General features: G+C 42.6%; 2 protein-coding genes across 5 annotated transcripts; one reads left to right on the top strand and one right to left on the bottom strand.

Annotated features, from left to right (window-relative positions):
* Positions 1–489: 489 nt before the first annotated feature.
* Positions 490–36293, bottom strand: TMEM121 (transmembrane protein 121). 3 transcript variants are annotated; one of them, XM_061584661.1, is made up of 2 exons: positions 36112–36293; positions 490–2451 (listed from the first exon to the last, which is right to left on the bottom strand). In XM_061584661.1, the coding sequence occupies exon 2, from the start codon at positions 1736–1738 to the stop codon at positions 800–802; it is 939 nt and encodes a 312-aa protein (XP_061440645.1). In that variant the 5' UTR covers positions 1739–2451; positions 36112–36293; the 3' UTR covers positions 490–799. The 3 variants fall into 3 exon arrangements, with proteins under 3 accessions (XP_061440645.1, XP_061440636.1, XP_061440649.1); XM_061584652.1 differs by lacking the exon at positions 36112–36293 and adding an exon at positions 35221–35896; XM_061584665.1 differs by lacking the exon at positions 36112–36293 and adding an exon at positions 7100–7266.
* Positions 34710–114835, top strand: LOC133364307 (uncharacterized). Of its 2 annotated transcripts, none has more exons than XM_061584681.1 (9): positions 34710–34763; positions 111274–111308; positions 111473–111589; positions 111837–111916; positions 112569–112671; positions 113308–113391; positions 113788–113896; positions 114249–114312; positions 114771–114835. In XM_061584681.1, exons 1-8 carry the CDS (start codon positions 34718–34720, stop codon positions 114308–114310), a joined length of 636 nt encoding a protein of 211 aa, XP_061440665.1. In that variant the 5' UTR covers positions 34710–34717; the 3' UTR covers positions 114311–114312; positions 114771–114835. The 2 variants fall into 2 exon arrangements, with proteins under 2 accessions (XP_061440665.1, XP_061440660.1); XM_061584676.1 differs by lacking the exon at positions 34710–34763 and adding an exon at positions 36095–36277.
* Positions 114836–116060: the final 1225 nt, after the last annotated feature.

The raw sequence follows: 116060 nt of genomic DNA, 5'->3' as shown, positions 1-116060 counted from the left end.
TTCCACTTCTAGCCCCGTCTGGCAGCTCTCCCCATCCCTCTTGCAAAAAACCTTAACCATCAAGCCACCAAGGGTGGAGAGAGAAACTCCCCCTTTTAAAAACAGGAACCTTGTGCTGAATCATTTGATCAAGCATCAGAATGACTCTTATAACATATTAAGTTTGTTGTCAATTGCTGTTCTTAGTGGGGTGCTTTAGCACTTTGACAATGTTGAAAGTCCTCCTTTCCCCAACTTTCTCACCTCGGTGTGAGAAGGAAACAACTGTTTCCTATGTGCAGCTGAACAGAAGAAATGAGCTACTAGTCAGAGATTATAAAATCATCCAAATTCAGCTGGCACTCCCAGCAATTATTAAACAGGTGGGTTTTTTTCTTTTTAAAAATAAACTGTAAACACAACCATTTTAAATAAGACACCTATGTTTACAGGTACACTGGTTCAAATGCCAGTCCTCATTCTCCTACCCCACCCCACCCCCTCCCTCCCCTCCCTTTCCTTAAAAAATACTGTGGTAACAAAAATCCTCTTTCCTGTTATGTTGTAATGCACAGGTAACCAACGGATAGAAAAGATCAGATGCTGATTGGGGTGAGGTTCTTTTCTAAAGGTCCATTTGGTTTTGTTTTCTTTCTAGAGGGCCCCGAGGAAATACCTGAGATGCAGGGGATGTTCCACCACTTTGATCAGAACCTTGTGCCGGGAGGGCAGCTCACGGTGCTGGGATGAGAACAGAATCCCCTCTCCCTCCCCCACCCCCAAGCAAATGTGAGCAGGTAGCAATGTCTGAGGAGCCCCATCATGTGTCTAAGATCTCCCTGGTGGGTGATTGCTCATGAGAAATTCCCTGTGTACTGTGGGCAGTCTGGTTGTGGGGCACTGAGTTCTGCTGCAGTTCAAGTGCAATGGCATTTTGTGGGAATTCTTTCACCTGCTTCTTGTACTCAAGGAAAGTGCACGCCTTGGTGGCAATGGCAATGATGTTCTTGCCAATAAAGATGGTAGAGACTCTGCTGTCTTGGAACAGAACCATGTTAATGGCCCGGATGAATATGGTGACAATGTTGATGGTCACCAGGCTCAGGACAGGATAGAGCATCATTTTCTGTGGAGCAATGTGTTCCCCTTGCATGCTGATCTCACTGAGTGAAACACAAGGCAGGATTAGGAGCAGAATGTAGCAGTAGAAGAACATTAGCCCTTCTGCCCAGATTGGCAGCCCAGTCTTGTGAGGTTCCCACAGATTGGCTTGAATGTCTAAGATATCCAGCAGGTCTAAGGCTACCCAGAAGAGACGCCCTCGCAAATCCTCTTTCTTCCGGAAAGTGCGTATGTATTCCATGCTGTCCAAGGCTACGAGCACCAAGTACAGTCCTGGTACGCAGATGGAAAGCAGCAAGGTCAATGCCTTCCTGGCCACTGTCTCCAAGTTTCTTTTATCAGCCTTGTAATTCTGGAATATAAAGTAGAGTTTGATTTCCAGTACAAAGATGTAGAGGAACCAAAGAATCATAGCATAGCCACGCTTGGCTGTCTTCACTTCAGCCCCCACCCAGACAGCCACATAACGCAGCACAATCAAAAAGCAGATGTCTCCTACCAAGACAATGATGCAGACACCAATCTTACGAGGCCCTTGATTCTGCTCCACCAGATAAGCATCCATGAATGCCATGCTGGTCATTATAACAATAGTGGTGAGACATACATGCCGCTTGTCTGGGGGTGGAAGCACCATGGTGAGATGATGGAACCACCTATTTTCTTCTTCTGGCCTCCTTGTGTTGCTACAAGTTCAGGCCTACATTCGTCATTGATGGAGTCCCACTAGGTGGGTGACAGAAGCCTTCAGATACAAAAGAAGTACCAGCAAGGAAATGACAGATGAACCTGATATTTCATGTGATATCCTCAGGCTCCTGTAGCCCAGGAGCACAGCACAGTTGGCACAATCATTGATCCTGAAGGCTTTGCTATGTATGGATTGAGATTCCTGCATGGAAAGACTTCAGACTCCACTGCATCGCACTGGAATCATCTTCTGTCCAAGGCTTTTCTCAGTATCTCTGAAAGCACCAACCTCTTCCTTCCAGCTATTATTCTCTTTGATTTTTCACTATTAATTTCCTTCTTGGTGAACAGGGTAATCTTAGGAGCTTTTTGGCAGTAACCTATCCGGGTCACCAACAATTAGAGAAATTATCAGACCGGCATATGAGTGTAATAAAAGGAGAGCAGTCAAAATGTGTTACTCCTCAACTGGTGTGTGGTTCAGAGTTTTCCAGAACTGCAGACAGGATTGGCAGTTTCCCCAGGTATCCTTTCTCCTGTGACATCCTCTGCTCCTCCTGACACAATCCTATCTAGAGCTGTATCCATGGTGAACAAAGTTTGTATTTCCAAATGAGAGTTCTGATCCACCATCACTTTCCAGGTGACATCAACTTTTATCTGAAATAGACCAAAGAAAATATTTGAGAAGAGATTTGTGCTAAATGTATCAAGAACCTGCATCTCTTATAATGGGTGTTGCTCCCATCCAGTGGGGATCTGAGTTAACCTCTCACCTGTAAATATCACATTTTTTATTTACTTAGGCAAAGCTAGCAAATCATAAAAGCTTTGGCAGATCCCATTGTCATCCTGGAAGCAATCTAGATGCTGGTTTTTGGAGTGTTAAAGCTATGTACCTCCACTTACCTCAACCTATATATCTATAAATAAACTCAAATAATACAAAATGCCATACACTCCCTTTCAAAAGAAACCAATCCCAGCTAAGTGCTGTGCCTCTGGGACCTCTCACTTCTGGGGGAAAGTAAGGCTTGTAATAGAAGTAGAGTGTAACAATATGAAAGAAATAAACTACTCCAAATACAATCATTATACTCAATAATAAATAAATAAAAGATAGTATGCAAAGTTTTGGAAGGATCGCTTTGACAGTTGGTTCCAGCAAATATAATAAAAGTCTTAAAGCACCTTAGAAGAATGTGTTTATAGCAGTTTACACCCATGCCATCATCAATATGTTGATCTTTAAAGTGCCACAAAAGTCTTTACTGTTTATAACATTACAATTTCAGCTCACAAAGAAACTGCTGAATGAGGTAAAGAGCATTTTATTCAGCTGGCAACGTTTAATACCTTCTGTAGGAAGGGGAAATTTCTAGGCAATGATCTTAACTCTGCTTGAAAACCTTAATCTAAGTAGCTTGCATCCCCAGGGGTGGGAAACCTCAGGAACACGTTTCCATCTAGGCAGGCAAGTGGTATTAGCACAATTCAAGGACACATTCCAGCCACAGGAAGAAGAGTATGGCCTGGAGGCAGGGGGGATGGCACATGTGTGGATAGGTGTGCAGAAACCTCTGACTTTTGCATGGTTGGAAAGTATCCTTCAAAGGTAAAAGTCACATCCACTATTCTGCCCAATTTTATCTCTGACCCTGCTAATCCTTGAGATGCAGCCCTTGGAGGTTGCACTTTTATTATGTTTTTATATTGATTGTGTATTTTTATTTGTTTTTATTATGTTTGTAAGCTGCCCTGATCTCTCTTTTTAACAGTGGAAGGGCAGGATATAAATTTTCTTAATAAATGAATAAATATTCCTTTGTGTTAGAAACTAGAGTCTAGGCATTTGAGTCTGAAAATGCACTTTTTTGGGGGGAAAAAGATTCCTCATATCCTTCCCCAGTTTTGGGTAGTAATTACTAGGCACAAAAACAAAACAACTGGACAATGCAACTATTAATATGCTTGATTAGCATAATTAACAAATACTTTGCTTAATATATAAATTAGCCTGCCCAGATTTGTGGAACTGAAATATGACAACCCTAGTTACCTCCCATTCTCCATCAAGGATGCAGATAATTGCAACAGCAGCTGCTTCTAGGCTTGTTTCTTCAGTATGACAATTAGTTATTACTGGATGTTTCAGATATAAGAAACTGCCATTACCATAATAGCAGTCATGCAATACCACACTGTGTAATTATAGATTAGGGGAAATTCTTAATAAGCACTGGTACTTTTAAATCATCTCCCAGACTAAATGATTCTATGATTCTATGACACAAGTGCAACTGGCCAAGTTGAATATGGCAAGGGGGGTACTTGTCACTCACAGGAGGCAGACACTTGGGCATCTGACGTACGATGCACATGTGTTGGCATACCATCTAATGTTGAGGGGAGGGCCTGGTCTTTAAAAGGCAGCTCTGCCCCCTTGTCCGTCTCTGCAGTACCTGCACATTGCGCCCCAGAACCACCAAGAGTCAGCTCAGGGAGAGGAGTCAGATGAGGACGAGGTCCCTAGGAGCATTGAAGGAAGGGAGAGCACAGCCCGCAGACTCCATCAGCCAGCCCCCCATTGAGGCAGTTCCTGCTCCGCCTGCAAGTCCCCCGCCTGAGCCATTGGAAAGCGACCCCTCACGCACGCCAACCACATCCCCACAGGAATCCCTGCCTGGCACTTCAAATGCTTCCCAGCTAACCAGCTTCCCACTTCCTGAGGTTGAGCCATCCCCTATAGAAGCCCCACCGTCAGATGGGCCAGCAGAGGCTCGCCCCCCCTCACCCCACGCGAGACAGCGCGAGGAAAGGGTCCTTGAGTGGGTGGAACTTCAGTTACGGGCAAAGACCTTCCCTACTTAATCAGGTGCCCGCCCAGGCTCCAGTGGTGATTCAGCACTCCCCACCCCCTGCAGAGACTATCCAGGTAGCTTAGTTAGGGAAGGTGGTGAGCTAGAATAGACAGGTTTATGAAGCGCACTGCTTTGCACGTAAGCATCACTAATAAAAATATAATTAAATCAAGCCTCATCTCCGTCTCGTGTTTCGGGCTCTGGGCAGGACATTGCACAAAGGAAGTGTTTGGAGCCCAGTAAGCTCCATCAGCAGCATGGACACTTCAGGCAGGCAGAGACATCAATGTTTGCTGGCTTTTCTTGTTAGCAGCATTGGCATCTCCCCCAACAGGGTATCCGTAGCACTGATGGAGAAGTGGGCAGCATCTGTGGACTGGTTGGTGGGCCCATTGAACTACATGGCTCACTGTTTTAGGGCAGTTTTGTAGAACAGAGAGAGAGGGAGAGAATGAGCATGATCAGGGTGGCAGGAAGGTATTGGTGAAGGCTGAACCTGCTCAGTAGTGAGCAGCTAGCAAGGACTTGCTCAGAGGCACATGCTACCAAATTCTTCCAAGCTGCACTGGAAGTGGATTGGACCGTGAAAGACCAACCCAAATTGTGTTTGCATTTTTACCAATTTGTAGGGCAGTAGAATATCTCAAAGAGGTGATCAGGTCTCCTGCTCCCCTGGGGCATTCATTACAGCTGTGCAATCTCCCTGCTTTTAAAAGTTTGATAGAAAGAAGCTTTACCATACCGAGGATTATTGATTAGTAGAACCAACGTTAAAAGTTTTTGTGGCCAAGATTGTGACCCATCTTTTATATGGAGCAGCAATTTGGGGTGAGCATTGTAAGGACCAACTGGACATATTCCAAAATAAGTTCATGCGCCTGCTTCTGTCTGTAGCACATAGTACACCTGGCGCATTGCTAAGGAGTGAAGTAGGTCTCCCTTCTTTAAAAGCACGTATACATAAATCCATCATATTGTACTGGAAAAAGTTATCAATGATGCCAGAACACCATTTAGCAAAAATATGCTTGCTGGAACTACAGAATCGGGAAGGTTGGGTATAATGTAGTAGACATTTGCTGCTCAGTTATTCGATCTCCTCAGCCATGATAAAGCAGGATATAGCCGAAAGTAAGACCAGGAACTTTATGGCAAAGATGCTCAAAAAGATCTTGAATATATAAAAAACTGTAAGTCTGCCCTTTGGTACAGCAAAATCAAACTAGACCATGAAAGGGCCTCCTATTTGCGAGAGTTAACCTTTTCCTCTATAAGATGCACTTTTACTCGGCTCAGATTTCAGCTGATGCCCACTGAATATCTGGCCGGTAGATACACAAAAAAACCTCCAGAAGACCGCTTGTGTATATGCGGCTCAGGGCAAATTGCAGGAATGGAGCACTATATTCTATATTGCCCTCTATATAATTCACCAAGGGCCAAATTCATTCTTCCCTTCCAGGCTCTCCTAGAAAGCCAATCAGACGAGATTAAGATCAAACGGCTGCTGGCAGACATGGATAAGCCTGTTACTTACAGGGTAGCCCTGTTTGCACTAGCAGCAGCGAAGATCAGAATGGTCTTCCTGAAATATACTAGCCTTAAAAACGAAGGGGAGTCCATCTGAGTGTGTTCCTATTTTAAATAGATTTAGCAAATTCTTCTTCTTTTTTTAAAAGTTCAGGGTTTTAGCTTTCTATTTTTAGATTGAAATTCAATGTTTTTTAAATGTTTTATAAACATGTTCTGATGTATGTCCCTTATATTGTAATGGCCATTGGCTAAAAACAATAATAATAAAGAGAGTTGTGATAGAAATATCTGTTGGCTATAGGTACATCTTAAACTGCAAGGTTTTTTTGCCTATTAGTGAATTTCTCTGCTTTTTAATCTGGGAGGTAAGAAATGGGATTATGTGCAAGTTTGCTGATAATGATCATTTGCATGCATATTGAGTTCAGTGGGATTTACTCCCCTGCAATCATGCTTAGGATAGGTGTAACTGACCACAGGGGATGGGGAGGGGAGGAGGGGGAGCAGGCAGGAGGGGGAGAGGGAGGGTAGGTTTGAACATTTGCATGTTTATTGAGTTCAATGGGATTTACTCCCGTGCAATCATACTTAGGATAGGTAAAACTGACCATGGGAGAACACGTTCAGAGGAGGGCAACAAGGATGATCAGGGGACTGGAAACAAAAGCCCTATGAGGAGAGACTGAAAGAACTGGGCATGTTTAGCCTGGAGAAAAGAAGACTAAGGGGAGATATGATAGCACTCTTCAAGTACATGAAAGGGTGTCACACAGAGGAGGGCCAAGATCTCTTCTCAATCGTCCCAGTGTGCAGCACACAGAATAATGGGCTCAAGTTGCAGGAAACCAGATTTCAACTGAACATCAGGAAAAACTTCCTAACTGTTAGAGCCATACAACAATGGAACCAATTACCTAGAGAGGTAGTGGGCTGTCCGACACTGGAGGCATTCAAGAGGCAGCTGGACAGCCATCTGTCGGGAATGCTTTGATGTGGATTCCTGCATTGAGCAGGGGGTTGGACTTGATGGCCTTGTAGGCCCCTTCCAAGTCTACTATTCTATGATTCTGTGATTATGTCCACAGCATTCCCACAGTCTACCAGGGAGGTTACCTGATAAAAAAAACATAGGTAAGATTTATTCTTAATAAATTCCTGTTGGCTTCTAAGTAATCATTGTATTGTTTTCTATGTGCTTACAGACTGTTCCCTTTATGATCTGTTCCAGGATTTTCCCAGGGATTGATGTCAGGCTGATTAACCATTATCCAGCACTTCACCCACTGTGTATGATTTTGCAAAGATAACAGACAATGGTTTCGAGAGTTCTTCAACTAGTTCCTTCAAAACTCTAGGATGCAGTTCATTGGGCCCTAGAGATCTAACCTCGTTCAAAGTAATTAGGTATTCCTTGACCATTTGTCTATCAGTCTCAAGCTGCAATCCTATCCCTTCAACTTGTACTTCATGTTTCCCAGGAGGGTCATATGGCCTCTTTTGGGAGAAGACTGAGCCCAAGTAGGAATTGAGCACTTGCCTTTTCTTTCATCTGTTATTATATTGTACCCAAAGAAAGCTTTTTTGTTACTCTTAGCATCCCTTGCTAACCTCATCTTATTCCCAGCTTTAGCCTTCCTGATGCCATCCCGGCAATTCTGTGCTACCTGCCTGTACTCTTACTTTGTGGCCTGGCCTTCCTTCCACTTCCTATTTGTGTCCTTTTTGTTTTCAGGTCTTCTCTAAGCTTTTTGTGGAGCCACACTAGCTGCTTCTGCTGCTGGCATCTGTTTCTGTTTGGGATATGAGAGTTAAACTACAACTCCTGCCATCCCTTGAAGAAAACAGCAAAGATTGGGGATGATGGGAGCTCTAGTTCATCCCTCACATTCCAAGTGGAAGCAGATTCCACAGCATCAAGATCTCTTTTGTTTTTGAAACAAACTGTTAGAAAGATGAATTGTGCCTCCTGACTTGATTTTGTTCTGGGTTTGTTCCTGATATTCCTTATATGTATTTTGTTGTAATATTTTAATAATTTTGTTAGACATCGTGGGGATCTTTTCAAGACTGAAAAGTGAGAAATTAACAATAATGATGATTAATAATAACAATAAGTAGTAGAGCTTAGCATCATTAGCATACTCCTGATCAATTTCACCCAGCAGCATGTAAATATTGAACAGCATGGGCGGACAAAATCAGAACCCAGTGGAACACCATAGAACCAATGACATGGGCACCAAACTGCAACACCACAGCATCACTTCTGGAATCTAGTCACACGGTAGGAGAGGGAAAACTGCTATAGTGCCTCCAACCTGCATCCCAGAAGGGTTAATCAGAAGGATATTATGTTTGATGATATCAAAGGCCTCTGAGAGGTCCAGAAGAACCAACTGGGTCACCCTCCTTCTCTCTTCCTTCCTTAACAGATGATCATAGGGGTGCTAAACCTGCCTTTATCAGCACTGCAAACCTGGTCTACCCAAGTTAAGTATTACAAACTAAGAAGGACATACGGAGTGGATGTATAATAGGCCAAATATTTCCAGACACCTTGGTACTGTATCCAAAGTAACATCCAAGTTGCAAGAGATTTGCAAACATCACAATAAGCCTCTGAGTCACTATTAATAATAATAATAATAATAATAATAATAATAATAATAATAATAGAATTTATTAGTTGCCCATCTGGCTGGCTGTCCAGCCACTCTGGACGACGTACAAAATAGGCATACAATACCTAGACATTAAAAATCTAAAAACAATGAAGATAAAATCTAGCCAACCCCCAAAGCCTGCCTGAAGAGCCAGGTCTTCAAGGCCTGGCGAAAACTCATCATGGAAGTACTCCTTATCACACTTGAATACTTCCATTGGATGACACTGTGCTAAAAGAATGGTGACAGAAAAGTATTCCTTCCTTGCTGCCATGGGGCAAGATCTAAAATGAGCTCCAGTCTGTGTTCAGCCAGGTTCAGAAATTTGTTATGTTCATATGATTCAAGCTTATCCCAGCTGCAAAATTTATAGTTTAGCTAGGAAAAGTAAATAAAAGTAAAACGGCCAGTAAGTGGAAAGTAAAGTCTGCCATAAAACTAGGGTTACTCCACTCACAATTGGTGACTTGGTGAAGTTTTCAAAATGCTTATAGAATGACATTCTATAAAACATTTTGAAAATACTTCCAGAGGATTATTCTTTTCTCCCATTACATTGTCAACAAACTTTAGACATAATTGTGTGGCTCATAAATATGAAAGTTGTCTTTCAAACCTAATATAAGAACACAGGAAGCTGCCTTATACAGACTATCGATCCATCTAAGTCCAGTATTGTCTACGCTAACTGAAAGCATCTCTCCTGGATTTCAGACATGGAGTCTCCCCCAACCCTATGGGAAATGCCAGTGATTAAACCTGGGACCTTCTGCATGCAAAGTAGATGCTCTATCATTGAGCTATGGCTCTTCCCCTAAGAAGCAATGCAAAGTACATGGAGGTAAGCAACGGGCAGAGGCAGGGCTTAGCACACTATATCCCATTTGCTATTTAATTCAGACCCCATCCATGTTTTCTACATGTTTGGGGCAGATCTAGATTTAAAAACATGGGTTTATTCACATCTCTCACTTGGCCCTAGGTTCAGTGGTGGCACAGTTGACCCCAACAAAAACTTGTTCAGGCATCAGAGGGTGGGAAAAAGTGTACTGCAAGGAAGGCCCTGATTCTCTAGTCTCTAGAAGAAGGACCTGAAAACAGTTTAAGCTTCGACACTAGTAGCACAAACCACAATCCTTCAGGTAATGGAAATCAGCTGACACTAGAGACACAGCCCTCTGCTGCTGAGCAATATGTTGCCGAGGGAGTTCACCAGTCCCTATCTCTGTGCTGTCTGTCAGCCTGTCTACTTGCTGTATTTTCCAGAACTCATAACTAAGCACCTGACTCCCATTCAGGACAGGACTTTCCCTCCATCCCAGTCCTGGTTTTGACATATCTGCTTATATAAAGCCACAATCTAGGTCTATGTGGCCATGCTCTTAATTAAATAACTTAAACAGTGTCAATAATGTTAATCAATTTAAATTCTGAGCATTATCAATTAGTACATATTTAATTGAGAATGTCAGCATATAATTCCAGGATGGGTCAGACAGTGTTGCCAGGGAAGTGAAGAGAAAAACCACTTGGTGAGGTAAGGGAGCCAACAGGCTCATGCCAAAAGGCTAATACTGTATTAATACATTGGCCGCTGGTGGGCTTAATTCCTGGTCCTTGGTAGAATAGCAAGGACTCTGTGTGTGTGTGTGGGGGGTAGGACTTCAGTGGACTTCACTGTCAGTTTAGGGAGGTTGAAGATGGGCTCTTGAGAATCTAAACAACTCGTTCTTATGTGCCTCCAAGTCGACTACGACTTATGGTGACCCCATGAATCAGCGACCTCCAAGAGCATCTGTCATGAACCAGCCAGTTCAGATCTTGTAAGTTCAGGTCTGCAGCTTCCTTTATGGAATCAATCCATCTCTTCTTTGGCCTTCCTCTTTTTCTACTCCCTTCTGTTTTTCCCAGCATTATTGTCTTTTCTAGTGAATCCTGTCTTCTCGTGATGTGTCCAAAGTAGGATAACCTCAGTTTCATCATTTTAGCTTCTGGAGATAGTTCTGGTTTAATTTGTTCTAACACGCAATTATTTGTCTTGTTTGCAGTCCATGGTATGTGCAAAGGTCTCTTCCAACACCACATTTCAAATGAGTTGATTTTTCTCTTATCCGCTTTTTTCACTATCCAACTTTCACATCCATACATAGAGATCGGAAATACCATGGTCTGTATGATCCTGACTTTGGTGTTCAGTGATACATCTTTGCATTTGAGGACCTTTTCTAGTTCTCTCACAGCTGCCCTCCCCGGTCCTAGCCTTCTTCTGATTTCTTGACTATTGTCTCCATTTCGGTTAATGACTGTGCCAAGGTATTGATAATCCTTGGCAAGTTCAATGTGCTCATTGTCAACTGTAAAGTTGCATAAATCTTCAGTTGTCATTACTTTAGTCTTTTTGACGTTCAGCTGTAGTCCTGCTTTTGTGCTTTCCTCTTTAACTTTCATCAGCATTCATTTCAAATCATTACTGGTTTCTGCTAGTAGTATGGTATTGTCTGCATATCTTAAATTACTGATATTTCTCCCTCCAATTTTCACACCTCCTTCATCTTCGTCCAATCCTGCTTTCCGTATGATATGTTCTGCTTATAGATTAAATAAATAGGGTGATAAAATACACCCCTGTCTCACACCCTTTCCGATGGGGAACCAATTGGTTTCTCCATATTCTGTCCTTACAGTGGCCTCTTGTCCAGAGTATAGGTTGCACATCAGGACAATCAGATGCTGTGGCTCCCCCATTTTTTTTAAAGCATTCCATAGGTTTTCATGATCTACACAGTCAAAGGCTTTGCTGTAATATATGAAGCACAGGGTGATTTTCTTCTGAAATTCCTTGGTCCGTTCCATTATCCAACGTATGTTTGCGATGTGATCTCTGGTACCACGTCCCTTTCTAAATCCAGCTTGGACATCTGGCATTTCTTGCTCCATATATGGTAAGAGCCTTTGTTGTAGAATCTTGAGCATTACTTTAGTTGCATGGGATATTAAGGCAATCGTTCAATAATTACTGCATTCCCTGGGATCCCCTTTCTTTGCAGTTGGGATGCATATTGAAAGTCTGTGGGCCATTGTTTTTCATGTTTGTTGACAGATTTTTGTCAACATTTGGACAGATTCAGTCTCAGTAGCTTGTAGCAACTCTTGGTATGCCATCTGTTCCTGGTGATTTGTTTCTTCCAAGTATTTTAAGAGCAGCTTTCACCTCACATTCTAAACTTTCTGGTTCTTCATCATACAGTTTCTCCATGAATGAATCTGTCATCCTGGCATCTCTTTTATAGAGTTCTTCAGTTTATTGCTTCCATCTTCCTTTTATTTTTTCTTGGTCAGTTAGTGTGTTCCCCTGTTGATTATCCAACATCCCTACTCTTGGTTTAAATTTCCCTTTAGATTTCTCTAATCTTTTGGAGTAGGGCTCTTGTTCTACCCTTTTTGTTGTCCTCTTCTATTTCTATACAATAACTATTGTAATAATTCTCTTTGTCTCTATGTATTAGTCGCTGTATTATTGCATTTAGGGTTCTGACTTTGTTTCTCTCTCCTTTTGCTTTTGCTTTCCTTCTCTCTTTAACCATTTAAAGAGTTTTTTCAGTCAACCACTGAGGTTTTTCCTCTCTTTTCAACTGTAGGTATTGTCTTTTTGCATTCTTCCCTGATAACGTCTCTGACTTCAATCCATAGTTCCTCTGGTTCTCTGTTTTACTGGGACCTATTTAAAGTCAAGCTGTAGCAGACAGTTGCCTACTGCTGCTTGAACCCAGTTCTGTTCTTTTGATATTTTTAGACTGAGGTCAACCCCTTAACATCCAACCTCTCTCTCTCCCTCTAGTTTGACAGCATTAACAACTGCCTTCTGTTCTGCACTCACTTCCTGTCTCTAGTCTTGTTAATATTTAGCTCTCCACCACAGCACTGTCCATCATCATTAAAATGAAAAAAGTAGCAGTTGAGTAAAATACGACAAAAAGACATGAGAGCAAAAGACAAATAATACTAAATTGCAAGTTGCAACGCCTGACAAATTTCACCACTGCATCATAAAAACAATGACTGAAGTGTATGTGAGCTTCCAGAACATTGGAGAAAGTTACATAAACCCTTTAGTTCAAGTTCTATCCCTAGCAAGTAATTATAGCAACACAAAAAAACAATTAGTTTAACATCTAGAAGAAAATGGGAGTAAAGGTTGCAATCAACATTGCTTAGGAAGAACAAATCATACTAAACCAACCATAATAATTTCATTTCATAAATGATGTGCATGAATTATGGCATCACAGGCCTGGAATGTGCTCACTTGACCTTGGCATGTCCTAACTCAGGAAAGATATCCAAAGATATGGGCACACTTTCAGGTTCAATTTTGTTTGGATTCATTAATCCAGGATAAACAGCAAGCTGTGATTTTGTTTTCAAAATAATGGATATAGATTAGAAATCACCTCTGTGTGATTTAGTACTTGAGCCCAAGATTTTTATTATTATTTATTTAGTTAAACTTTGATCCTGCATCCTCTCCAGCCAGTCTCTCAAAGAAGGTACAGCAGATGGTCTCCAGTATCTCAGATATACTATCCTTACTGCTATAATCATCTATGATGTTATTTCTCTGTCTTTAGTTTAATTAGCTCGTTTGAATAAGTCAATAAGAAGAGCACTGGATCTAAAGAAACAATATCCCAACCCTTTTTCTATTAGTGTCTCATCTTCCCCCCAGACTTAAAACAATGCTATTTTATGCTAATAGGCACCTCTGCCGTAGATGAAAGAAGCTGGCAGCTGATATTATGGTGGGCTGACAGCACTCACCTGGCCTATGTTCAGTTGCATCACTGCTGCTTACTGGCAGGTAGAGGAGGAGGAGGGGCAAAGTGGTGGGGATGCTGGTGTAGTGGAAACCAGGGCTGTGGAGTCGGAGTCATGGAGTCAGAAGCAATTTTGGGTGGAGTCAGAGTCGGTAGAAATGTACCGACTCCGACTTCAAAATAAAAACTTTCATAGGAATTTAGGAAAGTTTTCTTGTTCAGAAATTTTAATCAAATAGATATATTTTATGTCCTATCAATCTAGCCTGATGATTCACGTGGTGGTGATGAAATGCCTTGTGCTACCATTTTACTACAGTAAATTTGTTATTACTAGTTAATATACATTTGCCATTTATGAAAGAGTTGGAGTCGGAGTCGAAGGCTTGGCGTACCGACTCCACCATGTTGCCTGCTACTTATTTATCTTATGCACAATAAGCCAAGTTACACAGCACCTTGTCATTATTTTAAAACAATTCTCCCTCACAGTTGTATTTACAGGAAAAAAGTGACTGGAAGACCATAAACTTTCTCAAATTTATATAGAAATATTATTCCCTATATCAGGGATGGAGGCCCTCAGCCCTTGGGATCAAACACAGCCCTCCAGACCTCTCTATCTGGCCCTCAGGCCTCTCACTAAGCCACACCCCTCCCTGGGCCTGCTCCCTGCCCTTCCTGAGTGCTTCTGCCGGCTACAACGTGTCCTTGAACTATAATAGTGTCTCTTGTTTGCTGGAATGAAAGATGGAGAGATGTGTAGGATGAGTGGTGCAGAAACCTCCGACTTTGTGTGGCTAGAATATAGCCTACTGTACAAAAGTGTCACACCCATGGGGCCACCCACTTTTGCCTCTGGCCCTTCCTACCTGCCATGCAGCCCTCAGAAGATTCCCCAAGAAGGAATTCTACCTTCAGGCTGAAAAATGTTATTCACCCCTGACCTATATCTTGGTCTCATGTCATCATATTCTGCTTTTCTCATTCTGTACTTCAAGCGTAATTTATACATTTTAGACAAAATATGTTTTTCATTATTATTTTTCTCAAAATTTGCATCCTGTCTGATACGATTTTTGGTTCTTAGAGTAAATATATTCAGATAAGATCATATTTAAACTGATATGGACTTGATCTATTGGTCCCAGGCTATGGCCTAAAGACACATGAGGCTACCATCCTGCAGGGTCAGGTCTGGTCAGTTCCTGGATGGGAGACCTCCTGGGAACCACATGTAAGCCACCTTGAGTTTCTATCATGAAAAGAAAGGTGGGGTATAAATGTAATAAATAAATAATAAACTTTTTTTTTACTTCTGCATATACTTCTGAGTAAGATGGCATTTTATAATAAGCAAGAATGTATGTATAAAAATGCTTTCTTCCACTGTTGAATTTTAAAAGCAGAGTGTCATTTAGGAGGTGAATCAGGTGGTTTTAGGCAAATTTTATGTCTATCCCATATCTACCATAAATTAGCTTTTAGAAAATTCTGTTTTGTACACTTCAATCTTAAGATTTGTCTGTATTTTTAAAAGCCATCTAGATTAGTAAAAACCACCATACTTTGTGGCAGTGAATGGTATAACATAATTTAGAAGTTTTTATGAAACAGTACTTCCTTTTGTCCTTCCTTAATCCTGACCAAGGCAGAGTGAGATGGCTGCCTCAGGTGGTAGATGCTGGAGGGCAGGGAGTGACAGCAAGGTTGTGGAGGGCACAGTTGTGCATGCCAGTCAGCCTGCCCTGTGTCCCCTAAGCTAGCCTGCGGCCCTCAAGTGCAGTGAGGATGCTACCCCATTGCTATTGCTGAAGTAAGACCGAAGTGCCAGTCTGCTCTGTACATGGAGGAGGGACCACCATCACTTTGCCTCAGGCAGCAAAATGACTTGGCTAGCCCTGATCCTGACTGCCAATCAATTTCATCAAGTGATGCCTGTGACAAAAATCTGGTCTCTATTTCGGTTAAGCCAGCCAGCACATAGACCCCAGCTGGAATCCAGATCCACAGGATGAGCTTTAGCATATCTGATAAGAAAAGAGGAAGCCATTAACACACACTGAGAAACTCAATTTCCTTGGATTCCCAGAGTGTCGAGCAATCCTTCACATCCCAGCAGCACATCTCCCCTTACCTGTGAAATGTGACTCATGATCTAATTGGTCACCAACTGACAACTGTCACTCAAACCCAAAGGGGTGACAGCAGGGCCAGATTAAGCTGTGGAGGGCCCCTAGGCTGATTGGTGTTTGGGGGGCCCTTCTCCCTACCTTTCAGTTTTTTTCACGCAGGTTTGCCATCAATCAAGATGGCGGCCGAGGTTTCCCTAAGGGGCTGAAGCCTCTGTCGCCATCTTGGTTGATGGCAGCAATGCGTTCCTTAGGGAAACCTCGGCCGCCATCTTGATTGATGGCAAACCGCAAAAAACAGCAGAGAAAAAGGTAAGTGAAGCAGGGGGATTGTGGGTGGTTCGGAAGCTCTTGTCCGGCGATAATTTTTTTTAGCTTATGCAGGGGCCCTCAAGAGCTCTGGGCCCCTAGGCTTCAGCCTACTAAGCCTAATGGATAATCTGGACCTGGGTGACAGGGCTCTTTAAAACTAAGCTGGGCCATGCAGTCCTTTGTCTCTGGTTTGCCTGCTCCAGAGTCCATAACAGGCACTATCATCTAAGGCTTAAGTCATAGGTTTTCAGCCTGTGGGTCGAGTCCCTGAGAGGGGTCATGAGGCCATGGAAGGTGGGTTCCAGAAAGCCACAGGATCTTTGCTTCCTCAGTCTAAAAGTGGACTGTGTGTTGCTTGGGACAACTGTCTCTTTCCCTCACATTCTTTCCTCTTGCTGTTTTGCCCCTTCCCTCAGGAAGGGAAAAGAAAGAGAACTTTCTCATCGCTCTGTGTGCTGAGTCAGCGGTTAAGGGCTCCAACTGGTAGGCAACGGTTGTCAATTTTAAGGCACAACACAAAACAGCTGCGCAAACTCAGCAGGCTCCGTCCAAGAGCAGCTCGTGCCCCATGCTGGTGACATGGTGTAGTAGTGGCGACGGCAGCAGCTTCATTTCTTTATACCATTTTCTCTACACAGGGAAGGTGTTGGAATAAGCAAATATTGCATGTTCCCTTTAAGGGATATTTGGGGAATATCCCATGTACCTGTTTTATCATGATGTAACTTCCTAATGGGTGGGGTTACTTACCTGACTTCCTCCTCCTTTGTCCTGGGGGATTTTTGAATATTCTCCTTTGCTGATCTATCCACCATTGAGAGAGGCCGCATGGCAGAGATGCTCTCCCTGAGAGCATCAATACTAAACCACTAAAATGAACTGAGAGCCCTATTTTCTTTCTTCTAAGCTAGAGCCTATGTTCCTAACATATGAGGTCGTAAGTAAACATTCTTTTCTTTTACCTAAAAGATTGCGTCTGTTGTTGTTTATATAGAGAAAGGTGGGCTGGTTTATTCTCATTCTGCTGCTTGTATTTTTATATCTCTGCTAAGAAATAGGACCAACCAAATTAGTTCCTATTTCTGTGTGTATGAAGGCACCCACTTCCCTCCACTACAGGTGGTAAGAAACTGCTTGGGTGACTCTTAAGAGATTGATGATAATAATATGAAATTTTTCAACTCGTACTGCCCTCTAATTGCCATCGTCAGTGTTCAGTTCCATCTGTTTGGGGGAGGGGGTTAATTGCAGGTGAATTTACTTCTCTCTTCCGCCTCAAATAATCCCAGGAGGAAAATAAAATGAGAGGTTGGGTCACCATTCCACAATGGAGGCTTGGAGGGGAGACTGTAGAAGCACAGGAAATGGAAAGAATGAGTGCTTTCTCAGTTCACACAACCTGCTCAAAGCAGTGTACCCAATTTGAACTGTTCCTACAGCAGGCCGTAAAAATGATATTTTTGGAACAGTAACAGGAAAAACAACAGTCACTGTGGCAGACCTGGGATTAAATGAGGATAAAATGAACAGACGACGCGTTAAGATGGAAAGAGAAGTGTGGGAGGTTGACTGAGGGCCAGGTAGGGGAGGAAGTGAAATGGTATGTGTATGCGCATACACACACACAAATAATTGAAAAAAGTGGCAAGTAAGAAGTGAAGGGGCTAAGACAGCATCAGAGAGGGCAACTGGGCTTCAGGTTAGAAATTCTTCCCTCCCCCTCCGCCCATGTTTGGTGGTGGAGAATTCACCATCTCTGTTGCCTTCAGCCTAGTAAGGTTTGCTCCAGACAGAGGGCAGTCAAGCCCAGCACTCAATTTCTTCAAAATCACAAAGCCTGTGCCCTCCTGCAAGTCCTCCCCCCTAACTGAATATACATAGCACTACCTTTGCTTATGAAGTGAGAGAAACTGGCAGAGGAGGGGATGTAAACTCATATGGGTTTTGCAAGCATGAATGATGGAAAAACTCCTTGAATTTCCCAGCCACCTAAGCTCGCACCAGCCTCTGGACCCCTTAAACATGGATAACTACTGGCCAGTGTCCAATATTCCATTCTTGGGTAAGGTAATAGACCGTGTGGTGGCCTCCCAGCTCCAGAGATTCCTGGATGAAACGGAGTATCTAGATCCATTTCAATCTGGTTTCAGGCCTGGGCATGGGACGGAGACGGCTTTGGTCGCCTTGGTGGACGACCTACGCAGAGAACTGGACAGGGGAAGTTTGTCCCTGTTGGTTCTGCTGGACCTCTCAGTGGCTTTCGATACCATCGACCATGGTATCCTCCTGGACCGCCTAGCTGGGATGGGACTTGGGGGCACTGTTTTGCAGTGGCTCCGGTCATTCCTGGAGGGGCGAACCCAGAAGGTGGTATTGTGGAACTCCTGTTCGACTCCTTGGCCATTTGCCTGTGGAGTCCCTCAGGGTTCAGTCTTGTCCCCTATGTTATTTAACATCTACATGAAACCGCTGGGAGAGGTTGTTTGGGTGTTTGGAGTTCGATGCCACCAGTATGCTGATGACACCCAACTCTATTTCTCCTTTCCACCTTCTTCCAAGGAAGTTATCTTGGTTTTAAACCAGTGTCTGACGTCAGTGGTGGATTGGATGAGGGTGAACAAATTGAGGCTTAATCCAGACAAGACAGAGGTGCTCCTGGTCAGTCGTAAGGCAGATCAGGGAATAGGGATACAGCCTGTGCTGGATGGGGTTATACCCCCCTGAAGACACAGGTTCGCAGTTTGGGTGTCCTCCTGGACTCAGCTTTAAATTTGGATTCCCAGGTTTCTGCAGTGGCCAGGAGGGCTTTTGCACATTTGAGATTAGTGCGCCAACTGCGCCCGTTCCTTGACCCGTCCGATCTGGCCACAGTGACACATGCCTTAGTCACATCCCGTTTAGATTACTGTAACGCGCTCTACGTGGGGCTGCCTCTGAAGACTGTTCGGAAACTTCAGCTGGTACAACGTACTGCAGCCAGAATGTTAACTGGGGCTGATTACAGGGACCATACAACTCCCCTGTTAAAAAAGCTTCACTGGCTGCCAGTTTGTTTCCGGACACAATTCAAAGTGCTGGTGTTGACCTATAAAGCCCTACACGGCTTGGGTCCAGGCTATTTGTCAGACCGCATCGCACTCTATGTGCCTGCCCAGGCCCTGAGATCTTCAGGAGAGGCCCTTCTTTCAATACCTTCATCCGCACAAGTACAACTAGTGAGGATACGAGATAGGGCCTTGTCGGTGGCTGCCCCTAGGCTTTGGAATTTCCTCCCTAAGGAGATAAGAATGGCCTCTTCCCTGCAGTCCTTTCGTCGACAGGTAAAAATTTTCTTATTTCAGCAAGCCTTTGATTCCGAAGGCGGCTAAGGATAGGCCCAAAAGGAGGTTATATTGTTCTTGCTTATTTTTTAATTATTCTGATTTTATGAGTATAGTTTTTAATTATCAGAAACAGTTTAATGCTATTTTAAATTAGAGTTCATTTTTTAATTATATCTGTCTATATTTATTTATTTATGTATTATATGCTTTTAACTTTGGTAGGTTTTAATTGTATCTGTTTTTTATCTGGAAGCCACCATGAGTTCTGATTTGGAAAAACGGCAGGGTATAATAAATAATAAATAATAAAATATTTTTTTCTAATAATCTCTACCATGGAATTTACCCTTTAAAAGCCACTGCATGTTGACTTTTTTAAACCAAGCTTTCCGCCATTATCTGAAAATCTTTTTCCTGGCCAGCTACAATCTATATCCTATCAAGATTTTTTTGGCCACAATGTGCATAATTTTACACCTGCTTGCATGTGAATCTTATTTGTCATTTTGTTTCCTTTTTCACACAATTTGAAGAGATCCTTCCAGAGTCTTGTATCAGTTGCTCTGGATTTTAACATTCTGAACAATTTTGTACAATACACAACCGTGGGAATCTTCCTATTCCAGATGATATATGAATAAATTAAATATTTATTTATATCCTGTCCTTCATCCCAGACTAGCATCTATCCTCAGCACAGATCCTTGGGAGACCTACTGCTGTCTTCTCTTTGTTAGAAAAAGTCACTATTACTCCTGCCTATTGTTTTCAGTTCTTTCACCCACCCATCCATCCATCAGAACTCTCTTTTTATTCCCTGACTGCCAAGTCAGGATGGGGGGAAAATTCAGTTCATAGAATCGTAGAATAGTAGAGTTGGAAGGGGCTATAAGGCCATCGTGTCCAACCCCCTGATCAAGGCAAAAATCCAACTTAAAGCAGTCCCAACAGGTGGCTGTCCAGCTGCCTCGTGAATGCCTCCAGTGTCGGACAGCCCCCCCCCCGGTAACTGGTTCCATCATTGTATTGCTCTATGAGTTAGGAAGTACTTTGCTGAAGTAGAGCTGTATTATCTCCACAGCATTCCCACAGTCTACCACAGTGATTACCCAATAAAAAAATGAGGTAAGATTAGTCTGATAGGATTTGTTCTTGATAAATACATGTTAGCTTCTAGTAATCACTGCATTATTTTCAAGGTGCTTACAGATTAAGCGCTTTATAAACTGTTCCAGAATTTTCCCAGGGATTGATGTCAGGCTGACTGGTCTGTAATTCCCAGGTTCCTTCTTTTTGCCCTCTCTGAACATAGGGACAACATCAGTTCTCCTCCAGTCATCCAGCACTTCAGCCATCCCCCATGATTTTAGTTCCAAAAGTTCTTTAGCCAGTTCCTTCAATACTCAAGGATGCAGTTCATCAGGCTCTGCAAATTTGAACTCATTCAATTTCGTTAGCTATTCTTTGACTGTCTGTCTATCAATCTTAAGCAGCAATTGTGCCCCTTCAACTTCACATTTGGCAGGAGGGACACACCCTCTTCGGGGAGAAGACTGAGCCAAAGTAGGAATTGAGCACGTCTGCCTTTTCTTTGTAATCTATTATCATTTTGCCATCCTCATTGAGTAGCTGTGCCACCATTTCTTTTCTGTCTTTTACTATGGACGTACCTGAAGAAAGCTTTTTTGTTGCTTTAAGCATCCCTCGCTAATCTCAGTTCATTCTCAGCTTTAGCTTTCCTAATGCCATCCCCGCAATTCCGTGCTACCCGTCTGTGCTCTTCCTTTGTAGCCTGCAGCTTACCACAGAACCTTACTTAGCATTTATTTAAATCAACTTTCCTAAAGTTCAGGGTACATGTATGGCTACACTCAGCTTTTGCTTCCTTTAAACTCAAGAACTCTAGTATAACATGGTCACTTTCCCCCAGAGTTCCTGAACCTGCCTCTTCATTCACAAAGTCGTTTCTATTGCTTAGAATCAAGTCAAGGATAGCTGATCCTCTAGTTCCTTCCTGAACTTTCTGAACCACCATTTCTTTTCTCTCTCTTTTACAATGGATGTACCTGAAGAAAGCTTTTTTGTTGCTTTTAGCATCCCTCGCTAATCTCAGTTCATTCTCAGCTTTAGCCTTCCTGACGCCATCCCTGCAATTCTGGGATACCTGCCTTTGTGGCCTGGCCCTTCCATTTCCTGTATGTGTCCTTTTTTTGTTTTTTTGTGAAGCCACATTGGCTTCTTTGTTGTTTCCCCCCTTTTTTCTTGTTGGAATTGCTTGCCATTGTGCTTTTAGAATTTCCTTTTTTAGGAACTCCCACGCATCTTGGACTCCTGTTCTCATTAGGGTCACTTGCCATGGAACTGTACTGACATTTGTTCTGAGTTTATTAAAAGCAGCTTCCTGAAGTCCAGGGTGCGTGTATGGCTACTCTCAGCTTTTGCTTCTGTTAAAATCAAGAATTCAAGTATAGTGTGGTCACTTTCCCCCAGAGTTCCCGTAACTGCCGCTTCATCCACCAAATCATCTCTATTGGTTAGAATCAAGTCCAGGATACCTGATCCTCTGGTGGCTTCCTCTACTTTCTGTAGGAGAAAGTTATCTCCAACACAAGTCAGAAATTTCTCGGAGGGGCTGTGTTTGGCAGAATTTGTCTCCCAACAGATATTGGGATAATTGAAGTTCCCCATTACTACTACATCATGTCTGCTCGAAACATTGGCAGTTTGCTTTTCAAATTCTTGTCTTCTTCTTGATTGGGTGGTTGGTAGTAGACTCTAAGCACCACATTCCTTTTATTTCTTGCCCCATTAATTTTAATTCAGATACTCTTGGTGGAGCTACCAAGCTCATCCTCCTGTATTTCTGTGCAGGAATATATATATATATATATATATTTCCATTCCTTCTGTTTCTTGAACCAGTTACATCCTTCAATTGCTGTCATGGGAGTCATCCCAATAAGTTTCAGTTACACCTATCAAGTTGTATTTACCCTCTTGTATTAAGAGTTCAAGTTCATCATGTTTGTTTCCCATACTCTGGGCATTAGTATACAGACATCAAAGACCATGTGCTAACGGTCTGGCTTCCTTCTTGCATTTTTATGAAGACTATTATTGGGCCTCATTAGAACTGTCCTCGCAGTTCCTGCTACTGTGCATAAGCCTTCATCAATCACTACCTCCAAGCTGACATCTCCCTATCCCTTAGGATTCAGTTTAAAACTCCTCTGATTAAGTTCTCCATGCTATGGCCAAACATATTCTTCCTGGCCCTTGTGAGGTGCAATCCATCACTTGCCAGCAGTCCATCTTTCAGGAAGTGTAGCCCGTGGTCTCAGAATCCAAATCTCTCATATTGGCTATGAAGGTGGTGCCAGTTGTTCACCTGGAGTGTTTTTCTTTCCCTTTTTACTCCTCTTCTAAGTACTGGAAGGATGGATGAGAAAACTGCCAGGGTCCCAAAGTGCTTGAGTTTTCTGGCAGAGCTTCCAAGTGTGATGTAACTTCTTTGTAGCTCCACTTGGAAGTATCATTTGTTCCCACACATATGAGAAGAAGGAGATATGTGTCAGTGGGCTTTATGATTCTGATTAGCAAGCTAGCTAAATGTCAGCTGGATGGAACAACTATTAGATGGATCCACAGTTAGCTCCAGAATCGTACTCAAAGAGTACTTATCAATGGTTCCTTCTCAAACTGGGTGGAAGTAACAAGTGGGGTACCACAGGGCTTGGTCCTGGGCCCAGTGCTCTTTAACATTTTTATTAATGACTTGGATGAGGATGTACAAAGTATGCTTTTCAAATTTGCAGATGATACAAAATTGGGGGGCACAGCTAATACTGTGGAAGACAGAAACAAAATTCAAAGGGACAGACGTTGATAGGCTGGAGCATTGGGCTGAAAACAACAGCATGAAATTCAACAGGGATAAATGCAAAGTTCTGCATTTAGGAAAAAGAAACCAAATGCACAGTTATAAGATGGGGGATACTTGGCTCAGCAGTACATGTGAGAAGGATCTTGGAATTGTTGTTGATCACAAGCTGAATATGAGCCAACAATGTGATGTGGCTGCAAAAAAGGCAAATGCTATATTAGGCTGCATTAACAGAAGTATAGTTTCCAAATCGCATGAAGTACTAGTTCCCCTCTATTCAGCACTGGTTAGGCCTCATCTTGAATACTGAGTCCAGTTCTGGTCTCCACACTTCAAGAAGGAAGTGGAACGGGTTCAGAGGAATGCAACGAAGATGATCAGGGGACTGGAAACAAAGTCCTATGGGGAGAGACTGAAAGAACTGGGCATGTTTAGCCTGGAGAAGAGAAGATTGAGGGGAGATATGATAGCACTCTTGTACATGAAAGGTTGTCACATAAAGGAGGGCCGGGATCTCTTCTTGATCGTCCCAGAGTGCAGGACATGGAATAATGGGCTCAAGTTGCAGCAAGCCAGATTTTGACTGGACATCAAGAAAAACTTCCTAACTGTTAGAGCCATACGACAATGGAACCAATTACCTAGAGAGGTAGTGGACTCTCCGACACTGGAGGCATTCAAGAGGCAGCTGGAGAGCCATCTGTGGGGAATGCTTTGATTTGGATTCCTGCATTGAGCAGGGGGTTGGACTCGATGGCCTTGTAGGCCCCTTCCAACTCTACTATTCTATGATTCTATGATACAGCTGAATGTCAAAAAGACTAAAGTAGTGATTCATGTAACTTTACAGTTGACAATGAGGACATTGAACTTGTCAGGGATTATCAATACCTCGGCACAGTCATTAAGCAAAATGGAGACAATAGTCAAGAAATCAGATGAAGGCTAGGACTGGGGAGGGCCACCATGAGAGAAGGAGAAAAGGTCCTCCAATGCAAAGATGTATCACTGAACACTAAAGTCAGGATCATTCAGACCATGGTATTCCCAATCTCTATGTGTGGATGTGAAAGTTGGACAGTGAAAAAAGCGGATAAGAGAAAAATCAACTCCTTTGAAATGTGGTGTTGGAGGAGAGCTTTGCGCATACCCTGGACTGCAAAAAAGACAAATAATTGGGTGTTAGAACAAATTAAACCAGAACTGTCACTACAAGCCAAAATGATGCAACTGAGGTTATCATACTTTGGACACATAATGAGAAGACAGGATTCACTAGAGAAGACAAGAATGCTGGGAAAAACAGAAGAGAGTAGAAAAAAAGGAAGGGCAAACAAGAGATGGATTGATTCCATAAAGGAAGCCACAGACCTGAACTTACAAGATCTGAACAGGATGGCTCATGACAGATGCTTTTGGAGGTCACTGATTCATAGGGTCCCCATAAGTCGTAATCGAGTTGAAGGCACATAACAACGAATGTTATCTTTGCTTGCAGGATAAGCAGTGTTATTTTTTAAATCTCATCTAATATGTATAATAGCTTTTCTTCCACCAATGTATGTGCATAAAACACAATAATCTTCACTGCTCATGCAGTTCTAGCCTCCCAAAGCTCATTTCGCAACTTGATCCCATTATTCTGTGTCCTGGACTCTGGGATGATCAAAAAGACATCCTGGTCTTCCTGTGTGTGGCAACCTTTCAAGTACTTGAAGAGTGCTATCATATCTCCTCTCAGTCTTCTCTTCTCCAGGCTCAACATGTCCACTTCTTTCAGTCTCTCCTCACAGGGCTTTGTTTCCAGTCCCCTGATCATCCTTGTTCCCCTCCTCTGAACCTGTTCTAGTTTATCTGCATCTTTTTTAAAGTGCGGTGTCCAGAACTATCATTTCTTTCATCACCATTATTCTATTCAATGCACTATTCCTGGCATATTGCAGCACATTTAGTGTCATGAGAATCTGGTAGATTCCACTCATCATTTTCTCCTGGCTCTTACCTGGGCTCATATCTACAGACTGACTGGGGTCTTTGTCTATCCTGAAATGTAATTAAACTGCTTTGGTATTGGTTCAAAATCCATGTGATTCATACCCGAACTAAACCCACCTGGACTAGATAAAGGAGGATGTGATTTCCCTTCATCTAGGCAGCAGCATGGGTTGAAAGCTGTGAGAGAAGGGTCTGCTTTGTTTTCTGTCTGTGAAAAATACAGCTTGCCTTCAAATGATGGGTAATTTTATAAATGACTCCTATAATGCAAAGGATCTTATCCAGGCAGTGCACTTCAAATTCAAGCGAAACTGGGCATTGATCCAAATGCATAGATGTAGAAGCCAGAACTGCCCATGGGATGTCCTGTTAGTGAAGCAGTAATTGTGGGGAGGGAAGTGAAGGAAACTAAATCCAACCCATCTGCTCTCCCTCCAAAACAGCTGATTGTCACTAAAATGTAATGTAACGTAAAGCCCTGGAGTTGAATCAGGTGGTAAAATTGGATGAATGGCAGCCAACTACACATTTATCCAGCTAGTGATATATACATGGAAACTTGCTTCCATACATGTATGGCCCCTAGATGGAGTTGGTGAAAAAGCTGGTTAACTTAGCTAAGACAAAATGCCACTACTACTACAACTTCTTGATGATGCTGTTAAATTAATGTATTGCCTGTCCAACAAAACAAAACACCATTTAGGTGACTTACAATTTTATACAGATCAACAGCATACAATATAACAAGCATAACCGAGACCTGGGTGGGCGAACAGGGAGGAGTTAGTCTCTCCCAGATCTGCCCACCGGGGTATTTGGTTCAGCATCATGGTAGATCTGAGGGTCGGGGAGGTGGGGTTGCTGTGGTCTATAAGAGTTCCATCTCACTCACCAAGCACCATGTCCATACAACTACTGGTCTGGAATGTTTGCACCTTGTGTTGGGCCAGAGGGACAGACTAGGAATCCTTCTGGTGTACCGCCCACCTTGCTGCTCAGTGGCTTCCTTAACTGAGTTGACGGAAGTGGTCTCGGAGGTATTGTTGAGATCCCCTAGACTATTAGTACTGGGGGATGTCAACATTCATGCCGAGGCTACTTTGTCTGGGGCGGCTCAGGACTTCATGGACTCCATGACAACCATGGGGCTGTCCCAATATGTTAGTGGTCCAACACATATATCGGGGCATACACTCGACCTTATTTTTGTTACTGGACATGGGGATAGTGATTTTCCAGCTGATAGGACTGGCGCTCCTGTTGAAGCCCTGGTTAATCTGTGGAATGCGGAGATGGCCCGGGCTGTCGACACGATCACTCCTGCACGCCCTCTCCTTTGCAGAGCTCATTCAGCTCCTTGGTATACTCCAGAGTTGAGGGCGATGAAGCAAGATAGGAGGCGGCTTGAGCGGAGATGGAGACGAACTCCTGATGAATGCAACTATACGCTGGTTTGTGCTTTCACCAAGCGGTATATAGGAGCGGTGAGGGCGGCAAAAAAACAGTATTTCGCCGCCACTATTAAGGAATCTCTCTCCCGCCCAGCGGAGCTTTTTACAGTTGTCCGAGGGCTACTCCATCTAGGCCTTCAGGACACTGTAGATACTTCGGTGGCCCGCTGCAATGAGTTTGCTGAGCACTTCCAGCATAAGATCTTACGCATTTGTCGGGACCTAGACTCTCATTTTATAGCAGTTAACCCTAGTGAGGTGTCTGGTGCACAGTCTTATCATGTTTTGTTGGATGAGTTTCAGTCGGTTCAGTTCGAGGACGTGGACAAGGTGCTTGGACAGGTACGTGCAACCACTTCGGTACTAGATCCTTGCCCCTCTTGGCTAATAAAAACTGGCAAGGAGGGAACAGTTGGCTGGGCCAGGGAAGTGATAAATGCCTCCTTGCGAGAGGGAGTGGTCCCTGGCTGTCTGAAGGAGGCAGCAGTGAGACCACTCCTGAAAAAGCCTTCCCTGGACCCAGAGGATTTCAGCAGCTACAGACCAGTGGCAAATGTTCCATATCTCAGCAAGATCTTGGAACGAGTGGTTGCTGACCAGCTCCAGGTGCTACTGGATGAAACCGATTATCTAGATCCATTTCAATCGGGTTTCAGGCCCGGTTTCGGCACTGAGACGGCCTTGGTCGCCCTGTTTGATGATCTATGTCGGGAGAGAGACAGAGGGAGTGTAACTCTGTTGATTCTCCCTGATCTCTCAGCGGCTTTTGATACCATCGACCATGGTATCCTTCTGGAGAGGCTTGCGGAGTTGGGAGTTGGAGGCACTGCGTGGCAGTGGTTCCGCTCCTACTTGGCAGGCCGTCTCCAGAAGATAGTGCTTGGGGAATATTGCTCGACACCGTGGGTACTCCAATGTGGGGTCCCGCAGGGTTTGGTTTTGTCTCCCATGCTTTTTAACATCTATATGAAGCCGTTGGGTGCGGTCATCAGGAGTTTTGGAGTGCGTTGTCATCAGTACGCTGATGACACGCAGCTCTACTTCTCCTTTTCATCTTCCTCAGGTGAGGCGGCCAATGTGCTGAACCGTTGCCTGGACGCGACAACGGACTGGATGAGAACTAACAAACTGAGACTCAATCCTGATAAGACTGAGATGCTGTTGGTGGATGGTTTTTCCAATCAGATGGTGGATACATATCCTGTCCTGGATGGGGTTACACTCCCCCTAAAGGAACAGGTTCGTAGTCTGGGAGTCGTTCTAGACTCTTCCCTGTCACTTGAGGCTCATGTAGCCTCGGTGGCACGGAATGCGTTCTACCAACTTCGATTGGTAGCCCAGCTACATCCCTACCTGAGTAAGGAGGATCTTACATCAGTAGTACATGCTCTGGTAACCTCACGTTTGGATTACTGTAATGCGCTCTACGTAGGGCTACCTCTGAAGACGGTTCAGAAGCTACAGCTGGTGCAAAATGCGGCGGCCAGACTGCTAACAAGAACGAAGCGGTCTGACCATATAACACCTGTTTTGGCCCGCTTGCACTGGCTTCCAATACGCTTCCGGGCCAAATTCAAAGTGTTGGTATTAACCTATAAAGCCTTATACGGCGCGGGACCTCGATATCTGTCGGAACGCCTCTCCCGCTATGAACCGGCTCGTACACTACGGTCTGCTATGAAGGCCCTCCTCCGGGTCCCGACTCATAGGGAGGCCCAGAGGGCAGTGACAAGATCAAGGGCCTTCTCAGTGGTGGCCCCCAAACTATGGAATAGTCTCCCCGAGGAGGTTCGCCTGGCGACGACACTATCATCCTTTCGGCGCCAGGTTAAAACCTTTCTCTACTCCGAGGCATTTTAATTTTTTGTTAATGATTGTAATGTTTGTAATTTGATTTTAGCCTTTGCTGTTTTTAGATTGTGAAATTTGATTTTAGACTGATGTTTTTGTATTATATTGTATTTTATTGTATCTATGTTCACCGCCCAGAGAGCTATTGCTAGTTGGGCGGTATATAAGTTTTAAAAATAAAATAAATAAATAAATAAATAAAATACTATTAATAAAACAGACAAGTCAACATCTACCAACAGAATCGCCTCTGCAAGCATAGATACACAAATCTGTATCAGATTAAACAACCTCAATAAACAACATTAAAACACTGGCTGATAAAAGGTGATGCTGACGTGAGAGATTTGGATTCTGGGACCACGGGCTATGCTTCCTGGAAGATGGATTGCTGGCAAGTGATGGGTTGCATCTCACAAGGACTGGGAAGAATGTGTTTGGGCACAGCATGGAGAAGTTCATCAGGAGGGCCTTAAACTGAATCCTAAGGGGGAGGGAGACGTAAACTTAGTGGTAACGACTGATGAAGGCTTGTGCACAGTAATGGGAGCAGAGATCAGCTGTAATAGGGACCAATGACAGTGCTCAGAAAAATGTAGTAAGGAAGCCAAGCCATAAATCACATGGTCTTCGATGTCTGTATACTAATGCACAGAGCATGGGAAACAAGCAGGACGAACTTGAACTCTTAATACAGGAGAGTAATTATGACTTGATAGGTTGAAACTTGGTGGGATGACTCCCATGACTGGAATACAGCAACTGAAGGATGTAACTTGTTCAAAAAGAACAGAAGGAATAAAAATGGAGGTGGAGTCGTGCTATATATTAAAAATATATATCCCTGCACAGAAATACAGGAAGATGAGCTTGGTATGAGCTTGAGATCAAGGAATAACCAATCACTTTGAACGAGTTCAAATCAGCAGGGCCCGATAAACTGCATCCTAGAGTTTTGAAGGAACTGGCTGAAGAACTCTCAGAACTGTTGTCTATTATCTTTGCAAAATCATGGAGAACAGGTGAAGTGCCAGATGACTGGGGGAGAGATAATGTTGTGTCTATCTTCGAAAAGGGAAAAAGGAGGAACCAGGGAACTATAGACCAGTCAGCTTAACATCAATCCCTGGAAAAACTCTGGAGCAGATTATAAAGCAGTCAATCTGTAAGCACCTTGAAAATAATGTAGTGATTACTAGCAGCCAACATGTATTTATGAAGAACAAATCCTGCCAAACTAATCTTATCTCGTTTTTGGATCGGGTAACCTCCGTTGTAGACTGTGGGAATGCTGTGGACATAATATATCTCGACTTCAGCAAAGCTTTTGACAAAGTGCCTCATGATATTTTGATTAGCAGACTAGCTAAATGTGGGCTGCATGGAACAATTATCAAGTGGATCCACAGTTGGCTACAGAATCACACTGAAAGAGTACTTATCAAAGGTTCTTCTCAAACTGGGGGGAGGCAATGAGCTGGGTACCACAGGGCTTGTTCCTCAGCCCAGTGCTCTTCAACATTTTTATTAATGACTTGGATGAGGAGGTGCAGGGAATGTTTATCAAATTTGCAGATGATACAAAACTGGGAAGGATAGCTAATACCCTGGAAGACAGAACCAAAACGCAAAAGGATTTTGATAGGCTGGAGCATTGGGCTGAAAACAACAGAATGAAATTTAACAGAGATAAGTGCAGAGTTCTTCACCTAGGAAAAAGAAACCAAATGCACAGTTGGCTCAGCAATCCTATATGTGAGAAGAATCTTGGGATTGTTGTTGATCCCAAGTTGAATATGTGCCCATAGTGTAATGTGGTTGCAAAACAGGCAAATGCTATTTTAGGCTGCATTAAAAGAATTATAGTTTCCAAATCATGTGAAGTATTGATTCCCCTCTAGTTGGCACTGGTTAGGCCTCATTTTGAGTACTGCATCTAGTTCTGGATGAAGAGAGTTGCTTTATGCAGCAGAGTTCATTGGAGATATAAAAGAATTTGAAAGAAAGTGGTGTTTATTTTAAACAAAATAAACTCATTTTATTAAGAAAGTACATGTGGATAGGAAAGCCTAATCATCTACATTAGCTAAATTCAAAAGGTAGGGAGAGAGAGCATTGTGGGAAGGAGGAGGAACTGGAAGTGATGATGGCCCTGAGAATATCAGTCTCAGGGGCATGCTTAAACCTCTCTGCCTTTAGTGGGTAACCTGTTTTGCAATGTAATTCGTGAAGGGTGCTGAGAGTTGTTAGGAGACTCCTAGTCCCCTGACAGAGTTCTAGTGGCCAGAGTGGTTTAACAGTCAGCCCCTCTTCTGGGGATTGAAGCTCTGTGAGGGGAACAGGGCATCTCCTAGTACCCTTCACTAACTACACTTCCCAGGATTCTCTGGGAGAAGCCATGACTGTCTAAAGTGAAATAAAGGTCTGGTTTGGATGTGGCCAGGGACAGCTTTGGTTTAAGTTTGGGTGGGAGGGTATATGTGCCTGCTGCAGAATAAAAAGTTGGGGGAAACCCTTAAAAACGATGATATTGTTCACAGTATTTTCCTTTTGGAAAGGAAGGGGGCTTTCCCTCTGCCTAGTGCCCACCTACTTAATCTCCTCCCCCTCACTATCCCCCTCTCCTCCCCCTTCCTCTCCTGCCCTCCTCCTCCCCTTCCTGCCCCTCCTGCAGGTCAGTTTCAGGTCAGCAATCAGCCCAAACAACAGGAACAAGACATGTGCTGTGCTGATCTTGTTTTAGCAGGGAAAAAGCAATAATATTAAGACAGTTGATATAGTTCAGAGAGTCGCTTTAGATATGTTTGATTTACTTGATTTGCAATTTTAGAGAAGTTTCCTATAGTAAATCATTTTCTTTTGCTTCTGTTTCTGTGAATATGTGAAGTACAGCAACACGTTGCATAATTTACACTTAAAAAAACTCCAAAAACAGTTGTGGAATAATGGCACTGACTATTCTGCAGAATAGTCTCCAGTAGACATGAGGAGTTTAATATATTCTAGCAAATTTCTAGGTGTGCTCTGTGTGTTTTTAATTGACCATGCCCACCCTTCCTTAAGTGGAGTAGTTTAGGCATAGCAGACTGAACACTCGCATCTTGGGCAGGCCAAGTTTGTTTTTTCCCAACAGCTATATTCATTGCTTAAGTAGCAACATGTTGTAATCAGTCTGATTTTACATCAAACTGCTGTTTCAGATTCAACTGTTAATGCACCCAAACCTCCAGTTTGAAACACAAAAGGCTTTCTTCACCATCATATGACATTGACCAAAAAAAAGACTTTGAAAATAAAAATAAATTTAACACAGATTTCTAGGATGAATAATGAGAGCATTTATAATTTTCTAAGATTTTCTGTAAAACAGTAGTAACACTGGAACAGGGTTGCCAGGTTCAGGGCCTGAGACTGATCCTGTATCTTTGGGAGAAGAGAAAGTCAGCCTGGCAACCAAGAGGTCTTCTGTATCTTTAAAAATTGTGCAGGGGGGAGGGAGAATTCCACCTTGTGGTTTTTCCCATTACTGTGTTGCAAGAACACCTGCACTTGGCTGACTTTCTCTTCTCCTAAAGATACAGAATCATTCTCAGGCCCTGAGCCTGGCAACCCTACACTGGAAAGAAGCAAAGTAAGAACACCACCAACAAACATACAAAAATGTAATTCTCCATCTTTGGAGATGCAGCCCTGATTGCAGTTGTTGCCACCATGCACCATATGCTCAGAGGCACATGTTACCAAATTTTTCCAAGGTGCACAGGAAGTAGATTGGTCTGTGAAAGACCAACCCAAATTGTGTTTGCATTTTTACAAATTTGTAGGGCAGTACAATATCTCAAAGGAGGTCAGGTTTCCTGTTTCCCTGGTGCATTCACTATCACTGCCCAATTTCCCTTCTTTTAAAAGTTTCATAGAAATATCTGTGGGCTATAGGTATGTTCTTAAAAGGCAAGGGTTTTTTTTCCTATTAGTGAATCTTCACCTGGATATAAATATGTTTTAGAGCAGTCAAGAATTAGCACAGAATATGGATTAACCAACAACATGAAACTTGGTTAGCTTATTCTCATTGAAGTGTTAAAAGTCAACCAGCTTAGAGGGAGGAGTTGTAGTTCAGTAACAGACCATCTGCTTTGCATGCAAAAGCTCGTGGTTTCAATCCTTGGCATGTCTGTGAAAGACCCCTGCCTGAAATCCCAGAGAGCTGCTGCCTGTTCATGTGGCGTAGACCAACACTGAGCTAGATGGACTAACTTGGCATGAGGCAGCTTACTATATGCAGCTGAGACCAGGAAACATGTTGATTCAGCCAGAGCAGTCCCTCACTGTCTGAAAATGTACAGGCCATTTCAAATATCTAGCTTGGCAAATAAATTCATTTCATTGCTGCCTTATTTGATGTAATCATAGCAAGCACATCACAGATGCTGGCACTTCAATAATTCATAAGCAAACAAGTTTCATGTTTCTACAAGTTATAGGCTAAAGTCTTAGAAGGAAAATGTATATGTTGAAGAGATGCATATACAACCTGGTTCACACTAGTAAATCCCCCTCCCAGTTAATTTCTAAAATGAGTTATATTGCAGCTCCAATCTGCCTCAAGGTCAGTTCTTTCCCTGGAGGATCATTCCCAACCCTTTCATTTCCAGGTGTGTGCTGGGCAGCTGGTCTTTTAGAGAATAGGTGAATTCACCTTGCATCATAGCCCTGTTGAAATATTGCCTGGAAATATTCTGAAAGCGATCCACTGCATTGGACATGATATCAGGGAAGCCCCAGCCTTTTTCATGCAGTATGAATGTCTTTGTACAGTTGTGATTACAGTAACAGACTCACAATACTGTCTCAGCCTACTAAGATCCAGGAAAGCAACATTTTCTAACCAGCCCATACTTAGAATGGCAGCAAAGCTGTGATTGCCTACACAGACGGCAAGGATGTAATGTGTGGGAAAGCAGCTTCCTTTTCTCTCCCAACCTGCCTCTCAGCCATCTTAGCCAACAGAACCTGGAACCAGGCTGGTCTTGGGAACCAGAGGGTGATTCTGTGATCGTGTCTTCCCACCCAGGTACAAGAGAGGGTGATGCAAGGTCATATTTCCTGCCCTCCGCTCTTCCTTGGGGATGGGATCCTTACTTGCATCGGAATGATGGCATTTACTGTTAACACTGAGTGGGGATGGAAAGATCTGGCTGTTTTGGTTCTCTCCGTTGCTTATTTTTCCAATCTTAAATTCAGTTCTCTATGTTTCTGCAGCAATCTGCGAATTTTTTTTTAAATCCTCATGAAAATTCTCCACCACTGTAGTGCGAATTTCTCCAAATAGACACATTTTTGTAGGCAGTTTTGACAAAGGTACACATTTTTGCAAGCCATTTCTCACCATATCATGCCTTTTTGCATGTTATTTTCACTCATGTATTCATTTTTATGCACATTTTCCCCCAACATATGCATTTTTGTAAATGTGGTTTAGTTGGCGAACTGCTTTCCAAAATTCTAATAAATGCAAATTTTGAAGGATGGCTGAGTTTCAGTTCTCATATTGCTTCGGAAAGTGCGAATTTGATCAATTCTGCTTGAAATGCGAACTGAATCGAAATTCTCACCCACCCCTAGCCCTGAGACATGCCACAAGTAGTACAGAGTCTGAGCATTTTGAAAACAGCCCAAGATCCTCACCATCTCCCTAATCTCCCTCCAAAGGCTACATTCTCCCAGGAGCACCAGCTTTGGGAGTCCTACTTTGCAGAGCTGAAGCAGGCCTTTTTCCAGCAGTTGTGATAATGCAGTTCACTGTACCAAGAGGATGGGGGCCTTCTCCCAGAGTGTTTGAGTAGAAGCATCCTGGTATCTTTGTCCTCTCTATGTTCTTTTCTGACTCCTTTCCACCTTCTCACAGCAGCTGAATGCCAACAGTTCCCGTGAGAGGGTTAGCAAATCATCAGTCCCTTAGGCCAGGTTCCTCTTGCTAACCTTTGCTCTCCCTCTGAGCAGTGTGGCAGAGAAGCCTGGGATTAGGAGTACAGGAGGCAGGCCTCGAATTGAGCGTGCTGTCTGCTCACCTTCCCTCTCTTTGGGGGCAGTACAGCAGAGAGGATGGGGTCCCAACCCCAAAACTGCACCACCCAGAAGGAGAGCACAGGTGAGTGAGGGCTAGAGAATGAAACAGCTCCTCCTTGAATGAGCAGCTACTCCGCGCCGGCTTGCACAACTGTGCTCTCCCCTCAGATGCTGGGGCGGTAGGGATTGGACCCAGCAGGCCCAAACCTCCCCTCTGTGCTGCTCAGATAAAGCAGGCAAGCCAGGAGATGGAAGCGGCAAGCCCTTCCCTGTGCAGCCCCACAGGGCCCACTGCGCTCTACCGCTCCGGGAGCGCAACCGCAAGCTCTACCTTTGCTCTCTTGGCCCTCCTCCCCAAGGCGTCTGCCCAGGTTCCTTCTTAACCTGGATCCGGCATTGCCGGGGGTTGGGAAGGAGGGATTCTGGCTGCCCATGTCTTTGAATTTGAGTCGGACCCGCTTTCGAGATGGAGATGGAGGCGGTCGGGGTAAAGAGCAGGCAACCAGGTCCACACACAGGCGCTGCAGTCGCCCCCTTACCTGGAAGCTGCCCGGGGGCTGAACGGTCTGCCACCGCCGCTGCAGCCGTTTCAGATGCTCCCGGCTTAAATCCGAGGGGGAGGCGAGGACAGAGGAAGCCACTCCTCGCTCGCCCACCGGCTGTCCCTTCTCCCCTGGCCACGCAAGGACTCCGTGGGGGAGGATTGCGTTTCTCCCCCCCCCGGCACCCTGGCTTCCGGGGTGGGCGCCCAGCCAGCCGGAGATGCCCGCCGCAGCCGTCGCTCCCCCCCGCGTGGCTCCACGTTCACGCGGGCAGAGGTGGAGCCGTAGCGGGGGCTGCTGGGCTTGAAGCCCGAGGGAGGGGGGAGAGCGGAGGCAGCTGCGGGAGCGCGCGCAGGCGGGCAGGAGGGGAATCGCCGCTTGTGATGACGCGGGCGGAGGCTCCGCGGCCAGCCTGGCGCCTCCCTGGCGGAAGGGTCCCCCTCCGAGTGCGCTGCCGGAGCGTCTGGAAGATGCGGCTTGCAAGGGCCTTGCTGGGGGAGCTCTCTCGCTCTTGCCGGAATCTCGGAGAGGACGGCTTTAGTAACAGCCACCGCCACTTGGCTGAGGAGGAAGGATGAAGTGTGGCCGGTTTCCTCAAGTGGAGCCCGAGGTTCACATCTGGGGGGAAGCGAGGAGCTAACAGCACCCCTGGGCTGGGCACCCGCGGACTACCTCTCGGTTTCAGCCGCCGTAAATCTTCAGGCACAAATAATCCAATACAAAGGTGAGGAAGGCAGCGGCTGAGAGGGGCAGTTCCCGCCACCGCTCTGCACCACTCTTCTCAGCCCAGAGTGCGCTCCCCACTCCTGTGTCATTTTCCAGGACGCCGTAAGAGGCAGCAAGAAGGCGGGGTGGGGGGTGGGGTGATGAATCGGATTATCTACTTACCGTATGCCGGGTATAATTGGGCTGACGGGTCCATTGTCCACTTGTACACTATGCATACACACTGTTTCAGTTATCCACAAACGAATCCAGGTCTCCCGTCCTGCGGAAGGGAGAGCGATGGCTTCCAAAAAGTGGAGATATTGCAAGTCCCCATCCACCCTGCCAAGTAAGTCTAACCTCACTTACTCAAAGCCCAGGAACCGTGCTAGGTACTTAAAGGGATCAGGACCCAGGTACATTACACAAACTTGCATAGGCTAATTTATATGTATAGACAGCTTTCGGAAAAGTAATGATGGTGGGTGATGGCCAGGGATGTAGTTGTCCAGGGTCTCAGGGGGTCTTAGACCCCTTACTTTTTTGGGAGCCAGGTCCCATCAGGGTCCCTATGTCTCCAGCGTCCTGTGAGCCAATCAACATGAAAGGGGTGTGTGTTAGTCACTGAGAAGAGTCTTCTAACTTGCTTCCTTGTGGTTTGCTGCTGATTGGAGCCAATCAGAGTGAAAGGACTTCCTGTTAGTTTCTACTTCAAAAAGCCAAGCTGTGGAGAGTAAGAATCCTGTAACTGCAGAAGAAGCAACAGTGAATTTGATGATAGCATCCCATCTACATCATCAAGTGGTAGCAGCAGGAGATAAACATGCAGACACTGAATTCAGTAATTCAAGCAATATGTCTGCCAGTGAGAAAGGACAGTCAAATGGTGCCATTGATAGAGAAACAGAAAGCTGTATTCAATCCTGGCCAGATTAACCCTAGAAGAGGGCGTGGCTGTGAGGGGGCATGGCTGAGACTATTATGAAGGGACCCTGCCCTTCTGAATTCGCCACTACGCTACTGGTGGTGTCTCACTGTGCTCTGCAGTGCGGCTAGCTGCTCTGTGAGCAAAGAAAAGACAAGTTTGGGAAAGGGGCAGGAGATCCAGGCCCCATGCAAAAGATACAGGGACCCCTAGGCCACTCCTGAACAATGCCCCAGCTCAAAGCTTCTCCTTACTGTTTGCCCAGCTGTACCATGGAAGCCCCTCTTATCCCCACAAAACCTACATATTCCGAGGCTGTACACCTCTGAATACCAGGTCGCAGAGAGAGAACATGAATGTGTGAATTTTGTCCATCCTAAAAGTTCTTCTCTGGAAATGAGGAACTCTCCTATTAATTAATCATTTTAGAGGGTGTCTAATTAACCACCATAAGCTCCGTTTCACTGAATGGGGAACATGGCACATTATTAGCATGCCAATCATACTTCTCATCATTAAATAAAGGCCTACAAAAACTTTTGAAATGATAGCCATGGGAATAGAATAGAACAGAACAGGGAAGAGAAGTATTGTTGAGGCAAGGGGGGCGGGATAAGTATGTTCAAGGTAGAGGGATTGAGTGAACTTGGTTTACTCTAGCAATGCCCAAGGAATAGCCTAAAGCACCTGTTGCAGTTCTCCAGCTGAAGTGAAGGGAGTCTTGTAATAGGAAGGGCTAAGCCACACCCCCAGAACAGAGATTAGTTAAGAAAGGACAACCATGGCTTTATGCATGTTCTACCTAGTTAGCTTAAATCTCAGACATATGAAATGGAGCACACAGAATAGTCAGACATAACTCACAAGCTCTTGTCCTGAGCACTACCAGGATGAGGACCTACTGCTGTATCCTAAGAGATGCAGTTCAATCCCTTATTTGAGTTTAGAAGTCTGTTGCTGTAGAGTTTCTGCAACATTTCTGCAGCCTGACCTTCAGGATTAAACTTCACAAGATGCTCAGGGGGAAGGGGAAGGAGGAAAGCAAGTAGAAAGATGAAGGGAGAAAGATGGACTGTAAAAATAAACATTTTGGTGTATTGGGGATACTATCCAGTGTAGGAACAAGCTGGCAACTACACATAAAATGGCAGAACTTTAGAGTTGGTGTAATAATAGTTTGGGCTGACTCAGTCATGGGTATGCACCCAAATAAAGGACAACTTCTGCTCAACAATGCTTATTCACTATGCCATGTAAATCACCCACTCCCTTGACAGAAAGGGTAAAAGGCTCCCCTCCTTCTCAGGTGCCATTTGTTGCGTTCTGCTCCACCTCACTAGCCACAACTGTATGAGAGTCTGATTTGATGTGCATATGGCAACTTAATCTGATGCATGGTACAGAAATCTGATGTCAATGTGGGACACAAAAACAAGTATAGGGCTGTGTGGATCTCATGCAAACGTATAGATCTGAAATGATGTTTGTATAGGGATCTGGAGGCATTCAAGAGGCAGCTGGACAGCTATCTGTTGGGAATGCTTTGATTTGGATTCCTGCATTGACCAGGGGGTTGGACTTGATAGTCTTATAGGCCCCTTCCAACTCTACTAAGATCTTATCCAATGGGCATAGATGTAATTAATTTCATTTATTGCACATAGATCCTCCCAGCGTGCGTGTGTGTGTGCATGCGCGCGCGCGCACACACACACACCTACAACTTGGAGCTTGCATGTTTTCCTAAGCAGTTTCCAAAATCTCCTTAGTTTCAGGAGGAGAACAGTATCATGTGTGAGGATACATTATGTTAAATTTTGACATTCAAATGTTGAAATTTTAGGTCAGCTTTCAACATCCAAGAATCTACTTTGTCAGTAGCTTCAATAAGGTCGTTTTAGTGGCATGAAAAATTAGGACCTGGTCCTATGATATAAATGACCCTCCGTGGCACAGAGTGGTAAGCAGCGGTAACGCAGCTGAAGCTCTGCTTACGGCTGGAGTTCGATTTCAACAGAAGGAGGAAGTCGAATCTCCAGTAAAAGGGGTCGAGGTCCACTCAGCTTTCCATCCATCCGTGGTTGGTAAAATGAGTACTTGGCATATGCTGGGGGGTAGGGAAAGGCCAGGGAAGGAACTGGCAATCCCACCCCATATATACGGTCTGCCTAGTAAATGTCGCAAGACCCTAAGAGTCGGAAACGACTCGCACTACAAGTGCGGGGACACTTTTACCTTTTTACCTATGATATAAGAATCACCTTCATGATGTATCACCTCCACATTCAATTCAGACTAACTAAAAAGCCACCCACCAAGGACTGAAAGGAAAATCCCAAACTGGTGATGGGAATGAGCTTACTGTGGGCTCAAACCTGTTATGATAACATTGCTTTATGTTTACTCTACATGTTTCTATTTCTCTTATCTCAAGAAATTCTATATTAGGTGCCCCTAGAAAACATGAAGCTAGGCTTGCATTTCCCAGAGGCAGCTTATTCCATGCAAATAATGCCATGTGAGCTTTTACACTTGGGATGGGTCTCTTGTGCCTTTTCAGTCAAATAAAAGTTTCCTCCAAACTAAGGGAAAATGTTTGATTACCAAATTGTAAGAAAAGAAGAGAGAACACATCTAAATGTTCCACACTCGGAAGAGGACTTTCTCCAGTTACATCTTCACATCTAACATAAGTTAACAAAGGAAGTAATTACAGAGTGAAAATAAGCTCCCAAATGGTTAGCTTGGCCAATGCCAAGATGAAGTGTGAATGCAACTGCTCTAGGAAAACTGACAAGTAATCCTTAATTAACTGCAGAATGGAGTCTATTGCTCAGGAAAAGGCCAATGCAACAGCTATCATGAGGGTAGCTATCATGATCAGACTAATTCATCCACAGCTTGAAGTTGCAGAATACTGGTCCAACAACAAACAAGCTGCTGTTCTGATGTACAAGAGGAAGTCTCTGATGATCTTGCTAATTAAGGAAAGTGATGGTTGCAAACTAGATACTGAATGGCCAAGTGCAAAATACTTTGCATTGCCAGTCTGTTACTTCTTTTCTCGTAGCTAAGCATCAGGAAAGGCAACTAGGCAGGTTTAATTAACATGCAAATAAGCAATGACAAGTAGCCAAGGCATGAGCACAGCAAGGGCAGACTACATGACTTGGAGAACAAAAGAGCTTGCTAGGTGATATATGTTGTATAAAAACATATTCAGCTAGAAACATTTTTAATGAATATCATCAAAGGGTCAACTGGCCACACACAACCTGTTTATGGCAGCGGTTGGTTTTGCTGCGCTTTTCAGTGCACACTGGCACTCAAGTGCCCATCTGGCTGGTACCCTGAGCATGTACCTTGACTTCTTTAGATTCACTCTACAGGTGATTGTACAGAGTGTGGGTTCTCACAAGCACAACAGATAAAGTAAACCTTAGTATATGGTAGCTACCCTCCTTAATAGGAAACACACGGGGGTGCTATGTACCTGATGAGTTTGCCAAATGGTGCTGTTAATTAGCCCTGGGGAGAACTAAAGAATCCTTTGCAGTGAGCACAATCTTAACTGATCAACCATAGTCCGTATATTTTAAGGATAAATCCTTCACCTTCAGTTTGCACACTGAACTCCACGGGCACCCCACTGCTTTGCGCTCAAGGCCAAGTACAGTCAGGACACCTTTTTGGATTGACCACAGCCCTCACCTTTGCTCCCCAGGGCCACCTATCCACCCTATGGCTGGAAACTACACCCAATAGCATACTAACCTTTTGTTTTGGAATCCCCTCACTCTCTCCACTAGCCTCAGTCTCAACTGTGTTCACATATTGTCTCGGGCAACCTCTTCCACAGAAACTCTAAGGCTGTGAACACACTAGTCGCCTACAGCAAAGCATTTCCATTGACCACACCTAGAGGGTCAATGGGTTGATCTGCTGAACAGTTGTGAAATCTCTTTGAAGTGATTTTTTCAAAATGCACTCAAGCTGCTCCCACCAGGTGAAACAGTAAAAGGGGGCAGGGCTTGACTAGTGTCATGTCCCTGTTTTTAGAAAAGAGAGGTGGAGACACACTGGAGCTGGCAGAACAGGGAGTGTGCCTCTACCCTTAGTCTTTGTGCCCCAAAAGGCCATTTTGCTCAATCGCCATGGGATTTTTCCTAGGACAGATTGCTCCACCTAACAGCTCGCTCCCATTCTCTCTTCTGCTCCATTCTCTGTGTTTGTTGTTTTCTTCAAACCAGTCAGAGACCCTCAGGGGGGACACAAAGCCTTGAGGTCTCCCTTAAGCCAATTTTTCTAACGCTACTTGGAGGGTTCTGAAGAAAACTGAGTATTGCACTATGCAACCTATAAAGGCATGGCTACCTTTGGACACTTAACATTGCCAGTTCCCATAGTCTGCCTTGCAATATCTGCAGGCTGCAGCTTGCACCCTAATACTCATTCCCCTGATTTCCTTCTCTCCACGGGGGTTTCTCGGGACTGTTCTTGGTCTTCTGCTTCTGTCTTTACACACTGTTCCTGAGCGATGTCATCACTTCCCATACCTTTTCAGTACTATCTATATACTTTGGCTGTCTACCCCAGACCTTTCTCCTCCATTCAGTCCTGTATCTCCAATCGTTCCTCAAATATTTCTGCTTGGATGCTTCATTATCCTTTCAAATTCATCTGAACTTTTTATCTTTCCTCAAAGCCTCCCTCTCTTTTTTTAATTCTTCTTGAGGAAGGGTGGTGGATCAGTGGTACAGCATCTGCTTTGCATGCAGAAGGTCCCAGGTTGAAATCTCTGGCAACTTCAAGTAGGACTAGGAGAGACCCCGGTCTGAAATTCTGGAGAGCCGCTACAGTCATTGTACTGAGCTAGATGGGCCAATGGTCTTGACTCAGTATTAGGCAGCTTCCTATGTTCTTTGCTGACAACATCACAATCCACCCTGTTGAATGGGTACATAATTATTGCTTTGTCTTTTACTCCTCTTCTTTGTCCTCAGTTCGTCACTAAATAATGTTGCTTTTCTTTTTACATTACAAATATATTTGTCCCCATGGCAACTATTCTGATCTGAATATTCTGAAATATGTCATGTCTCACCTTGACAACTTTAGTCTTCTCCTCTCTGGACTTCTGTTGTCTTCCCTTGATCCCCTACCCTCTATCCATTGCTTGATTGTCAAAATCATCTACATCTTTAATTGTGATGCCCCTCTTTAAATCCCTACAGTCTTCCTGTCCACTCCTAGATTCTGTATTCTCATTCTTACCTTATAAGCCCTTCATGCCTCTCTCTATCTCTCTTCTCTTATATCCTGACACATCCCTATCACCTTCATTTGTCCAGCTCCACCACTTTCAGGCAACCAAAGGTCTTCTGCTCCCTGAAATGTCTTCACCATTTCTCCCATGCTACTCCTCATGCCTGGAATTGCATCTCAGAATGCATTCATGAACCCCCCCCCCCATTTCCTTCAAATCTCTCCTCAACATAATATTAATAAGGCTATTGTGGAGTCCTTTAAATTCAATGATGCTCAGGAAATTGGAGCAAATATATAATGAGATGTGATGAAAGTAACAGTTTGAGGGATGTGTATGGCCAAGTCAAATATATAAAAAGGTATCCCCAATTAAACAGCAACTGCTACAGGATCTTGACAAAGTGGAGACTAAACACAAATTGATTGGATCTAATAGATACAAGCTGACTTAACTTAAAAAATGGAAAGAACTGGAAACATTAGAATCAGTCAAAATAGCTAAATCTTTATTGTTTTTAGAATTGGGAAATAGAAATTTTAGACTGCTAGCAAATACCTTGAATAAAAAACAAAGATGGCAAGGATTTATTCCTTAAATATTAAATCACATATGATCAGGAAAAAAACCAATGCTTTATTTGTGTATTTTATGGTGTTTTATATAGATACTGAAAACCAAAATTGGAGGATGTAGAATAGTATTTATCACAATCTAATTTACAACCCATATCTGACATCCTAAAAAAAAAATCTAAATAGTAGTATAATGGAAGAGGAAATTGGTGATGCTATTAAAAAAAAAATAGGGCATCAGGCCCAGATGGGTTCAGGAGTTCATTTTATAAGAAAACAGACCCTCCCCCAACCTGGCTCAACTATTTTAACAATTTTGGCATACTGATGTGGTCCTCAATAATTGGTGCACTTGCCAAATGGTTGCACTTCCAAATCTGGGATGAGACAAAAGGGAAGTGGGGCATTCATTATAGACCTATCACCCTATTCAATCAAGATCAAATGTTACTTAACTTGATTTTGCCATCTTGATTGAGTAGGTGATTCCTGAAATTACTGACCCAGATCAAACAGGATTTATACCTAGTAGACTGTTCACAGACTGTTAGATGTGATTTTTGATGCAACAAAATAAATTTCCTCTGGCAATTCTATCATTGGATAGCCACAATGCACTTGATTGCCTAGAATAGGGGTATCTCTTTAAGGTCATAGAGCATTATTGTCTATTCAATAAATTTATGGGTGTGATCTCTAAATCCTATATGAAAATTTTGCCTTACTCAGGAGCCCTCTCCTCCATTTTGATTGAAAGAGGCATGACGCAGGGTTACGCTCCATTGCCTCTGCTTTTTGCCCTCTCCTTGGAGCTTCCTGTTGAGGCTTTAAGACAAAAGATAATGGTGGAAGGCTACTGAGGAGAGGGCAAGGACCGTTTGCTTAATCTATATGCAGCTGATATAGTTATGCTGAGAGATCCACAGTGAGCAGTGATGGCCCTAAAGGAGGAATTTATGACATTTGAAACAGTAGCAGGATTGCATATTATGTTTGTCAATATTGGTGCTCATACACAAAGATAAATCAGGGGGGGAAATCCACATTGATACATCTTGAGGTTTTTCAATACCTTGGCATTCAAATCCCCCAAAAGTTAAATAATTTATATAAATTTAATTTCAGTCCCCTACTTAAGCCACTTAAATAGGAGCTGGGTTGTTGGTCCAATAAACCCTTATCAGTCCTTGGTAGGATAACATCCATACACGTGTATTCTCAGATTCTTGCTCCTAATTTCAAGTACTCCCTATCTCCCTCCATTTGGGTCGGAACAAAAAATGGCAAGTTATGTTAAATAAATTTGTTTTTTAAAAAAAAGAATTTCAGATTGGCTATGAAAATTTCATATAGAAAACCAGACTGAAGACAGTGGGGACTTCCTAATATTTGCATGTACTGTATATGGCGACCCTCTGAGGCTGAGAGGCAGTGAGTGGCCCAAGGTCACCCAGTGAGCTTCATGGCTGTGTGGGGATTCGAACCCTGGTCTGCCAGGTCGTAGCCCAACACCTTAACCACTATGCCACACTGGCTCTCTTGGCATGTACTATGATGCGTTTCAGCTTTGTCAGTTATGACACATGATCTAGAAAGATAAAAGCACTGGATTAAAATAGAGGATCAAATATGTAATAATTTTATTTATGTATTTATTACATTTGTTAGCTTTTCTACACAAAGCACTCAAAGCGACTTACAGTTAACAAATAATAAAAATAAAATATTAAAATTATATATATAGCAAGCAGAGATTCTATGGGTTGGTGGCTCTCAAGTTCAGGTAATTGGCCAGTTGCCTGCTTTGGATGGGGTTGTACTCCTACTGGGCTGCAGGCCCAGGTGGCCTCTGTGGCTAGGAGTGCCTTTTATCAGCCTTGGCTGGTAAGACAGCTGTGGCTGTATCTAGACCAGGATAGCCTGACCACTGATGTCCATGCACTGGTAACCTTCAGGCTGGATAACGGTAATGCACTCTATGTGGGACTACCCTTGAGATTGGTCTGGAAGCTGCAGCTGGTGCAAAATGTGGTGGTGAGACTGCTCACTGGGGTAGGGTATTGCCAACATGTCACCCTGCTGCTGAAAGAATTGCACTGGCTACCTATTAGCTACTGGACTAAGTTCAAGGTTCTGGTTTACATGTACCAAGCCCTATACAGCTTGGGACCTGGATACCTGAAAGACCGTCTTATCCCTTATATACCCAGTCGATCATTGCGCTCTGCAGGTGAGGGCCTCCTGCAGATACCATCTTATCAGGAGCTCCGTTCTGCACAACATAGGAAATGGACCTTTAGTATAGTGGCACCTACCCTTTGGAATTCCCTCCCCTTAAGTATTAGAAAGGCACCATCTCTGTTATCTTTTTGGTGCCTACTGAAGATTTTCCTCTTTCAACAGGCCTTTTAAGTAGAGACCTTCTCCCAGTCTGCATCTATGTTGGAATTGCTTTTTAATATGTTTTTAAACCTTTTTTAAAAAGTAGATATTTTAAAAACTTTAAAAAAAACGTTTTTAAAGATGTTTTGTTTTAATATATTTTAAAGTCTGTTTTTATGATATGTTAAAGTGTTTTTAGTGCTTTTGTTGCCGCCCTGAACTTCTACTGGGAGAAAGGGCAGGATATAAATCTAATAAATAAATAAAATATATAAAAAGTGTTTTTAAAAAGTGTATAAGGCAGTAGAGCAACCCTTCTTAGGAAGGCTACACAACTAAATCTATTAAATAAATAATAATAAATAAGCCCTCCAAAGCCTTCCAAAGTGAAGAACCAAATACCTGGGAGAAGATAAATGTTTTTGCCTGGCACCTAAAGATGGATAATGATAGCACCAGGCGTACCTCCCTGGGGAGAGAGTTCCACAAATGGGGGGCTGCCACTAAGAAGGCCCGTTCTCGTGTTGCCACTCTCCGTACTTCCTTCGGAGGGGACACATGAAGGAAGGCCCTCCAATGTCGAGCACAGGGCCTGGGTTGGTACATATAGGGAGAGGTGGTTCCTTTGTTGTCTTTGCCATTTGAATAAGAACGCTTTGTGGTCTTTACCATTTCAAGCTCTATCATTTCCTCAAAAGTATACATAACCCATTTACACTCTCCATGTGTCCATGTTTCAAGTCTGGCATAAATGGCAGCAAAAGTTATCAGTACGCTCTCCCTTGAGCCCCTTAATTAACAAGCCTCAATTATTTAATATGACACTTTGGAGAGCTATAGCTAAATAGGAAAAGAAGGGGTATTATAGACTGCATGATATCTATAAAAATGATTCCCTAGTGACACAACATCAATTTCAAGTTAATACTGGAAACTTAAATGTGGGATGGCTCCAGTTTTGTCAACTGAGACATTTTTCTTACAGACTCATGCATTTGGATACAGGCCATCAGGCCCCTACGGGGTATGGGAATCTTATTAATACTGACACTAAAAGCAAAAGATTGGTCTCAAGTATAGAATAGAAATTGTGACAGGCCCTCTAACAGGACTGAAAGTGGTCTGGGAGACAGATATGAGTGAGCAGATTGATGAGGTGAAATGGAGAAATTCATAGCCTTCCTGATCAGCAAAATGTTGGCTTATGTAAGGGAAAACATTTTCAAGATTAGCCACAGATGGTACGAAATTCCAGTACAACTATCACATATGACAGGTAACAGCACCAACATGTAGACGTGGATGTGGTGTTAGAGGCACTGATTACCACTCTAGTGGGAGTGTCCTCAAGCAAAGCAGTTCTGGGAGGAGGTGTTCAAGGAAATCTGCAATATTGTCCAGGATCCTTTAAAATGTACTCCACAGTTCTTTTTATTGTCTGTATTTGAACAGGAAAATATAACAGTAATATATTTGCTTGTAATGTTTTTACTGGTTGCTGTGAGACAGGCTATTGCCCCAAGATGGAAAATACTGCATAGCTTGAACTTTGCAATTTGATACAGCAGTGTGTGGAATATTGCCATTTTAGAAAAGAAATCACTCAAAATTTGCAATCTTTACAGGGAAGTGAAACTCCAGACATTTTTCATGCTATGTGGTGGAACTTTATTATGCAAGTTTATTTATTTATTTAACAAAATATATATGCCACCTGAATGTAAAGACGTCTAAGTGGTTTACAAAAAACATTAAAATGGTCAATAAAACAGAAACAAGTAATTAAACACATATTCAAAGCAATTAGAAACAGCTACTAACTAAAATATTAAAACAGATAAACATATGTCTGAAAAGGCTTGCCTAAACAGAAAGATTTTAAGCAGGTGTTGAAAGGAATACAGTGAAGGGATCTGCCTGATATCAAAGTTCCAAAAAGTAGGTGCTGCCACACTAAAAGAATGATTTCTTACAAATGCAGAACAAGTATTTTGTGGCACCTGTAATGGTGCCTGTTCCACAGAGTGCAGTGCTTGAGTGGGCATATATGGGGTAAGTAAACAAGTAAACTGGTCCCAAGTTGTTAGCTTCATATGCTAGTAGTAACACCTTAAACTTGGCCTGGTAACAAATTGGCTACTAGTGTAGATCTCTGAGCAAAGGTGTTATATACTGACATGGTCTCATCCCCGTCATCAATCTAGCTGCAGCATTCTGCACTATTTGCAGTTTCTAGGTCAAGTGCAAGGGAAATCCCACATAGAGCGCATTGCAGTAATCCAGTCTTGAAGTCACCAGTGTCTGGACTACTGTGACCAAGCTCTCCCAGTCCAGTAATGGTTGCAATTGTCTTACCTGGTACAGCTGATAAAAGGCATTTCTAGCCACTGAGATTACCTGGGCCTCCAGTGACAGAGCTTGATCCAGAAGCACCCCCAGACTGCATACCTGCTCATTCAGGAGAGTGCAAGGATAGGCAATTGACCAATTTCTTGGACGCAGGAACTACTCACCTTCATCTTGCCAGGATTCAAACTCAGTTTATTTTCCTTCATCCACCCCACCACTGCAACCAGGCACCAGTTTAGGACCTGCACAGACTCTTCTGATTCTGTGTCATCAGCACACTGACGACACCTTGCCCCAAACTCACAATGACTACTCCCAGTAGCTTCACATACTGTAGGTATTAAATAGCACTGGGGATAAATGGTACCCTGTGGTACTCTATAGCGCAACTTCCAGAGCGCTGAAAAACAATCATCCATGGAACAGGGGTCCCTGTGAGAGAGGCGACCCTGGAGACTGGAATAGGGGTCCCTGTGAGAGAGGAGATCCCGGAGATTGGAACCAACGTGGAACAGGAACAAGATTTGGAGTCTATGGACTTTAGAAATAAAATCTATTGTTTGGAACTCAATGTTATCTCTGAAGAAATGAATGAAGATTCTAGAGATAAAGTTATCAATGGCATGGATAATCTTCTGGACTGGAATGATGTGATGGAGCCCAATATAGAGAAAATCTATGGAATTATCTGCAGCCATGTGACAATGGAAAAACTTTTAAGAGATGACCCAGTGTATTTTGAAAAAAAGAACAGAGATATGATTTTACAGCAGTATTTCAGCAACCTATTCAGAATGGATGGCAAGAAAATATTTGGGATAGAGGTAATCCCCATCAGACTCTTACTATATGACTATGGCTTTGACAGCAAGATTATTATGGAATACTGATAATGGAAGATTGGATATTGAAATTACTGGACTTAACAAGATTACTGAAGATGGAAGATGGAAAATGGAACTAATAGAGATAATAGAACAATGGCTACTGAAATTATTGAACCTAACAGATTCTGATGTGATGGATTAATTGAAATGTTTATTTTGACTATGGTTATGACAATAAGATTATCATAATTAGTAATGAGATGGATTAATCGATATGCTTATCTGGAAAAAAAAATTGATAGATATATTTCTTAAAGAATTGAAACCTCTCTTTGACTTTTTGTGGAAAGAATAAAGTAATGTTTATGAGATTTGATGATTAAGTAAGATAACTACTGGAGGAAAGTGATTTTATAATATGACTTAAGAGACAGGATTGTTATATATTATAGACTTATAACTGATTTGATCTTTGACAAATGGGAAGTCAATATTTTACTCTTTATTTTTTATTTTTGTTTTTTTTTTTCTTTTTGTTTAACTATTTTTGATTTTGTTTTTTGTCTTTGAATGTTTTATGATTTTGTCTTGTATGTTTTATGAAAATCTGAATAAAAATTATTGAAAAAAAAAAAAAAAAAAGAAAAACAATCATCCAATGTTACTCTCTGGGCTTGGTCCTGTAGGTAGGACTGGAACCATTGTAACACAGTGCTCCCATTCCATGGAGCCAGTCCAGCAGGATACCATGGTTAATGGTATCGAAAACTGCAGAGAGAACAAGATGTAGGAGCAACCAGAGCTTGGAAAAGTTACTTTTTTGAACTACAACTCCCATCAGCCCAATCCAGTGGCCATGCTGGCTGGGGCTGATGGGAGTTGTAGTTCAAAAAAGTAACTTTTCCAAGCTCTGGGAGCAACGTTGCACTTCCCCTGTCCCACTCTCGATAAAGGTTATCCATCAAGGCAACCAAGGCTGACTCAGTCCCATGGCCAGGCTTGAACCCAGATTGGAACGGATCTTGATAATGATCCGTGTCATCGAAGAATGCCTGCAGCTGCCACACCACTACCCTCTCCACCTCCTTCCACAAGAAGAGGGTATTTGCAACTGGTCGACAGTTATTCCAAACCAAGGGGTCCAGGGAGGTTTCTTTAGGAGTGGCCTTACCACCGCCTCTTTCAAGGCCACAGGCCATTGTGGGACTTTGAAAATGAAAAGGTGCAAAATGGTGACATCCATCCTACTTGTAACCATACTCATAATTGTCAACCCGCATAATGTGGCAAATACTTACGTAACAAAATGGTTGCATCAAAGGGGATCTGAGCTTAAAATAAGCAGAAATTCTACAGAGCTGGATGCTGACCAAAGACAGAAATTCAACAGATGCAGTTTTTCCTGGCACAGAAATGCAATGTGATAGAATTTTTCTCAAAGGTTTCTTCTTGGTCTGCTGCTGCCCCATTGTGAGATGTCTTGTATGCACCCAACATTGTTACTTAGCCTAGAATCAACTCTTGGGAAGAGACTCAGGCTAAAATTCCATCAGAAATGTAAACCACTATCCACTGTTTGGCTCGGCTCCCCTCTTGTCACTGAAAAATCATCCTGTTAAAATTTCCTCCAAACCAGTAAAGGTTTGCATGTAGATAATTAACATGTTAAGTAGTATTCAATACCAGTCCTACTCAGAGTAGACCTATTAAAGTTAATATAAATGACTAACAGGCTCATTAATTTAATTGGGTCTGCTCTGAGTAGGATTTAGCTGAATACAACCAATTGTGGTGACACATTTGCAAAGAATTTAATTGCAATGCATACAATCTGATTTATTCTGCAAGGAGGAAGGGGGTAATGATGACAGCACATTGCCTATCTAATCCCTACCACTCTCTGGAGGTTACAGATTTCCAGCTAGCATACTGTGGCATCTACGTTTGTCTGAGTTAAATTGGCCAGTGACAACTTGACTCCTAGAAGTTTGAACTTCTTCAGCTCCCAAAGAGTTTCAAGTGAACTAAAGAATCTTTCAGCTTAAAAAATCCTTGCTGATCAGCCACCTCTCCACTCCCCCTAGATTTTCTGTTTCCAAAAGCAGCCTTTGAAGAACAAGGCACATCTCTGTAGAATTTAAGTGCACTAAAATGGCACAGGATGAAAATCAGGCACATCTGCACTGGTTGAGTTAAAAGAAGGATGGGATTTGCTTGTTGGTGCTGGTTGATTGCATTCCTTTGAACTGGCAGGTGGTTCTGTTCCATGTCCATTTCTGCTATCTTCGGCTGTTACCATTTTGGTAAAGTCAGTTTCACATCAGCAAAACCAAGACTCAAGCTTGTCAGTTTCACATTAGCAAAGCAAAGAAGCAGGCTGGTCAGAGAGTTGAATTGAAGGGCAGCAAAAAGGAACTCAAAATAGTAGGGGCTGGAGATGAGTAGGGGCGGGTGGTGAGGGAGAGTATGTGTAATTCACACTTGTTAATGCCACCAGCTCTGGTTGGGCTTCAACAAATTGTCTCATCCAGACTAGCCAGTCTCTCTCTCCTCCCCCTGCCCCATATATGAAACTTGCAAGCGCATAGCTTCTAACTGTCCATTTCTTACCCAGCTCTATGTGCGTGCATGGGTTGGCTGCGGAAAAGGAAGCTGGGGAAGGTTTTTTTCTTCTGTGCTACTACAGAAAGGGAATGTAAGAATAGTTTCACATTAGTAAAGCAAAGACATAGGCTGGTCAATTTCATGTTAGCAAACTAAAGATGCATGCTAGTCAGTTTTATGTTAGCAAAGCAAAGATGGAGGTTGATCAGTTTCACATTAGCAAAAATTTGTTGGGAAAACCACGGAAGCTTGCAGGACTTAGGATTGATCCGTAAAGATAGTGAACATGCAAACTATTGGGAAGTCTGGTGCCAAATTTGATTTCATCAAAATTCTTGCCTATCCCTAGTTAAAACAAAGCTTGTCAAACAGCTTTCCCTGGGAAGAAGGGGCTATATGTGTGAGGCAAACACACACTGCTTCCAAGATCTGTCCTCCCTTCCTTGACATGAAATCTCCCTCCAGAAAAAGAGAAACCTCATGAGATTTATCTGCACAATCCCTTCTTTAGAACTGCTAAAGGCACTATGGCAAGTTTGATACATCTTGTGATCCACCAAGGTGAATTCATGCCCCCAAACATTTTACAGATGTGGGGATATTTTGGTGGGTCAAGAGCAGAGTCCTGGTAACCCAGGGGTACGGCATGGCAGGCAACAGTGGGTCTAACAGGAACTAATACAATGTGTACAGAATAGATAATTCAGAAAGATGAAGCAAGCCATAGATTAGAAGCCATGTAACAAACACATATATGAAGTAGTGCTGAATTTGAAGCCTCTTTCTTTAACTCTTTTATGCTACTACCTGTGATGACAGTGTGTATATGGGGGTTCCTCTCGGCAGCTATTGGCCTGGATGCAGCATTGTTTCTGGGCTTTCTGGCATAACATCGTCTGCTGTCACAGGCAGTGAGGCCAAACCAGTAAAAACATACAAAAGGGGTGCAGCACTGCTGCCTCCTAAAATGTGATAAGCCTCTTAAATTTTTAGCCTCTCCAAAGTCAACAAATTCCACTCCCCCAAAAAAGTGTCACCTGTGAATGGATGGTAAATTTAGGGAAGCATAGCAAGTGCATTCCTGCTGCAGTCCATGCAGTGATGTTATGCAAAGTGTGTAACTGCAGCTCCTTGCTCTGCAAGAAGATAAAAACAGAGGGGGAAATGTTTCAGCAGAGAGGTGCCTTGTGTTTTGCAAATATGCAAAACGTTGTCCATGCAATTTTTGGCATGCAATTCCAAGTGTGAGGCTTTGAATAGCTATAAGGCAGGACTTCTAGTTCAGTTTACATTGAGATAAGTTGCATTGTTGGGAAGTTTTGTGTATATATATATAGGGAGGAATGCTCAGAGGGGCTTCATTTGCAGAAGCTAAGTAATGCTGGTACTGTCCTCCAGGTTAAGGCTATGTGGTGCCAATGTGTCCAGACAATATATCCAAAAGTTCTCCCTCTCAGTCAGTGCTGCTGGATCTGTTGGCATCTCTATATCTGTTACAGAAAAGTCCAACAGACTGTGGCCCTCAGTGTTGAAATGTTTTAAAACTGGTTGCTCCACTTTTTAAATCAAGATTATGGATTTGTGGTTTCTGAAGTGTGTGTGTAGGTCAGTTGTAGTTTTGCTATGTATTGGATATGACATCCTGGTCTTTTGCATTTGATGACATAAATTGTGTTGCAGGACCTGCAGGTGATGTTCTGTTTGATGTAATATGTTCTGACTGTCCTAGTGCTTTTGAAAGTAGCTGTCTCCATGAGGAACACACAGGTGATACAACGTTTGGAGCGACAAGGATGAGACCCAGGATTGCTAATAGGTGGCTTCAGTACAGCTGTCACTAAAAGTCTGTGTAAATTAGGAGGCTGGTGAAATACTACAAGAGGCTTCTTGATGGCTTTAGCAAGATGTTCAGAGTTTGCTAGCAACGGGTAGCTCTCTCTGATTGCTCAGTGATAGTGAGGAGATGGTGGATGGAAATCTACCACAAATGGAATCCATTGTTCTTTGACACCTCATTATGATGGAGGAGGTTTTATCTGGACAGAATGGAGGCTTAGTGACTGTTGCAATCAATAATATGTGGAGGATATCCTCTCAAAAGAAGGTGTTCTTTATGTTCACTGATCCTACTTTGGTATTTGTCCTCATTGTTGTAAATAAGTTTGATTCTCAGAACTAAGCTATACACAGTGTTTTTCTTTATATGCTTTGGATGGCAGGATTTCCAGTTAAGATAGGTGTGGGCATCAGTGGGTTTGATGTAGAGATCAGTAGCTATTTTGTTGTTTTCAATGGTGAGAAGGACATCAAGAAAAGGGGTGCGTGGATTATCATTTGTACTATTAAATGTAAACTTAATAGATGGATGGAGTTGATGTAATTTTTAAATTGTTCTAAACTCTCTTTACCATTTGTCCAGACAACAAAGATGTCATCAATGTATTGCCACCATGTAAGCGGTTCCCTCTCTCTCTCTCTCTCTCTCTCTCTCACACACACACATGAGGCGGGATATAAATAAAAAAATAAATGAAAAAGTACAGAAAAAATGGAAAGTGAAATTTAAGTGTAGTTACTAAGAATTAAATAAATGACTGTATCCATGTGGAATAGCTTTGTGGGGGGGGGGAGGGGGGAAATCTGGCCCTATACACAATTCAAATATGGGCTCCCAACAGCTTTCCATCAGGGCAATGCAGTTGTTGGCCTGAAAAAGGTTCTCCATCCCCAATTTTGATATGTAGGGATAACCTTTTGTCAATATGCACTCAACTTGTGTTTGAATTCTTCAGTTTGGTCCCTCAAGCTGGCATTAAAAATTTAAGTAGTTCCTCTGCCCCCTTTTGTTCAAACCCTAAACTGTTGTCTAACATTGCTTCAGAGTAAATCCACAATAGTCCAAGGAAGGTTTCCTTAGGAATGGCCTCACAACTACCTGGCTAGCTCCGAATGAAAGAGGTTTCATTCCCTGGGAAGGCTTTGCTGGTGCAATGGTGGTTACTTTTATTCTCCACTACAACTGCCCAGAGTACAGCGTCAGTCCTCAGCAAAGTACAGCTGGAGGCAGGAGGGGGGCTCAGGGAAGGGTTTGTGACATGTATACAAGCACCTCTCTCTTTATCTGTGAAATGAAGAGCATAACTGTGTGAGTGGGGATTTTCAAGGAATACAGTGGTCTTTGGTGGTGAACAGATGTGTCATTTTGCATTGTCAGAAACTGGTTTGACTCAAATCATTATTTACAAGCAGAAATTACACTTAGGTTGCCTTGAGCACAGAAACTGTCTTGATCAGATCAGCAAACAGAAAAGCAAGCACTGGATTTTAAAATACTGCTCAAAAGGAAATGGATGCAAAGCCAGGGAGAGATATTTAAAATAACTTTGAGAAGAGATGAGGGAGCAGCAGCCTGTGGAGTTTTCCAAAGTATAGAATGCAAGACAGTAATTTATACAAAGAGCTTTTTGTTCTCCTCAGCTTTCAAACAAAAACAAAAACCCACTCATCTCCCACCCTCTGCTTTGGAAACTAAAAAGCCTAAACGAAAACCTAGTGATTACAAGTGCTGCAAACCTTTACTTACAATTTAAAATAAGGCTTGGAATAAAACATACAAAAGTTAGCAGTGAGCAGGCATCTAATTTTCCTTGTAATAATGCAGTGTAGGCATGCTTGAGGTCTGCCCAGATGACAGGCACAAAAAGAGAGTATCCCAGCCGGGAAGCGTTGAAGAGGTAGACAATTATAGAGCTGGTTGGCATGGAAGATCGCACAAACCTTCTAGTACATACCAGCCTCCAAGTGCCGCTCTCCAGAATGTGTCCTGTAAAATCATCTGCTGCATCCCAGGGCCAATTAGATGTCCTGGGAAGATTCATGGACAGGATCAGCCAATTTTCAAGCCACTGCATGGACCTGTCAATTTAATCTGGCATGTTACACTCTACCATTTTCCCAGTCTAAACTCTTTGCAAAAATTATTTGTCCTTTCCATAGGAAAAACATGCAGCTACCATAGTTTTCCCCAGAATAATTCTGCTTGATTGTAATAAATCCTCTAAGTGGTTTACAAGAAACATTAAAATTATCAATAAAAACAAGTAATTAAAAAGAAGTAAAAGATAATTAAAATTAACAGTAGACTAGGCCCACCTCTCCCTTTATCACATCCTCACTGTAACTGCCCAGTGCAGCTTTTTCGTACGGTCTGGGGTCTGTTAACATCTACTCCAGGAATGGAGTTTTAGACCCTTCAGAAGTCCACTTTGAATTGTTTGCAAGGCTCTTTAAGGGTAAAGTAGCTGCCCTCCATAGAAATCTTGATGCCATATCCACATTTACTGCTGTCTCCAGCAGAGATGGGATCCATTTGTTGGTGCCAGTTTGATCACATCCCTTCAAACTGGCAGGTAGTTCTGTTTCTTGTTCCTTTGTTTTCCACTAAACTGCGTTTACTGTTTTGGTAAAGTCAGTTTCACATTAGCAAAGACAAGGAGCAGATTGGTCACTTTCACATTAGCAAAAATCCAGAGTCAGGAAAAGCTACAGAAGCTCACAGGATTCAGGATCAGTTCACAAAGATACAGAATGTGCAAACTATCATGGAGTCCAGTGCAAAGTTCAATTTCAGCAAAATTCTCACCCATCCCTAGTCTCTAGATGGGTTCCAGTGCAACATCTGCTGCAACTTCTTGGGATCAGTTTCACTTAATGCAACCTGATGATGAGGCAAGGAATAAAAGGAACATGGTGGTTGGAGCTTACTATTGACCACCCAATCGAGGAGAAGACAAGAATGAAACTTTTGAAAAGCAAATTGTCAATGTTTCAAGGAGGCATGATGTAATATTAATAGGGGACTTTAATTACCCCAATATCTATTGGGAGACAAATTCTGCCAAACATGGCCCCCCTAAGAAATTCCTGACTTGTGTTGTAGAGGAAGGAACTAGAGGATCAGCTATCCTTTACCTGATTCTAATAGAGACAGACCCTCCCTTAGCATGTGCGGGCCCCGGGGCAAAAGCATAGTTGCCCCCCCTCATATTCTTTCTCTCTATATATATCCTTTCCTCCAGGCAGCGGTGGAGGCTTTGTATTTCGGCTGCTAGGAGCTTGCGGCTGTGGCTCCCTTTTTTGCAGCCTTCATTGGCGGTGGCGACGGCTTAGTATTTTTCAGCTGCGGCTCCCTTTTTTGCAGCCTCTGTTGTAGACTCGCTTAGCATTTCTCGCTGCGAGGTTTTCTCCTTCCTGGCTCGCTACCACGGCTATCAGCAGACCACCGCTGCACCTCTTCCTCCCAGCTCATTTCTGTGCTCCCCTCAGCTCGCTACTGCGGCTGTGAGGAGGATGCGGCTGCTGCTTTTATATGCAGATCGCCAAGTGCGGGGGGCACCCCAAAGCATAGGGCCCAGGGCAACTGCCCTGCTTCCCGGTGCCTAGGGGCGGCTCTGAATAGAGATGACTTAGTGGATGAAGTGGCAGTTACAGGAACTATGGGGGAAAGTGACCATGTTATACTTGTTGATTTTAAAGGAAGCAAAAGCTGGGTGTAGCCATATGCATACCCTGGACTTCAGGAAAGCCATTTTTAATAAACTCAGAACAATTGTAAGTAAGACTCCATGGAAAGAGACCCTAATGAGAAAAGGAGTCCAACTGGGTGGGAGTTTCTAAAAATGGAAATTCTAAAGGTGCAATGGCAAACAATTCCAACAAGGAAAAAAGGTGGAAGATAGCAGAAGTCAATGTGACATCACAAAAAGCTTAGAGATCACCTGACAACAAAAAGGACACATATAGGAAGTGGAAGGAATGTCCGGCCACAAAGGAAGAGTACAGACACATAGCACAAAATTGCAGGGATAGCATCAGAAACGCTAAAGCTGAGAATGAGCTGAGGTTAGCGAGGGATGCTAAGAGTAACAAAAAAAGCTTTCTTCAGATACATCAATACGAAAAGACAGAGAAAAGAAATGGTGGGACATTTCATATCAATGGCAAAATGATAACAGATGACAAAGAAAAAGCAGAAGTGCTCAATTCCTACTTTGGTTCAGTCTTCTCCCAAAAGAGGGTCTATGATCCTCCTGGCAAGTGTGAAATACAAGTTGAAGGGGCACGACTGCAGCTTGAGATTGATAGATAAATGGTCAAGAATACCTAATTACTTTGAACAGAGTTCAAATTTCCAGGGCCCAATGAACCACATCCTAGAGTTATGAAGGAACTGGCTGAAGAACTCTCAGAATCACTGTCTATTATCTTAGAGAAATCATGAGGGATGGGTGAAGTGCTGGATAACTGGTGTAGGGCTATCATTGCCCCTATCTTCAAAAAGGGTAAAAAAGAGAAACCTGGGAACTACAGACCAGTCATTCTGACATTAGTCACTGGGAAAATTCTGGAGCAGATGATAAAGCAGTCAGTCCGTAAACAGCTTGAAAATAATGCAGTGATTACTAGAAGCCAACATGGATTTGTCAAGAGCAAATCATCACACTAATCTAATCTTAGGGAGATCAGGTAACCTCCCTAGTAGATAGTGAGAATGCTATGGACATAATATATTTCGACTTCAGTAAAGCTTTTAACAAAGTGCCCCATGGTATTCTGATTAGCAAGCTAGCTAAATGTGGGCTGGATGGAACAATTATCAAGTGGATCCACAGTTGGCTACAGAATCATACTGAAAGAGTGCTTATCAAAGGTTCTTCTCAAACTGGGGGGAGGCAATGAGCTGGGTACCACAGGGCTTGTTCCTCGGCCCAGTGCTCTTCAACATTTTTATTAATGACTTGGATGAGGAGGTGCAGGGAACGTTTATCAAATTTGCAGATGATACAAAATTGGGAAGGATAGCTAATACCCTGGAAGACAGAACAAAAATGCAAAAGGATTTTGATAGGCTGGAGCATTGGGCTGAAAACAACAGAATGAAATTTAACAGAGATAAGTGCAGAGTTCTTCACCTAGGAAAAAGAAACCAAATGCACAGTTGGCTCAGCAATCCTATATGTGAGAAGAATCCTGGGATTGTTGTTGATTCCAAGTTGAATATGTGCCCATGGTGTAATGTGGTTGCAAAACAGGCAAATGCTATTTTAGGCTGCATTAAAAGAATTATAGTTTCCAAATCATGTGAAGTATTGGTTCCCCTCTAGTTGGCACTGGTTAGGCCTCATTTTGAGTACTGCATCTAGTTCTGGATGAAGAGAGTTGCTTTATGCAGCAGAGTTCATTGGAGATATAAAAGAATTTGAAAGAAAGTGGTGTTTATTTTAAACAAAATAAACTCATTTTATTAAGAAAGTACATGTGGATAGGAAAGCCTAATCATCTACATTAGCTGAATTCAAAAGGTAGGGAGAGAGAACATTGTGGGAAGGAGGAGGAACTGGAAGTGATGATAGCCCTGAGAATATCAGTCTCAGGGGCATGCTTAAACCTCTCTGCCTTTAGTGGGTAACCTGTTTTGCAAGCAATTGGCCGTCATGATTGTTTCCCCCCAATATTTGTTTTGCAATCCCACATCGAGAAGTATACTTCTTGTCATTTATAAGTGTTCTATTTTTCCTGTCTGACACTCCATTTTGTTCTGGGGTGTAAGGAATTGTTTTTTCAAGTTTAATGCCGTGTTCCTTTAAGTATTCTGTAATCTCTTTCCCTGTGTATTCACCACCATTGCCAGTGTGCAGAGTCTTGGGCTTTGTCCCAATTTATTGCTTACTCTGGCCACATACTCTTTAACCTTTTATTACACTTCATATTTCTCTTTAAGGAGGTAAATATAGACATATCTTGAAAAACCATCTACAGAAGTAAAGAAATAAACATTCTTTCCTGGTGTCATTACAGGTAAGGGTCCACAGATGTCACTGTGGATTAAATCTAGGGTTTTTTTGGATTGCGCTTCAGCAGATGGCCCAGTTGCGTTTGCTTTAACACAGTCAACGCACTTGAACTCAGATTTGCACATTTTTATGTCTAAATTCTTTGTTAAATTGTCTTTCACGAGTTTTGAAATGCTTTCAACATTTCTGTGGCCAAATCTGCGATGCCACAATCCCATGCAGTCTTTATGAAGACATTCTTTAGTAGCATTAGCTTGCTGTCTCACACAGTCTACTTGATAAAGGTCTTCATTACTAAAAAAATCCTCTCATGAGTAGTTCTCTGCCTTTAAACACAAAACAACAATATCTCCTAATCAAAACTCTGCACCCTCGCCTTGTAGCTGTTTTTACACTTATTAAACTGTTCTGTAGAGATGGCACATAGTAAGCTCCAGGAATGCACACCTCACTGATGCTCTTTTCACCTAGTTTACATTTTGAATGAATTGTCCTTTTCCCATGTGTATAAATACATTGTCTATCAGCAACATAAATTGGGACTTTACAATCCATATATCTAAGAAAACATCCAAATTGTTGAAGAAATGTGAAGTTGCCCCACTGTCTAGGTAAATTTTGTTGTGGGCTTGGTTTGAATCAACTCTACAAATTATTTCTTTTGCAGTACATATTTTATTTCCTTTTCCAGAATTATTTCCTGGAGATGCATCCCCCTTACTCCTTTGTCTTTTGGTCTTGCTGATTCATTCCCTTGGAGTTTGCCCTTAAAGCAAAGTAAAAGATAAAAATACAATAAAAAAGAAAAAGATCACAGTTCTGAAACTTAAGAGATAATTTCCCTAATTTAAATACATGCCACTGAACTTTAATTTTGATAACTCCCAGACTCAAAATGTGAAAGAATCCAGATTAATGATTTTAAAAAGCAAAGATGATCTTCTGCCAACACAAGTGTTCTCCTATGTTATCCAGACAGAAAAACAATGTCATCCCATGATTCCATAATGCTGCATGACAGAACCAAATCAGCAGTTTCAGATTCCTTTAGAGGTACAAACTGCAACAGAATCGTTTGATTTTTAGAAAGTCCCTTGTTTGGCCTGAGGATAAAAGTGCTTAATAAAAGGTAGTAGGGCATTAATATCCTATATGCAGTAATGTATTGGATAGCCCCTAGCTTTCTCTACTTCTACCTCCTCTGCAAATGGGCTAGACAAGAGTAACACATCAGCCACAGCTATAAACCTGGCTTAAGCAGTGTGTTCTTAATCACTATGCTCAGGTCTTAATCTAAACCTTACTGTCCATGTGAGCAAAGCAAGGAATATGGTTCTGTACTATAAGCCATTCATTAAAATATCTGCACATCAAATTGGCCTTTGGAAAGTTAATGAAGCAAAGCTTTGAGAACAGAGCAAAATGGAAACCAAATATAGCTAGGTGTTACAAAGCTTTCTGGAGGCCACTTTATCTTTATAGAAATAAAAAGAAAACTAAAACTAAAACCGTAATATCTTTGTATATCTATGTGTAAACAGGCATATATCAACCACATTGATGTTACAGTCAGGTTTCTAGTAAAAGGAACTAGGCTTGGCTGAAGCAGCTCCACAGTACGTGCTTGACAGTACATCTATGGATATTAATTGCAAGGTTATTAAGAGGATGAGATAGATGCATCTCTCCACCCAGAATTCCAGGTTGTTTCAGCCATATCCCTTTTGCAGACCTTGGCTCATTCATAACCAAATTTATAGTATTCTGAACTCTACCTACTGGGTTGTTTTATTATTATTATTATTATTATTATTATTATTATTATTATTATTATTATCATCAACAACTACAACAACAACAAACTACAACAACATTTATATTCCACCTTTCCTCAAAGAATCTCAAGGCAGTATACAGGGTTCCCCCTTCCATTTTATCCTCACAACAACTCTATGAGAGGCAGGTAGTGACTGGCCCAAGGTCACCCAATCAACTTCATGACAGAGTGGGGATTAGTCTAGCACTCTAACCACTACACCATGCTGGTGTGGTGTGAGCCTCCTATAGATTTTGTATAATCATCTAGGAATTTTGCTAGGTGTTGATGATTGTCTTTCAAGTTTCGTTCTGATTCACTGCCTTTCATGTGATATATATGGGGCTGCCTTTGAAGACTATTTTGAAACTACAGTGAGTAATCTAGTAGCCACATTCTGGCTACTATAATCAGGGCCGGTTCCAAAGGGCGGCCAGGTTGGGCACTGGCCTGAGGGCCCCGCAGCTCTAGGGGCCCCTGAGGGGCCCTCTGCTCCCCTTCCACGATCCCGTAGATCGCAAGACGAGCTTCCGAGCCACCCGCCATCCCCTGCACTTCACCTACCTTTCTCTGCTGTTCGCGCAGGGTTGCCATCAATAAAGATGGCGGCCAAGGTTTCCGTAAGGGACTGACGCCTCTGCTGCCATCTTGGTTGATGGCAGCAATGCGCGCGCTGCATGCCATCAACCAAGATGGCGGCAAAGGCTTCAGTGTCATACAGAAACCTCGGCCGCCATCTTTATTGATGGCAACCCTGTGCGAACAGCAGAAAAAGGTAGGTGAAGCGTGGGGGATGGCGGGGGATGGCGGGCAGTTTGGAAGCTTGTCTTGCAATCCGCGGGATCGTGGAAGGGAAGCAGAGGGGCCCAGGGCAGGCTAATGCCCAAGGGCCCCCGCATTCCTGGAACAGGCCCTGACTATAATATGGGATTGGATGTTATGATCATATTATGCCTGTGCTATGTCAACAGTTTACTGTAATGCACCCTACATGGGGCTATCCTTGAAGATGGTCTAGAAACTGCAGCTAGTGCATAATGCTGCCACAAGTTGGGACTGGAATATTTGAGTGCCTCTTCCCGTACCAGGCTGCCTGGACCCTGAAATCAGTCGGGGGTGGTTGTGGTCCTGCCAGCAAGTACCGGCTTTTTGCTTATCTTTTATCTCAGGTTTTTGGAAGACATGATAAATTCTGCCTTAGGGCTAGGTTGCTTGTATTGTATTGTTGAATGCTGTAATGTTTGTATTGTAATGTATAGGTCTGATTTTAATTGTTCTTTATAGGCTATATTTTACTATTTTTGCACACCACTTTAAGACCACTTTTGAGACCTTTTGTGAGCTTATAGACTCTATGAAATTAAATTAAATAAAATGTACTGGTAACAATCCATTTCCAGAGCCAACAAAGTGTTTTTGACTTTTAAAGCCCTCCATAGCTTGGAAACAGGATACTTATCAGATATGTACCTAAATCTAGTAGTCTACATTAAGATTTCAGTGGAGAGCCTCCTGCAGGTTCTCCATCAAATTAGCTGAGGCTACCAAAGAGAGAGCTTTATTGTTGCTGGTAGCCCTGTGTTGGAATATTCACTCCAGAGGGGTTCACTTAGCACCTACCTTATTGTCTTCTGGATGCCTTTTTATTTTTCCAACCATTTAAGACTCAGTTTTAATTTTGCTATTTTATGCTGCTTTTGTGAATTTGTGATCTAGAGTTTATTATGGGTTTTCTTTTATATTTACATTATAATTGTTTTATTATTTCTTGTAAACTGTCCTGGGAATATCATTGAAGGGTGGTATAAGAATACCTAAATTAAAATTTTTATAATAGCAGCACGCTTCAGTGATTTTATCCCAGGGAAACTTATCCCAGGTTGCTGCATCCCTCCCCTTCAGCCTCCTGGTGTGCCATTCAAGGCTAAGAGGGTTGCAAATATTTCCACCCTACATGCTACAGAGATTACTTGTGATGCCTTCCTTCCATTTATAGAGCATCTCCATGGCAACTACATGGTGAAGGTGAAGGTGAATACTTTATTTCTGAAGGCCAAAGGCCGCCGCAAAGGCATACCAAAATGAAACATACGCCAATACAAAATACAGAATACAAGCCTAAAAGATATATAAAACACAACTATAAATTTAAAATTGCTAAAAACAAACATACCAGCGCATTTCACGAATACCAAGTACAAGAAGCAGCTCGGGTCTGTTAAGAGTGTTACTTGCCCCCTTAGGCGCCCTAGCCCGATTCAGTTTAAGAGGCTGATGAATCTGTAGACTGGGGCTGTTTTCGGGATTTACTTCTAAATTTCGCTGCAGTGAGGGCGGACTTAGCCACTTGCTGAGTGACAAAAATATAATTACCTGCTAATAGAACACAAACTTGTTCTAGGGTTGACCTATTCTCAAGAAGATGCCTTATAGGAGATAGGAACTTTGACCGTGGGTCATTATAAAGAGAGCAGCTCAACAAATAATGGGCTGTGTCCTCAACATCGCCTGAATTACATATACAGCAACGGAGATGTATTGGAATATGACCATATCTCCCCTTGAGAAGCGCCGAGGGCACTGTTTGGAATTGAACAGCCGTAAATGCAGTTCGCAGCCAGGGCGCTTCTAGAAAGAAGAAATAGGGTTCCAGATTAAAATAGGTTTTATACATGGGAAACCAGTGCAAAAAGGGGGACTGAGTAGAGGCATGAAGATCCCATCTTTTGGCAGACTTCCGGGAAGGGTGACTTAGCCTGTGCCTGCTTTTGAGACGGGCTCCTGCCTCAAAAGAAGCTTATTCAGATATATCAGTCAGTTTTTTCTTTTTTTTTTGACTGATTAAACTTCTCCCGGGTAGGGAGAAACGAAGAGATTAACCTCAAAGCCTATTTTTGTTGGGACGACCAGATCTCATTAATTTATGGGACGAGGTCCAGCCGACGAAGGTGGGACGGATTTTTAACAGCAAGCTCTATCTGATAAAGCGAACGTTCACCTTATCTTCTAAGAGAGAACGCACTAACAGGCAAGCACCCTTCTTTCTATATTTTTCTTTTACTTGACTTAAATTGTTGCTGTTTAAAAGAGATTTGCCAGATTGATCAGTTTTTGACATCTCACTGGGGAGCCATAACTTCTCTCTGCTACGCACTAATTAATAGCTTATCTCTGTTTTTGTTGCAAAAAGCTGTCCTGGATTTGCATTCTAAAGATATACACAGAAGAGGGATTTCTATTCCAGATTTTTATTTTGAAAAATATTATACTGTTTTGAGACTACTCTCTTTTTGGTCTATTTTATTTTGACGAATCTGTTTCTTGACGATTGCCATTAATTGTTTCGATCCTGGGAACTGCATTTTGTTTACTTAACTATTGGAGAGATAAGGCTGTCTGCTCTGTTTATACTGTGATGTCACCAAGCTTGGAGTATTAACCCAATTGTTGCTGAAATAAGAAGTGGTTTTCCTATATTTTTCTTTTAAAATGGCAATTAAGAAAGTGGCTGAAAATCTGGAAATAACTATGTTTCAGAAAATAATGGATGAGATTGAGATAATGAAAATTGAATTGAGTAAAATGAAGCAGGAGATTAAAGATATAAGGGTCCCTGTGAGAGAGGTGACCCTGGAAGGGGTCCCTGTGAGAGAGGAGACCCCGGAGATTGGAACAGGGGTCCCTGTGAGAGAGGTGACCCTGGAGACTGGAATAGGGGTCCCTGTGAGAGAGGAGATCCCGGAGATTGGAACCAACGTGGAACAGGAACAAGATTTGGAGTCTATGGACTTTAGAAATAAAATCTATTGTTTGGAACTCAATGTTATCTCTGAAGAAATGAATGAAGATTCTAGAGATAAAGTTATCAATGGCATGGATAATCTTCTGGACTGGAATGATGTGATGGAGCCCAATATAGAGAAAATCTATGGAATTAACTGCAGCCATGTGACAATGGAAAAACTTTTAAGAGATGACCCAGTGTATTTTGAAAAAAAGAACAGAGATATGATTTTACAGCAGTATTTCAGCAACCTATTCAGAATGGATGGCAAGAAAATATTTGGGATAGAGGTAATCCCCATCAGACTCTTACTATATGACTATGGCTTTGACAGCAAGATTATTATGGAATACTGATAATGGAAGATTGGATATTGAAATTACTGGACTTAACAAGACTACTGAAGATGGAAGATGGAAAATGGAACTAATAGAGATAATAGAACAATGGCTACTGAAATTATTGAACCTAACAGATTCTGATGTGATGGATTAATTGAAATGTTTATTTTGACTATGGTTATGACAATAAGATTATCATAATTAGTAATGAGATGGATTAATCGATATGCTTATCTGGAAAAAAAAATTGATAGATATATTTCTTAAAGAATTGAAACCTCTCTTTGACTTTTTGTGGAAAGAATAAAGTAATGTTTATGAGATTTGATGATTAAGTAAGATAACTACTGGAGGAAAGTGATTTTATAATATGACTTAAGAGACAGGATTGTTATATATTATAGACTTATAACTGATTTGATCTTTGACAAATGGGAAGTCAATATTTTACTCTTTATTTTTTATTTTTGTTTTTTTTTTTTTTTTTTTTTCTTTTTGTTTAACTATTTTTGATTTTGTTTTTTGTCTTTGAATGTTTTATGATTTTGTCTTGTATGTTTTATGAAAATCTGAATAAAAATTATTGAAAAAAAAAAAAAGATCCCATCTTTTGGCATAGAAAAGTATTCTATCCCTCAGCAATGTTTTTGCTCGTGAAGATACATATGAGGGAGGGGATTCAGTACTTATCCCATAATAAGCCAAGGTTGATTTGGTCCTGCTTAACCAGTTGTACTGCCAAGGGTTTTGGAGTTGCTCAAGGAAGCATTTCTTAGGTAACCTTGAATCATCCATAGCCACCAATCTTAACCAAAAGGAGGCAAGGGCAGCATGGGCCCTAGCTTCTAGAGGATAAAGGCCCGTTTCTAACCTCAAATGGGAGATTGGTGTGCCTTGTGGTAGTACTAGAATCCTTTGAATGAAGGCATTTTGTACCTTCTCTAAGCAGGGTATCTTTGCATGGCCTCAGATCTTGGCGCCATAAAGTAACATAGGAATAAGCTTCCTTTGAAAAACCTCCACAACAGGTGGGACCAGACTGCCTCCCTTAAAGAAACGTAAGAGCGAATGTGAGAGGCCTTTATGTTAGTTACTGTGGCATGTAAATTCCATGAAAGGGTAGCAGCAAAAGTGAGGCCCAAATATCTAAAATGACGTTGTTGCTGAATAATCCTATCATTTAATTTCCAAATATGGTGTTTGGGTTTCCTTCCAAAAACTACAACCACCGTTTTAGAATAATTAGTTGAGGGGTGTTCCTTCCGACAATAGGAGCCCAAACTACTTAAAAGTCTCCTCATGCCGACCTGTGTGATGGAGATCAGAGCTAGGTCGTCGGCATACAACAGGACCGAAACCTTGTAGTCCAGAATCGAGGGTGGAAAAAAGTCGACCTGCTAATGCATCAACAATATTGTTGACATATAAGTTGAAAAGCAGTGGAGCCAGGAGGCAACCCTGTCGAACTCCTCTCCTTATGGGGACTGCCTCTGACAGAAAACCATTAACACCAACTCTAACCCTAAGAGATGTGTTGGAATGAAGTATTTGTAACAGACAAAGCAAATGGCGATCAATGTTTGTAATCACCAGTTTTTGCATGGCAACTACATGAAGATTTATTTGTCCTTTACTGACATTCCCACTGGGTCACTTCTGCATCTGTTATGGTGATAAATAAGAGGGGCTTTTCCTTGTAACCAGGAATGCTTGGACCTCTAACATGTAGCCAAAGTATTTCCAAATATGGGCCAAAATTTGAAGTGATATATCTAGCAGCTAAGCAGCCCTGGTTTTAATCTATTTTTCATTTATAATGCTATACTGGATAATGAAGTTAGATTTCTTTAAGTGATATATCCAAAGTGTCATATCACCCATCTGTTAAAGATACTGTTTTCCATTTCAAAGGAATTTGATTTACCTGAATCCCATTTGCTTTCACATGAGTTTTTAGAAACCTCTTTTATGTAATGGTAAATTCTCTGCTTGTCCAAGTGCAGGGCAAGAAGGGATGATGATAACCCAATTACAACAGGATGATCTCCACCATGGATACTCACCCTTAGTAAATGTTATTGGTTGACATGAGGGCTAGTATAATGAGAAAGTGATGAAAAATTATCTCTGCCCATATCATTCATAATTTTGTAAGCATCTATAATCCCCCCCTTCATCATTTCTAAATTAAACAGCCCCCAAATACCGGAGGGATTCATCACTGGGAAAGTGTCCAACCATCTTATTTTATGCCTTCAACTGGCTTGACTTGATCACCCTTATCTTCACAATGGTGCTGATGGTCCCTTTCCCTAAACATACTAATCTTTAAAGTTCAACTATCCAAAGTTTTCCCTTACACAATTATGACCTCTGCTCTGAGATCTTCAGATGATAGAAGTCATAGCTGTGTAAGGGAAAACCTTGGACTAGTTTTAAGATTAGTATGTTTGGCACGTTTCTGATTAATTTAGAATATTGTGATGGGTTACATTAATTTTTCTTCAAAATTATGAATGTAATTTTTTTCCTGTGTATTAAATTGCTATGCACTGTGATTTGATTTTATATCATACATAAAATTTGGCTGGTAACAATAATCACTAAATTTCAAAATATTATTATAATATTGTTAGTTCTTCAAGAATTTAAAATTTTAAGATTTCACTTGCTATGTTATCCTGAAAAATAATTATTCCAGTATTCAACAATAAATTCCAACTTAAAATAAATTTTCTTAAATTAACCACTCTTCCTCAGTCTTCTCAAAATTGTAGAAGCATATCTCTAACCATGAATACTGGTAAATCAGACTAGGGATGTGCTAGAATTCCACCCAATTTGCATTTGGTACCAAATTTTCCATTAATTTGCTTATTCTCAATTGCTGAGGATCGGATTTTAATGTAGTGAACTTCCTTGGCTATTTTTGAAAATGGACTTTTAAAACATTAAAAATCCACCTCTAAAACATTGATTATGATAGTTTTATTGATATTTCTTTTAAAAATATCAATATTAATATCAATATTTTACCGAGTGAAAAAAATGATCGGTAAAATACATGAACTTGAATCGACGACTGCCGGTTAGGTCAACGGAATGCTTTCAAACCAGCACTGTCCAATGGATCTCATCCTAAATTGGTCCCCTCACTTCAGATGTCACGTGACAATGGGTTGGATTCAGCTACGAGTAGATGCAATGAAATGAATGAATCTAAGTTAGTAAACATGACTAACTTCAGTTAGTCCACTCTAGCACTAAATGTCACCCAAAGTATTTTGTTTTTTTTATAATAATTTTTTTATTATTCAAATTTTTATAAAAACAAATACAAATACAACAAAAACAATACAACAGAAAAAAATAAAATAAAAAGAAAAACTTGACTTCCGATTTGTTACAGATCAGCTATAAGTATATAATATATATCAAACCTGTATCCTAGAACATACGAAATTCACTTTTTTCCAAAGTCTATCTTAATTAATCGTCAAATCCCATTATCATCATTTCATTTTTTTCTTTCAACAAAAAGTCCAAAAGAGGCTTCCATTCCTTAAGAAATGTATCTGTCGTTTTTTCTCTAATAAGACATGTCAATTTGTCCATCTCAACTAAGTCCATTAATTTCAATAGCCATTCTTCCATTGTTGGTATCGATTCCATTTTCCACTTTTGTGCATATAGTAATCTTGCTGCCGTGATCATATATAATATTATTCTTCCATATTTCTTTTCCTTTTGTTTATCCATAAAACCCAATAAAAAAAATTCTGGTTTTGACTGAATATTTATCTTTAAGATTTTTTGCATCATCCTACCTATCTGTGCCCAAAATAATTTTGCCTGTTTACACAGCCACCACATATGATAAAATGATCCTTCTTGTTGTTTACATTTCCAACAAACATTAGAAACATTACTATACATTTTTGACAACTTTTCTGGAGTCATGTACCGACGGTACATCATTTTATAGAAATTTTCTTTGAGATTATAGCATAATGTAAATCTCAAGCCTTTTTTCCACATATTTTCCCATTGATCCATTTGTATGTTATAACCAAATTTTTTTGCCCACTTTACCATACACTCTTTTACTTGTTCTTCTTCCATGTCCATTTTTAATAAAAATTTATACATTTTTGCAATTATGTATTCATCATTTGTACACAAACCTATTTCAAAATCAGATTTATTTATTTCAAACCCATACATTTTCTTGTCCATTTTAAATCTTTCTAACAATTGTAAATAGGCAAACCATTGTGAACTATATCCTTCCTTTATTAGTTCTCTCTCTTTCATTATATATTCACCATGCACATTTTCTAATAGTTCTTGGTAAGTTAACCATTTCTCTTTTCCAGCCATTTCTCTTCTATAAAATGCTTCTTGACTTGAAACACATAGTGATATTTTCGAAAAAAAACCTTGTTTTGTATTTATTCCATATATTCAACAAAGGACGTCTTATAAAATGATTATTAAAATCCACATTAACTTTTACTTTATCATACCATAGATATCCATGCCATCCCCACTTCAGGTTGTGACCCTCCAAATCCAATAATCTTTTATTCCTCAATAGAATCCATTCCTTTATCCAGACTAAGCAACAAGCAGCAAAATAAAGTCTCAAATTTGGTAATCCCAGCCCTCCTCTTTCTTTGGCGTCTTGTAATAATTTAAATTTAACTCTTGGTTTTTTCCCCTGCCAAACAAATTTAGAAATATCTTTTTGCCATTGTTTGAAAGGTAGATCAGAGGATATGACAGGTATTGTTTGAAATAGAAACATCATTCTTGGCAATACATTCATTTTTATTACAGATATTCTACCCATTAATGACAACTGTAATTTGTCCCATTTTATCAAATCTTTCTTAATCTCTGTCCATAGTTTTTCATAATTATTATGAAACAACTTTGAATTTTTATTTGTCATAATACCTAAATATTTCACCTTTTCTTCTATTTTAAAATCTATCTTCTCCATTAACTCTTTTTGATCTCTTAAAGATAAATTTTTCACCAGCATCTTCGTTTTTTGATTATTGATCTTAAATCCTGCTAATGGTCCAAATTCTTCTAATTTATCCATCAATACTTTGATTCCTTCCAAGGGATTTTCTAATACAATTATTAAGTCATCAGCAAATGCTCTCAATTTATATTCCTCTTTTTTTTATCTTTATTCCCAAAATCCTTTTGTCTTGCCTTATGTCTCTAAGCAGCACTTCTAAAACCAGAATAAATAGAAGGGGGGACAATGGACATCCCTGTCTTGTACCCTTTTGTATTTCACATGAGTCCGTTAAATCCCCATTGACAATTATCTGTGCCTTCTGTGATGTATAAATCGATCTGATCCATTTTATAAAATTATCTCCAAAGTCCATTTGCTCTAGAACCTTAAACATAAATTTCCAATTCAAATTATCAAATGCTTTCTCAGCATCCAAGAAAATCAAAGCAGCTTGTATGTCATTTCGTTGTTCTAGGTATTCCAACACATTCAAAACATTCCTGACGTTATCGCGTAATTGTCTTTTAGGTAAAAACCCCGATTGATCTTCCTGAATAAATTGTTGCAATATTATTTTCATTCTTTCAGCCAAAATCATTGTAAAAATTTTATAGTCATTATTCAGTAAAGATATTGGCCGATAATTTTTTGTTTTAGTTAAATCCTGCTCCTCTTTAGGTATTAATGTTATATTGGCATTTTTGCAACTATCCGGTATCTTCCCCTCTTGTAAAATAGAATTCATTGTATACTGTAAAGGTAGTAAAAGTTCCTCCTCCAAGCATTTGTAATACATTGCTGATAATCCATCCGGTCCTGGCGCCTTTCCTAATTTAATTTTACTTATAGCCTCAGATATGTCTCTTGACGTAATAGGACCATTAATAGCTTGTCTCTGAAGATCTGTAATTTTGGGCAAATTCCGTTTGGATATATACTCTTCTATTTTTTCTGAGGGAATTTCCTGACACTTGTACAAAGTTGAATAATATTGATGGAAAACCCTTTGGATTTTTAAATTATCTGTCAACATCTCATCTCCTTCTTGTATCTTTAAAATAAGATTCTTTTGTCGTTCTTTTCTTAATTTATATGCTAGCAATTTCCCCGGTTTATTTGCAAATTCAAAAGTCCTTTGTTTAGCAAAATTTAATTTCCTTTCAATTTCTCTAACTGTCAACATTGACACTTGTTTCTGTAACATTTTAATTTGATTTACAGTAGAAGCTTTAGTTGGATTCTTTTTCAATTCTTCCTCTTTTTGTTTTATTTCTTCCAAGATCAATTGCATTTTCTGTTGTTTCTTCTTTTTTAATTCAGAGTTACATTTAATAAAATATCCCCTCATAAATGCTTTACTTGTATCCCAAACAATATTTTCATCTGTTCCTTTATGTAAATTGTGTTCAAAAAACTCTTTTAATTTCTTCTTACATTCCTGCACTATTTTATCATTCTGTAATAAAGATTTATTTAGTCTCCATCTAAATCCAAGATTTATTTTTTTTAAAGTCAATATCACTGGATTATGATCCGAAAAGGTTTTTGGTAACACATCCATCTTGGAAATATCTTTCACTAAATTTTTAGACATCCAAATCATATCAATCCTCGAAAATGTTTTATGTCTTTCTGAAAAGTAAGTAAATTCCTTTGCATTGTCATTTATATATCTCCAAGCATCCACCAATTCTAAATTTTCCATCAATTCGAAACAGATCTTCGGCAATTTGCCCTGTGTCTCTTTAATATTTTTCTCAGAAAGTCTATCCATTTTTGGTGAAATTACCCCATTCCAATCACCCATGACACACCAATGATCATATGCAAACTCTGATAGTTTTTCCATAAGTCCAGTATAAAACCTTGTTTTATCTTCATTAGGAGCATAAATGCCCACTATCAAAATTTTTGTACCCTGAATGGTGATTTCAACTCCCACAAATCTGCCACTATCATCCAATAATATCAATTTAGGAAACAATTGTGAATTAATATAAAGAACTACACCATTTTTTTTTAAATCCTGCTGAGATAAATTCTTCACCCAAATTTTTACAAATTAAATATTTAGAATCTTTCTTCTTAATATGAGTTTCTTGTAAACAAATTATATCCAATTTTAATTTTTTCAAATAATGAAATACTTTCTCTTCTGCGACGAATTAGCTCCATTTATATTCCAAGTTAGACATTTGTAATCCATTTTTAAGCATGTATTTTAGAAAAGTCTGTGCCTGTTGCTCTCTTTGATCCATCATCATCCTTTTCTTCCTCTACCTGTTTCTGTTGACTTTGTTTCCCAGGAATTATATCCATATCTTTGAGTTTATCTTCTTCCATGTCTTTTGAAGCTTTTCTCAAGAAATCCCTTGCTTTTTGAACAGTATTTAATCGATACTTCTGTTGTCTAAATGTAAAAATCACTCCCTCTGGAACATCCCATCTAAATTGAATTTTACATTGTTTAAGTTTTTCTGTGAAGAAAGCGTAATCTTTTCTCTTACGTAGAAGCCTAACAGGAATTTCCTTCATCACCTGTATTTCTTTACCGTCAATTTTGAAGACATTGTTAAAATGATGTTGCAAAACCATATCTCTGGTCCTCTTTTTTAAAAAATAAACAAGCACATCTCTTGGGATTTTTTTTATTGTTGCATATCTGGAATTAATTCTATAAACTTTGTCTATTTCAAATTCCATCCAATCTTCGTTCCTGTCGAAGGATTTTGCCAAAACATTAACAATTTTCTCTCTGATATCTTCACCTGTTTCCTCAGGAATTGCACGGAATCTCAAGCAATGTTCTTTATCTCTAAGTTCCATAACAGCAATATAGTCCAAATTTTTTTCCAATTCCATATTTGTAATATCTATTCTATTCTCTAAGGTTTGCACCTTATCTTTAACATTTTTTACATCCTGTGTTAATTGCCCAATGTTATTTTTAATCTCACCCACTTCTGTTTTAATATGATCTTGTAAATCTTTAAAATCCTTTTTCATATTGCAAAATTCATCTTTAAGTTGTTGTCTGTCCTGTTTCATCTCTTGTTTCAACTCTTGTTTAAAATCACTAAATCCCTCCATAATTTTCTGGAACATGTCCATCCCTTCCTGTGTATCAATTGAAACTCTTCGCTCCAAAACTTTGGCTGTTTTCCTAGTTGTCATTCTTGAAGAAAAAAAAAAACCTTTTCTATTATTAGCCAATGTAGAGGCAAACAGTTTCTTTTCTCCCAGCAACAAAAAAGTTAATATTCCAACACAGTTCTTATCTCCAGCACATTCAGGAATGTAAAACAAATCCAGTTCTCAGCATCCAGCAGTTAGTAAGATACACGAACAGCAGATTCGTTCAAAAAAAAAAATTTAATCCAAAATAAAAAAAAATATTCTCAGATATATTTCCTTCAAATAATCAAATCATCTTATCTAATAAGTTGCCTCTTATCCGTTTAATCTTTGTAATTCCAGCTTTAAGCCAGCTTTTTGTCATAAAAAATAAAGCAGGTTCTTTGAATTGCTCCCTTCTTCCTGACTTCCGGGAAGGGTGACTTCGCTTGTGCCTGCTTTTGAGACGGGCTCCCGCCTCAAAAGAAGCTTATTCAGATATAAATCAGTCAGAACATTTTTTTTTGACTGATGAAATTTCTCCCGGGCAGGGAGAAACGTAGAGATCAACCTCAAAAGCCTGTTTTTGTTGGGAGGACTGGATTTCATTAATTTATGAGAAAAGGTCCAGCCAGCAATGCCGGACGGACTTCCGAACAAGCTCTATCTGATTAATGCGATACGTTTATCTTTTCTTCAAAGAGAAAACGGACTAACAGGCAAGCACCCTTCTTTCTATTATTTTTTTTACTTGGTTTAAATTGTTGCAGCAAAAAGAGATTTGTCAAATGAATCAGCTTTAAAGAACTTCTGGGTGTCTCTCTCCTCTCAGAACCTGTCAGCAAGCAACCACTGCCAAGCAGGCTTGCACCAGTGTTACCAAATAAGGCCCCATGGCAGTCACAGAGGTCATATAACATTTCTTTAAATACAGTAGGGCCCCACTCATATGGCAGGTTACGTTCCGGACCTCTGCTGAAAAGAGAAAACCGCTGAAAAGCAGAACTCATTGAATAGAATGGCGCACGACGCCCAAAAACTGCTGTAAAAGCGGAACAAGTGCCGTATGAGTGGGGCTTTAGTCTAATTGCATCTAATTGAGACCGCTGCAGTAGCGAAGCGCTGTAAAGCAAAGCACTGTAAAGCGGGGCCCTACTGCACAAACAAACACATACATAGCATGTCTCCACAATCCTCCACATTTTAAAAGCCAAACTTTTGTTGGACAGACAGAGAAAAGGCAGATTGAGAAAAGTTGCTTAACCCTTAAGTCATTTTCCTGCTCAAAAGCTGCCTCCCAAAATTGTTTTTCTTCTTTATTTGCAGGAGAAAAATACAGGAATGTGGCATCTTTGTTCCCACAGGTAAAAAACCATCTTAGAGATTTTGAGCTGAAAAACAACAGGAAGGAAAAAAATTAAGCAGACTCCATTATCCCTTCTGTTCAGACAGACCCGCCACAGGCTATTTGGTTTTTTTAAAAAAGCTGCATAGGAAAGAATAATGGAACTCTACTTAATGTGTCATCTTCAAGAAAAATACTACATTACCACATACTTTTCATTTCCCTTCTCTCTTTGAACATGGATACAAATTAGTTGTGTGCAAACTTCAAGTGTAATATGCCTGTCCTTACATACTAAATTTTATTCCTGTATCAAAGTGACAGCATCTTATCCATATCACACAAGGCTTTTAACATCAATAACACCAATTCAAATTGGAAACCAATATTATAACATATCTGTTACAGAAATGCTGATATTTATTTATTTATTGCACTTGTATACCGCCCCATAGCCAAAGCTCTCTGGGCGGTTTACAGCAATCAAAAACATTAAAACTAATATACAATTTAAACACATATTTTAAAAACAGTTTAAAACACAATTTTAAAATTTAAAACAATATAAAAAATGATAGAACAGATTTCTCGTTCAAACCTCTAGGTGTAACTGTCTGCAATGTAAAAATCAAACATAAGAACATAAGAACATAAGAAGAGCCTGCTGGATCAGGCCAGTGGCCCATCTAGTCCAGCATCCTGTTCTCACAGTGGCCAACCAGGTGCCTGGGGGAAGCCTGCAAGCAGGACCCGAGTGCAAAAACACTCTCCCCTCCTGAGGCTTCCGGAAACTGGTTTTCAGAAGCATGCTGCCTCTGACTAGGGTGGCAGAGCACAGCCATCATGGCTAGTAGCCATTGATAGCCCTGTCCTCCATGAATTTGTCTAATCTTCTTTTAAAGCCATCCAAGCTGGTGGCCATTACTGCATCTTGTGGGAGCAAATTCCATAGTTTAACTATGCGCTGAGTAAAGAAGTACTTCCTTTTGTCTGTCCTGAATCTTCCAACATTCAGCTTCTTTGAATGTCCACGAGTTCTAGTATTATGAGAGAGGGAGAAGAACTTTTCTCTATCCACTTTCTCAATGCCATGCATAATTTTATACACTTCTATCATGTCTCCTCTGACCCGCCTTTTCTCTAAACTAAAAAGCCCCAAATGCTGCAACCTTTCCTCGTAAGGGAGTCGCTCCATCCCCTTGATCATTCTGGTTGCCCTCTTCTGAACCTTTTCCAACTCTAGAATATCCTTTTTGAGATGAGGCGACCAGAACTGTACACAGTAAAGAAATGCAAGAAGACAATAAGGGATGCTAAAAAAGAATTTGAGGAGCACATTGCTAAGAACATAAAAACCAACAACAAAAAATTCTATAAATACATTCAAAGCAGGAGACCATCTAGGGAGACAATTGGACCCTTGGATGATAAGGGAGTCAAAGGTGTACTAAAGAACGATAAGGAGATTGCAGAGAAGCTAAATGAATTCTTTGCATCTGTCTTCACAGTGGAAGATATAGGGCAGATCCCTGAACCTGAACTAACATTTGCAGGAAGGGATCCTGAGGAACTAAGACAAATAGTGGTAACGAGAGAGGAAGTTCTAAGCTTAATGGACAATATAAAAACTGACAAATCACCGGGCCCGGATGGCATCCACCCGAGAGTTCTCAAAGAACTCAAAGGTGAAATTGCTGATCTGCTAACTAAAATATGTAACTTGTCCCTCGGGTCCTCCTCCGTGCCTGAGGACTGGAAAGTGGCAAATGTAACGCCAATCTTCAAAAAGGGATCCAGAGGGGATCCCGGAAATTACAGGCCAGTTAGCTTAACTTCTGTCCCTGGAAAACTGGTAGAAAGTATTATTAAAGCTAGATTAACTAAGCACATAGAAGAACAAGCCTTGCTGAAGCAGAGCCAGCATGGCTTCTGCAAGGGAAAGTCCTGTCTCAGTAACCTATTAGAATTCTTTGAGAGTGTCAACAAGCATATAGATAGAGGTGATCCAGTGGACATAGTGTACTTAGACTTTCAAAAAGCGTTTGACAAGGTACCTCACCAAAGGCTTCTGAGGAAGCTTAGCAGTCATGGAATAAGAGGAGAGGTCCTCTTGTGGATAAGGAATTGGTTAAGAAGCAGAAAGCAGAGAGTAGGAATAAATGGACAGTTCTCCCAATGGAGGGCTGTAGAAAGTGGAGTCCCTCAAGGATCGGTATTGGGACCTGTACTTTTCAACTTGTTCATTAATGACCTAGAATTAGGAGTGAGCAGTGAAGTGGCCAAGTTTGCTGATGACACTAAATTGTTCAGGGTTGTTAAAACAAAAAGGGATTGCGAAGAGCTCCAAAAAGACCTCTCCAAACTGAGTGAATGGGCGGAAAAATGGCAAATGCAGTTCAATATAAACAAGTGTAAAATTATGCATATTGGAGCAAAAAATCTTAATTTTACATATACGCTCATGGGGTCTGAACTGGCGGTGACCGACCAGGAGAGAGACCTCGGGGTTGTAGTTGACAGCACGATGAAAATGTCGACCCAGTGTGCGGCAGCTGTGAAAAAGGCAAATTCAATGCTAGCAATAATTAGGAAAGGTATTGAAAATAAAACAGCCGATATTAAATTAAACATACATGTAACTGGCCAATTGCCAAGAAAATCCAACACGGTCACATTTGACTTCAAAAGAGGAAACTTCACAAAAATGAGGGGATTGGTAAAAAGAAAGCTGAAAAACAAAGTCCAGAGGGTCACATCACTCGAAAATGCTTGGAAGTTGTTTAAAAACACTATATTAGAAGCTCAACTGGAGTGCATACCGCAGATCAGAAAAGGTACCGCCAGGGCCAAGAAGATGCCAACATGGTTAACGAGCAAAGTCAAGGAAGCTCTTAAGCACTGTGGTCACTGCTCCCAATCGGTTCAACAACACTTACATCTTGCACCAGGTCCCGGTCCCCACTGAGGATTAAGTCCAGGGTTGCCGTCCCTCTGGTCGGTTCCATGACCAACTGATCTAGGGAATAGTCATTTAGAATATCTAGAAACTTTGCTTCTTTGTCATGACTGGAACACATATGCAGCCAGTCTATGTCCGGGTAGTTGAAGTCACCCATTACTACCACATTTCCTAGTTTGGATGCTTCCTCAATTTCATATCTCATCTCAAGGTCTCCCTGAGCATTTTGATCAGGGGGACGATAGATCGTTCCCAGTATTAAGTCCCTCCTGGGGCACGGTATCACCACCCACAACGATTCTGTGGAGGAGTCTGCCTCTTCTGGGGTTTCGAGCTTGCTGGATTCAATGCCTTCTTTCACGTATAGAGCGACTCCGCCACCAATACGTCCTTCCCTGTCCTTCCGATATAGTTTATATCCAGGGATAACCGTATCCCACTGGTTTTCTCCATTCCACCAGGTCTCGGTTATGCTCACTATATCAATGCTCTGCTCTAAGACCAAGCACTCCAGTTCTCCCATCTTGGTTCGGGGGCTCCTAGCATTAGCGTACAGGCACTTGTAAGCAGTGTCTCTCTTCAAGTGTCTTTGGCACTTGTGGTTAGGCCTGTGGTAATTTTGCTCTTCTGAATTTATATCCTGTGCCCCTGCTCTCACCATGCCTACTTCTAGGCCTACCCCTTTTAAAATTTCATCATTTCTTTGGTTTTTATCCCAGGGGGGAGGTTTATTCCGAACCGGACCTTCCTCAGCTCCTGTCGGGTTTCCCCCCTCAGTCAGTTTAAAAGCTGCTCTGCTACCTTTTTAATTTTAAGTGCCAGCAGTCTGGTTCCATTCTGGTTCAAGTGGAGCCCGTCCCTTTTGTACAGGCCCGGCTTGTCCCAAAATGTTCCCCAGTGCCTAACAAATCCAAACCCTTCCACCCGACACCATCGTCTCATCCACGCATTGAGACTGCGAAGCTGGGCCTGTCTGGCTGGTCCTGCGCGTGGAACTGGTAGCATTTCAGAGAAAGCCACCTTGGAGGTCCTGGCTTTCAGCATCCTACCTAGCAACCTAAATTTTGCTTCCAGGACCTCACGGCTGCATTTCCCCATGTCGTTGGTGCCAACGTGCACCACGACCACTGACTCCTTCCCAGCACTGTCTACCAAACTATCTAAACAACAGGCGATATCCGCAACCTTCGCACGAGGCAGGCAAAACACCTTGCGGTCTACACGCCCATCACACACCCCACTGTCTATGTTCCTAATGATCGAATCACCCACTACAAGGATCCCTCCACCCCCTGGAGATATATCCTCGGCACGAGAGGATAGCTGCTCATCCCCCAAGGAATGGGTCCCTTCTAAGGGATCGTTTCCCTCTTCCTCAGCTGGATGCTCCCCTTCCCCGAGACCATCGTTGTCCATGATAGCAGGAGAGCTATCATCGTTGGAGTGGGACACAGCTATAACGTCCCTGAAGGCCTCCTCCACACACCTCTCTGCCTCTCTCAGTTTTTCCAGGTCCACCACCTTGGCCTCAAGGAAATGAAGTCATTCCCGGAGAGCCAGGAGCTCATTGCACCGAGAGCACACCCACGACTTCTGTCCAACAGGCAGATAGTCGTACATGCTGCAGGCGGTGCAAAACACTGGAAAGCCCCCACACGCCTGCTGGCTTCTTACCTGCATAGTTTTGTTTAAGGTTTATTACGTCAATGGGTTGGAGATTGCGGTTTAGTTGAGGTCAGGGAACAGACGGGCAGAGTGGGGGGCCCTGGCCTCCTCGCCCTGCTGCCGAACTCGCTCTGCTGCTTTACTCGCCTTGACGCTTCGTCAGCTGGGGCTCCCTCTAGATCGTGGAGCCTTGCTTCTAATCTGTCAAACCAGCAAACACCAAACTGTGCCAAGGCACACTAATAAAGTAATTAACCGTGTAATCCATGTCTGCTCAGGACAAAGTAAGTCCCGTTAAGTTCTATGGGACAGGTGGAATAGAACTGCTGTCTGAATAACTGAAGTGTGAGCTCAATGCACCCAGCAGAGGAGGTTTCCTGCTACATCAATTTAATGTGAGTTTCGCAATTCTGAAATGGTATCACACAGCTTCTTATATATGTCTCTGTGCACCCACACAAAGTAAGAAAAATGTAGACCTGAAATAAAGTTTGATGGGCATCTCTTTCACAGTCCTTGACTTTCAAAGCAAGTTCACAATTGCTTCCCTTTGAGAAAGTAAAGTATTTGTATATATCTGAGTCTGTTTATTTACTGGTCAAGCATCACCAAGGAAGCATGCATTTCTGTGTTTATACATGTATGACCATTCTGAATGTGGCTGTACACTCATAGCGGGTATCACTGTATCCAGCCAGCTGAGGATGGGAGAGGAAATCACTATTCATTGTGGACCACCCTACATCATTTTAGTTTCCTGTAAATTTCTCCAAGTAATAAAGAAGTAATTAAATTTGTCAGGCTATTCAGCATGAAAGCCCACCCAGTGGCAACAGTGCTTTGAATATTTGAAGCTCATGAGAGCAAGCACTAGTCTTCTAATTAAATACGTTAACTGGTTTCATACACTGTCATTTACTACAAGAGCCATAATGAATTTTTGGATTAATTGTCTGCCCATACTAAATGGGGATCCTTGTGAATTGCCTAGCATTCCCTGATGTCTCTGAGTAATTTAATATTCTGGTTGGAAAGATAATTGATAGTCATTAGAAAATCATTTTTTCATTGTTTAATTCTCCTTTCCACAGAGTATGTGGATATCAAATTACCTTGTGGTTTGGGTATTCCTGTGCATGTCTTAGCACTGTTTTGCCTGTCACAGCAACAGTTGAATTGCCATGTTGTCACTGTGGGTTGACTATCTTTTCTGCAACGTTTGAAGGGCATGGGGCTGAAAATATGTGGTAAGAAACACCATGTCCTTCATGAGCAGTATGAATTTTCTTCAAACATCACAGAAAAAGGTGCTGTCAAACTACTTTGGAAACAGAGACCCCTCATTCCCTCTTTTGATTTTTTTCTGAACAGCATGAAGCAGTTCTTTAGATCCTGGATGTGGCATTCACAGCTTGAACCTATGTCCCAGAAACAATTTTCAAAAAGGGTCAGGTAGGACTGCAATCTAGAGGTGATTGGATTCTCAGGTAGGCAATGGCAGCTGGTAAGATTTTGACTTGGTAGGGCTGCAATTTTTAAGCTTTCTGTTTTCATCACTAGGATTTGTACAGCACTTATTTAGGAAACTGTGCCATTACACATGTGTAGAGTGCCACTGTTTCCTCACATATATATATATAAATTTTCTGCACATCTGTGGACAATGGAAGAGATTCCATGTAAGTGGGTCAAGTATGATTTTCTGATGAGATTGACTCCCACCTCTTATTTAGAAATTAAGCCATACCACATGGCATAAGTGTTTTAATTCATGTATTGATGTATTAATTACACCTACACATCCACTGCCAAAAAACTAAACACATACACAAAAATGTTTACAATGTGAAGAACACTTGCTTCCAGTTGCATGCGATCTCCCCCTCCCCCTAAAAAATAAATATAATTTTTAATTATCCAAAACACTTTTTTCTCTAAATTAAAAGAAAAAAGTATTCCAACAGACAAAAAAATCCTTTGAGCCAGGGCACATCAGAACTATGGTTGCCAGGTCAGAAACATCCCAAACCCTGATATCTCAGGGATGGACGCCAGTGATGTCATGGGGCAGGCCCTAGTGATGTCATTAAGCATGATACATTAAGCAACAACCACAGTTGCTTGGAGCATACCATTAAAACATTTCTCTGATTGGAAATTAAGATAGAAATCTTAGCTAAATTAGGGCGTTTCCAGGTCCAGCTGAAAGGAAGGGATCATTCCTACTCATCTGCTTAGAGAGCCTGAATAAGGAACATTTAATCTAGCCTACTTACTTCTGGCAAAAAGGGTTTAAGTGCTCTCAGGCCAGGCCAGTCACCAGAAGGCCGTTGTTGGAAGAACGGTGTCTAGTGTTGTGGAGATGTTAGATGGGAGCACTCAGGAGTAAAGATGGATGCCCCGAAGGCTACAATTCTAAACACACTTGCTAAGGGACTAAGCCCCATAGAACTCAACAGGACTTACTTCTGAATAGATATGGTTAGGATTCTCCTAGGAGAAAGAGCAGGATATAAATCTAATAAATAAATAAATAAAATTGTGCTGTTGGTGAGGCTTGACTAGGGATCCTCTGCGATGATATCCATATCTAAGCAGGGCTGGCAACCCCAAGCCAGGAATGACCTGCCTGTCTTTTAACATGGCTGCTCCAAACGTCTTCACAGACTTGACCCTTTACTGCAGAGAGAGGTTTGAGAAATGAGTAAGAGTAAGAAGATTCTCTAACCTTTTCTGCCTACTCTGTGGGCTGCTATAAACTCATTTTGACAGCCAACCCAATTCCAGTGAGTAATAACTGAAAGAGGGAAAACGCAAATGGTTTTGGTCTACATTCATAGGCAATAGATTGCAGTAGCAACTGAAGCCACACTTCCAGTATGTGAATTCTCTTTTACCACTGTTGGGCAAGAAACAAACCATCATGCAAATAACATGGTGCATCATCAGTGGGTTTAAGGGGTTGAGTTAACCATATAGTTACTTCTATGGATGTAAGTATTGGGGAAATTCTTTATATCCAAACAATAAGTAAAATATATTCTTTTATAAAGCTATAAAAGTTTATAACATTTTAATTGTTCAGTTTAACATTGAATACGTTTAGTAGGCAGCCAGAACCCTTTTCTTCTTGGAGCTGTCTTCCCTGATGGTGCTGGTTTGTTTGGAACAGCTTGAACTCTTATAACACTGAACATTTTTGCGCTCTCCATGACGTAGGAAGGATTGCATTAGCTGGAATGCTTAGCTCACAATGAAAATGTACTTTTATGTGAAGTACTGAACATTGCCAAATTCACCAGAACATGATGCAGAAAGTACAGTACCTATGCAATGCCTATGAAATACCTGTGCAATGCCTATGCAATACTGTAATGCCCATGACATACTGATGTGTAACCTCCTGATTGGTAGATGCTAAAGTCTTGGTCCTGAACTGTATAAAAAACCCAGGTAACCAGTGCTATGTTGCAGTTCTCCACTCACTCAGGGGGAGACTGACCAAGCATACACTTGTCATCCAATAAAGGCCTACCTTTTTGCTGCAAGCCTGTATTCTTCGATTTTACTCAAGGACCCCCAGTCGAACAAACTACAAAATTCCCCGTCATAAGGATGTAAGGTCAGAGATAAATGAAATGCAAATAGAAATAGAAAAAGAAAAGACAGTGATGATTTCCTAAATGCAATACCATACCAACCACAACAAGATTCCTATGAGTAAGACAGAAAAATCAGCATCCCACATCCAGTCAGGATTCCCAACCAAAACTAAAAAAATCCTGGCAGCCAGTCAGCCAAGGTCACAGAAATCCCTGATGCGGGGGCTGCAGTTAGTGCAGAATGCTGTGGCACAATTGCTGACGTGAGTGAGACCCTATCAGCACATAATACCTCTGCTCTGAAATCTGCACTGGTTGCCCATTTGCTACCAAGCCAAGTTCAAGGTGTGCTTTCCATGTTACAGGTTCCACATAGTACTCGTTCTGCTCTTGTAAGAAATTGATCCTTTATTGTGGCAGTACCTATGCTTTGGAACTCCCTGCCTGTTTATATTAGGCAGGCGCCTTCATTGTGCTCATTTTGGCACCTGCTAAAAATGTTTTTGTTTAGGCAAGCTTACCCAGGCACAGAGAAGCTATTATGTTTTATGTTTTATCTGTTTTTAACTTGTTGGTTTTACTATTTTTGAATGTTTTAAATACCTGTGTTTAACAAGCCTTTTAAGTTGAGACCTATCCCAGTCTGCGTCTGTGTTAGAATTGCTTTTAATATGTCTTTTAATATCTTTAACCCTTTTTAAAAAAGGTGTTTTTGTTTTTTAAAAATGTTTTTAACGTTTTGTTTTAATGTATTTTAAGGTCTTTTTACGATGTTTTAAAGTGTTTTTAGTGTTTTTGTTTGCTGCCCTAGGCTCCTGCTGGAAGGAAGGGCGGGGTATAAATAAAATAATAAATAAATAAATAAACTGTTTTTGCCAATAATTTTATTGTTTTGATTCCTTCTATGAACTGCTTTGAGGTTTTTTACAATAAAGCTGTATATAAATGTTGTAAATAAAATATATAAACAAAGTTTGGAGTCACTGTGGCCCTTGGGTCTCTTTCCTCTTTTAGGCACAAAGGAATCTGCCTTATATTGAGTCAGACCATTTGATACCATCTAGCTCAGTATTGATGACATGGACTAGCACTGGCTCTCCAGGATTCTAGGCAATAGTCTCTTCCCGAGATTGAAGTTTGGACCTTGGCATGCAAAGCATGTGTCCTACAACTGAGCTGCAGCTCTTTTAAGATTGTTCATTTCAATTCACTGATGAATGCAAAGCATACTAGGGCAGATCAACACCATGTACTTTAAAGCACATTCCACATGCATTTGAAGCACATGAATCCCACCACGGAATCATGGGAACTGTTAAGGGTGGCAGAAACTATAACTGTAAGGAAAAACTACACTTCCTAGGATTCTTTGGGGAAAGTCATGTGCTTTAAATGCAAATTGAATGTGCTTTAAATGTATTATATGGATCTGTATTACTTCATAAACTTTGCCTGCATATAAATAATTTTACTTAAATTTTAAAATGGAAATCAGCTACAAAGTTTACTGGGTGACCATGGGCTATGCACCATCTCTCAGCCTAATCTGCCCCTCAGGGTGAAAAGAACAGAGGGGGACCATGACCACTTCAAGGAAGAAGGGCGCACATAAAATGTAGAGGAAATAATAATTGGTAAATAATAATTTACAACCCTGGTGTGAAATCAGATACATATCAAGGCATGGTATGAAAAAATATAAGCATTAATGTCAAAGTTGTTTATTATTTACACAACCTGTAAAGATATTTATAGTGCAATCCTATGCATGTTTACTCAGAAGCAAGTCCCAATGTATTCAATGGGGCTTACACAAACAGGGAAGCATGCACAGGATTGCAATTCAGTGATAAGGAACTTCACTCAGCCAATCCAAACTTCAGAATCATGCCACTTCAAGCTGTTTTGCAACTTTTATACTTGTTTTTATGATTATTGGATTGTTAAAAGGGATTTATTTCTTGTGAGCTGCCTTGTTTTCCAATTTGCAACCCTACTTCACAGGGTTGTTGGAAAGACTCCATATACACACAACCTGGCAACCAAGAGGTCTTCTGTATTTTTAAAAGTTGTACAAGGGGAAGGAAGAATTCCACCTTGTGGTTTTTCTCATTACAGTGTTGCAAGAACACCTGCACATGGCTGACTTTCTCTTCTCCTAAAGATACAGAATCATTCTCAGGCCCTGAACCTGGCAACCCTAACTGCATAGGATGACTGCCATCCATTCACTGGTATTCGTGTGGGTCAAGCTTCATTCCACTCTGGGCTTCTTCATTTGTTTTTGCACAAAAGAGTCTTTTCCTTTCACCTTGGCAGGCGATTCTGTCGAAGCTCTGGTTGACCTCTGGAATGGGGAAATGGCCAGGGCGGTGGACATGATCGCTCCTGAGCATCCCCTCTCACGAAGTGGAGCCAGACCAGCCCCCTGGTTTACCAAGGAGCTGGCGGTGATGAAACGAATGAGACAGAGACTAGAGCGACGTTGGCGGAAGACTTGGAGCAAGTCTGATCGAACACGGGCTAGAGCCTATTTGAAGGCCTACTCTGTGGCAGTACGGGCAGCAAAGAAAGCATTCTTTTCTGCCACTATTGTGTCTGCAGGGAGCCATCCAGTGGAGCTGTTTTGAGTGGTCAGAGGTGTTTTACATCTTGGCCCCCATAGGGATAATATAGACCATTCAACAGACTGCTGCCAAGAATTTGTACGGCACTTTGCAGATAAAATCACTCAGATTCGTTCCGACTTGGATGCTATAGTTGATACAGTCTCAGTGGATGTAACTTTGGCTCCTGCCTGTCCAATAATAATGGATTCTTTTCAATTTGTACAACCCAAGTATGTGGACAGGATCCTTGGAGAGGTGAGAGCCACTACATGTCTTCTAGACCCCTGCCCTTCCTGGCTCATTAAATGCGCCAGAGAGGGACTGGCTGAGTGGGTGAAGGGAGTGATCAATGCCTCCTTACAACAAGGCAGAGTTCCAGTGTGCCTAAAGGAGGCAGTTGTAAGGCCTTTGTTGAAAAAGCCCTCCCTGGATCCCTCCATAATGGGTCAACACAAATTTTATTGCCAATGATGTTTGATTGATTTTAGGGTAACTTTGTGTCGCTGATTCCGAATATGGCATCAGTTTTGCTAGATTGGCTCTAATTTTTGAGATAATGGATGTCCCCATTGAAAAACATAAATTCAAAAAATTTAATGGTCAGGCATAGCCTACCCACAAATGACATGGAAACTGTCTCAAATCATACAAAAGTAAACACATGAAATACCTAATGGCATTGTATTCAGTACAATAACATTAAAACAAAGTAAGCTGATTCAGATAATTACAATTAATGCATAGAAAAACGCTGTGTGTACGATTTTCTTTTATGTGGGGCATCAGGACAAACACGTTGGAGACTCCAGCAGTAGTCTGCCATCATGTGTCTGTCCCGTCTGCCTTGATACCTTTCCTCCATCACCTTTATATCCTGATGGAACCTCTCCCCTTGTTCCTCACTAAAATCACCAAGATTATCCGGAAATCTGTCTAAGTGGCTATGGAGATAGTGTACCTTTATGCTCATATTAGTACCCAAATGTTTAAAGTTAGTGAGCATGTTTTGTGCCAATTCTTCATAATTGTCTGCTTTGTGGTTACCCAAGAAGTTCTTGACAACTGAGACATAACTGCACCAGGTAGAAGCTTCAACATCATTCATAAATTTTGTGAAATTCAAATCATTGATGAATTTACAAATTTTAGGACCATCAAAGATTCCTGCTTTTAGTTTTTCCATAGTCAGTCGAAGGATCAATCTACAAATGTATTTGAAGCAATCACCATCTTTGTCCAAGGCCTTAACAAATTGCTTCATCAGTCCAAGCTTGATATGGAGTGGTGGGAGAATGATTTTTTTCTCTGACAACCAATGGCTTGTTAATGATGTTCACTGCACCTACAGTCATGTGTTCCCTTGAAGGCCATGTCACTTTTTTCCAATGATCTCGCTTTGCCCTACTATCCCACAAGCAGATGAAACAAAGGTTCTATCCTCTCCCCCATGCTATTCAACATCTATGTAAAGCCGCTGGGGGCCCTCATCAGGAGTTTTGGGCTGCAGTGTCACCAATATGCGGATGACACTCAGCTCTATCTCTCATTTAAGTCCGCACCAGAGTTGGCTGTGGATACCATTTCCAAGTGCCTGGAATCCGTTAGTGGATGGATGGGAGAGAATAGGCTGAAGCTGAACCCAGACAAGACCGAGATGCTGCTTGTGGGAGACAAGAGAAGGTTGGGAGATATAGACCTGGTGCTCAATGGGGTGAGATTGCCCCTGAAGGACCAGGTCCGCAGCCTTGGGGTCATTCTTGACTCCCAGCTGTCCATGGAGGCTCAAGTCTCAGCAGTGAGCCGGGCAGCTTGGTATCAATTACATCTGATACAGAGGCTGCGACCCTACCTTCCTATCCATCTGCTCCCGCGGGTGATACATGCCTTGGTTTTCTCTCGCTTAGACTACTGTAATGCACTCTACGTGGGGTTACCCCTGAAAACGGTCCGGAAACTACAGCTGATACAGAATGCGGCAGCACGTTTGATTAAGAACAGCCGTTGCCGTGATCACATAACGCCAGTGTTGGTTGATCTACACTGGCTACCAGTTGTTTTCCGGGCCCAATTCAAGGTGTTGGTGCTGACCTTTAAAGCCCTATACAGTTTCAGTCCAGTTTATCTGAAGGAGCGCCTCCAGCATCACCAATTATTCCGCCTGACAAGATTGGCCACACAGACCTCCTCTCGGTCCCGCCAGTCAAAACAGCCAGGCTGGTGCGGACCAGAGAGAGGGTATTTTCGATTGTGGCCCCCACCCTCTGGAATTCCCTTCCTTTTGACCTTCGGCATGCCCCCTCCCTGATGGGTTTCCGCCGGGCCCTGAAGACCTGGCTTTTCAGGCAGGCCTATAGGGTTTTGGGGATTGATTAGTTTTATGTTATTAATTGGAAGGCTGGTTTTATATTAATGATTTATTGTTGTTGATTTATATATTGTATTTTATGTTATTGTACGTCGCCTAGAGTAGCCGTTAATTCGGCCAGATAGGCGACACACAAATAAAATTTTATTATTATTATTATTATTACTTCATGTATCCACTTTGCTGCCCAAGCAAGAAGTTCACCATCTTTAGATCAACACAAATAAACCACTGGTGCTCATGATAGCAGAGCTTCTGCAAGACCATTTTGATATTTTCATATTCTTCTTTAAGTTTTGTTGAGTGAGCAATTGGAAGAGTGAGCAATTGATCTCCAAGCTTCACTCCAAAATAAGCAAGGTATGCTTGTTTTACACAGTCAGTGATGTTTTTTCTTTGTTTTTGCAGAATGTATTCACCACAAATGTACAGTAGGTGTGCTGTAATATCTCTTTAAGGTCTTGGAATTGTCAGTTGAGTTCAGTTGGAGTTCAGTTGAGATGGGTTAAGCACAGCATAAGATGATGTAAAGACTGTGCCCTATGCAATGGTGATTAAAGTATACTAGTCTTATTGTTAAAAGAAACAAGCTGTGTTTATTGTGAAATACAACACATTATATGGTGTCAGAAGTCCAAAATGGACTCATTCCGGCCTCCACCGCCTCTGGTATTGCAAGGTAATCTGGCTGAGACATGGAAGCGATGGGAGCAAGCTTTTATTTTATATCTTTCTGCAGCTGGAGTTGATAATGTTGCGAAGAATCGACAAATTGCTATTTTATTACATTGTGTTGGAGAGGAAGCGTTGGCAGTTTACAATACTTTTGATTTACCTGAAGAGGGGCCACAAGATATAGAGGAAGTTCTTGAACAATTTAGAATATATTGTACTCCTCGTAAAAATGTGATATTTGAACGCTATGCTTTTTGGAATCACTCTCAGAGATATCAAGAAACTAGTGAACAGTTTGTGACTGAGCTTAAGCTTAAGGCTAGTAAGTGTGAGTTTGATGCAACAGTTAATGATATGATACGAGATAAGATTGTGTTCAGCGTTAAAGATGAAAAATTGAAGAAAAGATTGATTGCGGAACCTGAGCTTACTTTGGAGAAAGCGATTGAAATATGTCGTTTAGAGGAAATAACAAGAGTTCAACTACAAGCTATGTCAACTCCCTCAAGAGATGGCCAAGAGTTACATCTCTGTTCTGTAACAATAAAACAATAAACCAATACAGCAACAATAAACCAATACAGCACAGTAGGGCTCCGCTTACCGGCATTCCGTTAATGTGGCAGCTTATTTTAAAGCTGATTTTGCCGATTTTGCGGCATTTTTGTGTCATTTTCGCGCAACGTGCCCCATTAAAGTCACTGGGGTTCCGCTTTATGACTTTTCCACTTTACGGTGGGGGTCCGGAATGGAACCCGCCGTATAAGCGGGGCCCTACTGTAGCAGAATGCATTAGGATTGTTTAAGCAGCCTCTTCGTGACGAACTCATATTCCTCTTCAAAAAAAAAAGAAGTATCAATATGATATTATATGCAATGGATAAACTTGCAAAACAATGTTCATGAGTAAAAAGACAGACCAAACCCTGCTGCATATGTCAGCAGCTACAGGTCATATTGGGGTACAATCGTCATTTGAGGGGTATCCATTATCTCAAAAACTAGAGCCAATTCTGCAAACCTAATGTCATTTTTGGATTTAGCACCCCCAAAATACCCTAAAGCCATTCAAACATCCTTGGCAACTAAAAAAATGTTTTTGTTGTTGGGCTGTGTAGTGTCCAATATTCCATTTTTGGACAAGGTAATAGAGCGTGTGGTGGCCTCCCAGCTCCAGGGATTCCTGGATAAAATGGAGTATCTAGACCCATTTCAGTCTGGTTTCAGGCCTGGTTATGAGACGGAGACGGCTTTGGTCGCCTTGGTGGACAACCTATGCAGAGAACTGGACAGGGGGAGTGTGTCCTTTTTGGTTCTGCTGGACCTATCAGCGGCTTTCAATACCATGGACCATGGTATCCTTGTGGGCCGCCTTGCTGGGATGGGACTTGGGGGCACTGTTTTACAGTGGCTCTGTTCCTTCCTGGAGGGATGAACCCAGAAAGTGGTGCTGGGGGATTCCTGTTCGACTCCTTGGCCGTTGGCCCGTGGGGTCCCTCAGGGCTCAGTTTTGTCCCCCATGCTATTTAACATCTACATGAAACCACTGGGAGAGGTTGTTCGGGGGGTTGGGGTTCGGTGCCATCAGTATGCTGATGACACCCAACTCTGCTTCTCCTTTCCACCTAACTCCAAGGAAGCTGTCTTGGTTTTAAACCAGTGTCTGTCGTCAGTGGTGGACTGGATGAGGGTGAACAAATTGAAGCTTAATCCAGACGAGACAGAGGTGCTCCTGGTCAGTCGAAAGGCAAATCAGGGAAAAGGGATTCAGCCTGTGCTGGATGGAGTTACACTCCCCCTGAAGACGCAGGTTCGCAGTTTGGGTGTGCTCCTGGACTCAGCATTAAACTTGGAGGCTCACGTTTCTGCAGTGGCCAGGAGTGCTTTTGCACAATTAAGATTAGTGCGCCAACTGTGCCCGTTCCTCGAGCCGTCTGATCTGGCCACGGTGACACATGCCTCAGTTACATCCCGTTTAGATTACTGTAACGCACTCTACGTGGGGCTGCCTCTGAAGACTGTTTGGAAACTTCAGTTGATGCAATGTGCTGCAGCCAGAATGTTAACTGGGGCTGGTTACAGGGACCATACGACTCCCCTGTTACAAAAGCTCCACTGGTTGCCACTGTTTCCGGACACAATTCAAAGTGCTGGTGATGACCTATAAAGCCCTATATGGCTTAGGTCCAGGCTATCTGTCAGACCGTATCTCCCTATATGAGCCTGCCCGGGCCCTGAGATCCTCAGGAGAGGCCCTTCTCTCAATTCCTACGTCCTCACAAGCATGACCAGTGGGGACACAGGGCCCTTTCGGTGGCTGCCCCGAGGCATTGGAACTCCCTTCCTAGGGATGCAAGAATGGCCCCCTCCTTGCAGTCCTTCCGTCAGCAAGCAAATACTTTTTTATTTCAAGTTCAAGTTCAAGTTCAATTTTATTGTAGGGCCATTGGCCAACACAACAACAGTACAACATACAGTATAAAATAAAACACAGAATTATTATAATAAAAGAGCTGGTGTAGATTGTTAATTTGATTAAAATTTAATTAAATAGTTTAATTTGGTTATAAACCTAAAACAAAAATGGCTCTTAGTTTCTGAGCCGCCAGCGCAAAAAGGGATACCTTATGCGTTATCTCATGATTTATATCAGATAATAAGAATAATATTTTTTCTTCTTCTGTGGATATCTCACAGGAATCGAGGCACTTCTGTAGAAAATTTACTCTAGGTTTCTGGTAGATTGGACAATGTAACATAATATGTGGAAGATCCTCCACCCCATCAAAACCGCAGACGCATTTTCTTTGATCCTTTGGGGTATTGGATATTCTGCCCTCTCTATCTGAGTTGGGTAATGTAAAAAAGCGAAGGGCCGTAAATGCACGTCTGAGAGGCACAGGTAGTGCCTCTAGAAGGTACGGAGAGCAATTATGATCTGTTTTAAATCTCCAATACCATGGGGCAATACAACTATTAATTAGAGTCAAATGGTCTAGATAATTACAATGATTAAAAATTAACCCACGAAGTCTCTTGTTTGTATCTATATGGGTGAATTGCTGAAGAGTTATATGATATCTGTGTAGGATACCTTCAATTCTGCTGCTCCATGTAGAGTGAAAAAATGGGTGGGCAAAGCAAAGCTTAAGTAGTTCCCTACCTTGGTTTGAGGTAGATAGTCTCATAAATTTTAGGAGGGCTAGATGTATACACGCACCTAATGGCGGGAGGCCAGTTTCCGCTCGAAGCATGGCTGCAGGAGTTCCTTGTGGCAAGAACAGTAAGCGCCTTAAAAAATTGGTTTGGATTGTCTCCAAAACCAGAATTGCTTTTTCTGCCCAGCCCCATACCATTGCGCCATACAGAACTTGAGGGATTACTTTGGCCTCATAGATTTTTAGGGCCGGTAGAATCAAATGGCCCCCGGTGGAACGGAAGAACTTTAAAATTGCTCCCACAGTTTTTAAAGCTGACTGTTTTACAGATAACCAATGATGTTTCCAGGTGAGAGTGTCCGAAAAAATTACTCCCAGATATTTAAATAAGTGGCACTGTTCTAACTGGTGATTTCCCAGTGACCATCTATGTCTCTCTGACCTTTTCCCAAAAACTAAAATTTTTGTTTTCTGGAAATTAATATTTAGTCTCTCAGTTACACACAGATCATGTAATTTTCTCAATGATTTGCTCAGACCAACGGGTACTAAGGATAAAAGGACCATGTCGTCCGCATAGAATAGAGTGGATATCTTCTTTTGGCCGATGGAGGGGGGAAAATACTGTATATCTGATAATTCTGAAATTATATTAATTAAGTATAAATTAAACAGTAAAGGGGCTAAAGGGCACCCTTGTTTGACGCCCTTTTCGACCCCGAAGGGAGGTGTCGTGTGGCCATATTGATTTACTTTAACCTGTGCTTCGGTGCCTGTATTTAGAGCTTTTAAGAGGTATAAAAGGCGACGATCGATGTTCATGTTATATAATTTGGTCCATAACCTATCTCTATCCACAGAGTCAAAAGCTGCGGCCAGATCTATGAAGGCCACATATAGGTGTCTTGTGGGGCCAGATATACATAAGCTTGCCAAAAAGTTCAAGGTTAGGCAATGGTCAGTTGGGGCAGAGCCCTTCCTGAATCCAATCTGTTCGGGAGGGATAAGTTGGTTTGTGTCAGCCCACTGTTCTAACTTGTAGAGAAGATATTTGCTATAAAGTTTAGTTACCACATTCAATAAGCTTATGGGGCGATAGTTGGAGGGATTAGAGGGATTGTCCTTTTTGTATATTGGGACAATGATACTATGTTTCCAACCCTCAGGTATCATTCCAGAGTCATTGATTCTGGAGAACAGCAATGCTAGGATGGGCGCCCACCAATCCGAAAAGTGTTTGTATATCTCGGGTGGTAGGAAATCTTTGCCGGGAGATTTCCCATTTTTCAATGAACTTATTAGTGTAGTAATTTCTGCAATTGTTACTGGGGGCCACGCGGGGAAGGAAGTAATGTCAATGTCTGGGTATTGGGTTTGAGAAAGAACTGAGGAGGAATAAAGGCTCAAAAAATATGCATGCCAAGCTGAATTCGTAATGTGGTGTGATTTATTGCTAACGAATGAACCCATACCCGAGTTAACTATATTCCAAAAGGGACGTTCTTGTTTTGTAGAGGCCGCAGTGGCTAGCCTCTGCCAGCAAGAAACTGCGAAATCTATTTTCTTGCGTCTTAAAAGGCTTTTATACGTAGCCTTTATAGATCTGAACCGAAGGGCGTAGGAATTAACAGTGGGATTTTTAAGTAGTAGCCTCAAATGTAATTTCAGGTTTCTTTTTGCCACCCTACACTCTTGATCAAACCATGTAAAAGGGGGATGTGGCTTATTAGGTTCCAAAGGCTTTCGTGTCAATAAAGGTCTTAAGTGAAAAAGGATATCTTGGAATGCCTGTATTGGGTCCAATGCGCCTTCCAAAATGTCCTTACGGATCGATTGGTATACGTCAGATCCTATTTCAACAAGCCTTTGGAACTGAAAGCTGTTAAGGACAGGTGTTGAAGGGCACTGCATTGCTGTTGCCTAATTGTATTATTTTAAACTGAGTTTGAATTATTTTAACTGTATGTATGAATGGTTTTAATAGTAAATTGTTTAATTTGATTTTAATCTAGACTTTTGTATGTTTTTAATTATGTGTGTGCTTTTATCTGGAAGCCGCCGTGAGTTCCAGTTTTGGAAAAAGGGCGGGGTAATAATAATGATAATAAATAAAATAAATAAATAAGTACTCTGATTGTGAGTATAGTGACTGCTTTAAAAGAGTAAAAGGTAATGGAGGGTAGATGGAACAACTATCAGGTGGATCCACAGTAGGCTCCAGAACCGTACTCAAAGAGTGCTTATCAATGGTTCCTTCTCAAACTGGGCAGAAGTAACGAATGGGGTACCACGGGGCTCAGTCCTGGGCCCAGTGCTCTTCAACATTTTTATTAACGACTTGGATGAGGAGGTACAGAGCATGTTTATCAAATGTGCATATGATACAAAATTGGGGGGCACAGCTAATACCATGGAAGACAAACAAAATTCAAAGGGACCTTGATAGGCTGGAGCATTGGGCTGAAAATAACAGAATGAAATTCAACTGGGATAAATGCAAAGTTCTACACTTCGAAAAAAGAAACCGAATGCACAGTTATAAGATGGGGGATACTTGGCTCAGCAATATGACATGTGAGAAGGATCTTGGAATTATCATTGATCACAAGCTGAATATGAGCCAACAGTGTGATGAGGCTGCAAAAAAAGGCAAATGCTATATTAGGCTGCATTAACAGATGTTTCCAAATTGCGTGAAGTATTAGTTCCCCTCTATTTAGCACTGGTTTGGCCTCATCTTGAATACAATTCTGGTCTCCGCACTTCAAGAAGGATGCAGACAAACTGGAACAGGTTCAGAGGAGGGCAACAAGGATGATCAGGGGACTGGAAATAAAGCCCTATGAGGAGAAACTGAAAGAACTGGGCATGTATAGCCTGGAGAAGAGAAGACTGAGGGGAGATATGATAGCACTCTTCAAGTACATGAAAGGTTGTCACATAGAGGAGGGACAGGATCTCTTCTCGATCGTCTCAGAGTGCAGGACATGGAATAATGGGCTCAAGTTGCAGGAAGCCAGATTTCGACTGAACATCAGGAGAAACTTCCTAACTGTTAGAGCAGTATGGCAGTGGAATAAATTACCTAGGAAGGTGGTGGACTCTCCAACACTGGAGGCATTCAAGAAGCAGCTGGACAGCCACCTGTCGGGAATGCTTTGATTTGGATTCCCGCATTCAGCAGGGGGTTGGACTCAATGGCCTTACAGGCCCCTTCCATCTCTATGATTCTATGATACACTCAAGTAAACAGGATCCAAGCAGAGAGGGGGCAGGCAGATGAGAGGCAGCCATCCCTCCCCTGGTTTCTCTCTCTCTCTACCATGACCAGATCCAAATGGTTTTAGAACCAGTAAAAGAAGGAGATATTGGTAAACACACAACATACTGAATGGAAGTGCCTGTCAGTTCTGTGGAATGAGAGAGAACTGGCTAGGGATGGGCTAGAATTCTGCTCAAGTGTGTCGGATATGCTTTAATTTGGATTCCTGCATTGAGCAGGGAGTTGGACTTGATGGCTTTATAGGCCCCTTCCAACTCTACTATTCTATGATTCTATATTTTTTCAGATCACTTTAAGTTATCTCTTTATTTCACATTAGCAATAAAAGAGTACCTAAAAGAGTACCTTCCCCAGTATCCACCATTTCAGACCCTATGATCAGGAGATAAAGGCCCTGTTGGTGGTGCCAGCATCTGCCCAATTGATGTTGATCCATGACAGAGCCTTTTCAGTAGTAGCTCCCTGTTTATGGAATGCCCTCCCCAGTGAAGTGAGTCTGACTCCAATATTACTGACTTTTAGGAGGAATTTGAAAACATTCCTGCTTACCCAGGCATTTGATGGATAAAGGAGACTGTTTTGTTTGCAGCCCTGGGCTCCTTTGGGCGGAAGGGCGAGATATAAATTTAATAAATAAATAAATAATCTTGTTCTTCTCATAATAACTGCAGAATAAACAAACTTCTTACTGCAGACAAACAAACTTGTTTATTGTTGGCTGCATAGAGAACACAACTGACGCTGAAAAGCACTGCAAAGGAGAGTCCAAGGGGTAGGGTGTAACTGATCATACAAAGTTGTCATATTTAACTGTTCCTATACAGCCTATTTTTTTCAGGATCACTTATGTAATTAGATAATGAAAAATCCACCCTCAGTCAGGAAAAGTCTTGAATGAGCCAACTTTTGGGGGTCTTCCAGATGCGTCTTTTGTTATATATTTGCTCTACCTTGTTCACTGAATTTTTCAGAGGGTCCTATTCTTAAATTTCTCCTGTTCTTAAAATAAGCTGTCATTCTTTAAATGGCGATTATTGTTGTCTGTCATCATGTCACAAATTAAAAAGACAAATTTTTAAAAACTCGGCGGGATGAAAGCATATTTCTAGGGGGGTGCACCTATTCCCCCTCCCCTACAGGACTGAACAGGGGTAGAGAAAATGTGACAGCCCTTGGCAGGTAGCAAGGCAGTGGGTGCCTTCTCCTAGAAACAGGATATAAACACCTCCATTGCCACCCAGTAGATGCAGAACCAGTCCATCCTCAATAATAGATACCAAAGAGTGTGAAATGAGTTTAGAAGAAATCCAGCTGCTTTTAATTTGTTGGGTATAATGGTCTGTTTTGGGCTTCTTGGGCATTTGCCTGCCATTTAAATGTAGAACAATTAGTCATTTATAAATGGCTGTATCACATTTGCAATGTTACAGCCATCACCATGGCAACAGCCTGCTTCCACATGCACAAAGGAACACCAAACAGAACCACCTGCCAGTTCAACGGAATGTGACTGAACTGACAGCAAGTGTGGTGAAGTGGTTAGAGTGTCAGACTAGGAGCTAGGAGACCAGGTTTCAAATCCCAACCTAGCCATGGAGCTCAGTGTATGACCTTGAGCCAGTCACCATCTCTCAGCCTAACCTACCTCACAGGGTTGTTGTAAGGATAAAATGGAGAGGGGGAGCAACAAGTATGCCACCTTGAACTCCTTGGAGGAAAGGTGGGATATAGATGCCATAAATAGACAAACACTATGTACCTCAAACCAGACAGGAGTAAAGGCCAGGCCACCAATCAAAGAGAAGGAACAGAAGTTTTGCTCTGAAAGGTCATATCTTCCTATTAGTCAGAATGACTTTTGGAATCTCCAGTTTCAGAGGCAGTATATCTCTCAGCAACAGTTGCTGGGGAGTGCAAATAGCAAGGAAGGAAAAGCATCCACATTGAATGCAGAAGGTCCCAGGCTCGATCCCTGGCATCTCTGGTTAGGGCTAGGAGAGGTTCCATCTGAAATCCAGGAGAGCTGCTGTGCTAGATGGACCAATGACGTGACTCAGTATAAGGCCACTTTTTCAGGGACAGCTATTGCCTTTGTGCAATGTAATGCAAAACCAGGATAGCTAAATGGGAGCACTGGGCTCAGAGAAAGTGTAACTCTGGATACCAGTTTCTGGGGAGCAAGAACAGGAGAGGAGCTGTTGCCTTCTTGCGCTGCTTGTGGGTTTCCTGGAGGCATCTGGCTGGCTACTGTGGAAAACAGGAGGCTGGACTAGTTGGATACCCTTTGGACTGATCCAATGGACCTCTTTCTATTAAGTTACAGGGTAGTTACAGGAATAGAACCTGTTGGGTTTCATAAGATTAAAAAAAACTATAGTTCTATCTGGGCTGGACTCCTATTAGTAGGGAGGGTGGGAAATAAATAAATAAATCTCTCTAGCAGAGTAAAATTGGCAGAATGGAACTGAGAATTAGCCAGCCCCTCCCCCTCCCACAGACTAGCTGAATAAAAGAAATATAATCTCATTCAGTAAATAGTATATAAGTAGCCTTTACACACAAACCATAGGCTTTAGGTTCAGGAACCATAGGCTATAGCTTGGCGAGAAAGGGGTGAAAAGGAGGTAGCAGATTTAGTCCATGATTTAGAGTTCTGTTGATGGAGCATCTCATGTCGTCCTGTGCAGAAGTAGCGTTGCCCAGTGCCCAGCCCAGGACAAGAGCAGGTAGCCAGAGATCAGACAAACCAAGACAGTTAAAAGGTTTAAGAGGCTTTATTTCCACCAAGCCTGTTCAGTACAAGAATTCCAGCTCTCTCTCACTCCTCTCACTGCGTTCTACTGCACCCCCCACACATTGCTTTCGGTTTCTCCAGCATTATATCAGAACGCTGTGCCCTTGGCACGCAACACCTGCTGTCTGACCTTGGCACATCCAAGCTGCTGGATTAACCCCATAACATCTGTTTCTCAACTGTCTTTGTGGAACCATACTTTTCTCCTGAGTGGCCAACAGCTCCCACCTCCATAAAGACAGTTACAATTCATTTTCCATAGCTGTAACACTGTACATTTCATTACATTTCATTACAGAGCATTTTACATTTCCATTTTTACATCAGTTACATATTTCAGTTTCCTTTATTTTCAGATGGTTTAATACAGTCCAGGTACAGAGTGTCTTCATCAAATTTCATCACATTTGTCTCATGGCTTTTCACTATGCCTATGTGAAATCTATCTGGAGGTTTCCCCAGGTTTGCTCTCTCAGAGCATCTCAACGGTACTTGGGGCTCAGCTTCCCCTGTGTCTCTGCTAGTACCAGGCATGTCGTTTTCTGTTTTCACCTCCTGTGTTGTGTGTGTGTTTTGTGAACCACTCAATTCAACACTTTTATTTTGTTCCCATTCCTGACCTGGAACCTTTATGCTTCTACTAAGCACAACCTGCCTTTGCTCAGGCACCCACACTTTGTAATGTGCGTTTTGAAATCCAAGCACATTTCCCCTTTGTGCTCTTTTTCCTTTAGGAACGTGCACCCAGCACTTCGCTCCAAACTTCTCAATGTGAACCAACCTTGGCTTCTTTCCTGTCAGCTTCTCATAAGGTGACATACCGAGGGCTCTATGTAACAACCTGTTTTGTATATATGCTGCGTACAGGATGCATTTCCTCCAAAACGCGTTCGTCAGTTCTGAGTCGTTAAGCATGGCTCTCGTAGCCTCTTGCAAGGACCTGTTTTTCCTCTCCACGGTCCCGTTCTGGAAGGGTGAAAACGGAGCAGTAAAGTTTTGCTCAATGCCTTTACTCTCCAGGTATTCACACAACGCTTTGCCAGTGAATTCACCCCCCTGATCTGAATGTATTCTCTGTATTGTAACACCATGTTGCACTTTCACTTTCTCAATAAACATATGCAGTTTCTTCTCTGCCTCGTTTTTGCTCTTAAGCAAATAAACATTGCAAAACCGTGTGAAGTCATCCACCACAACCATAAAATACTTTGCACCTCCCTTTGAACTCTGTAATGGTCCTGCCAAGTCAATGTGAATTAATTGATATGGTGCGTCTGTAGTGTGTTTTGCTTCTTTGTGTATTGGAGCTACTGTGTCTTTCGCTATGTGGCACGCATCACAATCAACAAACTGCCCACATTCCTTGAGCTCCACATCCTCACTGTGTTTTGGTGTTTTCATAATAGTTTCATAGTTAGCATGTCCCAGACTCCTGTGCCATTTATGCACGCAGCTTTCATGTGTTTGTCTGTTTGCACTCAGTGTAGCACACCCTGCGTGTTCGCTTTGAATGACAAATAGAGCGTCTCTTAAGTTCCCTTGCATACAGACCTCATTTCCCTTTTGCACAGTACATTTCCCATTTGCAAATGTTACAACGTAACCCATGTCATTCAGCTTCTTAACTGACAATATATTGCTCTCTAACTGTGGCACATACAAAACATCAGTAATTATTGTTTTCAGCTTACATAATTTCAATGTTCCTCGTCCCAAAACATCCCGTGAAGATCCATCAGCCAAAGAAACAGTCTCTGTCACAGACTTGAAAGTGTGAAACAAATTTAAGTCTCTTACCAGACAATGAGTCGCTCCACTATCTATGACCCAATCAGAATTAACAGATTTATGAGTCTTTCCACTTACTAATCGCACACTTGATTGCTGCCAGCCTCGGCCTTTCTGCTTGACTGCACAGTCTCTCTGAAGATGAGTTCTTGAACCACAGGAATAACATGCTTTCAGTCCATTCCCTGTGTCTTTGAAGCGCATCTGTTTCTGTCCTTTTGGCTCCTTTGGCTCCATCCTTTCAGCCTCTTTTCTGCGTTCCCACTCCTCAATCAATTTGCCTGTCACATACAGTTCCGTTAAATCCGCGTCACGCATGGCTTCCATAGACATTACAAGAGAGTCCCACTTTTCATCCAGGGAATTTATGTGTATTCTACTTGTCTCTCCTGCAATTCAGCAAACAGCCACCTAAATTCCATCAGATGCTCAGACATGGAGCTTCCCTCAGCCAGTCTCATCTGATAAAGCCATCTCGCCAGATATATTTTGCTTCCCGCTGTTTCGCGTACATGAATTCCATTCAAAACTGTCCACATGTGTCTTGCTGTATTTTCATTCTGAACATATAACAACTGAGAGTCTGATAACGCCAAAATAATATAAGCTTTTGCCTTTTTGTCTTTTCTCGTCCACGCAATTTGAGGAGCCGCAGGTGGGGCTGCGTCAATCACCTCCCAGAGGTCTTCCTTTGTCAGGAACGCTTTCATACGAAGTCTCCAGCTGGCATAATTCTTCTCTGTGAGCTGCTCCAGAGGCAACCCGGCTGATAACGTGACAGCCATCCTTCAGCACACTGCTGCTCACCTCTCCAACACACGGCCTCGTCTCCAAGCTTCTGTCTTGCTTGCCTTCGGCTAGAAACTCTCCTTATTCTGTCGCTTTAGGCTTGGTAGGCTGGGTAGGCTGGGCCCATAACCCCTGTCGTCCTGTGCGGAAGTAGCGTTGCCCAGTGCCCAGCCCAGGACAAGAGCAGGTAGCCAGAGATCAGACAAACCAAGACAGTTAAAAGGTTTAAGAGGCTTTATTTCCACCAAGCCTGTTCAGTACAAGAATTCCAGCTCTCTGTCACTCCTCTCACTGCATTCTACTGCACCCCACACACATTGTTTTCGGTTTCTCCAGCATTATATCAGAACGCTGTGCCCTTGGCACGCAACACCTGCTATCTGACCTTGGCACATCCAAGCTGCTGGATTAACCCCATAACATCTGTTTCTCAACTGTCTTTGTGGAACCATACTTTTCTCCTGAGTGGCCAACATCTCAGTGGCTGCTCTCTCCTCCTGTGGCTAATGGAGGATATACAAAACTCAACAAACTCACAAACAAAAGGGAGGAAGAGAAGGAAGAAGGGGAAGCTCCAGGCGCTATTGGATGAAACCGATTATCTAGATCCATTTCAGTCGGGTTTCAGACCTGGTTTTGGCACTGAGATGGCCTTGGTCGCCCTGTGTGATGACCTATATCGGGAGAGAGACAGAGGGAGTGTAACTCTGTTGATTCTCCTTGATCTCTCAACAGCTTTTGATACCATCGACCATGGTATCCTTCTGGAGAGACTTGCGGAGTTGGGTGTTGGAGGCACTGCTTGGCAGTGGTTCCGCTCCTACTTGGCGGGCCGTCTCCAGAAGATAATACTTGGGGAACATTGCTCGACCCCGTGGGTTCTCCAATATGGGGTCCCGCAGGGTTCGGTCTTGTCTCCCATGCTTTTTAATATCTATATGAAGCCGTTGGCTGCAGTCATCCGGAGTTTTGGAGTGCGTTGTCATCAGTACGCTGATGACACGCAGCTCTGCTTCTCCTTTTCATCTTCTTCAGGTGAGGCGGTCGATGTGCTGAACCGTTGCCTGGACACGACAATGGACTGGATGAGAACTAACAAACTGAGACTCAATCCTGATAAGACTGAGATGCTGCTGGTGGATGGTTTCTCTGGTCAGATGGTGGATACATACCCTGTCCTGGACGGGGTTACACTCCCCCTAAAGGATCAGGTTCGTAGTTTGGGAGTCGTTTTAGACTCTTCCCTGTCACTCGAGGCCCATGTAGCATCGGTGGCACGGAATGCGTTCTACCAACTTCGGTTGGTAGCCCAGCTACGTCCCTATCTGAGTAAGGAGGACCTTACATCAGTGGTTCATGCTCTGGTAACCTCACATTTGGACTACTGCAATGCGCTTTACGTAGGGCTACCTCTGAAGACGGTTCGGAAGCTACGGCTAGTGCAAAATACGGCGGCCAGACTGCTAACAAGAACTAAGCGGTCTGACCATATAACACCTGTTCTGGCTCGTCTGCACAGGCTTCCAATATGCTACCGGGCCAGATTCAAAGTGTTGGTATTAACCTATAAAGCCTTATACGGCGCGGGACCACGATACCTGCAGGAACGCCTCTCCCGTTATGAACCGGCTCGTACACTACGGTCTACTACGAAGGCCCTCCTCCGGGTCCCGACCCATATGGAGGCCTGGAGGGTAGTAACAAGATCTAGGGCCTTCTCAGTGGTGGCCCCCGAATTGTGGAATAGTCTCCCCGAGGAGGTACGCCTGGCGCCGACACTATTATCTTTTTGGCGCCAGGTTAAAACCTTTCTCTTCTCTGAGGCATTTTAATCTAAGTTATTTATGTAAATGTTGTAATTGGTATTTTAGATGATGTACTTTTATATTTGTTATATTGATCTTGTAATTTTATTATTGTATATGTTTCTATGTTTGCCGCCCAGAGAGCTGTTTGCTAGTCGGGCGGGATATAAGCTGAATAAAATAAAATAAATAAAATAAATAAGTTATATCACAGTAAACAAACATAGAGCTGGAGACACAGAGGGGACATTTCATTACATTTGTACTAACGCATACAAGCTTGCTTATTCCCAACAGAATCTCCATGTACAAATGCAGTATACTTCCAAGTACCAGATGCTGTGGCACATAACTGAGAGCTGCTGCCTTCAAGCTCTGCTTGAGGGTTTCCCAGATGCATCTGATTGGCCACCCTTGAAGATCATATGCTGGATTAGATGGACCCTTGGTCTGATCCAGAAGAGCTCTTCAGATGTTCTGATGAGACTGGGCAAGCTGTGAGGCTGGGGCTTTGTAAGGTCTAGTGAGAGACACTGATCTTTGTGAGATGAACAGAGGGCTCAAGAAGGCTGTTAAACTTGGAAGATGTCCTTGAAGTACAGTCTGCTTGGTTTATGGCAGAACGTGAAGTACTAATGGCACAGGAGGTAGAACTGCTGAAGGCTCAGAGCTTCATTTGAAGTCCTAGGATCTTAGGACTGGTAGTCCTCAAAAAACAAACTTCTACATTGCATGGTAAATTACTTTTGAAATGGAGATGTGTTGCAAAGGCAGCCTGCATTAGATAACAGTGATAGTGGTGGGGGCAGAGATGCTCTGGGAAGAAATATTTTGAAATCCCTGTCAGGATAGTCATGCCAGGAGCTCTTGAGACTTCAGCCAGTGGGAGACATCAACAGTTGGGTTCTTCTCTTCCCGCTCCCCAGGTTCTATATCAGTGCCTTAGGCCAGCTCCAGAATGACAGTGCAAAGAATTGTATGTGTGAAGAAGTCAGTGACACTATTTATTAAATTCATGTGTAGGCTCTCTACACAGCCTGAAAAGAAGAAGAGCACAGGAACTTTCAAAGACGATCATTTTGTCATTGCATGTCTGCATGATGAATATTCATCCACTTTACTTTTTGATGCTCTTTTTTTTAATGGTACAAATCATCTTGTGCAATTAAAATGCATTTCGACACCTCTTAATATTTGGAGATTAATGCTAGGCAACTCAACCTCACATGCAAGCCTTTAAGAGAGGCATTTTACATCCTTCGTGGGGGGACTTTCGGGGGCCCCAATTAACGTAGTGACGGGTAATGGGAGGTATGGTGTTAGGAGCAGAACTGGCCAGGTAAGGGGAACTCGTCCCAGACAAGTTGTGTCTGTGCCTTGTTCCGGTTCTCCTCTTACCCACAGGATTGCCGGTTGTCCTATCAGCCAGCTCTCGGATCTCCAAGTGCTGCTCTTGAATGCCAGGTCGGTATATAATAAAACCTCCCTCGTCCATGATTTAATTCTGGACGAGGGTGCCGACCTGGCGTGTATAACCGAGACCTGGGTGGGTGATCAGGGAGGAGTTGCTCTTTCCCAGCTTTGCCCACCTGGGTATGCGGTTCAGCACTGTGGTAGATCTGAGGGCCGGGGAGGGGGAGTTGCTGTGGTCTATAGGAGTACTTTTCCTCTCACTAAGCATCCTGTCCAGGTGACGACTGGTCTAGAGTGTCTCCACCTTGTATTGGGCCAGGGAGACAGACTAGGAATACTGTTGGTGTACCGTCCACCTTGCTACCCCACAGCTTCCTTAGCTGAGCTGACGGAGATAGTCTCGGAGGTACTATTGAGATCCCCTAGACTTTTGGTACTGGGGGATTTCAATGTCCATGCTGAGGCTGTCTTATCTGGTGCAGCTCAGGACTTCATTGCCTCCATGACAACAATGGGGCTGTCTCAATTTTCTACTGGCCCAACGCATGTGTCGGGACACACTCTTGATTTGATCTTCGCCACTGGTCACGGAGATGGTGATTTGGAGGTGGGATGTTTTTCATCTACCCCATTGTCATGGACAGATCACCGCTTGTTGAGATTTAGGCTTACAGTAGCTCTTCCCCTCTGCAAAGGTGGAGGACCTATTAGGTTGGTCCGCTCCCGCAGTCTGATGGATCCTCTTGGTTTTCAGAGGGCTCTGGGAGATTTTCCAGCTGATAAGACTGGTGCTCCTGTCGAGGCCCTGGTCTCACTGTGGAATACGGAGATGACTCGGGCTGTTGACACGATCGCTCCTGCGCGCCCCCTCCGATGTAGAGCTCATACAGCTCCGTGGTATACCCCGGAGCTGAGAGTGATGAAGCAAGAGAGGAGGAGGCTGGAGTGCAGATGGAGGCAAACTCCCAACGATTGTAACCATGCTTTGGTAAGTGCCACCAATAAGTTGTACATGAAAGCGGTAAGGACAGCGAAAAAACTTTACTTCGCTGCCTCTATTAGGTCATCTTTATGCCGCCCAGCAGAGCTTTTTAAAGTTGTGCGGGGGCTTTTACATTCTGGCCTGCCTGATACTATAGAAACATCTGAAGCCCGCTGCAATGAAATTGCTGGGCACTTTCAAAGCAAGATTGCTTGCATTCGTAGGGACTTAGACTCTGATGTTGTGACAGATGAATCCAGTGAATTGTCCGGAGCACGGCCTTGTTCTTTATTATTGGATGAGTTTCAGTTGGTGCAGCTCGAGGAAGTGGACAAGGTGCTTGGAATGGTCTGGGCAACCACGTTTGTTCTGGACCCTTGCCCATCTTGGCTAGTGAAAGCTAGCAGGGCTGGAACCACTGGCTGGGCCAGGGAAGTGGTTAATGCCTCCTTGAGAGAGGGAGTAGTCCCAAGTAGCCTCAAGGAGGCAATAGTGAGACCTCTATTAAAGAAACCTTCCCTGGACCCGGATAATTTGAACAACTACAGACCGGTGGCAAATGTCCCCTTTTTGGGCAAGGTTTTGGAGCGGGTGGTTGCTAGCCAACTCCAGGTGCTCTTGGATGAAACCGATTATCTGGATCCGTTTCAATCCGGTTTTAGGCCCGGTTTTGGCACTGAAACAGCCTTGGTCGCCCTGTATGATGACCTTTGTTGGGAGAGGGACAGGGGGAGTGTGACTTTGTTGATTCTCCTTGATCTCTCAGCGGCGTTTGATACCATTGACCATGGTATCCTTCTGGGGAGACTCGCGGAGTTGGGAGTTGGGGGTACTGCTTTGCAGTGGTTCCGCTCCTACTTCGCGGATCGTCGCCAGAAGGTAGTGCTTGGGGAACATTACTCGACACCCTGGACTCTCCATTGTGGAGTCCCTCAGGGGTTGGTTTTGTCCCCCATGCTTTTTACCATTTACATGCAGCCTCTGGGTGCGGTCATCAGGAGTTTTGGAGTGCGTTGTCATCAGTATGCTGATGACACGCAACTCTATTTCTCCTTTTCATCTTCTTCAGGTGAGTCTGTTGATGTGCTGAACCGTTGCCTGACCGCGATAATGGACTGGATGAGAGCTAATAAACTGAGACTTGATCCAGACAAGACTGAGACACTGTTGGTGAACGCCTTCCCCGCTCAGATGGTGGATGTGCATCCTCTTCTGGATGGGGTTACACTCCCCCTGAAAGAACAGGTCCGTAGTCTGGGGATTCTTTTTGACCCTTCCTTGTCTCTTGAGGCTCAAGTGGCCTCGGTGGCACGGAATGCGTTTTACCATCTCCGTTTGGTAGCCCAACTACGCCCCTATCTGGATGGCGAAGACCTCGTCTCAGTTGTCCATGCTCTGGTAACTTCGAGATTGGATTACTATAATGCACTCTACATTGGGCCTTGAAGACAGTTCGGAAGCTTCAGCTAGTGCAGAATGCGGCAGCTAGATTATTGACGAGGACCAGTCAGTCTTCGCATATAACTCCTGTTCTGGCTCGCCTGCACTGGCTACCTATTTGCTTCCGGGTGAGATTCAAGGTGTTGGTTATGACCTATAAAGCCTTACATGGCGTGGGACCGCAATACCTGGTGGAATGCCTCTCCCACTATGAACCTACCCATTCGCTTCGTTCGTCATTGAAGGCCCTCCTCCGGGTACCAACTCATTGTGAAGCCCGGAGGGTGGTTACTAGATCTAGGGCCTTTTCCGTGGTGGCCCACGAGTTGTGGAATAGCCTCCCCGAAGAGGTACGCCTGGCGCCTACACTACTATATTTTCGGCGCCAGGTAAAGACCTTTTTATGCTCCCAGGCATTTTAATTACTGTAATCTTTTTAGCTTTTTAATCTTGTATACTAAGTCTTTATTTTTATTTTCTGTTTAACTGTATTTGTTTTTATGTCATATATGTTTTTGTGATTTTATTATTGCCATATATGTATTTTACCCTATGCTGTTTACTGCCCTGAGAGCTATTTGCTAAGGGCGGTATATAAATGCAACCAAATAAATAAATAAATAAATTTTCTTTCCTGTTAGCTTCAGCCAAGGATCAAATTATACCAAGTAATAAAGCAACAATGATTTAGATTTGGGAAAGACAAACTATGCTGCGGATGCAAATGAAACTCTTGAGAGTGGGGGCCAGATGGACTCTGAACCTTAGGGAGAGGGTTGTGGGAATAGAATCGGACACAGCACAGCTAAGTCAGTTCCAGGCAGATGTGGAGCTAGTCCAGTTAGCCCATTGACTTACTAACTGACTAAAAGGGGGGGGGAAGAGACATTCAGTTTAGTTTGCATTTAATGTGAATCTATCTTATTTGCACTTCCCAGAACAGTACATGAACAGAAAGACAGACATGCTAGCATCTGAAAACCTGAGATTTCCAGGTGGGGCCCTAATAATGTCATGGGATGGACCCTAGTGATGTCACAGGGTGGGGCCCCAGTGATGTCACTCCCCTGGCACCTTCCTACCCCCATGCGCCCTACCCACTCATTCCCCACTACCTACGCCCGTTTGCTCCTCTATCCCCCCCACACACTTCCTCACTGCCCCACCCACCACTTCACTCATTCCCCCAGGCACGTTTGTCCCTACCTTCCCGCACCACTTTCTTTCATTGGCGCCCTGCTTTGGGTGCTTAATGGCCTCCTTCCCACTGATCATTCGGGGAGGCCTGGGCTCGCTCACTCGCTGCTGCCATAGTTCCAGGCAGGCGAGCAGTGGAAGTTGCGGGGTCACATGAGAGGTCATGAGAGACGTGTGACCTTTCATGACCCCTGACTTGCCTGGAGAGTGGGGTGAATCCCCCAGAGACCCTGGGAGGAGCTCCAAACCCAGAGTCTCCGGGTAAAATTCGGAGACCTGGGAACACAAACTGGAGACCCTGTGCGTGCAAAGCTGGTGCTCTGCTGCTGAGCTACTGCGATTCCATCCTAACCCCTTTCCATGTTCTGGCCAATGGGAGAGTGCAAAGGCACTGCAACCATTGGCAATTGGTACTTTTCTAATCGTATGAAATTTATGCTTTAGTGCATTTCATAGTCAATGTACTTAAATAACTTTGATCTTATTTCCAGTTCTTCCTCTTAAACACCCTGGCTGGTGTCCCCCTCACTACAACACTTCTAGCTCTACAGGAAGCTGCTTTAAACTAGGTCAGACTGCTTGTGAATGTAGCCAGTGGTAGACTCTGAAACCTGGGGGTGGGGTGGGGTGAGGGGAGAAATGACCAGCCAGAGAGTGGCAGATGATGGAGACAGTAGCAATTAGACCCCATATCAGCACCTCTTCCCAGGGAACACTGGGAAGTGCAGCTCTGCAAAGGGAATAGAGCCCTCCTAAGATTACTTGGCACCAGAGCTTGGGAAAGTTACTTTTTTGAACTACAACTCCCATCAGCCCAGTCCAGTGGCCATGCTGGCTGGGGCAGATGGGAGTTGTAGTTGAAAAAAGTAACTTTTCCAAGCTCTGCTTAGCACCCTTAACAAACTACATTTTCAGCACAATCCTGACCGTGTCTACTCAAAAGTAAGTCCTACTGAATTCAATGGGGTAAACTCCCAGGTATGTGGCATTAACATGGCAGCTTTACTCCCAGAAAGGCATATTGGGAAGGTTTTCAAAACAGGTTATGAATAAGACAAATAAACGGTCCTCTTCAACAGTCCAATAAAATTTAAACTGGTTTGACTCCTCCATTAGAAAAGTATAACACTGCAGCATGTACACTTTTTAAAACTTCTCTTCAAAATTTATTTGAAAGATAAAATGTATAATATGCCATTTTTGCAACTAACTAAACAAAATACCTGCATGTGCACGTTTATGCCTATCAAGATTCTGCTGTGATCTTCTGCTGTAGTGCATCCTATGCATGCTTACTCAGAAGCAAATACCGATTCTGTCCAGGGTAAAGTACTCTTTATACTGCTGAACAAAGTATGTTTAGTGAATTCCTGATGTGAGATAAGCAGGAAAAGGAAACTGTGCTCAGAACTTGAAATGGGCTTTAGCTATTGCCTGAGGGTCAACAGATCTTGTGAATCACTTATTGGCTGGACACCTGAAAGGGCCAGGATTAGAGCAGCCGGTATGGAACAGAAGTTGCAGGGGGCACGGCTGACCTTTTGGTTTATATCTTTTGAACCACATCACCTAGAAAGTTATTTTTTAAAAAAAATGAAAGCTAAGAGTTGTAGTTCAAACAAGTAACTTTTCCAAGCTCTGCCTGAGACACAGCTGTTGGAAGGTGTGAGTTTTCTAGGGTATATAAAGGGAGGTTGGGATGGTCTTCCTTTAGAAATGTGGCTTAATGGAGAATAACATGATTGGTCATTAGAGAAATGGAGACAGGGAAAGAAAGAGAGACAGTGAAGCAAGCCGGCAGACAAGACCTCAGGTGCCTCCCAGCTCTGAAGCAGCAGCCAGGCTCTGCAGGAACAATGCCCACTGTCAGGGCAGGTGGCTTGCCAAGGTAACACTGAGCCACTCTCCTTTGTTGCACCTCTTGCTGCTGGTATAAAAGCTGCCAAGCTGAGGTGTCCAGCGTGGGTTTAGTGAAGGAGTTGGTGGCAAGAAGGAGAGTAGGAGGCATTAGAGAGAGCAGAGAGAAGAGGCGGCGTTTGGCTTTGATTTGATTGCTATTTTCATTTTTACCCCTTATTTAGGGGTGGGTTCAGGGTTTAGAGTCAGGGTCAGGGTCAGGGTAAATTAGGGTTAGGAGGGATTTTTCATTTTTGGAGAGGCGGTTGCCATCCGAGAGGTTTAAACATGGAGAAAATGTAAGTAGGGTTTCTTCTGCTTTTCTTCAAATCCTGGGGGGAGCGCCCGGGGTCCCTCACGTGGCCTGCATCCCTGGAGGATACAAAGGCAGTGGTCCTAGGACTTCCCAGGAGGATCCCTATGCCTGTGCAGCCTCTGAGACGAGCTCCGTCTTGGATGAAACTTATCCAGTTTAAATTCAGTCAGAAGGCTCTTTTCTGACTGGGAATAATTTCTTCCGGATAAGGAAGAAACGTGAGATTTCCCACACAGCTTTGTTTTGATTGTTGGAGTCTGGAATTCGTCAGAATTGTCTGTCTTCCAGCAGCTCAGACAGAGCGAGGATTTTTATGCTAGCTCAGCTGGATGAGTGATCCGTTTTTTTTTACGGATTAACAGGCAAACATTCTCCTGTCTACATTCATCATTTTCTTATCTATACAGCTAAAGAGATTTGTCAAAGTAACAGCAATTGAGATAACCTAGGTGAGGTAAGACTTTCCTTTTTTTATTCACGGAACTAAGCGGGAAGAAAATATAAATAGCTTATCTTTTTTTTTATTGCAAAAAGCTGACATGGAAAATAGCATTTTAAAGATTACAACGGACGGGAGATTTCTGATTGGAAGAGATAAGAAATCTTTTTGATTTGTAAGTCTTTTGTGTAATATATGGCTGGGACTATTTTTCCTGATCTACTTTTTTTTTTTGACGAATCTGCTCATTCTCTCTGCTACTAGTTATTTGGACGCTGTGAACTAAAGCCGTTCTTACACTTCCAGGCAGATAAGAGATAAGGGCTGTCTAGCGTGTGACATTAGTTGGTTGGAAAGATTAACTCCTTAGTAACTGGTTAAAGAAATAAGCTGCTCTTTGTTTGGGACATTGAAAATTGAAGGAGTTTTGTTCCTTTGGCTTTACGAATGACAATTAAGAAGATCATGGATGTACAAGAAGGGACTTTATCTCTAGACATGTTTCAGAAAATAATGAATGGGATTAACTCAATAAAACAAGAACTGAGAAATAATAGACAAGCGTGGAGAATTGAATTTCACGAAATGAGACAGGAGCTGAAAGAAACTCAGGATCCTATGAGAAAGGAGAATAAAGATAGATCTGGAAAACAAAAAAAGGATGAAAGAGAAATTAAAGGCAAGGTTCAAACTGTGGAGATTGGCTTAATTATGGACATGAAAAAAGATCTGGATTTTCTGGCTGTGATGAATCCTGGAGACAAATATTACAGTTTGGAATTCAGCGCTGTCCCTGAAGGAATTGAAGAGATTGGAGATAAAGATATTATCGGTTCAAAAAAATTCCTGGACTGGAAGGATTTGATGGAACTTGAAATGGAGAAAGTTAACAGAATTAATCCCTGTTTTGTGTCAATGGAAAAATCTTCAAGAGATGTACTAGTGTATCATGTGGAAAAGAGGAACAGAGATGCGGCTTTGCAACAATACTTCAGTGATACGTTTGGATTTGATGGCAAGAAAATATCTGTGATGGAGGAAATTCCTATCAGACTTTTATTATATGACTATGACAGCAAGATTTTTGGGTGCGTAAAGATGGAAGATGGACCCAATATGGATAATGACAGAAGAGCGATTTAAAATTACTGGACTTAGTAGATTTGATGAGTTGGATTAATTGATATGTTTATTTAGTAAAAAAAATTGATTGATATATATCTGAAGGATTGGAAACTTCTCTTTGACTTTTTGTGGAAGATTAAAATGATAGGATGTTAATGAGATTTGAAACTAACTAAGATAACCACTGGAGGAAGGTGATTTTATAATCTATTAAGAGATAGGTTTGTTATACATTATAGATTTATAGCTGAACTATGACAAATCGGAAGTCAATATTCTTTCTTTTATATATATATATCTTTTTGTATTGTACTAGTTATTGATTTGTGTTGTTTTCTTTTTGTATTGTTTTGGTTTTCAAGCATTACGAGAGGGGGAGAAAATGCTCTCCCTGTCAACTCCAGGCACCGTTTTATATGCCTCCTGCCTTACAACACAGAAAAAAGGCATGACACCTGAAAGAAAGGAAACGCGGGGTGGTGGTGGAGGAGGAGGGTGTCAAATGTGAAAAAGAGGAGGAGTTGGATGCCCTGGCCCAAGGGAAGGCCTTCGAGTGAGATGAAGATGTGAGGGGAAGGTGGCAGGGAGGGAGGGAGCATAGGGGGTCATCTGGAGCTCAGCCAGGAGATGGTGAGGTCCCTCCCCAGTGAAGGGTCTGAGGAGGAGCATCAGGAGTGAAGGGATGGAAGCCATGGAGAGCTTTGAAAGGGTTGGGGACAGAGTGGAGAGATGGAACAGAAAAAGTGGAAAGATCAACACAAAGATGTTAGAATAACGCAGGTGAGGAATGAACCTTTCCTCACAACTTTTCCTCCTCTTTCCATTGCAGAACCGCAGGCGGATAACGCTGCCCCCTTGGCCAAGGTTAGTATCGTAGGGAGCAGAAGTGGAGGGCGGGCACAAAAGCTCTTGGCGCAGGAGTTTGCCTCTCCCTCCCCCAAACCCATTCTGGATATTTGCTCCCCTGGGACCCGGCAGACCCCCATTGGAACCAACGTGTTCTTCCTTGACTATTCTTCCACTTTCAGGAAGTCACCCCGCAGGAGTACTTCCTTTTCTGCGTCACCTCCACCTGCAGAGACACACGGGCGAGCGGCCAGGATACTGTCCCATACGACAAAGAGTTGGCAGCTCAGACCATTGTGGTGAGTGGGATGCAGGCAGGGTGAGCAATCCTGCGGGGAGGTGGGCAGGAGGAGGCCTGGGGATGGGTTGTGGGTCAAGTTCTGTGGAAGGGACCCTTTTGGGACCAGCAAAGGGGAGGACTTTGCAGGCATTTCAAAGGGAAATTCCTATTTCAAGTGAAGTCAGTCCCTGAGGTTGGGGCTGCAGCAGCCCTCCTGAATCCATGGGACACCGACTTGACCCTTCTGTTCCCTGATCTCTTCTCAGGACATCGTCGACAAGCATGATGATTTCCTGGACCCCTCCAGCATACTGAGACTGTCTATGGAGGCCATTTTTTATCTCAGGTGTGTTGTTGACAGGGGGTGGGGTGGAGATATTTATTCACAGTAATAGCAGTTGTCAGAGCCAGCAGGGAGGCGGGATGGGGCGAAGGACTGGGCAGCTTTTATGCTTTTGGGGCCAGATCAGCCCTCCTGGCTTGTGATCCTTCCTTGTGGAGAGGAATACCTTAAAGGGGCAGCAGGCCTCTGACTTGGAAGCTAGAATTGAAGGGCTCTGTAGGGGATCCCTAGCACGAAGGGGGTTGGTTCCTCGGGTGATGCGGAGGCTTTGAGGACACAGACCCTGGAGGTCCATGTCCAACTTGAGGGTCTCTATCTCAAGAGCCCCAGATCTGGTGGGCTTGGCTGTGGGTCAGGCCTGATCCTGACTCTGGTCCTGGGCTGGTGTCTGTTCTCTCTGCCTCCAATGCCAGTCCTTTGAGATGCCTCGGATGGCTAACTCTGGGGGCAGAGGGAGCAAACACCAGTCCAGGCCCCTCCTCATCTTGGTGTGAGGCATAGCCCAGGCTTCTTCTTCTTGGGGGGGTGCAGGGATATCTCAGTACGCAAATATGTAAGAGAGGCATGGGGGGTCTTGGGGCTCCCAACACCCCCTGTTGACTGTCCACAGGTCTTTGGGGAAATCCACCTCATCTTTCCTCCTCTATCCTGCCAGTTTAATGAAGCCTCTGTTTTCGACACAAATGAGAAGAATGATTATCCAGGGAATATTCTATTCAACCTATGAATTGATTGAATTTACTGAGGATGACAACCAGGTAAATTCTTTGTTGTTTGATCATTTTTCTTGCGTTTTGATTTCTATATATCTCCTGAAAGTTTCCAGAACTGTTTATATACAATGGTTTTTTAAAAACTGTGCTCCACATTTAAAAGAAATTATGCCCTATTCAAACCCTCTAAGTATTTACAAGAAACATCAGGATTATTAATGAAAACAGATTAAACAAGAAATTTAAAACATTTAAAACACAGTGAAAACAGCTGCTTACTAAAAAGAGAGAAGAGCATATCAATATCAATATGCTTGGATAGGTTTGCTTAACCAGAAATTACTTCAGCAGCCCCTGAAAGGAAGACAACAAAGGCACCACTTGATGCCAATAGACAAGGTGTTCCAAAGAGTTGGTGTTGCGCTGCCACCCAAAAGAGCGATTTCCAAGCACAGGACAAGTATTATGGAGCACTTTAGCAATGCCAGTTCCGCAGATGGAAGCCCTTGAGTGGACTCTGTTAGTGAAGACGGTTCTCAGTCTGGCCCCTCTCTCTGTTCTGCCAGGTTCCTTGAGTATCGCTGTTGCTAAAAAATAGATTGTCTTTCTTTTTTCCCCTTCCACATCATCTCCTGTCTGAATCTACGGATCCACCTCAATGAAAACTGTCTTCGCCATCAGGATCTCCAGGCGATCTTTGAGTTGATGCTGAGGGGCCTCCTATTGGAGGCCCCCTCCCTTGAAACTTTATCAAGCATGATTGAAGTAAGTGTACTGGGAGGGTATGTTTCACTGAAGCAGAGCCTGATAGGGAGGCATCACCCCCCCACACACCTTTTCTCAGCAGAATTACCCACCAGGCACCCCTCAGGCCCCTTCCCTTTCGGCAGGCAAGCTGAACACCCTGCCACACTGTGCCACATGTCTGGCAACATGCTGCAGAGTAGCCTTGAGCATGATGTGCAAGGCCAGGCACCCAAGCTTACTGGGTGGGGCACCCGGGGGAAGGCCCCAGTGCAGATTTTGGCCTGGGCCATGTCAGAGAAGGCAGTCCTTTCAGATGGGTTGGGATCTCCCTCGACTAGTGGGGGAAATGCCTTGGTGACTGGTGGTGGCAGCCTGTCTGGTCCCCTGATGCTGAGCTGCTCTTTCCTCCCACAGGACCTCCGCCTTTACATGGAGGGAAAGGACAGAAAAGAAAGGGACCTGGTGGCCAGTAGCCTCCAATGGCTGCTGGCCGAGGCACTCACATTCCCAGACCTGACCATAAGTATCTCACCTTTATGTGTTGATTTAGAATACTTGTAATCTATGGCCCCAAGAGGGTCTCAAAGCAGCTGACGAAAGATGAGAACCTTCCAGCCTGCTCTCTGGGACAGAACTAACAGGGTCTCCCTGTGGGACCAGAATGGGACCCAGATGATGGAGGTGGCATTCTTTGCCCTCTGCTTTGGGGCTGCCCTTCAACCTCCGCCCATGAGGCGGCAGAGCTCACAAAGGCTCTCTCCGGCAAGGAGTGGGACTGAGGAGCTGAATCTGCCTTAGTCCTGCTTTGGGGTACCCACACTTTGATTTTGGGGATTGGAGAAAGGCCCTGATGTAGCATTTTCTTCTCTCTACAGCGGGAGTCTGTGAGAACCATCATCCCTCCGGAGCTGTCCTGCCTCTGCTCCCGAACCAGTGAAGGTAAGATCTCCATCCTGGAAGCAGAGAGCCAAGCCACAGGCCTCACTTTCCACCCGAAAGACATCGCCTGTAGCCTCATTGGGGCATGAGGGTGCCCCAACTCTTAGCCATGACACCAGCTGACCTCTCAAATTGTGGGGTCTTGAAATTCCAGCCCTCCTGCCCTGAGGCCAAGAGAAATGGGGTGGGGTGGGGGGACAGGACTGAGTGGCAGCTGCCGGCTGCTGTGGTAATGCCCTCCCTTAGTAGTGAAGTCCAATGACTGTAGCAGGAGGGGACCAAATGATCTGAGAAGGGAGAGGATGATAGGGGTGGGTGAATGGCAGCCCCATTGGCCCCAGCCAAGATATGGGCCCCCATCAGCTGCCCAAGCGTGCCGGATACTGGCTCTGGATCTGCAAAGTCCAATAAAGTGGCCATAATTAAGACTCACTTCTGTTCCCTTCTTTCCTTTCCAGAAGAGCTGGTGATAGAAGATCTGGAATAGAAAGAATCAAAATGCTTTCTGGACAGCGAGGGAGGGAGGGAGCACCGTTTGTTGCTTTGTGTATGTTTCTTGGACTGTTTTGTTGTAAGATATATTGTGTTTTGACGTTTTAAATGTATCAATAAAGTCCATTTTGACTGACTTCCCATTTGTCGTGATGTGTTGCACCAGATTACTTGTACCCCAATGCTGTTGTCTGCCGCCTTTCGCAGTGGGGATGAACACTAATATATGGGGTGCTGGGGACCGGTTTGAGAGGGCCCTCGGCAAGGGGTTCTCCAGAGGGGACCAGGGATGCAGCCTTACAGACCCTTCCTGACAGACTAACGGGGCAGGGGTGCTGGGTCCCAGCTGCAATGGTGCCTCTAAGAACGTCAGTGGCCAAAACAGAGGCAGTGGGCTTTGGCAAGGAGAGCGGCAGCAACACCTCTCAAGCCTGGCTGGCTTTGAGAGGAGGAGCACTAGGCAATCCAGCTGTCCTCTTACTTTGCCCACAGAATGCCTCTGGGCTAGGCATGTGGGAGAAATTCAATTCAGTTCGCATTTTGACCTGAATTTATGAAATCCACACTTTCCGAAACAACTTGAGAACGGAGCCATTTTTTGAAATTCAGTTATCCGAACACAAACACACACATAACTCTAAGTGGTTTACAAATGAGATGAAAATTATCAATAAAAGTTAAAAACATGTAATTAAAAACATTTTGTAAGCAAAACAGGCCAAAAATATTAAAACACATCCGCATCTATGTGTCTAAACGGGCTCACCGAAAGAAAGAAAAAAGTTTTAAGCAGATGCTGAAAAGAATAGAGCGAAGACGCCTGCCTAATGTAAAGGGGCGGGGAGTTCCAAAGAGTAGGTGCTGCCACACTCAAAGAATTGTTCCTTACAAGTGCGGAATGAGTATTATGTGGCGCCTCTCACAGTGCCTGTTTCGCAGGTGGGCACACATGCGGTCAGGCAGTGCTGCAAGCACACTGATCCAAAACTGTGAAGGGCTTTATATAGCAATAATGACACCTTGAACTTGACCCAGTAAGAAATTGATAACCAATGCAGACCCCCGAACAGAGGTGTTATCTGCTGACGGCGTCTGACTCCTGGACCAATAAAGCAGACACATCGTTGGGAAGATGCACGAAGCGCACAGTCTGTTCCATCAGTGTTTGCCACTGTACTCCATGCAAAATGATAAGTGCCATGAAAACATCATGAAACACAATGAAACACACACGTTACACCAGAGTGCAGAAATAA

Source organism: Rhineura floridana, chromosome 1, assembly GCF_030035675.1.
Source record: "Rhineura floridana isolate rRhiFlo1 chromosome 1, rRhiFlo1.hap2, whole genome shotgun sequence".
Classification (NCBI taxonomy): Eukaryota; Metazoa; Chordata; class Lepidosauria; order Squamata; family Rhineuridae; genus Rhineura; species Rhineura floridana.
The sequence above is the reverse complement of the archived record's forward strand: the minus strand, read 5'-3'. Positions and strand labels throughout refer to the sequence as shown.

Excerpts from the sequence above, each read along its gene's own strand:
- TMEM121 (XM_061584661.1), bottom strand. The coding sequence starts at position 1,738 with ATGGTGCTTCCACCCCCAGACAAGCGGCATGTATGTCTCACCACTATT.
- LOC133364307 (XM_061584676.1), top strand. The coding sequence starts at position 36,115 with ATGCCGGGTATAATTGGGCTGACGGGTCCATTGTCCACTTGTACACTA. Across the intron at positions 111,309-111,472 it reads ACGCTGCCCCCTTGGCCAAG|GAAGTCACCCCGCAGGAGTA; the intron begins GTTAGTATCGTA and ends TTCCACTTTCAG. Across the intron at positions 113,392-113,787 it reads CTTTATCAAGCATGATTGAA|GACCTCCGCCTTTACATGGA; the intron begins GTAAGTGTACTG and ends TTCCTCCCACAG.